The 119,922-nt window shown below is 37.2% G+C and overlaps 3 protein-coding genes across 8 annotated transcripts; 2 read left to right on the top strand and 1 right to left on the bottom strand.

The window, feature by feature from the left end:
• Nucleotides 1-6,109: 6,109 nt before the first annotated feature.
• LOC112823647 (small ribosomal subunit protein uS14-like) lies at nucleotides 6,110-6,387 on the bottom strand. Its single transcript, XM_073892732.1, has one exon. The coding sequence runs from the start codon at nucleotides 6,382-6,384 to the stop codon at nucleotides 6,178-6,180; it is 207 nt and encodes a 68-aa protein (XP_073748833.1). The 5' UTR covers nucleotides 6,385-6,387; the 3' UTR covers nucleotides 6,110-6,177.
• A 3,279-nt stretch (nucleotides 6,388-9,666) lies between these two features.
• RAD54B (RAD54 homolog B) lies at nucleotides 9,667-90,811 on the top strand. Of its 6 annotated transcripts, none has more exons than XM_025870843.2 (16): nucleotides 9,759-9,789; nucleotides 10,093-10,239; nucleotides 10,561-10,711; nucleotides 19,052-19,220; nucleotides 55,345-55,542; nucleotides 57,279-57,560; nucleotides 60,688-60,850; nucleotides 66,324-66,549; nucleotides 66,812-67,019; nucleotides 69,490-69,629; nucleotides 71,827-72,117; nucleotides 77,331-77,506; nucleotides 84,291-84,381; nucleotides 85,895-85,961; nucleotides 86,156-86,356; nucleotides 90,497-90,811. In XM_025870843.2, exons 3-16 carry the CDS (start codon nucleotides 10,577-10,579, stop codon nucleotides 90,712-90,714), a joined length of 2,565 nt encoding a protein of 854 aa, XP_025726628.1. In that variant the 5' UTR covers nucleotides 9,759-9,789; nucleotides 10,093-10,239; nucleotides 10,561-10,576; the 3' UTR covers nucleotides 90,715-90,811. The 6 variants fall into 6 exon arrangements, with proteins under 6 accessions (XP_025726627.1, XP_025726626.1, XP_025726628.1 ...); XM_025870838.2 differs by having other exon boundaries at nucleotides 84,120-84,381; nucleotides 90,497-90,809; XM_025870840.2 differs by lacking the exon at nucleotides 9,759-9,789 and adding an exon at nucleotides 9,826-9,867 and having other exon boundaries at nucleotides 84,120-84,381; nucleotides 90,497-90,809.
• FSBP (fibrinogen silencer binding protein) lies at nucleotides 40,459-50,656 on the top strand. Its single transcript, XM_025870844.2, has 2 exons — nucleotides 40,459-40,892; nucleotides 44,672-50,656. Exons 1-2 carry the CDS (start codon nucleotides 40,519-40,521, stop codon nucleotides 45,195-45,197), a joined length of 900 nt encoding a protein of 299 aa, XP_025726629.1. The 5' UTR covers nucleotides 40,459-40,518; the 3' UTR covers nucleotides 45,198-50,656.
• Nucleotides 90,812-119,922: the final 29,111 nt, after the last annotated feature.

Here is a 119,922-nt window from a genome sequence, read left to right as displayed (position 1 = left end):
ATAGAAGTGGAAATCCAAAGGCTTAACATTCTGTTGCTGTCATTTCAGAAGTGAGCCAGAGAGATAACTCAGGGATGGTTGCTGTCATATATATTTAGATCTCTGTGGAAGACCACATACCTTCAAAAATATTAAAACATCAATTTTATATGTACTTTGGTGGAAGGGGTATATGTGTTATTTGCAAAACTATGTTGTTTTACATAAGACATTTCAGGAGAAGTTTTGAATGGTACTTAGAAATTAATGAAAATGGAGAATAACGTTGGGAGTAAAACATTCTATTTACTATATAATACAAGGAGTTATTGAGTTAATGAGTTAAATCATTGATAGAATGATTCGTATTTCTTTCATAAGAATAAGAGGGGCACCTGGGTGGCTCAGTTGGTTAAGCATCTGCCTTTGGCTCAGGTCACGATCCCAGAGCCCTGGGATTGATGCCTGCATCGGGCTTCCTGCTCAGCAGGGAGTCTGCTTCTCCCTCTCTCTCTGCCCCTCTGCCCTACCTGTGCTCTCTCTCTTTCAAATAAATAAATAGAAATCTGAAAAACGGGCACCTGGGTGGCTCAGTTGTTAAGCGTCTGCCTTCGGCTCAGGTCATGATCCCAGGGTCCTGGGATCGAGTCCTGCAACCAGCTCCCTGCTCCGCGGGAAGGCTTGCTTCTCCCTCTCCCATTCCCCCTGCTTGTGTTCCCTCTCTCGCTGTGTCTCTGTCAAATAAATAAATAAAATCTTAAAAAAAAAATGTGAAAAAAAGAAAACAGAAGGGCGCCTGGCTGGCTCAGTCAATAGAGCGTGTGGCTCTTAATCTCGGGTTTGTGCATTTGAGCCCCATGTTGGGTGTAGAGATTACTTTAAAGTATTTTTAAAAAGAAAAAAGAGGGCCCCTGGCTGGCTTAGAAGAGCATGTGATTCTTGATCTTGGGGTCATGGGTTCGGAGTGTAGTGATTACTAAAAAAAAAAAAAAATGCTCTGAAATATTGCTGTGCTTCTTAAAAACAGTATTTCTGATAGTAATCCATATGTGAAACAGTAGCAAGTTCCATTAGTTTAGTCTTTTTGCTTTGTATAAAAATATAAAAACGGGCAGATTGAGAATGTAGGAATGAGGGTATGTCTCCTGAGCATCTACTGTATTCCATACATCCTGGGGCAGCTTGGGGAATATAAGGATAAATAAGATCTATTTTCTGCCCTCCAGAGGATCACAATCTAATGGAAAAAACACTCATGTAAACAAAAATTTTTAAAGTTAATAGGTAAGTGTATAAACATGGAATAACTCAAAAGAGTTTTTCAATAATCCAATCAGTACATTTCAAACTGGAGTTTTAAAAGTATTTTTAAAATAGCTAAATAAAAGAAAGACTTGACATTAGAATTGTATGTTAGACCATAAATAACATCTTCTTTGGAATTGTTTTTGCATAAAGACTAGATAAGGTGAAAAAATTTGTGATTTTAATTTTAAATTCATAGGACAGATTAGGAATTAGCAAGATTTTATAAGGGTCCTGTAGACTCATAAGCTAGAGAAAAGAATGCAAACTCAACTCCTAGCAGTGGCCTGGAAAGTAACAGAAATGCGAGAACCAGCTGAAGAACAGACAGTGAAAACTGGAGAAGAGTTGTCAGTTGGCATTTTGGCCTCAGTACCAGGGAGGAAATTGGGAGAGTTGAAGCAGGTGGCCCTGGAGATTGCCTGCAGTGTTTAAGGAAACTAGGTCCAATGCTGATGCATCTTCTGACCTCTTTAAAAAAAAAGTTTTAAATTTTATCTTATAATTAAAAAATATTGTGGTCAAACAATTTACCATCTTAACTGGTTTTTAGTGTATAGTTCAGTAGTGTTAAGTATATTTATGTTGTTGTATAACCAATATCCTGGACTTTTGCAGGTTGCAAATCTGAAACTATATAACATTTAACAACTTCTCAGTCCACTCTTCCTCCAGCCCCTGGAAACCACTATTCTTTCTGTCTCTATGAATTTGACTAGATAATCATCTAAGTGGTATTTGTCTTTTGTCATTGGCTTATTTCACTTAATATAATAACCTCAAGTTTCATCCATCTTGTAGTATGCCAAAGTTTTCTTCTTTTTAGAGGCTGATGATACTCCATTGTATGTATATACCACATTTTTTTTGTTGTTATTATTCATTCCTCTATCAATAGATACTTGAGTTGCTTCCATTTTTTGGCTTATACATAATGCTGCTAAGAACATAGGTGTACAAATATTTGCTTAAGACTCTACTTTCAGTTCGTTTGGGTATATCCACAGAAGTAGGATTGCTAGATCATATAATTCCCTTTTAAATTTTCTTAGGAACTGCCATACTGTTCCATGGTGCCTGCACAATTTTCCATTTCTATCAACAAGGATTCCAATTTCTCCACATCCTCACCAACTCTTGTTATTTTCTATTTTTTACAGTAGCCATGCTAATGAATGTGCTTCTGATTCTTTTAAAGAGAAGCCAAAAATCTGGATTATTGTGTAAACAATTTTCAAATGTGGAAGTTAATAACATCTGAGCCAAACAAAATCCAAGTGCAGGGCAAAATATGGCCAGAGGGTTCTATCCTGAAGAGTTTGATACTCTATTTTAGAAATTGGAACTGGATTACTATAAAAACTTACTTTCATTTAAGATGATAAAATTTACCAAGTAAATCTGTGATAGGACATGATGCTAAATGCTAGAGTTCTTTGGCACCAAAAAGCCTGGATTTGAGAACCAGCTTTATCATTTATTAGCTGTGCAACTTCAATAAACTTTAACCTCTGGTCCTAAATCTATCTACCTTATCTACCTCACTAGGTTTTAAAGATTAAATAAAGTCTGTATTTGATTTTTTTTCTTTTTTGATGTGTAGAGCAATATTATTATTTTTAAATATTTTATTTATTTATTTGACAGTCAGCGAGAGAGGGAACACAAGCAGGGGGAGTGGGAGAGGGAGAAGCAGGCTTCTGCCGAGCAGGGAGCCCGATGTGGGGCTCGATCCCAGGACGCCAGGATCATGACCTGAGCCAAAGGCAGACGCCCAACGACTGAGCCACCCAGGCGTCCCTAGAGCAATATTATTTTATTTATTTATTTTTCTAAAGATTTTATTTATTTGAGAGAGAGAGAATGAGAGATAGAGAGCACAAGAGGGAAGAGGGTCAGAGGGAGAAGCAGACTCCCTGCTGAGCAGGGAGCCCGATGTGGGACTCGATCCCGGGACTCCAGGATCATGACCTGAGCTGAAGGCAATCGCTTAACCAACTGAGCCACCCAGGCGCCCAGAGCAATATTATTTTAAATGAGAACCTCTACTGCCTGCAAAAAAGTATACTAAATGTGACATACCTGTTATTTCTGAAGTCCCAGAAATTAGTGCCTGCTTGAGAAATAATGGGAAGTTATGGGAATGGAGTTATACCAATTTGTAGCTCTACTAAAGCATTTTGATGTGGATTTTAGGGAGATTTTTAGTTTGGGGACACTTTTATAATGGTCTTATAACATAGATTCTAAGTGAAGATAATCCAGTTTCTAATAATGCCTGGGATACTTAGGGGCATGTGGTAAAAATTTTTAAATATAAGGAAGTGGTAGATGATATGAATATGCAGGAAATGGAGTAATCTGGCCAGTGTAGGATGCAGGGATGGGGAGTGAAGGAAGAGGAGGGACGGTGTACTTGGAGATCAAAAGTTGCATGCTCGCTCGACTGAGCCAGCCAGATTCCCCTTTTTATTTTTTTAATTATTTTTTTCAAGTTAATGAACCTTAAATGATTTGAGTTGAAAACTGTATGTCATTTCCAAATGAAGATCTCTTTGCTAAGAGACGCTTTGGGAATGTTTTGTTAAAGCTCTGAACTAAAGCAGGCCTAATGGAAACCCCTTAAGTCTTAAGCTGCTTTAAGTTATCTACTCTAGGAGTGATGCTTTTCAATGTTCTGGGAACCCTGGAACAATACAATTGCTACTTATTCTGACTAAACATTTCACCTGACTCTGCTAGAACAACTTAGGGTCCTCTGAAGTCAGTTTCCTTTAAATAAGGAATCAGGAAAAGTTCATCTGTAAGCCAAAGTCATGTAGAACAAATACGAACCAAAACTACTCCATAAGCATGTGGAACTTTAAAAAGTTGTTCAATAACTTTATCTCCAAAACTAATTTCGATGAAAAGGCAGAAAAATCAGAAATTATAAAAGCTAGGCACTAATACTGGCTTTCCCATTCATTTTTTTTTCCTGTTTTTACTTTTATTTGCATTTACTTTATGCAGAATTTTCTCTTGGGCCCTAAGTTTTTGTTTCAGTTTCTTTTGGGATGTCTTTTTCTTTTGTGCAACCTTCTCTTCTGGTTTAGGAACAATCTGCTCTTTTTCAGTAAGGATCATTTCAATGTGGCAGGGAGAGCTCATGTATGGGTTAATCTGACCATAAGCCCTGTAAATTCTGTGCCACATCTTGGGGGCTTTGTTCACCTGGATGTGCTCAGTGACTGGAGAATCTACATCTAAACCCTTAAGTTCAGCTTTACTCTGCATTTTTAACCATCCACAGTAAAAATTCAGCACTGTTTTTAGGTCACTGATCCTGGGTCCAGCCCCACTGTTTGGCCTGGGCACACTTACCAACTCCACCTATTACAGCGACAGAAATGGCACACATTGCTTCTTCAGAGTGAATCTTTCAGATTACTCTGATGACTTTTTGGATATGCAAATCCTTGATCGCCTGGTCCGTTTCACATGTGTTCTTAAAGTGAACACGAAGATTTGAACCAAGAGGTTTGCATGATTTTGTAGGGTTTTCTGGGTCACGTGAATAGCGAACCATTTTCAGAGATCACTTCAGGCCACTTAGGGGAAGAACCTGCCTTTCCCATTTATTAACTTGTGCTATGTGATACAAACAAATTAAATCATTGGTGGGCCTCTGTTCTCTCATCTATTCTGAAATACAGAAGTCAGAATGTGTGTGATGAGGAGAGTATGAGTCAGAAGAGAAATGTTATTACAGATATTTATTGTAGAGTTAAAGTAAAAAGTAGCAGTCCAGAATTGATGAAGTGTAGTGGCTACACAAATGAAATAAAGACAAATGAAATAAAACTAAAAAAAGGGTTATCAGGGCACCTGGGTGGCTCAGTTGGTTGAGTGACTGCCTTCGGCTTGGGTCATGATCCTGGAGTCCCAGGATCGAGTCCTGCATCAGGCTCCCTGCTCAGCGGGGAGTCTGCTTCTCCCTCTGACCCAACGTGCGCGCGCTCTCTCTCTCTCTCATTCTCTCTCTCTCTCAAATAAAAATAAAATCTTTGGGGTGCCTGGGTGGCTCAGTTGGTTAAGTGACTGCCTTCGGCTCAGGTCATGATCCTGGAGTCCCGGAATCGAGTCCCACATCGGGCTCCCTGCTGAGGAGGGCGTCTGCTTCTCCCTCTGACCCTCCCCCCTCTCATGCTCTCTCTCTCTCTTTCTTTCTCTCTCTCAAATAAATAAATAAAATTTAAAAAATAAAATTTAAAAATAAATAAATAAAATCTTAAAAAAAAAAGGGTAATCACACTAAAAAGAGGTTTCCAAATTCTCTTTCTCCTCTTCACTCTTCTCCAGGAGAAATGTTCAGCTCTTATGTTGGTGTTGACTAATCAATTAACCAATACTACCAAAAACCAATAATGTTAATTCAAAATTTATTCAAAATTAAGAGTTACAGAAGCTTAAGACAATTTTTTATTGAAGCATAATTAACATACAGTGTTATATTAGTTTCAGGGTACAATATAATGATTCAACATTCTATACATTACTCAGTGTTCAAGAGTTACAGAAGCTTTTACCTCTGATAGGTCTAATGTTAACTAAACCTGGGGACTCAGTATAATGTCCTTACAAAAAGTATTTAGTGGTGATAACATTTTAGTACTTAATGATTAAAGAAGGGAAAGAAATGAACTAAAATTGATCAAAATATTTGTTTCCAAAGATATCTGTATCCTGGATGAAGATTTTTTTTTTTAACTACACTCTCTTGTCTTCATTCAGTGTGTAATTTTAATTGGAGTATTTTTTATTTTATGTACAATGAGTTGACATTAAAGTAGGTATCCTGGTTATGTGCAGTTAACGTAGGTTATCTTGGATGACCAATTCAAGGAAGTTCACTTAATCCAACTCAATGAAGCCTATATCCTTCGCGTACTGACGGAAACACTGGCGGCACATATTGAGGCCGTCTTTCCGGATCAGACCGTGCCGGTTTGAGCAGACGCGGCAAGAACGAGAACCCTGGCCAAATTTCCTCGGATGGCTCCAGTACAGCTGCTGGTGACCCATCTTGCTCTCTCGGATGCAATCGAGGCAAAAGGCCATTCAGTGTATAATTTTAAATAGCATTTCTACATATTGATTCCTCTAAATTTCCAACTCAGAGCTGTCCTCTGACACCCAGATTTGCATCTTTCTTTTTTAAAGATTTTATTTATTTATTTGACAAAGAGACCCAAGCAAGAGAGGGAACACAAGCAGGGGGAGTGGGAGAGGGAGAAGCAGGCCCCCCACTGAGTAGGGAGCCTTATGCGGGGCTAGATCCCAGGACCCTGGGATCATGACCTGAGCTGAAGGCAGATGCTTAATGACTGAGCCACCCAGGCACCTCCAGATTTGCATCTTGACATCTCTACCAGATGTCTAGTAATCACCTCAAGTTTAACATGCTCAAACTGAGCTGTTGATATACCCTCCTCCACCACAGTCATTACTCCTTTGTTATCCTCTTTTTAAAATTTTCAGTAAACAGCAACTCCATGCTTCCAATTTCTCAGACCAAAAAGCCTTAGAGTCATTCTTCCCTACTGTGTTTCTTTCATGCTCTACTTCTGATCTGACTTCTATCATCAAAACATATCTAGACTCTAACTGTTCCACCTCTGATGCCGAGCCACCGTTGTCTCTTGTCTGAATTATGATAATAGCTTCCTAACTCAGCTCAAAACTCTTCAGTGGCCTCAGAATAAAAACTGGAGTTCTTACAATCACGCACAGGTTTTTCACCCCTCCTTGTTATTTCTTTGACTTCATCTACTACTCTCTGAGCTCACTTTGCTTCAGCTACCGCCTTCTGACTGTTCCTACTGGCCCTCGGTGCTTTATTGCTTCAGGACCTTTGTTCAAAGATGCCTTCCCTGGCTACTCTATATAGAATTTCAGTATTTCCATCTCTGCTTTACTTTTCTTCTTACCACTTTTCATTATCTAACAACTATATAGTTTACTCATTTATCTTCTTTATCATTGGATGCAAGTGATAGACTTTGTGATTGAAATGCAGAAAATCACAAATCATTTATGTAATAAGATATGTTAGTATTGGGAAATAGTTGTATTCTTTCTAAAATGACAGAAAACTTTCTAGCCTTTATTTCCTAGCCCATCTTTATCTAGTATCATAAAATAAGTGAAGTAAAATGAGTATTTCATGATGATAATTTTTGTTAGAAAGAATAAAAAGTGAGATTGATTTCTCCTCCCATAAATAATTCCTGTAAAATATAAATAAACCTTTTGAAATTTACTGTTTCAAAGAAAAGTATTTTATTTGCTGTGTTCTAAATAGGACTATACTTCTTTTGGATTATACTCATCAGTTATAATTTTGCTGTTTGTCCTTATCTTTTTTTTAAAGATTTTATTTATTTATTTGACAGAGAGAGAGCACAAGCAGGGGGAGCAGCAGAGGGAGAGGGAGAAGCAGGCTCCCCATGGAGCAGGGAGCCTGATGCAGGGCTCCATCTGAGAACCCTTGGATCATGACTTGAGCCAAACGCAGACGCTTAACTGACTGAGCCACCCAGGCACCCCTGTCCTTATCTTTATTGTAGAAAATTAATCCTAATGTTTGCTATTATACAACTCATAACATCTTTATTTAAAACACTAATTTTGCTAAAATAAAGACCAAAAATTTGTAACAATTTAGTATATAAAAAATGATACAGGGGCACTTGGCTGGCTCAGTTGGTAGAGCATGTGATTCTTGATCTCAGAGTCTGAGTTAAAGCCCCACATTGGCTATAGTGTTTACTTAAAAATAAAATTAAAAAAAATGATACCCAGTCTACCACAGTTTGGAAAAATTTAATATTCCCTAATTCTTCACATATATTTTAGAGTAAATGGCTTTTTTTTTTTTTTGAGAGGATGTAAGTGAGGAGGGGCAGAGGGAGAAGGAGAGAGTCTTAAACAGGCTCCATTATGAGCCTCCATTGTGTGGTTTGATCTCATGACCCTGAGATCATGACCTGAGCCAAAATCATTAGTGGGATGCTTAACCGATTGAACCCCCCAGGTGCCCCTAGAATTAATGGCTTTTGAAAATCAGGCTAAATTATGAAAATTATTCTATTCACACATTTTTTTTTTTTCAAGTGGGTTCCACACCCAACATGCCCAAGGTGGGGCTTGTACTCATGACCCTGAGATCAAGACCTGAGCTGAGATCAAGAGTCCAATGCTCATGGACTGAATAACCCGGGTGTCCCTATTCATGCATTTCTAAGTGTTTTGTTTAAACTGGAATATTTTTATAGGTAATACAGGCAGTGACCTGGTTTGGAGATACTTTTTTAAAATATAGATTTTATTTACTTGAGAGAGAGAGAGTGAACATGAGTGGGGGGGGAAGGGGCAGAGGGACAGGGAGAGGAAGAAGGAGATTCCCCACTGAGCAGGAAGCCCATAGAGGGCTGGATGCCAGGTCTCTGAGATCATGACCTTAGCTGAAACCAAAAGTCAAAGAGGCTTAAGCAACTGAGTCACCCAGGTGCCCCTCGAGATAATTTTACATTAAAAAGCCAATGACCTATATATTTCTCTGCCTTGTCACTATATTAAAAGGTGTCAGACCACTTCTAAAACGTTAGTTTACCTATTTGAGCCAAGTACTTTATTTATTTATTTATTTTTAAAGTGTGTCAGGTACTTTAAAGGCCTATATTATTTTAACAACGTTGCTAAAGTCACTTCATTCCTAAAATGCTGCATAATTTAACAGCTTTATGGTAAAGTATATTTGCATACTATTTTTCCAAGCACATACTATATGAATACCATCTAACTGCCTAAACACATCCATGCAGATGTTCTTTAAGAAGTATGAGTGGTCTGTTCTAAAATGAGGTCTGTATCGGCACCTACAGCATGTGACAGTAGGCAATCAACCAATCAATAAAAAACAAATATTTTTCCGAGTAAATATTTTTTATTTATTTTTATTTTTTTTATTTTTTAAAGATTTTATTTATTTATTTGACAGAGAGAGACACAGTGAGAGAAGGAACACAAGCAGGGAGAGTGGGGGAGGGGGAAGCAGGCTTCCCGCCGAGCAAGGAGCCCGATGTGGGGCTCGATCCCAGGACTCTGGGATTATGACCTGAGCCGAAGGCAGACGCTTAACGACTGAGTCACCCAGGCGCCCCCATTCCAAGTAAATATTTTTTTAATTGAACCATAAATCTGAAACTACAAATGCTTGAAGGGAAACGCAAAGAGACATGCGCAGTTAAGTTCATCCAATCAGAGTCGGGCTGAAGGAGGTGCAGCCGCAGAAAGGTAGTGCGCACGCGCGGCTAGCTTGTCCGCTATAGGCTGCGCGGAGGCGGGAGCATTAAATCTCCGTTGAGGAGGTCTCCGTCTACCCGAGTTCTTCTTCGGATGACGCGCGACTTCTCTCGGAACTTTGCGGGTAAGTTCTTGGAGGGGAAGTCTTGTGAGGCTGAGGTAGCCTGTGGGCTCGTGCGGGACAAAGTGGGGAGAAGCGCCGAAGCCGGCCTCCGGAGGGAGGAGGGAAGGAAGGAGGTGGAGCAGGGAAGGAAGGCGGTGGAGCGGCCGGGGGAGGGTCGGGGGAGGGGTACCTGAAGTGTGAGGACGGCCTCGCTGTTGGCCACGGGGTAGGCTGGTGCGGAGGCTGGCGGTAGCGGTGCGTTTGTGGTGGGAAGGTCCTAGGGAGAGGCGACGGTGGGCAGTGGTCTCTCAGCGGTCCGCCGGCTTAACTTATGCGGTGCTTGGGTTTGTTACCACCAGGACTAATCTACGTTATGCTGCACGGTATTAGCCGGTTAATTAATAGACGATGTCTGTGGACACTTTTAGCGGGGCCACAAAGTCAAAGGAGTGACTTAAGTCACGAAGTGTAACTGCTCCTTATGGTAGTTGGAAGCCGAAAACCAGGTCTGTTGCTGTTCTTGGCTGTTCTTGCTCCTAGAGGTTTAATGATTGCACCCTTCAAAGACTACTTTTCATTATCTAATCTATAGTATTATCAAAATCCATATACTCAAGTTTACACCATTCAATTTAGTCTTAGATTCTTTTCAGTAACCCTTTGTGATGAAAACAAAATCTCACTAGCTGTGAAACTTGTTTTCCAACGTTTTTTACAGGTTTATTCTGTTACATTTGTAAAGATATGGTTATAGTGATGAGCTGTTTTAATGTTTGGAGTTAATTCTATCAGATTCATGGATGATTTCTGTTTTGGGTATTTTTTAGGTCAGCATTGCTGAATATGAGACGATCTGCAGCACCAAGTCAGTTGCAGGGGAATCCCTTCAAAAAACTAAAATTTATACCACCAGGGAGAAGTAATCCAAGTCCAAATGAAGAGAATACAAAGATGAGTCCAGATGTAAAATTATTTGAGGTAAAAAAAAAAAAAAACATAATATGGAGAAGCATGCTTTTTTTTTTTTTTAAACATGTCATTTAAGAAGTTAACACTTACTGCTTGAAGGAATTTTTAGTATCTAAGTCTTCCAAAAACTTGAGAGTAATGATTACATAAAAAAATAATTTTTTTTTAAAGGAATGACTTGCAATTGGCTCTATAGGATAAACTTCTGTTAACAGTAAAAAATACCGGGCGCCTGGGTGGCTCAGTTGGTTAAGCGGCTGCCTTCGGCTCAGGTCATGATCCTGGAGTCCCAGGATGGAGTCCCGCATCCAGCTCCCTGCTCAGCAGGGAGTCTACTTCTCCCTCTGACCCTCCTCACTCTCATGTGCTCTCTCTCTCTCTTTCTCTCTCTCAAATAAATAAATAAAATTAAAAAAAAAAAAAACCTGGTAAAAAATACCTCTGTGAGGGAGAGGGTGGATATTCTTGTAAAAATAAATTATTCTTTTTTTTTTAAATAAATTATTCTAATCTGTATTCTTTTTAAAGTTACCACATAAGTGAAAACTTAGATAAGGGGCACCTGGCTTCCTCAGTTGGAAGAGCATGCGACTCTTGATCTGGGGTTACGAGTTCAAGCCCCACCTTGGGTGTAGAGATTACTTAAAAAGAATCTTGTGGATGGAACTAGAGGGTATAATGGTAAGCAAAATAAGTCAGCTAGAGAAAGACAAAATATCATGATTTCACTCACATGGGGAATTTAAGAAACAAAATAGATGAACATAGGGGAAGGGAAGGAAAAATAAAAACAGAGAGGGAGGCAAACCATAAGAGACTCTTAACTATAGGGAACAAACTGAGGGTTGCTGGAGGGGAGATGGGTGGAGGGTTGGGGTAACTGGGTGATGGGCATTAAGGAGGGTACTTGATGTAATGAGCACTGGGTGTTATATGCATCTGATGAATCACTAAATTCTACCCTTGAAAGTAATAATACAGGGGCACCTGGGCGCTCAGTCATCAAGGGTCTGCCTTCGGCTCAGGTCATGATCCCAGGATCGAGCCCTGCATCAGGCTCTCTGCTCGGCGGAGAGCCTGCTTCTCCCTCTCCCATTACTTTAAGTAATCTCTACACCCAATGTGGGGCTCGAACTCACAACCCCAAGATCAAGAGTCGCATGATCCACTGACTGAGCCAGCCAGGTTGCCCCCGTTTCCTTACATTTTTATCTGTAAAAAATAAATGCTTAAAGCAGTACCTCACTCCTATTTTTTTTTTTTTTTAAGTGAACTGTCCAATGTGAGGCTTGAATTCATGAACTCTGGAGTTGAAGAATTGCATGCTCTACCAACTGAGCTAGCCAGGTGCCCCTAAAGCAGTCTTGATTTTTTACTACTAAGAGAAAGGATTGTTTTTGGTCTTATGTCTAAGACCAAAGGTCTTATTTATATAGATAGTATATAAAGGTGTATAAAATGGGCAATCCACATTTACATTTACGCGGGAAATGTGGATTTCTGATCCATTCATGGTATGGGGATTAAAGTCTGCAAATTCTTTTTCCTTTTCCTTTTTGATTGTTGTAGTTGACATACAATGTTATATTAATTTCTGGTGTACAACACAGTGATCTGACAATTACATACCGTATGTCATGCTTATGATATTAAGTGTAGTCACCATCTGTCACCAGATTTTTTTCCTTTTTTATTGTGGTAAAATATATATAACATAAAATTTGCTATTTTACCATTTTTAAGTTTGCAAAATAAGTGACTTTAATTATACTTACACTGTTGTGCAACGATCACCACTGTTTTCAGTTGGAAACTTTCATTACCCCAAACTCTATAACCACCATTAAGCAGTAATTCCCTAGTCCCTCCTTCACCCACTCCCTTGTAACTACTACTGTACTTTCTGTCTTCATAAATTTGACTTCTAGTTACCTTGTATAAGTGGAATCAGACAATATTTGCCCTTTTGTTTCTGGCTTATTTCACTTAGCATAATATTTTCAAGGGTCATGTGTGTTGTAGCATGTGTCAGAACTTAATGACTTTGTATGGTTGAATAACATTCATTTGTATGTATACACAGTTTGTTTATCCATTCACTTTTTTGATGGATACTTGGGTTGTTTTCACTTTTTGGCTGTTGTGAATAATGCTACCCTGAACATAGGCATGCAAGTTTCTATTTGAGTCCCTGTGTTCATTTTTCTAGGACTGGAATTGCCGGGTCATATGGTAATTTATGTTTAACTTCTTGAAGAACTACCAAAATGTTTTCGACAACTGCTGCTGCACTGTTTTACATTCCCACTGTTTTACATTCCCTCCCAGTGTGTGAGGGTTCCAGTTTTTCCACGTCCTCAGCAACACTTGTTATTTTCTATTTTGTTTTGTTTTGATTGTAGATATCCTAGTAGGTGTGATTGGTTTTTCATTGTGGTTTTGATTTGCATTTCTCTTATGAATAGTGATGCTGAGCATCCTTTCATGTGATTATTGGCTCTTTGTGTATCTTCTTTGGAGAAATATCCAAGTTCTTTGCCTGGTTTTTAATGGATTGTTTTATTTATTTATTAAAAGATTTTATTTATTTATTTGACAGGGACAGACAGCTAGAGAGGGAACACAAGCAGGGGGAGTGATGCGGGGCTCGATCCCAGGACCCTGGGATCAGGACCTGAGCCGAAGGCAGACTCATAATGACTGAGCCACCCAGGTGCCCCTTATTTTTTTTTAAAGATTTTATTTATTTATTTGTCAGAGAGAGAGTGTGCATGCACACAAGCCCGGGGAGCTGCAGGCAGAGGGAGAAGCAGGCTCCCTGCTGAGCAGATAGCTTGATGCGGGGCTCGATCCCAGGACCCTAGGATCATGACCTGAGCCGAAGGCAGGTACTTTACTGACTGAACCACCCTGGCGTCCCAAGGTTTCTTTTTTTAAAAGCAGCTTTAATTAGATACAAATCACATACCATACAAATCATATATTATATTCACAGTTTTGCAATGATCACCAAGATCCATTTTAGAACATTTTCATCACTCCAGAAAGAAACTTCATATATATTAACCAGTTGTTCTCCATTTTTCTCCAAATCTCTCAGCGCTTTGCAACCACTAATGTTTTTTTCTGTCTGTGTAGATTTGCCTATTAGGGACATTTCATATAAATAGAATCATACATTCATCATACTTGTAGCTTTTTGTGACTGGCTTTTTCCAGTTAGCATAATGTATTCAAGGCTCACCCATGTATCAATAATTTATTTCTTTTTATTGCCAAATTTATTAGTTTTCTATTGCTGCTATAACAAGTTACCACAAGTTTAGTGGCTTAAAAGAACACAAATCTATTATACTTCTGTAGGTCAGAAGTCCAAAACAGGTTTCACTGGGCTAAGATCAAGGTGTTGCCATAGAAAACCTGAGAGACTCCATGAAAAATTGCAAGAACTGATACATGAATTCAACAAAGTTGCAGAATATAAAATCAGTGTACAGAAATCTGTTGCATTTCTATACACCAATAATGAAGTAGCAGAAAGAGAAATCAAGGAATCGATCCCATTTACAGTTGCACCAAAAACCATAAGATACCTAGGAATAAACCTGATCGAAGAGGTAAAAGATCTCTGAAAACTATAGCACACTTTTGAAAGAAATTGAAGACACAAAGAAATGGAAAAATATTCCATACTTATGGATTGGAGGAACAAATATTGTTAAAATGTCTATTCTACCTATACATTCAGTGCAATTCCTATCAAAATAGCACCATCATTTTTCACAGAGTTAGAACAAACAGTTCTAAAATTTGTATGGACCTAGAAAAGACCCTGAATAGCCAAAGTAACGTTGAAAAAGAAAACCAGAGTTGGTAAGCATCACAATTCTGGACCTCAAACTGTATTACAAAGCTGTAATCATCAAGACAGTATGGTACTGGCACAAAAACAGACTCAAATCAGTGGAACAGAATAGAGAACCCAGAAATGGACCCACAACTCTATGGTCAACTAATCTTCCACAAAGCAGGAAAGAATATCCATTGGAAAAAAGACGCTTTCACAAATGGTATTGGGAAAACTGGACCACTTTCTTACATCATATACAAAAATAAATTCAAGATGGATTAAAGACCTAAATGTGAGACAGGAATTCATCAAAATCCTAGAGAAGAACATGGGCAGCAACCTTTGACTTTTGCCGTAGCAACTTCTTACTAGACACATGCCCAGAAGCAAGGGAAATAAAAGCAAAAATGAACATTGGGACTTTGTGAAGATGAAAAGCTTCTGCACAGCAAAGGAAACAAACTAAAAGGCAGCCTATGGAATGGGAGAAGATATTTGCAAAAGGTGTTGGCAGGGCTGCATTTATTTCTGGAGGTTTTAGGGGAGAATCTGTTTCCTTTTCCTTTTCTAGGTTCGATAGGCCACCTGCATTTTTTTTGCCCTTCTTTGATTTTCAAAGCCAGCAATGACAGTTTCAGTTGCCATGTTACTATGTTTCTGGTTCTCTCAAACTGGGAATGATTTGATTAGATTGGGTTGACCTGGGTAAGCCAGGACAATCTCTCCATTTCAGGAGAGATTACTTTAAGCACATCTTAATCACATCTACAAAATTCTTTTGCCTTGTAACATATTCACAGATTCTGGGGATTAGTATAGACATCTTTGGGAAGCATTATTCTGCCTACCCTACTGTATAATATATTAATATACCACATTTTATTAATCCATCAGTTGACAGGCATTTGGATTATTTCCACTTTTCAAATTATGAGTTATTAATAATGCTTGTGAACATTTGTGTGCAAGTTTTTGTGTAGACATGTGTTTTCATTTTTCTTAGGTACATTCCTAGGTATGGAATTGCTGGATCATATGATAACTCTGTGTTTAACCTTTCATTAATGAACTGCCAGACTCTTCCAAGGTGGCTGCAGTATTTTTGTTCCCACCATCAATGTGTGAGGGTTTCAATTTCTCCACATCCTTGTCAACATTTATTATTATATTTTTGATTGTAGCCATACTAGTGGTTGAAGTAGTATCTCATTTGTGGTTTTGATTTGTATGTCACTGGTGGCTAATATTCTTAAGCATCTTTACATGTGCTTATTGGCCATTTGTGTATCTTCTTTGGACTATTCAGATCATTTGACCTTTATGTGTGTTTTTTAAAAGATTTTGTTTATTTTAGAGAGGGGGAAGGGGCAGAGGGAGAGAGAGAGAGACTTTCCAGCAGACTCCATGCTGAGCACAGAGTCCAACATGGGGCTCGATCCCAGGACCCTGAGATCATGACCTGAGCTGAAATCAAGAGTTGGATGTTTAACTGACTGAGCCACCCAGGTGCCCCCAGATCCTTTGACCTTTGTAAAATTGTATTATTTGATTTTTGTTATAGAGTTGTAAGAGGTTTTTTTTTTTAAGATTTTTTTTTAAATTTAATTTTAATTTAATTTAATTTTAATTTTTTATTAATCCCTACACCTAACATGGGGCTTGAATTCACAATCCTGAGATCATGAGTCCCATACTCCCTTACCTGAACCAACCAGGCACCCCAAGAGTGTCATTTAAAAAAATATATTCTAGATACACGTCCCTTATCAGATATATTATTTGCAAATATTTTCTCCCATTCTGTTGGTTATTCACTTTCTTGGTAGTATCATTTGCAGCACAGAAGTTTTAAATTTGATTAAATCCGATTTATCTAATTTTTTTGGTGTTGGTACTTATGATTTTGGTATTATATCTAAGAAGGTCATGAAGAGTTACTCCTGTATTTTATTTTATTAATTAATTTGTTTTTTAGAGAGGGAGGGGTGAAGGGCAGAGAGAATCTTTAAGCAGACTCCACTCCCAGACATGGAACTTGATCTCATGACCCTGAGATCATGACCTGAGCTGAAACCAAGAGTCGGATGCTTAACCAACTGAGTCACCCAAGCACCACTGTATTTTATTTTTTAAAAAAACGAATTTGTTTTGTGGGGTGCCTGGATGGCTCAGTCAGTAGAGCATGTGATCTCTCTTTTTTTTTTTTTAAAGATTTTATTTATTTATTTGAGAGAGAGAATGAGATAGAGAGAGAGCATGAAAGGGGGGAGGGTGCGAGGGAGAAGCAGACTCACTGCTGAGCAGGGAGCCCGATGCGGGACTCAATCCCAGGACTCCAGGATCATGACCTGAGCCGAAGGCAGTCGCTTAACCGACTGAGCCACCCAGGCGCCCAGTTAATTAATTTTTTAAAAGTAGGCTCTACACCCAGTGTGGAGCCCAATATGGAGCTTGAACTCATGAACATGAGATCAAAACCTGAGCTGAGATCAAGAATCGGGTGCTTAACTGAGTCACCCAGGTGCCCCCAAGGTATTTGAATAGACTCAAGAGGCAGGGAAAGGCAGAGGGAGAGAGAAAGGGAGAAGCAGATTCTCCGCTGAGGAAGGAGCCCAATGCAGGGCTTGATTCTAGACCCCTGGGATCATGACCTGTCCTGAAGGCAGTCATTTAACTGACTGAGCTACCCTGGTGCCCCTATTTTTAACTTTTTGAGGAACCTGCTTACTGTTTTCAAGTGGCTGCACCAGTTTGCATTCCCACCAATAATGCAAGAGGGTTCCTTTTTCTCCACATCCTCGCCAACATCTGTTGTTTCTTATGTTGTTGATTCTGGCCATTCTGACAGGTGTGAGGTGATAGCTCATTGTAATTTTAATTTGCATTTCCCTGATGGTGAGTGATTATGAGCATCTTTTTCATGTGTCTGTTGGCCATCTGGACGTCTTCCTTGGAGAAATGTCTGTTACATGCCTTTTGCCCATTTTTGGGGGGGTATTGTATAAGTTTTTTAACATATTTTGGATACTAACCCTTTATTGGATATGTCATTTGCAAATATCTTCTCCCATTCTGTAGGTTGCCTTTTAGTTTTGTTGTGTGTTTCCTTTGCTGTGGAGAAGCTTTTTTTTTTTTGATTTAGTCCCAATTTATTTTTGCTTCTGTTTCCCTTGCCTCCCGGGACCTATCTAGAAAAAAGTTCCTATGACCGATGTCAGAGAAATTACTGCTTGTGCTATCTTCTAGGATTTTCATGGTTTCAGGTTTCACATTTAGGTCTTTAATCCATTTCTGGAGGGGGAGTGCTAGAGGGAGGGAGAGAGAATCTTAAGCAGGCTCTATGCCCAGTGTGGAGCCCAATGGGGGGCTCAGTCTTACAACCCTGAGATTATGACCTAAGCTGAAATCAGGAGTCAGACACTTAACTGACTGAGCCAGCAGGCATCCTTCCATTTTGAATTTATTTTTGTGTATGGTGTAAGAAAGTGGCCCAGTTTCATTCTTCTGCATGTTGCTGTCTAGTTTTCCCAATACCATTTGTTGAAGAGACTGTCTTTTTCCCATTGGAAAATCCTTCCTGCTTTGTTGAAGATTAATTGACCATAGAGTTATGGGTTTATGTCTGGATTTTCTATTCTGTTCCATTGATCTGTGTGTCTGTTTTTGTGCCAGTACTGTACTGTTTTGATCACTACAACCTTGTAATATAACCTGAAGTCTGGAATTGTGATGCCAGCTTTGCTTTTCTTTTTTTCAAGATTGCTTTGGCTACTTGGGATCTTCTGTAGTTCCATACAAATCTTAGTGTCATTCTAGTTCTGTGAAAAATGCTGTCAATATTTTGATAGGGATTGTATTAAATGTGTAGATTGCTTTGAGTAGTAGACATTTTAACAATATTTGTTCTTCCAATCCATGAGCATGGGATGTCTTTCCATTTCTTTGTGTTGTCTTCAGTTTCTTTCATCACTGTTTCATAGTTCTCAGAGTACAGGTCTTTCACCTCTTTGGTTAGATTTATTCCTAGGAATCTCATTATTTTTGGTGCAATATACTCATTGTTTTGATGCCAATCCCAGAAATATCTTTTCATTTGTAAACAGTTTAATATTTGTCTCTGTAAACAATGCAGTGACAGTACCACTATCCCACATAAAAAATGGAGAATATTTAAGTATTGATTTTAATATTGAGAAACTTGACAAAAAAGAGCAATTGATTCTGAGAATGGCATGTTATGACATGTTTAAAAACTCTTCTGATATGTTGTTTAACATACACTATAATTATTGGCATAATTTTTACTCTGTTGTGTCTTTCAGCTTTTATAACAATTAAAACTAGTTTAATAGTAAAAATTGGATTTTAAATTTATTTTAAAATATCTATTCCCTATTAAGATATAGAGAAACTGGTAGTTTATATTTTAAATTAGGAATCTGTTATGTAAAAATATGGGAGATTAATTTCTGCATAAAATAAATATTTCCTTCTTTTAGGTTGTTGCAAGTAAGAACACCTTCCTCCAGTTACAAAATAATCCCAGAATATGCAGTTCAAATCTGCCTACTGAGGGAAGTGCTAGAGAAATTAATCATGGGCATAATTACAGTGGAAAACACTGTCCTGAAGCATCTGTAATGGCAACGTTAGATCCACCTCATACAGGTAAGACTGCTTTTTATTGATTAGGTTTACACTTCACCAGTTGTAGTATAGTATTATTTAAATTGACTATTTCAAGAATGAATGTTATATTTGAAAAGTGTTGTAATACCCCTAGACTGTTGGCAATTCAGATTTTTTTGGTCATAATTTCTTTAGTGATTGGATTAATAGCCACGTAATTCAAATCTTGTACTTTATAGTAGGTATCTAAGACTGTTCATTGTGAACTTGTTGGTCAAGTATGGTCTGTTCCTCAAGTACCAAAACAAATTCTGTTTAAAGATTTGATTAAAAAAATTATAAAAACCATGTTGGGGCACCTTGCTGGCTCGGTTAGTAGACCATATGACTCTTAATCTCAGGGTCATGAGTTCAGGCCCTACATTGGTCATGGAGCCTATTTAAAAAAAATAAAAAATAAAAACCATGTTAACAGTACTAAGTTGGAGAGGTGAAGTTGAAATGAGTAAAATTGTTAATAATAGTTCATGGAGTAGCTGCAGATCAGTTAGATTTGTATTATGAAGGTACATAATTGAAGGAGAACCAAGGATTTAACAGATGCTCCCTTCTTGCATTGTTGAATTGAGTTAAAATAATGATTGTTTCTTTATCTGTCAGAGATTACTATTTAGAAGTAATTAAAACAATAAATAGGGTTATTTATTTGGCCTTCTGAAAGACAACATAAGACTACATTTTTCCAAATGACATTCATTTTTTGGTTGAATAAACAGATTCAGGGAGAGATTTCCATCAACTGTTCTAAACAAGAGTGATTGTTATCCTTAAGATACCTGTGCAAATCAGTGAGATTCCTTCAGCACTTAACCTTTTGAAGGAAGTTGAGGTTTGTGAGGACTAGTAAGTTTTACCTATGAATGGGTTCATTTCTTGTTGGGGGAGAAAGGAATTCTGTATTTTCCCAACTGACTAGGATTCATAGTTTCATTTATGTGTTCCTTACAATTTTTCAAAAGCTGTGACTGGTGTCAAGACAAAATTGAGAAGCACTTTTGGAGCTGGTTGTAGGGATCTGAGATCCCTAAAGACAGCTCTGGGTATGGCAGTTTAGCTGCTGCGCTGTCTCATTGATTTGCTCTCTCATTTCTTTTCTCCTTGTCTCCCTTCCTCTTATTTTTCTTCCATCTTTGTTAAGTGAATATCCTGTTTTCCCAGGTTTTTTTCCCTACTGCCAAGCCTGTGGCAGATAATGATCCATCTATGCCTCTTTTTCTATTATGGTAGCTAATCTCTTCACTAGAGAATGATATTTAGACTATAATACATTCCGTGTTACTGATTTGCTGCTTTATTTTTGTTTTACCATAGTTTCTCACTCTTGAACCTGCTAAATATGAGAAGGGAGTTAAGAGTTAAGATAAATTGAAGAGGGAGTTAATTTACTCAACTCTTAATCCCTTAATCCCTTCTCTGATTTAGTACATTTACTGGACTGGGGAACCTTTGCCAACCTCCTGACACCCTCCTGCCTCTCATTCAGAGAGAGGTTAATTGGGGAAAAGAACATTGTGAGAAACATCTTGCTTTCTGTGGTGGATTACTGGAGAGGGATGTTTTATGTAGAAAAGTATGGAGATGAGAGATCCATGTAGTATAATTCACCTTTTCACATTTTTTTTTTCTCACCTTTTCATATCTTTTTAATCCTAGATCGAATCCACCTTGAAGTGGGATGGAAGCCTGTTTGTCCCAGTTAAAATATGTCCTCATTTTCCCCCATCATCTCTTTTTTTTTTAAGATTTTATTCATTCATTTGAGACACAGAAATAGAGAGCATGAGCACGGGGAGAGGCAGAGGGAGAGGAAGAGGGAGAAGCAGGCTCCCCGCTGAGCCAGGAGCCTGATATGGGGCTCGATCCCAGGACCCTGGGATCATGACCTGAGCCGAAGGCAGACGCTTAACCATCTGAACCACCCAGGCGCCCCTCCCCCATCATCTTTTTTATTTTTTATTTTTTTTTATGGAAGACTTTTTTATTGTTATGTTAATCACCATATATTACATCATTAGTTTTTGGACCATCATCTTTTTTATTTTTGAAAAATTTCCTACATGTAGAGAAGTTGAAAGAATAATTATCATCCTAAATACTACAGTTGTTAACATTTTGTCTCCCCCCCATATGTCCAGTTTTTTTCTGGATCATTTGAAAATAAGTTGCAGATGTTATGCTATATCATCCCTAAATACTTCAGCATTTATTTCTTAAAATTTCTTAATAATATGTAGTATTTAATATCTGCTTCATCAGTAATATAATTTTTGCATAAACTGGTTTAAGTTTGGTTTCTTTCTCAACTGAAAGTGCCCTAGTGAGTATATTTTCACTCCACTGAACTTAACTGGGTGCTTCAGGTCTCTTTATAACCCTGTACCTTTGCAGATAATAGTCCTTGTGTGAGAATGAAAGTGTAGGTCTGATGTAGAGAACAAAGGCAGAAGAAAAAAAAAATTAAACTTCCTTAGACAGTTTAATAGCCCATTGACAAGTATTTGGGACTGGCAGAGTGACCTTCCTCAAGGAACTCAACTGCCTCAATGTTAATATTTGCTAAGGGCAAAAGGCAACCTTAGCTTGACATTAGCCCGACCTCCAGGATCCTGTAAGTCTTTAACATATAAAAATCCCTTTGGAAACTTCCTTTCTTAACCCCCCTCCCCCGAGATATATATCAGTTATATAAGATATATAACAATCATCCTCCAGGCATAGGGCCCACCGATATACATCTGAAGGGTCTCCTGACTAAGGTTTTACTAGACAGCAGTAAATGACTTCCTAACAATAGCTAGCCCTTCAAGGTTCTGGAAAGCTTGCTTCCAAATTCTTTAGAGATTACACTATCCCTAAACTCCTCCCAACTTGAAAGTATATAATCAGCCTTTCCTCACAACCCCCTTGGAGCTCCTTCTGCCCACGGGTCCTGTCCCTGGACTCTAATAAAACCACCTTTTTGCACCAAACACATCTCAAGAATTTTTCTTGACTGTTTGCTCCCAGATCTCAACATTTCACATCAGATTTACCGCTAATGACTTCATCCATGGCTCAGGGTATATACCTTTTTTGGAGGTTGTGCTATAAGGGCCCTCTTCTGTCTTTTAAAAAAAAATTTTTTTTTGGGGGGGGGGCTTGTCTACAGCCTCTACTCTTTGCCTTGGCTTGAGAAAATTAAAGGGGAAATATAATAGGTTGAATTTTAAGTTCAAACCTCTGGTACCTGTGAATGCGGCCTTATTTGGAAATAGGATCTTTGCAGTTGTAATCAACTTAAGATAAGGTCATACTGTGTTAGGGTGGGTCCTAAGTCTAATGGTTGGTGTCCTTATGAGGAGAAAAGGCCACATAATGATGGAGGCAGAGACTGGAGAATACAGCTGCAAGCCCAGGGGCACCAAGGATTGTTGGCAACTACCAGAAGCTAGAAAGAGGCAAGGAAGAATTCTCCCCTGGAATTCAGAGAGAGAAAGGCTTTGCTGACACCTTGATTTTGAACTTCTGGCCTCCAGATTTTGAGAGAATAAATTCTGTTGTTTTAAGCCATCTAGTTTTGGGTACTTTGTTATGGCAGTCCCCAGAAATAATACAGGAAGCCCTAGACCTCCTAATATTCAAAACAATACTTTCTTTAGAAACAGAAAGAAATTGTTTCATTCTTTCTGATTCCTTCTCATTCTCTTTCAAACTGTTCAACCACACTGTTCTTGTTTTATATTTTATTTATTTACCTGACTAAAGTGTGAATACAAAGGCAGGAACTTTTGTTAAAAGTTTTAAATCAAATAGTATGAATTCAAAAACATTTTACGATTGAATGAAAGGATCTTGGAAAATTTATGGGTAAGTCCCTTGGGTAAGTCCTTTGGCTCTGAAATGCTTCAGAGAAGTCAAGTAGTCAAGAAGAGGCTACTGGAATATTATAGTTTTCAGGGTTTGGTAATATTTGAGAGAACAGTTTAAAAAAATGGAACAAAAGTCATATTGTAATAGATAGCTAGTGAGGGGAAGCAGGCAAATGGAGTCACTGAATATCAGTAAATGAAGTATGTAAAAATAAATTTGGTTGTGAAGGGAAGGAATAGGGGCCAGAGAGGTTTTTTTTGTTGTTGTTTTTTAAGATTTTATTTTTTTAAGTAATCTCTGCACCCAACATGGGGCTTGAATCCACAACCCTGAGATCAAGAGTTGCACGCTGTACTGACTGAGCCAGCCAGGCGCCCTATTATTGTTTTTTTAAAAGTAGTAAGGAATGAGATTGTGAAGAGGGGAAGATTAAGGATATAAAAAGGGAGTGATAAAATCTCTCTCCTGTGTGGATATTAGATAAGTGTTTTTAGTTGGGTCTAAAGTCCTTGGAAATGGTTAGGTGTCTTCTCAGGGGTTTATAAATTCTTGGAGAAGCTTAGAATTTTGTGTTTTCTTTTAGCTGATATGAATAAATGCATATAAGCATATGCTCGATCTTTTGCATGGCCACCTTATAATTATTTTAAGTTTTCATGTCTTCAAATGAGAACAGAGGTGAACAGGATGTGTTAGTGGTATACTCCTATCAATGTAGGTTTTACATATTAACTTAAGATGGTCAAACAGTTGGCACGCCTGTCAGTTAAGCTGGGGCTCAGTTGGTTAAATTTGGGTCATGATCCCAGGGTCCTGGGATTGAGCCCCACGTCGAGCTCTCTGCTTAGTGGGGAGTCTGCTTCTCCCTCTCCTCCCTGCTCATGCTCTTTCTCGTTACCTCTATCTCAAATAAATTAAAAAAAAAAAATCTTAAAAAAAAGAAGATGGCCAAACAATTGATCCATTGTATGTCCTCTTGAAGAAAAAGCTTGTTGAAAGAAACCTGCGTGGGAGCCTGGGTGGCTCAGTCGTTAAGGGTCTGCCTTTGCCTCAGGTCATGATCCCAGGGTCCTGGATTCGAGGCCCGCATCGGGTTCCTCCTGCTCAGCAGGAAGCTTGCTTCTTCCACTCCCACTCCCACTCCCCCTGGTTTTGTTCCCTCTCTCACTGTGTCTTTGTCAAATAAATAAACAAAATCTTTAAAAAAAAAAAAAGCTGCGCCAAATCGGTGGCTAATTTCAGAAAGACATCACTATCATATTAAATTTATGTGATTTTGAATTTTATTGGTTTCATTTATATTTAGTTTATAAATGTTTATTTTTTTTATTGTGATAAAATATGAATAACAAAATTCACAACTTTATTTTAAAGTGTACAGTTCAGTGGCATTTAGCATATTTACAATGTTGTGCAATAGTCATCACTATCTAATTCCAGCTTCATCATGCTAAAAGGAAACCCTGGACCAATTAAGCACTCAGCCCTCTATTCCTCACTTGCTACAAGTCCCTGGCAACTACCAGTCTGCTTTCTGTCTCTATGGATTTGCCTGTTTTGGATATTTCGTATGAATAGAATTATAATATGTAGTCCCTATGACTTAAAAAAAAAATAATGCATCACATGGTTTTTAGAGGGCATGAAGAATACAGTAAAAAGGCTCCCTTCCCTGATCCCTAGCCATCTAGTTCTCTTCTTCAGAGGCAAACAGTTAATCAATTTGGGGGTATCTTTTTTGAGATGTTCTATACATTTGGAAATATATTTGTGTATATATATTCTCCCCATACAAATGATTGTTTACTAGCTACACTGTTCTATACATTGCATTTTTTTTAATTTTAATTTTTTAAAAGATTTTATTTGTCAGAGAGAGAGAGGGAGAGAGAGCACACAAGCAGGGGGAGCGGCAGGCAGAGGGGGAAGCAGGCTCCCCTGAGTCCCGATATGGGACTCTATCCCAAGACTCCAGGATCATGACCTGAGCCGAAGGCAGATACTTAACCGACTGAGCCACCCAGGCGCCCCTATACATTGCATTTTTTACTGTAACAGTATATCTTAAAAATCTTTTTGTCAGTACATTTAGAACTACCTTATGCTTTCTTTTTTTAAAGATTTGTTTATTTTAGAGAGAGAGCACGTGTGCACTAGTGGGGTGGGAGGGGGCAGAGGGAAGAGTATCCTCAAGCAGACCCCCTGGTGAGTGCAGAGCCAGACATGGGGCTCCATCCCAGAACCCTGAGATCATGACCTGAGCTGAAATCAGGAGTCTGCCACTCAATTGACTGAGCCACTCAGGTGCCCCAAAGAACTACCTTATGGTTTTTAAAAACTAATATTTCATCATTATGGATATGCCAAATATACTTAACTAGTGCTTTATTAAAGGATATTTATGTTATTTGGGATCTTTTGTTGTTACAAGCAAAGCTACAATTAATGTCTATATATTATATACATATGTGAGAATATATCCATAGGATAAATACCTTGAAGTAGGGTACTGTTTTCAAGGTATGTGCATTTATCATTGTGATGGTTAATGATGAATTGCCCTCTGCAGAGGTTAGAAGTTTATCCATCCACCAGCAATGTATGAGCAATGTGTGTATTATTTATTTTGATGCTGAATCTATATATGAGTATAAACTTACACTTTTTGGTATTTGATAATCTGTAATTGTCAAAAAATGTTACTTTGTTGTGCCTTTTAAAAAAAGAATTATTTATTTATTTTAGTGTGCGCATGTATGAGCAGGGGGAGGGGCAGTGGAAGAGGGAGACAGAATCTCAGGCAGACTCCCGCTGAGCTTGGGTCTCAATGTCACAACCCTGAGATCATGACCTGAGCCAAAACCAAGAGTTGGACGCTTAACCAGCTGAACCTGTTGTGCCTTTTAAGTTAAACTTTTTAATGTTATATTTTGAGAATGTTTCAAACAGAAAAATTGAAGAATAATACAAAGAACTTCCACAAATTTTACTGCATTCATGTGTAATTTTTCTGAACCAATTGAGAATAAGCTGCTGACGTGATGGCTCATCATTCTATAAATTCTTCAGTCTGTATTTCCTAAAACAAGGGCAGGCTTCTATATAATAAAGTAAAACAGTGCAACCATCAGAATCAGGAAGTTAACTTTGATACAGTACTACCCTCTGACCCACAGATCATATTCAACTTTCTCCTCTTGTCCCAGTGATATCCTTCATATCAAAAATGAATTTAAAAAATGAATAAGTAAACATTTTTTCTTGCTAGTTAAGGCTTATGTGTTGTATTTAGTTGTCATGTCCTTTTAGTCTCTCTTAATCTGGAACAATTTTTTATTTTTATTTATTTACTTTTTAAGATTTTATTTATTCATTTGACAGAGAGCACAAGCAAGGGAGCGGCAGGCAGAGGGAGAAGGAGAAGCAGGCTCCCCGCTGAGCAGGGAGCCCGACAAGGGGCTCCATCCCAGGACCCTGGGATCATGACCTGAGCTAAAGACAGACGCTTAACTGACTGAGCCACCCAGCACCCCTGGAACAATTTCTTAGTCTTTGCTTCTCTGTTGTGCAGAATTTTAATGTACAGGCCAATTATTTATTTATTTATTTATTTATTTGAGAGACAGGGCAAGAAGAGAGAGCACATGAGCAGGAGGAAGGGGCAGAGGAAGAGGGAGAAGCAGACTCCCTGCTGAGCAGCTGAGCAGGGAGCCCCACTCAGGGCTTGATACCAGGACCCCTGGATCATGTCCTGAGCCAAAGGCAGACTCTAAACCGACTGAGCCACCCAGGTGCCCCTTGGCCAATCATTTATAGAATATTTCGCAGTCTGGGTTTGTGTGATGTTTCCTTATGAATAGATTCAGGTATACATTTTTGGCAGGAATATCACAAAAATAATTCTTGGTGTAACATTAGGGGGCATATGATGTCAATTTATTCCATTGGTGATATTAATTTTGATTTTTTTTAAAAGATTTTATTTATTTGACAGAGAGAGACAACAGCAAGAGAGGGAACGCAAGCAGGGGGAGTGAGAGAGGGAGAAGCAGGCTTTTCGTGGAGCAGGGAGCTCGATGCGGGGCTCGATCCCAGGACCCTGGGATCATGACCTGAGCTGAAGGCAGACGCTTAACGACTGAGCCACCCACGTGCCCCTTAAGTTTGATTATTTAAATAAATAAGTATCTGCCAAGTTTCTTCGGTATAAAGATATTTTTGCCTTTGTACTTAATAAGTATCTGTGGGGAGATCCTTTGAAACTATGTTAATATTTTGTATTTAATCAAATGCTCACTTAGTAGTTTTAGCTTTCATTGATTCTTGCTTAAATCATGATTGTTGAGATTTTCTAATTCCATCTGTATTTTTTAGTTGGCATTCTGCTGTAAGCAAGAGCTTTTCCTTCTCCCCGTTTATTCATTATTTTTTGCTGATTCGTCTTGAAGCACATTTGAAACTACTAGGTATTATCCAGGACCATCTGTAGGAGATTGAGTTACCAAAATCTCTCCTGAGTATCAAGCATTGCCTACTCTTTTGTAAGACAGGGCATGCATGGGAAAAGGCAACAATCAAATATACATATTGAGAAGTGGTTCTTAATATGGATTCTAGAGGGTGTGTGTGTGTGTGTCTGTCTATCTGTAGAGGAAGGTGTTTTGTAATGCCAAAAATTAAATCTCCGTATTACATGCTCCTTGATATCTGATAAAATCAGGAGGGTCTTGAATGGCCTAAATACAAGTTCTCTTCCCTACTCTGTTCCTGAGGATAAGATTCCCTAGCTAAACAACCCTCCCTTATTATTAAATAGATCAGGTGCAGTTTCTGCTTATCTGTGAAAAACAGCTTTCATTTCCCTGCCAGCTACAGCTTATTTAAACAAGCCAGTCACATCCTCTTCTAGGAGCTGGGGGAAACCTCACCCTCTTGGTACTGCAAAGCCTGCTTCCCACAGCCCCTAGCGGTTCACTGTGTTCTGTAGGGCAATCCCTCTGTGGCCCTGCATGAGTGTGGCAGTCTTCCTCCCCAACGCTGTGAGTATATGTGATTTAAACCTGTCCAGTATCAGGTGTTGTGTATTTGGCCATCCTCTTAACTCTAGAACAGGAATCTTTTTCTCACCAACTAGGTTAATAGGGAGGCAGTTAAAACAGAGGGAGACATGTGCATTTTTCTAAGGAGCTTTACTGAGTTTCTCAAATAGTCTAATAACTCTTGCTGTCCTTCCTCCCAAGACTATAAACTATTGGTGTATAAACTTTGTGGGATGTATTTTTTTTTTTAAGATTTTATTTATTTGCGAGAGAGAGAATGAGAGAGAGCATGAGAGGGAGGAGGGTCAGAGGGAGAAGCAGACTCCCCGCCGAGCAGGAAGCCCGATGTAGAACTCGATCCCGGGACTCCAGGATCATGACCTGAGCCGAAGGCAGTTGCTTAACCAACTGAGCCACACAGGCGCCCTGTGGGATGTATTTACTAAGGTCTTTTGGAAAGTTTCTTCATTGCCTAGCATATTAAGCATGTTAAATTTGGTCTAAACGTCCTCCGTTACTTGAATTGGGTGTAAAATAGGAGTATTCCTGTTTGAGCAGAGCTTTAATCTGGGAATCTGCTTTATGCTTTTGGGAGGGCTGATGTAGAATAATTGAAATAATAATAATGTTCAGCTTCTACTTTTGGGGGAACGGATTGTGTTCATACTTGCCTCTTCTTTGAATCCTAATTTAAAAACAAAATATGGGGTGCCTGGGTGACTCAGTTGGTTAAGCATTGAACTTACAACCCTGAAACAAGAGTTGTATGCTCTACCTACTGAGCCATCCAGGTGCCCCTTGTTCAAAATATTTTTACCCCAAGAACAAGACTTGGCCAAACAGGGAGCTATTCTATGAAGATGTATGTAAATCTAGATTGTATAGAGTAGGTCTGACATTAATGTAGCATGGTTGTAGTAAATTTTATAATTTGACTCTGTGAGATAATATAAAATACATTTATTGGTCTCTGACCCCGGTTCCTGACATAGAGCTCCTACAACCCTTCTAATTTCCTCAGTGATAACAGTACTTGGAGAATTTTTTTGTTCTAGTATTTGGTCTTTGACCCTGGTTCTTGACATAAGGTTCCTACTAAATCCTTTGGAATTTCCTGGGCTATAGTAGTTTCTTTTATTCTAATGAGGTGATTCTTTTTTTTTTTTTAAAGATTTCATTTATTTATTTGAGAGAGAGAATGAGATAGAGAGAGCATGAGAGGGGGGAGGGTCCGAGGGAGAAGCAGACTCACTGCTGAGCAGGGAGCCCGATGTGGGACTGGAGCCCGATGTGGGACTCGATCCCGGGACTCCAGGATCATGACCTGAGCTGAAGGCAGTCGCTTAACCAACTGAGCCACCCAGGCGCCCCCTAATGAGGTGATTCTTGGTGGGCTCTTGGATGGGGGCTGTTTGCCAGGAAGACCAAATCATGATTACAGGCTTGCAATTTTCAGCCTCACTCCCATCCTTCAGAAAGGGGAGGAAGGTTGGGAATAGAGTTAAATGATAGATCATGGCTGACATGAGGAAGGCTCTTTAAATAGCATGAGTTTGGAGAGCTTCTGGGTTGGTGAACATGTGGAGATGCTGGGAGACTGGCTACCTGGAGAGGGCATGGAAGCTATGTGCCCCTTCCCATGTACCTGCTCTATATATCTCTTCCATTTGGATATTCATCTGTATCATTTGTCATATGCTTTTATAAGCTGGTAAATAGTAAACTGTTGTCCTGAATTCTGTGAGCAGCTCTAGCAAATTACTTGAATTCCTGGGGTTGTGGGAACCTCAGATTTATAGCCTCTTGGTCAGAAGCCCAGGTAACAACTTGCAATTGGCGTCTGAAGGGAAGGGCCCCATCTTATGGGACTGAGCCCTTAACCTATGGGATCTGATGCTATCTCCAGGTAGATCGTGTTAGAATTGAGTTATATTTTAGGATAGGTGTGGGAAAACCTCCCCACATCTTATGTCAGAAGTATTGTGAGTATGGTGGTTGTGTGAGAGAAAGGATTAATACAAGAGGAGGACTGAGGTTTTTTTTTTTTTTTTTTACTCAGACTCCTTCAGTTCTGTAAGGATTACTAAGATTCCTGAAATCTAGTTTTTGATTGTCTCAAGTGCTTGATATCACAGAATGTCATCGCCAAAGCACAGCAATGAAGTATGAGATACAAATGCTACAGTAGAATGACTCTTAAGGTTTGGATTCACTCTAGTTTTTAACTCTGTTTTATGTGGCAAATTTTTTTGTTTCATCTTCCTCACATGTTGCATTGTGAAATATTAAACATAATCTTAGGTGCCTCCTCAGATTCTCTTGATCCCCCTGCCTTGTAGACTGCTCTGTTCTCTCTCTGTAGGCTGATCTGTTGCTTAACCAGAGCAGCAGGGCCTTATTCCTTGGTGGCTACCATCCAGTCAGGCTGATGAGGCATACTCTGGGAGGGTCTGTTCTTCCTGCAATTTACAGTCTTGGATGAAACACCATATCACAGGACTTAGGGGTAGCACCCTGCATATTTGTGGAGGCTGGGTGACACAGTCTGGAAGTGCAGTGAAGTTTATTGTTAGTGGGATGAACATTGACTAGTGGGAAATAGGAGACAGGAGAGAATCTTCCAGATCTATTCCTCTTTTTCCCCTGTAGACTACACAGAGGTTTTTTTTTGTTTTGTTTTGTTTTGTTTTTATAGACTATTAGGCGATTATCCAAGGAGAGTACCAAGTAGATGCATTTGCCAGGTGACCTCCTGTATCTTTTCATAGCTTGTTGTAAAGTGGTAGCCAGCACTTTGCTTTACATAGTTCCTTACCTCAGTTTCCCTTTTTTAAAAACCCCTGATGCCCTGTGTAAGCAACTCCCAAATAAAGCCACCAGCATTCTAATCATTGTTTCAAGTTCTGTTTGCCAGAGAATTTGGGCTAAGGCAGATTAAGAAGGAATAAATTCTTACCTTTTTTTTGGACTGTCCTAAGATCTAGAAATAATTTCAGTAGTCACAGTGCTCTTTTTGCCTGAAAAAAATTCATGGAAAAAATCACCCCTACTCCACAGTTATTTCTTTTTTTTTTTTTTTAAGATTTTATTTATTTAATTGACAGAGAGAGAGAGAGACAGAGATAGAGGGAACACAAGCAGGGGGAGTGGGAGAGGGAGAAGCAGGCTTCCCGCCGAGCAGGGAGCCCAATGTGGGGCTCGATCCCAGGACCCTGGGATCATGACCTGAGCCGAAGGCAGTCGCTTAACCAACTGAGCCACCCAGGCGCCCCTCCACAGTTATTTCTTACTATTAAATTTAGTAGATGTAATTATCTAAATTCTGTTTTAGAAATTTATACTTCCTACATTTTTAATGGCTAAAGAGTTAAAATATATTAACTACTATTTTTATTTTTAAGGATAATTTTGGACATTTAATAATTTTTAAACATGAAGAAAAGTTGAAAGATCACCCAGATTCTACAATGAGAATTTTACTGTATTTGCTTTATTATATATCCACTATTCATGTATCAGTTTATCTAACTTCTTTTAAAATTAATTAATTATTGGGGCGCCTGGGTGGCTCAGTTGGTTAAGTGACTGCCTTCGGCTCAGGTCATGATCCTGGAGTCCCGGGATGAAGTCCCACATTGGGCTCCCTGCTGAGCAGGGAGTCTGCTTCTCCCTCTGACCCTCTTCTGTTTCGTGCTCTCTATCTCTCATTCTCTCTCTCTCAAATAAATAAATAAAATCTTAAAAAAAATAAAATTAATTAATTATTATTATTATTTTTTAGTAGGCTCTGTGACCAACGTGGGGCTTGATCTCTCAACCCCTAGATCAAGAGTCACATGATCTACTGACTGAGCCAGCCAGGCGCCCCAGTCTATCTTACTGTTCAAAAATGAAATAAAGAAATGTTTATTATTGGAGTAGTGTAGTTGACATACAATGTTAAGTTTCAGGTGTACAGCATAGTTATTTGACAGTTTATACATTACTCAGTGTTCACCATGATAAAATGTAGTCACCATCTGTCACCGTACAGCATTATTACAATATTATTGACTATATTTGCAATGCTGTACTTTTTATCTCCGTGACTTATTTGTTTTATAACTTGAAGTTTGTACCTCTTCATCCCCTTCATCTGTTTTGCCCATTCCCCTACTCCCCTCCCCTTGGGCAACCACCAGTTCTCTGTATTTCTGTATTTGTGAGTCTGTTTCTGTTTTCTTGATTTTTAGATTCCACATGAGTGAAATCATATGGTATTTGTCTTTCTCTGACATATTTCACTTAAGATAATACCCTTTGTGTCCATTTATGTTGTTGCAAATGACAAGATCTTGTTCTTTTTCATGGGTGGGTGATAGTCTATTGTGTGTGTGTGTATGTGTGTGTACACACATCTTTATCCATTTGTCTATTGATGGACACTTAGGTTGCTTCCATATCCTGGCTATTGTAAATAATGCTGCAATAAACATAGGGTTGCATATATCTTTTTGAATTAGTGTTTTTGTTTTCTTTGGGTAAATTTCTTAGGGAATTACTGTATCATATGGTATTTCTATTTTTAATTTTTTGAGGAACCTCTATACTGTTTTCCACAGTGGTTGTACCAATTTATCATTCCCACCAACAGTGCATGAGGGTTTTTTCCTCTACATCCTTGCCAACACTTGTTATTTCTTGTCTTTCTGATACCAGCCATTCTGACTGCTGTGAGATGGTACCTCATTATGGTTTTGATTTGCATCTCCCTGATGATTAGGGATGTTGAACATCTTTTCATGTGTCTGTTGGCCATCTATATGTCTACTTTGGAGAAATGATTTTTAAATTGGATTATTTGTTGGGGTGCTTGGATGGCTCAGTCGTTAAGTGTCTGCCTTCAGCTCAGGTCATGATCCCAGGGTCCTGGGATCGAGCCCCGCATCGGGCTCCCAGCTTGGCGGGAAGCCTGCTTCTCCCTCTCCCACTCCCCTTGCTTGTGTTCCCTCTCTCGCTGTGTCTCTCTCTGTCAAATAAATAAAATCTTTAAAAAAAATAAATTGGATTATTTGGTTTTTTTTGGTGTTATCTAAGTTCTTTTATATATTTTAGATATTAACCCCTTATCAGATGTATGATTTGGAAATATCTACTCCCATTCAGTAGGTTGCCTTTTTGTTTTGTTCTGTGCTGAGGATTCTTTGCAATTTTCACTAGTATGCTTTGGAGATTTTTGTTTTAATTTTAGAATTTGTAGATGTACCTCATTCTTTTAATTGCTGCAGACTATACAGTGGTATGAATATATCATAGTTTATTTAGGATTTTTGTTAAAAACAATCTTGCAGTGTGTATCATTGTACATGTGGTCTTATGAACACAGGCAAATATTTGTCAGATCATAAGTGTTTGCATTACATTTTAATATGGTCTGCCAAATTGCCTTCCAAAAATCATTACTGTATGAGGGAATTTATTTCCCCACCTTCTTTACCACATGCTATTAAACCTTTTTAACTTTTTCTTAAGCTTTTTAAACTCTTGCCATTTGAATCAGTAAAAACTACTGTGATCTTTTCATTTCTATCTCCCTAATTACTTGTGAGGTTGAGCTCTTTATATTATTGGATGTACTTTTATTCTTTAAATTTTTTTTTAAAGATTTTATTTATTTGACAGAGAGAGACACAGCGAGAGAGGGAACACAAGTGGGGGAGAGGAAGAAGCAGGCTTCCCGCTGAGCAGGGAGCCCCCTGATGCGAGGCTCTATCCCAGGACCCTGGGCTCATGACCTGAGCCAAAGGCAGACAGCGGTTAATGACTGAGCCACCCAGGCGTCCCTTTAAATTTTGTTTTGTATTCTACATCCATTATTCTATAGCATTGTTTTTCTTAGTTTGTAAGAATTATTTACAATTTGATTTTGGTTATGTAAGTAATCCATGAGTATGTTTTTAAGCCTTTTATAATAATACAGTTAAATTAATAGTTTTTTACTGTTCTTTTCCAAGTCAATCTCCTTCCAGTACTAGTTACTGTCAGTAATTTGGTGCATATCCTTCTAGACCACTGTTGTCCAAAAGAAGTATAAATCATGTATGTAGATTGTAAAAGTTTCTAGTAGCCACATTAAGAAAAAGTAAAAAGAAGGAGATGGAATTAATTTTTGTAAATGCATTTTATTTAACTCAATATGTATATCATTTCAACGTGTAATTAATATAAAAGTTATTATTTGTACTAAGTATTAGAAAGCTGGTGTGTATTTTACATTTACATCTCAGTTTGAATGTTGAATTTTCTGTGAATTCCTGACCAGTATTTAGATTTGATAATACAATTGAAAAAATAGATTTGTATACCCAAGTTCTTCGTTTTTTTTTTTAAAGATTTTATTTTATTTGAGAGAGAGAGAATGAGAGAGAGAGAGCATGAGAGAGGGAGAAGCAGACTCCCTGCTGAGCAGGAAGTCCAACGCAGGACTCGATCTTGGGACTCCAGGATCATGACCTGAGCTGAAGGCAGTCACTTAACCAACTGAGCCACCCAGGTGCCCCTGTATACCCAAGTCCTAAACGTAGCTCAAAGTTATTCATTATCTGGAGTTTTAAAAATTTTGTTTATATTCATATCTTCATCTACAAAACTAGTTCATCTGTTTTAGAACAATCAGTTTGACTTGGAAGCAAACCATATGTGTTTCAAAAGTATGTCTATCCAAGTTAAGTAAATGTACTATGTCAAATCTGTATTATTAACATTGAAGTCAAATGATCATTGTATAAATTAAAAAGCAGCTCTAAATTTATGAATATCAACAAAGTATTTTTCAAAATTTTCTTGTAGCTTTTGCATGCAATTTGAATATCACTCTTAATTACAATTAAAATTTTTTATTGATTCAAGTTAGAAAATGTATACGGTCACTTACTGATTTGCGTTGTGAAAATTTTCACTTTAAATGTATATTCTCTTATCTATCTAATCAGGTTACAAATATACTTTTCTTTTCCTCAAAGCTTCAAATTTAGCTCATTCATATGACAGTGTGATATTGATTAGAAAATGTAAATTATATTACCATTTTTTTGTCTTTGATTATTGAATGTTTGGCAAGCATTCCTTTCTTTCAAAAAAATATTGGAGTTAACAGTACAGTAATTCTTTATAAAACTTTCCATGACTTAACTAGTGAGCGCTGGTGAAAAACAAAAAACACATCATTAAATGAATTGTGTTCTATTTCTTTCTTTTTTTTAAAAGATTTTATTTATTTACTTGACAGAGAGAGAGCGAGAGCAGGAGCACAAGTAGGGGGAGTGGGAGAGGGAGAAGCTGGCTTCCCACTGAGCAGGGAGCCCGATGTGGGGCTCAATCCCAGGACCCATTCGACATGAGCCGAAGGCAGATGCTTACTGACTGAGCCACCCAGGCGCCCCTGTGTTCTATTTCTTACCAGTTCAGTAAACTGGCAGTGATCATAGCATTTGCATACATATTCCAAATGGCTTTGACAATGATATTCAAGATAGCTTTCATAGAGTCTACTTCCAAAAGTTGAGTAAAATATTTTCATAATGTATGTGGAACAAAGTATTAAGTGAAACATTAGTTTCTTTCTTTCTTTCTTTCTTTTTTTTAGATTTTATTTATTTATTAGAGATAGCGAGAGAGAGCATGAGTGGGGAGGAGAGGGAGAAGCAGGCTCCCTGCCAAGCCGGGAGCCCGACGTGGGGCTCGATACCAGGACCCCAGGATCATGACCTAAGCCAAAGGCGGACGCTTAACTGACTGAGCCACCTAGGTGCCCCTCGTTTCTTTAAAACAAAAACAAAAACAAAAAACTAAATTGCATAAATCCACATTTTAATTAATTAATTAATTAATTATTTTAAAAAGTACTGGGTGTGGAGCCCAGCATGGGGCTTGAATGTACTCATGACCCTGAGATCAGGACCTCAGCTGAGATCAAGGTCATTCGTTTAACCAGCTGAACTACCCAGGCACCCCTATTTATTTTTTAAACTAAACGTACCCAACTTGTGGCTCGAGCTTGCAACCCCAAGATCAAGAGTCGCATGTTCTATTGACTGAGCCAGGCAGACGCCCCAAAATACTCGTTTTTTGTTTTAAAATTTCAATAAATCAGACTTTTTAACCTAATTATATTCTGCTGTAGAATTTTTTTTTCTGTGTCTCACTAAAATTTTTCAACAGACGTAGAAGGTAACAAAAAATATCTGTGCCATGAATATTTGGCCATGAATTGATAGCATTTCTTTGTAAATTTGGAAATCCTTTGAAATAAAATGTGACCCAAATATTCATGGGGAAGTTTATCTCTTATATTGTACAACTCATTTGCATCTGAAGAAAAGTACTTGTATTTTAAAAAATATTGAATCATTGAATCAGTTGATGTTTGGTGTGTTATGTCATATTCTATAGGCAGTTATTATTTGCTTAATTGTAAATTCAATAAAATTTAAAATTTAGCTCCTCAGTTCCATTAACCACACATAAAATGCTCAATAGCCATACATGGCTCATGGATTCTGCTAAAGAACAAAATTTGGCCAAGTAAGTTTGAAGATCTAATTGGTTTAATTTTTTTTTTAAGATTTTATTTATTTGTGAGAGAGAGAATGAGAGACAGAGAGCATGAGAGGGAGGAGGGTCAGAGGGAGAAGCAGACTCCCTACTGAGCAGGGAGCCCGATGTGGGATTTGATTCCAGGACTCCAGGATCATGACCTCAGCCGAAGGCAGTTGCTTAACTAACTGAGCCACCCAGGCACCCTAATTGGTTTTATTAAAGAATTCATGGATTGGGCACCACCTCTTGTAGCAAGTTGAGAGAGGCACTCCCAAGCCTTGTATAAAATGGAAGGTTTTTATAGGAGGGTGGGGCAAGAAAGTTATTAGCAAAAGATAAGGATTGACAAGGCTGTTTTCTAGTTCTAGGGGACCGGGTCTTATGCAGAGTACCTCATATTTCTTTTGGGAGAGAGGACCCGGGAGAGAGAGGATCCAGATGACAGACTCCCTGGCGCTGGTGGAAAGAAAAATTTCCTGACTGACCAGTTAAGGCCACATTTCTGGGGGAGGTTGAAACTGCAATTAGTTTGGGTATTAAGCCCCAGTTTGGGAACTTGGTCTAAGTGACGCTGTTTAGGGCCTGTTGTTTTCTTTTCTTAACACTACTGTATTAGGATAATGGAGTTCTAGATGTTTTGGTAGTGCATTTTCTTTGTTTTTTTTTTTTTAAGATTTTATTTATTTGACAGAGAGAGACACAGCAAGAGAGGGAACACAAGCAGAGGGGTTGGGAGAGGGAGAACAGGCTTCCCGCGGAGCAGGGAGCCTGATATGGGGCTCTGTACCAGGACCCTGGGATCATGATCTGAGCTGAAGGCAGATGCTTAACGACTGAGCCACCCAGGTGCCCCTTGGTAGTGCATTTTCATACATATGTATGTACCTACCTACATTTTGTATCTATGTATATTTTTTCTGTACCTACAGAAATATTTAGCTTTGGGTGTTTCTGGTAAACATAATGGAATTATATTTGTATGTATTTTTCTTTTACTTGCTTATTTCATCTGCCATATGTTTTGGAGCTTGTTCTGTCAATACATAGAAATCTACCTCTATTATTTTAGTGCTGCCTAGAGTAGACCCATAGTATGGGCATATTCTAGTGATTTTTATTGTCCCCACCTGATGTGCTCTTAGATTGCTTTCAATACTATGCAACTTCATAGAATGTTTTATTCTTCCTTTTTTAAAAAATATTTTTTTAAATTTAGATTCTGAGAAGTAAAATTACTGCAGTTTTAGAAGGTTTTACACATAAAATATTAATACTCTCAGACTGCAAACCAAAATGCCGTTTTACACTCCCAAAGAGAACTCTTTGCCCTGCACCTTCATCCACTTGACATTTTCAGTCTTTAAGAATTTTGCCAATCTTTGTGGATGAAAATCATTTTTAGTATACACTTTTTGATAATTAGTGAGATTTAATGGTTTTTCATATTTTTTATTAGTAGTTCATTTTTTAAAAAGATTTTATTTGTTTGACAGAGAGAGAGATAGCGAGAGCAGGAACACAAGCAGGGGGAGTGGGAGAGGGAGAAGCAGGCTTCCCGCGGAGCATTGAGCCCGATGCAGGGCTTGATCCCAGGACTCTGGGATCATGACCTGAGCCGAAGGCAGACGCTTAATGCCTGAGCCACCCAGGTGCCCCTAGTATTTCATTTTTAATACAATACTAGTTATTTATTCCAAAAATAACAAAGTATTGTCTAAGACGGTATAATACCTTTGTTCTTGCTTTCCTTTGAGTAACTTTGGTCAGGTTGTTGGGGTGGGTCAGTTTTCAGTTTGTATCTCCATCATTTGCATTTTTATTTTCTGCAATTTACTGAGCAATAAAACTGCTTAAAGACTATGTTAGGGAGGAAGAAATATCCTTGCCCTTCAAGGTATTTTTAGCTGGACTAAGAATTAAATTGACATGGGACAGATTAACAGGAGAAAATCAAATTTAGTTTTGTACATATGGGAAATCCACACAGACATGAGATTCTAAAGACAGGGAACTTGAGGCTTATATGACATCCTGAGCTAAGGAGGGGGTTTAGGGGTATTGGGATACAAAGGGGAGGAAGACCTTTAGCAGGAAGGTGAGGGTATATGTACAGAAAACAAAGATTGCCCTGTTACAGAGATACAGTAGATATGTTTCTTAAGGAGCAATCGCTATTAGTAGTTTTTTTCCTGCTACAGGCTCCTTTCCAATGTAAAATTTAGGCAGTTGAGAGCGGAGGTTAAGAGCGAATTTTCCTGAATCTGCTGGATTTTGATTGCTTTGAACTCAAAGTAATCTTCGTGCCAAAGTGGCCCATTTTTGTGGTGGCCTGCCCTACACTTGTATATGAGAAGAAAATAGGCTTTTTTTTTTACCTTGTTTATGTTACATTGTTACATACACTTATGCATACATTTATTATGTTTTCAGACAGGGATGAGAAAATACATTCTAAGTTTGCAAACTGGTGGCCTTGCAAATGGCTAGACTAGCTGTTAAGTTTTGTTAAGAAACAAAATTCATCTGAGTAAATTGTGATCTTATTGGCTTTATTCAGTGATTTAGGAATTGGGCAGCATCCCATTTAACAGGTAGAAAGGAGCTCTAAGGAGCTATACAAAATGAATGACTTTCATAGACAGAAGTGAGTGAGAACAAGGAAATTATCCTGGCAAAAAGTGGATTGGTTGTGTTCACTTTCCTTTAGGAGATGGAAGGAGTCTTTTGGGCAGATTACCTCACTCGTGCTGATCACATAGTTCTTGATTGACTGGCTTAAGATTCCATTTTTGGGAGAACCAAAACTATAATTCTCAGGTGACGTGGGGCTTAGCATAAGTGACTCCATTTTGAGTCTTGTGTCTCGTTTTTAAATAGTCCAAATTGTATGAATATAGCAAAATAAAAATCCTACAATTTAATAAAAGCAAATGCCATTTTGTTGTGTGCAGTCTTAAGCCATGATTATTCTGTTCTCACTGTGAATGGTGTTTTTTACACATGATAAAGCAGGCTAGCATATTCACATACATTATAGCTAGAATAATCGCTTCCTTTAAAAACATAATTTTTATCTGATTTTCGGAACAAAAAGTTTTGCCTAAGTAACTGAAAAAAATGTGGCTACTGTAGACTGTAAAATGAAGGAGAAGCTTAGCTTTACTGTGAAGTCTGAGTCTGGGTGGGTGTAACCTAACTAGCTAGAGGATATGCAGTTGCTGATTGACAGCAGGACCAGCATTATGCAGATTTGGTAAGGGAGAACAGCAGCTCAGAAAACAGTGATTAGGGGCTCTGTTAGGAATCGTTACATTCATCACTCATATCTTTAGTTTTTCATTTTCCTGTCTACTGGATTTGTAAACAAATAGTACAAAACAGTTCCTCTTTTGTTGTTATTAAAGTGATACTGCAATGCAGTTTCAGTCTATCAGCTAGGCATACATGTGTGGAAATTCGATGTTCTCACTAAATTAGCGAATTTTTAGCTGTGTTCCATGTTTATCTCTAGACCTTTGTGTATTAAAGCCTATCTCGAGCTGTTCTCTTTATACACAAGTGTGTTTTGCTTGTGCCTTCCTGTCTTCTTCAGTGAGAAGCTTTATGTAGGTCAGGCTTGGCTTAAGCAGATTTCCTGAACCTGCGTCAGCTTAAGCTGGAGGAATTTTAATAAACCCTCCCCTGTAGGCGTGGGCCTAAATGAGGCTAGCCTAGTTAAGCCTGATCTTTTTCTGTTTGTGAAAAGAGCTGAGCAGAGCTGAAGGCTGCTGCATGGTGGTTTCAGAAACTGCCTACTTAATTTGAAAAGAACAATGGTAGGAAAGGCTAGATCTTCCAATTTTACCTTATCTGAAAAGCTTGATTTGCTAAAGCTTGTGAAGCCATATGTTAAAATTCTCGAAGAACACACTAATAAACATTCAGTAATAGTGGAAAAGAATAGATGTTGGGATATCATAGCAGTAAACTATAATGCAATTGGAGTAGATCGCCCTCCTCGAACAGCCCAGGGCCTACGCACCCTTTACAAAAGGCTCAAAGAATATGCCAAACAGGAGCTATTGCAGCAAAAAGAGACCCAATCAGATTTTAAAGGCAATATTTCTGAGCCAACCAAGAAAGTTATGGAGATGATTCCCCAGATTTCCAGTTTTTGCCTGGTAAGAGACAGGAACCACATACAAAGGTAAGCTTTATTTTATTTTCTTGTGGAAAATTATGGCGCCTCCTATCTATTGGGCTCTGGCTTAGTTGTGATAGAGATATGCATAGTAAGCATCCCCACTACGGGAGCAATGAATAGTGTCTTTGTTTTGCTTTCTTAAAAAAGAAATGTGAAGCTATAAGGAATTTTTTTGCTGCATTTGATTTAAGCCACTTTTTATTGTCTTCCCTTCCCCCTTCCCTCTCTCTGTAGTTTTTAAAAGTAAAGGTTAGGGAGGAATAAATGGGATGAAATTTGTAACATAATCTCATAATAAACTTTTTAAGCTTTAAATTTAAATTGCTAATTAGCTTCTGAGAGATATCTTTTTCTTATTTCATTTAAGATTATATTTCATTGGAATTTTCAATTTTATGTAAAGTTAGCAGTTTCAGGAGAAATGGAACCCTTGTTTTTTAATGAATTGTTACTGTCTACACTTTAGTGAATATTAATTGAGCTAAAAACCTAAAATAAATAATTTAGTAAATTTATTAATGGCATGATTGTATATATTAAGACAGTTTAAATTATTTTCTAACATATTCAAAATAAAAAAGATAAATACAAGGAAAGGAATTTAATTCCTAATTAGGGATTCAGATTACTTAATAAAATGTTTTTTTTTTTATTCATTAATGGTCTAGTTTCACTTTGATCTTGAGTCAAAGAGGAAAGGGGTAAGCACTCCCATACTATTTTGCAAAGATATGAAACTATGACTTTTAATATATGAATAAGCAGCTAAGTTCTTATAGGGATAGAAAGTTATTTTGGTTAAATTTATGCTCTACATAGCTACTTGCATGGGAATCTTCAAAACTTCTAATTCAAATTTTAACCCCTGGCAAAAGATAAAAATGGCAGCTGCATTCTTTTTCTGAACCATTTAGGGTTATTTAAACAAGTTGTAAACTTGTTAGTTGAGGAACATTTCAAACAAAGATTTACAATGCTTTCTTCTTGGTGGAAAAGTTATTATATAAGAAAATTATTGATCACCTATGAAGTCCTTTTGAAGTTAGAGAAATGGGTGAAAAACTTATTATAAGCCAAACTTACTTATTTTTATAATTTACTAGGGCAATTTTTTTGAGACCAGCTTCTTACCATATACTATTTACTTCTAGTAGATAACATAGTAAAAAAAAATCACCAGTGGGAATCTGGAACTTGGATGCAGTGTATTAATTCATTAGTGCTTAAAATGTTCTCTGTGATGAGAAATGATTAATCTTAATTTGCTGGGTATCCAAAGAACTCCACAGTAGGACTTTTATAGAGTACTACTCGTTAAATATTTGTCCCCCCAAACCATAGAGAAAACTGGTTTTTGCATTACAGGTATAAAACTACCTTTTGGGTATTAAGTCTAGGTTTTTATAATTTGAAGACTATACATAGAACCTGTAGTTTTAATGAGTTGTATATTTTAAAAATACAGTGAGTATAGTAGAAGAAATAATACACAAGTATCTATTTACATTTTGACTGTAACCATATTCACAATCAGTCTTTTGGGATAACAACATTGCTCTGATAAAATGAGTTATTTAATTTATATATTACAAAACCTACTGTTTAAGCAAGAACAGCTTTTCCTACTTTAAAGGGAAGAATGTTAGAAATAAGCCATTTAAGTGCTTATTTGTGTTAGTGTCCACATTGCCATTTTCTCTGTATTAGCATTTTCATTTATTTACATATTTAATGTGCTTATTACTTACTTGAGTGACATCATCTTGAATCTTAATTCTCAGAAGTTTATAATCTATAATCTTAATTATGCTATATAAATATGCCTGTTAATCTCACTAAACTCCATTTTTACTAAGTAAAATATTACTGCTTATATTTAATCTATTTAAAGATATATACCTATTTTGTAAGGCTACCTCTATAGCGTATTGATATATTTCTTCATTTTTACCTCTCTCTAGTATGAGATTATATTTTGTTTTTGCAGTCTATTTGATCTTCAAAATTCATAAATTTTAGAAGTCCTTCCATTTATCCTTTTTTCTGACCTTCTCTAAAACATTCTTTTTTTTTTTTTTACTTTGTTATGCCTACTTGTAATGTTTCAACAAAAATGGAATGGGATATTTCAGATAAAAGGCATTTTAAAATTTACATGAGAGTATAATGTCTATGTCTAATAGTGAGTCTTATACTCCATTATACATACTAATTTGGATAGTAATTATGTGGATTTTTAAAACTTTCATTTTCATTTGTAGTTTTAACCTTTTTCCTTTCTAGGAAAACATCTAGGGATGTTAATAAAGGGAAGCCTTACTACTTTGAATTACATTGATATTGTATCGATATTGTTTTGTTTTTCTTTTGAAAAGCATAAGATAACAAAAAGAATGAAAATTAAGGAATTTATGTAATCTACAAATAGATTTTTCATAACATACTATATCTTATTATCTTATTTGTATCTCTTAAATATCTGATATTTCTGGCAATTTAATGCCAATAGTAAGTGATATACGGGGAGCTTTAATTTTTTTCCTTATGTTCTGCTTGAACTTGTTCCAGCATTTTAATCATCTGTGTAGGATGAATGTATTTTTAACTGTGTTACTTATTTATCATTTGTAAAATATTCTTTAATGTTAAGTATAGCATTTTTTCATTACTGTTTCAATAATCTCTTTCCCCTCTATAACTTATTTTTAAGTTAGGCAGAAGCATAAATTTTAAAAAACCCTCAAGAAATGAGATTATATATTCTTAATTAGTAGCTTCATGTTATTCATAAAATTGGTTTTTTAAAAAAGTAGAATTTTAAGATACATTGTGTTTATGTCATAACCAATAATGTTATGTCAAAGTTTAAATTATGCTGAAACTAGTTTTCTCTCATAGAAGTGCATATTTTATGGAAATTACATGTAAATTTAACAGACTTTCAATATACAGTATATAAACCAGTTAAAAATACTTCATTAAAAAAAACATTTTTTCAGTCATTCAACATGGGATGAGCACCTACTAGGTTCCAAGTACAGTATTATGCTAGGTGCTGGGGATACAATGGTGGATTTGAGCCCTTTCCCTGTGAACTTTACCTGATTGATGGTTGAAAGACTAAAAGGGTTATGGAATCAAGTAATTTAGGATAGGTAAAGGATAAACACCATGGTATCTGAAATTGTATTGTTAGGATAATACCCTGATTATTGGGCATACCCAAAGCCATACAAAAACTTGGACTTTTCTTTTTCTTTTCTTGGACAGATGTAGAAATCAATACCTCCCATAGATAACTTTCCACTATCCTAGGAGTCATGGACCTTGGTGATTTTTAGATTTTTAATCAGTCCAGGAGAGCAGAAGCAGGGGATTTAGGGCTAAGGTGTGGGGATAGCAAGGCCCAAGTACAGTAAATGGCCCTCTATACCATTTAAGAACGTTAGATTTGTAGGAACATGTGCTGTCTCTTTGAAAGCAAACAAAGGCTTTTCTTTTTATTTACCTCATTGGCCTTGGGTAATATTTGTAATTTTTTGTCCTTTTAAGAACTCAATTTTAAAGTTAAGAATGTGTGAGAGCTATATGTATATATTTTTGAAATTTTAAATGTAGTCACTTTAATTGGTTATTCCAAGGATTAATTTTTTTTGTTTCACAATTTTCTTTGTAGCTCTAAAGCCTGACACTTTGATGTATACTAAATATGAAATTATGCTATAAATATACTCTTGTCTTCATTTGATTTACATTTTATAATGCTTTTTTGTGTGCTGTAGTGCAAACTTGGATGAGGAAGCACAGGCTGGTACGAGTTCACTACAGGTAATGTTGGATCACCATCCAGTTGCTATTACAGTAGAGGTGAAGCAAGAAGAAGACATAAAGCCCCCTCCTCCACTGGTTTTAAATTCTCAACAGAGTGATATTTTAGAACAAAGAGAAGACCATGAATTAGTACATGTTATGGAAAGATCTTTGTCGCCGTCACTTTCCTCTGTTGATATGAGAATGACATCGTCTCCATCTTCTATCCCAAGGAGAGATGATTTTTTTCGGCATGAGCATGGAGAACACTTTAGGTCACAATTAGGGTATGATCCTCAGATTCTGCAAATGTTGAAAGAGGAGCATCAGATAATTTTAGAAAATCAAAAAAATTTTGGATTGTATGTTCAGGAGAAGAGGGATGGATTGAAAAGAAGGCAGCAGCTAGAGGAAGAGCTGCTAAGAGCAAAAATTGAAGTGGAGAAACTGAAAGCAGTTCGCTTACGGCATGATCTGCCTGAATATAATAGTCTCTAATTTTTTTTTTCAGTCTTGCAATTTGATAATTTTAATTTTGGCCAAATTACTTTCATTTGAGAATATCCTGAAAGAGAATACGTACTCTTAAAAGTGTTGTTCATCTCAATTGTGCAAAAACCTTTTTTGACATGATTTTCTAGTTATTTAATTTTCTTTTGAGATATATTAAAACTTATTGATTGGTTGGCATGGTTATATATTTTGTCTTCAATTTTTTTCTAAGAGGTTTAGTTGTTGGCCTTACAAAAGATTTCTTATTTTGATCATTAAATTAGAACATGCATAAATAGATATACAAACATATGTATTCTTTCAAAGTTGAGTCTTTGACATTTTAAATTAGAGCTTTGAAAGCTGTAGTTCAAGGTTTTTAAGTCAGTCTAATTTAGAAGCAATACTAGCCTGATTAACAGAAGCTTGCCTATATGACATTGATTATTATGCTCTCCTGTTTTTGAAGAAGTGATAGGATTTTAGAGATGGAAGATACTTAGAAATCACTTTTTTCCATCTCTTTAATTTAGAGGTAATGAAACTGAGGTCCAGGGAGAACTTAGTGACTTGATGTAACAAAGCTGTTTATGGCAGAGCAAGGACCAGCACTCAGTTTTTGTTTCTTTGTAGTTTTCCCCCCTGCTATTCCATAGAAGTAAAAATCCACTAAAATGTCTTCCTTATGAAAAAATTATGGAAGTGTTTATTTCATTACAATTGCTTTTAAAGATTCATAGGTTGCAAAACCAGGGGACTTATATCAGTTACCCCCAAACTTCTTCCCTTTTTTGTCCAGCAAAATAAGATGTTCTTTTGGAACAGTTAATATATTTTGGCTATAAGATTTAATGTCTTCATTCATTTTTAATGTCTTATTCTGAAAAAAGATTTAATTTACAGTAAAAATCACAGTAAAGTTTTAAATGAACAAAATTCTACATAGAAATAGCAAAAAATAGTTATGATTTATTCTATAATAGTTTTGTAAATACTGTTTTAGTATTTGCAGAAATAAAATCTCAATTCTTAAAGCACACATTAAATTTAAGTTAAATCTGGGGCGCCTGGGTGGCTCAGTCATTAAGCATCTGCCTTCGGCTCAGGTCATGATCCCAGGGTCCTGGGATCGAGCCCCACATCGGGCTCCCTGCTCTGCGGGAAGCCTGCTTCTCCCTCTGCCCACTCCCCCTGCTTGTGTTCCCTCTCTGGCTGTCTTTCTCTCTGTCAAATAAAAAAATCGTAAAAAAAAATTAAGTTAAATCTTTAATATATATATTCCATTTTTGCTATGCTTTGTTGAGGAAGGATTTTTAAGCCAAGCTTTAGAATGGAGTAAGTAGAATTTCAGAATTTTAGTATAGTGGAAAAGACTGTGTAGGTCAGAGTGAGCAACATGGAAGAAGGCATAGAGAATGGGAGTGAATGAGGGTGTACAAGCACAAATACAGGGGTAGGCCGGGTGATTTTAAGTGGGTGTAGAGAGGGCCAGTTAGGGCTTGGTTACCTGGACTAGGATTAAATGAGTAGCTACTATTTAGCTCCAGCAGAATTTTTACATGCCGGAATAAGCCAGAAGTCTTCATTTTTATGTGAAACTTTTCAGCTTAAAAATGTTTGCAAATAATTCAAAATGTTTTAAAAACACTACATCCATGTGAGTGGGCCTCATTCAGCCAGTGGGCTTCCAGTTTGTGGCCTTTGGAGTGGAGTAATGGTTTACCAAGAGTAGAGCTGAACAGTAACATCTGTATCACTTGAGAATTTGTGAAAAATGTAAATCCATTTGTTTTTAATCAGAAACTCTGGAGGTGTAGCCCAGCAATCTGTTCTAATAAACCCTCTAGAGATTCTGATGCAAGCTAATGTTCGAAAACCATTAGAACAGAGTATTTGGAATGTAGCTAGGTGCCTAAATCATACTAGAGTCCCAGAAAAAATGTGTTGAAAACAGAAATGGTTGAAGGTGAATTGAGGGATATCAGTTTGGAAGTTGATTGGTGCCACATTATGGATTACAGTGAATGCTGTTTTTAAATAATCACAGTTGAATGTACAATGGGAAGTCATTGAAGGCTTTTGATTAGAGGGATGTAAATTAAAGCTCTCAGTGTTATAATAGCATTTATGGGGTGGGCATTTAGTTAGAGGAAATTAAATCCAGAATTTAGGTTATGGCTATTGAAATAGAATAAAAATAAAATGGACTTTCCTGGTACTCTTTTAGCTTGTTGATTGATTAATTTCATTGGCATTTTATATTTGCTATTAGAGTTAAATATTTTATTATAAAAATGCCTTGAATATGTAATATAATGTCTCTCTTTGGTAGTTTTCATCTTTATGTTATGACTTTTCTTTGAGCCTAAACACTGGACTCAACAGATTAGAATCTTACAATTCTAATTTAATGTTTTTACAATATAACTCTAGTAATACATCTTTAAACTAGTCAGTTTTAACTTTATGGAATTAATGAAAGCAAATTACCATATGTAATGGAATTCATATTATAATCTCAGCATGCTGCTCCTCAGAATTGATGTGAATGTTCAATTTGAATGTTGACTTTGTGCACCTACATCAGTTTTCCAAGCTCTGTTCTGTGGAACATTAATTCCATGAGATGTTTCTAGGAGACTTCTATGTTCAAAGAAAGTGCAACACATATTTTTGTGTGTGTGGTTAGGTCCTAAAATCAGTGTGGAAGGTAAAAATGTACATACAAAATTGCCCTTGAAAGTTTTTTTCCTGTCCATAAAATAGAGTAAACATAGTAGTCTACCATCATATTTTCCTCCAGTATTGTTCAAGATTGTTGTTTCTTTGGCTGCGTCAGGTGACAGACTCCTTAGCATTTAGGGACTGAGTAGAATAAAAAATTTTATTTTTACATATGTTTAAATACCAGAATTGTACTCATTTCAGGGAGTTTACTGCTGCCATTTTTCTGAGTCAGTCTTGTTTAATTTTAATTTGCCAAAATTTAAATGCCATGATCTTTACCTATGAAATGCAATGCCAGAAAACGTAGGGAAGAGTGATTTTATTTTTAAAATGTAGACTTGATTCTGTAAAAGAATATTAAATTTGAAAAATAAGCTATTCAAAATATTATTTCATCTAGTATATTAGTAATTGGGTAGTGGATAGGTTATTTTTGCCACCTTCCTATCTTTTCTTATCTTTGTGATCTTAAATAACACATTGTTATTTTTACAACTTGATTTTCTTTTAAATTAGGTATAATTTACAATGGCATCCTGAAAAAGTTAATGAAGCTCTTTCATTTCTAAAAATGCCATTAGAGGGGCACCTGAGTGCCTCAATCGGTTAAGCGTCTGCTTTTGGCTCAGGTCATGATCCCTGGGTCCTGGGATCGAGTGCCACACTGGGGCTCCCTGCTCAGCGGGAGTCTGCTTCTCCCTCTCCCACTGCCTGCTTCTCTGCTTACTTATGCTCTCTCTCTGATAAATAAAATCTTTAAAAAAAATTTTTAAACATGCCATTAGATTTCTTAAAATATTCAAAATAAGTACTTTGTTTTTTTGTATGAGACATAAACTTGGTGTTATTTCATTTTGAAAGATTTCTATCCTATTGCATCTTATGTGAAAATGTTTAGACTATGAATTACTTTTCCATGTGCCTTCTTTTAGAGTAATGTCAAATTTTCAATAGACATGTTTAAATAATTTATAGTGTGATAAATTGTATTTAATATATACTGTAGATGATGGTGGTAAAATGCTTTGTTAATACGTATTCTTTTAAATACAGGGTGATATATTGTACTGCTATGTGTACTCTTTATGTGCCATAAGACAAAGAATTCAGTACCACTGAAGTAAAATTTTTTGATGAGGCACAATTGAAATAGATTTATTTAAATAATTGTGTTTATAGTAGATACTAAATGTACCATGTCTAAATATCATAATATATTTTTTCAAATGTTAAGATTCACAAATTCTTAAAATCAATTTAGTATTTGATGATGAATTTGATAGTAAATATTTAAAAATAATGAGATGAAATATGGTTGTAATACTTAAGAATTTGACCTACAACCTAATTAAATGTTAACAGTCATGCTAAATCTTTGCATGTGATTTTGAGAAATTGATTCAGTATATTTTTATATATCAAATTGATTAAAGCTAGTAGCTATAATTTGAATTTGTATTTTTTTTAGTTTTCAGTTGCTTTTTAAGTAGTGAAAAGCCAAATAAATAAGTAAAATAATATCACCCGTTAGCCCCCCCAATTTAAACTAAAATAGATAATATCATTAGACTATACTTTGTTAGTACATCTTTCATGTTTTAAAATTATGTGTAAATTTACCTTAAAAAGATTAAGAAACTCTTCACATAGAAAAAGTTAAAAACATTTTACAGTAAACTTTCATGTGCCTACCACCTAAATTCTGCAGTTATTGTTTTGCTATATTTGCTTTATCATGTATCCATCCATCCATCTATCCATCAATTCATTTTTAAAAATAAAATGGTTATTTAAAACAAGTTGGAGAATTATTTAGAATATTTTATGCCTAAACACTTCAGCATAAGTATTATCAACTGGAATTCAATATTTATGTGTGTGTGTGTGTGTGTGTGTGTGTGTGTGTTTTGGGTAAGATTTGAAAATGTGAAATGTACAAATCTTAAATAATGAGTTTTGACAGGTGACTCTACCTGTGTACCTTAAATCCCTATCAAGATTTAGAATGTTATTATTATCCCAGAAAGTTCTCTCCTGCCCCTTCCTGATCAATCCCTTGGCTCCTCAGACAACCATTGTTCTAATTTTTAAAAAGTCATAGATAAGTTTTGCTTGTTCTAGAGCTCTATATAATTGGAATCCTACAGTATATACCCTTTGTTTCTTTTACCTATCTTAATGTTTTTAATACCCATGTTTGTTCATCCTCTTATAGTAGTTCATTGCTTTCTGTTGTTGAGTGGTATTCCCTTGTATAAATATACCTCAGTCTATGTATCCCATTATTTTTTGACGGACTTGTGGGCTATTTCCAGATTATGGCTATTATGTATAAAGATTCTGAGTATTCTTGTATAAATTTGTTGTGGACATAATGCTGGATTAGGGAAGAGCTATATGTTTAAGTTTTTAAGAAACTGCCAGGCATTTCCCCAAAGTGATTGTACCATTTTACACTTTAACAGTGTATTTTTTTTTTAAATAAACCTGTGCATGCTCAACGATTGGAATGTCAGAATTGAAATTAATGAATAACTTTTCTGATTTTTAGATGAGTTTAAAATGCTGACCAGAAAATAAAAAAAAATAAAATGCTGAGCAGTTAGTTTTGAGATCTGGAAATATTGTAGTTTTACTGATTTTTTTTTTTTCTCTTTTAGCCTTTACTGCATATATGCTTTGACAAGAGGTACTGAGAAATGTGATGAAATGTATAGTCCCTGCCATGCTTATAAAGTATTCTGAAAATAATGCAAAGAAAGATCTTCTATGTTTATTTTATTCATAATGATACTTAGATGACATTAAATCTCTCTTATTAAGAAAGATATGGGGGCGCCTGGGTGGCTCAGTTGGTTAAGTGTCAGTCTTGGTTTCGGCTCAGGTCATGGTCTCAGGGTACTGAGATCGAGCCAGGTTAGGGTCTGTGCTCAGCGTGGAGTCTGCTCGAGATTCTCTCTCCTTCCTCTCCCCCTTTTCCTGCTCATGTGTGTGCATGCAAGCAGGTGCTCTCTCTCTATCTCAAATAAATAAAATCTTAAAAAAAAAAGATAAAACTATGGATGATTACTGGTTCAGAGGAATTTGTATATTAATGGTTGTAAATTTTTTAGTGTAATAAAAACTATGTTTCAAACCTTAAATTTACATTGTATTTATATGTTAATGTATATTAAAAAATCTGGTAGGCTTTAGTAATTTTAAAATATAATTTGGGAGAGTATTTACAGTCTTTGTTGAATTTGATTAGATGAGCTATTTTAAATTTCATTTGTTCTTTTGAAAACAATGTATTTAGAATTTTTGAAAGAAAAAGTATTAAAGACTTGGCTATGTGGGATGTATAATTAAGCCATCCAACTGTAGACTAACTATGCTTAGGAATCATTAAGATGATCGTATCCACTATCAATATTAAAATGGCATCATCTCCCCCTTCCTCTTTTATCAAAGCATGATTTTGAACATTCTTACTTGTGAGTCTTGCTTATGGGCATTCAAATCTCTTGTTTATACAGACTATTTTTTTGGTATTGATTTGTGAAGTACCTTACAGGGTCAAGGGGAAATAGAACCATTTAGAAATAAAAATTATAGTTGGAGTGGAATTGTTGTTAGGGGTTGTTAGTCTAGAATGTAGCAAATGAGTCAAAATTTTATATGTTACAGGTAGTCTAGATATAGGAGGGTTTTGCTCCTTATATGTTTAATTTCCAGTATCTTTATTCTACTCTTTGGAATTTTCTCTTTTTTTTAAAGATTTTATTTATTTATTTAAGAGAGAGAGAGAAACAGCATGACAAGGGAGAGGGTCAGAGGGAGAAGCAGGCTTCCCGATGAGCAGGGAGCCCGATGCGGGACTTGATCCCAGGACTCTGGGATCGTGACCTGAGCTGAAGGCAGTCGCTTAACCAACTGAGCCACCCACGTGCCCCTGGAATTTTCTCTTCACTGCCTTAATGGCTTACATTTAAAATGGGACTAAATGGGAAAGGAACCAAGACAAGATGATGATGATGATGATGATGATGATGGTAGTTAACATTTAGGGAGTATTTATTACATGTCAAGTACTGTTCTAAGGGTTTTACAAATAATAGCTAATCTAATGCCCACAACAAATCTGTGAGGTGGGTATTAGTATTACATTCATTTACAGATTCATAAACTGGCATAGAGTGGTAAGTAACTTATCCAGGGTCACTTAGCTTGTAAGTGGGAAAACTCAAGATTCAAACCCAGGTGGATTAGTTCATGCTCTTCTCCTCCTCCTACTGTTCTACAGAAGAAAGGTTATATCTGAGAATCTATGGTATTTCTTTTTTTTTTATGTTATGTTAATCACTGTACATTACATCATTAGTTTTGATGTAGTGTTCCATGATTCATTGTTTGTGTATAACACCCAGTGCTCCATGCAGAACGTGCTCTCTTTAATACCCTTCACCAGGCTAACCCATCTATGGTATTTCAAAGTTAATTATAAGTAATTTCTGCATTCTCAGTTTATTGTCTTCTGTTTATTTTTTCTTGGCACGAGGAGGGTCCTGGACATAACAAGTCAACTCTTTAGTCTTTGGGAATGTAACAGGGTATTTGACTGGATGTTTTTCCAGCTGTTTTGATGAAGACATACTTTTTACCCTTGTTTTACAGCAATCTTGAGCAATCACATTTTCTTCTTGGATAATGTAATAAAAGATAGGAACAAATTTTAAAGAGCAAAATGGTATTATCATTCAATGCACATTGACTACTATTGGTAGAAATAATGCAAAGACAAAACTAAAGTTGGCTAAAATTGCACACCACAAAATTTTTTAGAGTTCAAAAACTGATTGAGCATCCCTTCTTTTTGTTAATCCTAAAAACCTTCAAAACTATCTGGGAAACTCAAGGTTGGTAAAGCAAAAATAATTAACAAATGATAACTACCAATTACCTGAAAACTGATAAATTTTCTTGACTAGAAACTGATGGAGTAATACAATTTTGTTAATATTTAGGTATTCAAAATTTGACTTAGCAAAACTGCATTTGGTAGAAATTATGGTTTTAAAAACTCATGTTGGCAAAAGCTATAATAAGTAAAATATTCATAAAAAAGTGAAGAATCAAATCTTTGTTGAAAAGTTTACATGGAAAATAATCCTGAAGGTAACAGTTCATAAAAATGAAAGTAAAAATGGGCAATGATGGAGATGAGTTCAAAGTTAATTTCTAAAGCTACTTTCTCATGAAAATTAATTTTAAGATAATTCTGTTTTAGTATTTTTGTAAGCATAAAGTCAGATGTACTTTGAATCAAAATGGCAGTTTTGAAAAGTACCTATTGCAAAAACTAATGATGTAATATATGGTGATTAACATAACAATTAAAAAAAATTAAAAAAAAAAAAGAAAAGTACCTATTGTTCTGGGCATCTGGTGATGAACAGAATCAAAACACCTTCCTCTCAGGACTAGTTTAGTGGGGAAGGCTGACGTTAAATCATTTGTCACATAATTAATTACTGAGATAATGCTGAAATAATAAGGCAAGATCTAGCTTGGCAGTAAGGGAAATTTAAACTGTATGGCAGGGGGGCGCCTGGGTTGCTCAGTCGGTTAAGCGGCTGCCTTCAGCTCAGGTCATGATCCCAGGGTCCTGGGATCGAGCCCCGCATCGGGCTCTCTGTTCAGCGGGGAGCCTGCTTCTCCCTCTCCCTCTGCCTGCTGCTTCCCCTGCCTCACTTTCTGTCAAATAAATAAAATCTTAAAAAAAAAAAAAAAACTATGGCAGGGTGAATAGAAGTTAATTTAGAATAGCATGTTAGAGGAAGAGGTAGAAAGCCCTTTGGCTAGACGTAGTATGTTTTCTTAAAGACCATTAAGACTAATGGATTTTAAGAAGGATACATAATCAGATTTACATTTAAAAATAGATACATATAGTAAATATGGAAAATGGGTTTAGGGAGTAGAGGTGGCAAAAGAAGATCTCAGTAGGCCTTGGGAAGATCCTGTAGTAGTACGGTAGTTCAGATCAGAGATGGTGATTTGAAGAGGGGAGGGTATGGAGAAGGCAAACAGTACAGAGCTTTGAGAGCCATATGGGGGCTAGAATCCCCTGGATCTGTGGTTGATTGGCTGTGGAACTGAGAGTAAAGGATGTCAAGGATGATTTCCAATTTTTTTGGCTTGAATGAGGGTGGTGGTACTCTTACTGAGAAATGAGAAAACTGAAGAAGGAGCAATTTTTGGAGAGAAGACAAGTGAGCATGGTGAATAGAGATGTTTATGAAACATTCATGTAAACTGGTCTGAGGGGCAATTATGTACCGATACACAGATTTAGAGTCATGATCTGGGCTAGAGAAAAAAAATACAGGTTTATGCAGGGGTGGTATTAAATCCATGGGAGTGGATGAACTAATTTAAGGAGAAGGGCACAGTGAGAAGGTCTAGAATTCAGGTCTGATGAGATGGCAGAGATGTTTAAGAAGAAGCAACCAAAGAAGTAAAAGGAAAAATTGAAATGTATTAGGAAAGTTGTAAAAAAAGCGTTCAATATTTCAAGGTGTAAGTGGTCAACATTGTACAATGCTTTTGAGAACTCTGATCAAGACAAAAAATACCATATGGATTTACTGACAAGGAGCTCCTTAATGGCCTTTAACGAGGGAAGTTTTGGGGGAGGACTGGACTGGGAGCCAGATTGGAGTACAGATCTTCTTTGTCTTGTGGGGTTATGTCCCAATAAACCCATCATAAGCTGAAAATATTGTAGATCAAAAATGCATTTATACACCTAGCCTACCGAACATTATAGCTTAGCTCAGCCAAACTTCAACATGCTCAGAACATTTACATTAGCCTACAATTGGGCAAAATCATTTGATACAAACCCTATTTTGTAATTAAGTATTGACTATCTTGTGTAATTTATTGAATAGTGAGAGTGAAAAACGATGGTTCTGAGTGTCTTGGTTGTTTACCCTCATGGTTTCATGGCAGACAGGGAGCTGTGACTTGCTGCTGCTGCCCAGCTTCACAAGAGAGGACTGGGCCACATATCACCAGCCCCAGGAAAAGACCAAAATTCAAAATTTGAAGTAGATATTTTTTTGATGGATGTTGAAAATTTACCTTTAGTTCCTAGAGTTTTAAAATGTTTGCAGTAATTACATTATTCTACTTAAACTGAGTTTATATAACTTTGAGATAATAAGGAATTTATATTCATTGCTCTCATGGTCATCCTAGACCTGACATTTGAATTTCTTAATTTATAAAATACTAACTGGGGTATGATCAAATATTCTTTCATAATTCTTGGTACCATCTAATTTTCTTATGCTTTTATTTTTGTTCAAATGACCTTACTAAAAGTTGACTCTCTCTAATAATGTGATTTTTATTTTATTTATTTATTTTTTAATTCTAGTTCACTCAGCCCCTAAAGAAATAACAGTGCCTAAGGGACAAGAAGAGGAAGAACCTGATAGCCAAGTTAAATATTTCAGTGTTGTTTGGTGTAAGGCTTCAAAGAAAAAACACAAAAAGTGGGAAGGTGATGCTGTTCTCATTGTAAAGGGAAAGTCACTTATATTAAAGGATTTGGAAGGCAAAGACATTGGAAGAGGTATTGTGATATTACCTGATGTTTATGATTTGGCCTAAAATTAGTATATATCTGAGGTTACATAATTTAAATGATTGGATTTTATAAAGGGTTAGATTAAGATGCTCTTTGACTTGCATGTCTAAATTATCTCATAATAGTCTAATAACAGTCTTATGAATACTAGCTCAGTGAAGCAAATCCCATCCCATGGATTCATTTTCTCTAAAATGAAATAGTTATATACAGTTATTTTGGTATTTTTCTGAGATTAAGCAGTTTGTCTTAGTGTACTCCCCCCCGCCCAGTCCAATGCTAAATGATTAGAGTTAGAAAGATGTTGATTTCAGGAGTGGAATATTATCTAATTTCAATGATACCCAATAAAATTTTGAAAAAAAAAAACATGGCTAAGTATGATCTAGATTAATACATCTAAACTGGAGGTCATCGTTAATTCTATTATAAAATGTTGCCAGGATGATTTGTACTAATACAAGTTAGCTCACAAATTCAGAATGCTTAACACCAACCATGTTTTTTGACATTGTCTCTTACTGTTCATTTTGAATATGGCCCGTTACTATAAAATCCGTTCTTTTTTTTTTTTTTCTAAGATTTTATTTATTTGACAGACACAGCGAGAGAGGGAACACAAGCAGGGGGAGTGGGAGAGGGAGAAGCAGGCTTCCCGCTGAGCAGGGAGCCCAATGCAGGGCTTGATCCCAGGACCCCAGGATCATGACCTGAGCCGAAGTCAGATGCTTACCGACTGAGCCACCCAGGCACCCCTATAAAATCCGTTCTATATGTTCATTCATTCATTTCATAATATCATACTTTATCATATGTAACTGTTAAGTGCCAAGCACTATGCTAGTAGTAAACATTCAAAAATGGATATAATTTCTAGTTTAATGGGGATAGGGCAATGTAATTAATAATTAGGAGGCAGTAAGATAATTGTTTCATTGAGAATTTGTACTCCCTGCAGTGGGAGATAGAAGGACCATTTAGGTCTGCCTAGGAGGCTGGGGAAAGCTTCATAGGAGTTAATTGTTTAACGTAGTATTTGAAGGATAAATAGTTTTATAGGGTATGAGAAAGGGGCATACATAAGAGGGAATAGTATATACAAAGGCACAAAAGGAGAGAAAACTACTGGTTCAGCATTTCAGGAATGTAGTATGTGAAGGTCAGTGACAAGAGTAAGAGTTGAGGCTGAACTGAATTATCTGCAACAATTTTTTTATTATAAAAACATTGAGGGGTGCCTAGGTGGCTCAGTCGGTTAAGTCTCTGACCCTTAGTTTTGGCTCACGTCATGATCTCAGGGTTGTGGGACTGAGTGCCACATTGGGCTCCTTGCTGGGCAAGCCTGCTTAAGATTCTCTCTCTCTCTCTTTCTCCCTCTCCTCCCCATCTCTCTCTCAAAAAAAAAAAAAAAAGTCGCATGCTCTACCTACTGAGCCAGCCAGCACCCCTAGCTATATTTTCAATAATTAAAAAAGGCCTTGCTTTCTCTAGAGTTTGGCTAATTTTTATAGCTTTATTATTTATTCCTTCTGATTTTTTAGGTTTTTTTTTTAGACAAAATGATAAATTATGTTTTCATTCTGGTTAATGGGTTATACAAGGCTATTTGCATTCAAAGCACAGTTTTCATTCTGTACAGTTACGGGAAGGTGACTATGGTATCACTGATTAAGTCATCTTATCAGTAAATTAAATTCACATTCTCCCTTCTCAATTTAAAGGCATTGCATATAAATTCAAAGAGCTTGAAAATCTTGAAGAGGGCCACAGAGTGATGATTGGTGGAAAAGAAGTAGAAGTCATGGGTATAATCTCTCCAGATGATTTCAACAGTGGCAGATGTTTTCAGCTTGGAGGAGGAAGCCCTGCTATCTCAAGTTCTTCTGAAGCTGCCAAGAAGTGTTTCTCTAACCCCTTCAAAAGTGTTTGTAAACCAAGTTCAAAGGAAAATAGACCAAATGGTTTCCAAGATTGTAAACCACGTCATGACCCACATGTACCAAGTAAGTTGTAAAAAATAATTTGAATATTCTGTTTTTACTGTCAAAAGATATCTGGCATGTGAATTTAAAGTTTAAGCTTTGTTTAAAGTTTTCAGATGAAAGTATATATTATTCGGGTATACAACTGAAATAAGGAATAATGTTGAAGTTGTATAATATAGTTTGGGAATTGTTTTATAGATAAATGTATAATTGTAAGAATATAGTAATGAAAATGTCATATTTTGTGTTGAAGGAAAAATACACAGATTGGAGATGTATACACACACATTCACATATACATACATAATGCTTTTGAGTAATATCTGACATCTTCAGCAAAAAGAAATATTAGTCAATTCATGAGTCAGGATTGTGCTTATACTTCTCTTTTGACGACTGTATGTCTTGATCGCATACATTAGTGTATTAAAATGTTGAATGGTGGGATATCAGGTAAAGAGTTTAAATTTTACTCATGAGAATTCAATTTAATGAATTTTCACATTTATGAATCTAATTTAAAAACCATATTAAAAAATAAACCCTTGCCTGTTTTTTTTGTTTGTTTGTTTTTGTTTGGTTGTTTTGATTGTTTATGCAAGCAGGGATTTCTTCGGTGCCTTTTTTTGCATTGGGCCCAGCGGTAAACTGTTATCAAAGATCTTCTCTTTTGGTGAGGAGGCAGACAAGTAAATTGAATTATAGGGCAGTGGATGTCAAAGTTGGGGTATAGAGTAGGCTGCTTTCATATTAGTAGTAAAATAAAAAGTACATAAAGCAACATAATTATTTTTTGCAAGTATTATGGAAATAGGATTTTTGAAATAAAGGGGCCTTTGAGATCATTTAGTTCAGTGTCTTCGCATTTGAAGAAAACTGAGGCCAGAAAGATGAACTGAAATTGCTGAAATTAAAATAATTATTGACAAATTTGGGATAAAAACCCCAAATTAAAATTCCTAGCTCTACTGGGTGTTATACACAACTAATGAATCATTGAACACTACATTAAAAACTAAGGATGTTGGCTAACTGAACATAATAAAAAAAAAATTCCTATCTCTATGTGAGCTTATCTGAGACTTAATTGAAAGAGAGTGGAAGCTTTTGCTTCTGCTTTTTTATTTTTTATCCAAATATTTTATCTGTCCTGCCATCTCTTTTAACAGGCTTCCTTCTCCTTTATTCTTCTTTCTCTTTGGCTTCCTATTACATAATAGAGGGATATGGGGAACCAAAAGAATAATGTGCTTATCCAAAGATCTGAGTTAGAGTCCCGATTTTGCCACTGAACTAACTGGTTCTTTGACATCTTGGGGTAGTCACTTACCTCACTCATGGCTTTGTCTCCTCAAGTCTAAAAGGTGGGTTCTAATCACTGCCAAAAAGACATAGAGTGCTGCAAATGCTGTGTATAATACTTGTTGACTGAATGAAAATTTTATCGTGATTGTATATATATGTGTACATGTATGTATGCATATAACATAAGAACCCTTTGTGTAAGTGGTAAATAGTTGATGATACTCATTTATTTATCTTGCCAAGGGTAGAATTAGGGTGTAGACTTAAAATGAAAACATGAAAGATTTTATAAGCACTAAGTGATGTGCTTCATTATTGTGAAGATAGGCATTTTAAAATTTGAACTGGTTTCCCATTATTATTACTATTTTTTAAAAGATTTTATTTATTTGACAGCGAGAGAGAGAGACACAGCGAGAGAGGGAACACAGGCAGGGGGAGTGGCAGAGGGGGAAGCAGGCTTCCCGCTGCGCAGGGAGCTCGATGCGGGGCTCGATCCCAGGACCCTGGGACCATGACCTGAGCGGAAGGCAGATGCTTAACGACTGAGCCACCCAGGCGCCCCCTGGTGTTCAATTATCGATTGGTGGTTTAAGTTTTATCTTTCTTGAAGATGGATGCTTTGTTCTTGAGTAGTGAATTCTCCTCACCTCTGTCTTCTCTTTTTTCCCCTTTGTGCTTTTCAAAAGAGAAAAAAAAATGGGGCCATTTCTTGGTTAGGAAAACACAAGGAATATACTCTTGCTTTGCTACTGGAATATAGAGGCTGGGGGCTGAATTTTCCATTTTCACTCCCTAATCCTCTTCCTGCCAGGAACTGACCTAAAAGATGGGAGTTCCTTTTAGTTGATCAGAAACCTAGGAAGATCCATAGAAAACTTTCCTCTGGGTGACTGCTAATGGTAAACATGACCAAACTGTCATTCCTGTGACTGTGTATTTCTGCATTGGTGGATATTAATTTAATCTCCTGGAACCTGTTTTCTTTATCTTCTCTTCTCACTTCTGTCCTTCTCTTTTTCCTTTTTGTTTTATTTTAAAAATCTACTTCATTTTTTAACCATTATATAGATGTATAAGTATAGCCCCCAAATAATTTTGATGAGTTTATTATCTGACTTTAGATTTATTAATTGAGAACTGCTTTCCAGTTATATTTGATTTTGTATTTTTTGGTGATATTTTAATCTTTTAAATTGTATTGTATATTTCTGCAGAATTACATTATTATTCTATGGTTACCTTTTTTTTGCTGCTTTGCAGAGATTTCATCAATTTGACATTCATGAACATAATAACTAACTTTAAATAAATAATGATGGTGAAGTCAATGGAAAACTTGTCATCCTTTCTCAATCTTCTGATTAATAGAAGTAGTAGTCATTGTGTGTATAGAAGTGAAGATAATGGGAGCCTTTATGTTAAATTTAGGGTGCCTTTCCAAAATAAGAAGCTGTGAGCATTAGCAAGTGCAACTTGGAAAAATTCCAACCTGTACTTTCAGTTGGAGATAGTTCTCTTTGCTCTGAATACTGAATTATTAAATGTTGTGGCTTACTGAATTCTTTACTAAACAATAGTGAATTTCATTGGCTTTGAAATACTTTGGGGCAAATGAAGTTTGGAAAAAGCTCTTTGAAATCTCACAGTAGTAAGGCATGAGATTATTTTTTAATTTTCTGTTCTGGCTTAGTATTAGTTTTACTAAACATCAACTTTTTTTTTGCCACAAATGATGGCAGATAGTTATAGGCTATGAGTAATTAAAGCAAGATAATGTAGTTGCTGACAAAGTGAAATTGCAATACATTAATAGTTAAACGTCCATCTTTTTCTTAAGATTCTCTTGTAATGTCACGACCTGACAGTAATCAGCAGTGGATGTTCAGTAAGAACCGCTTTCCTGTTGTGGATGTGGTGATAGATCCTCATCTTGTGTATCATCTCCGACCACATCAGAAAGAAGGAATTGTATTCCTTTATGAATGTGTAATGGGAATGAGGTAGGAAAATAAACAATTTGTTTAGTCTAATCTGACTGTTTTGTTTTGTTTTTAAAGATTTTATTGTTTTTTTAAGTAATCTGTACATCCATCATGGAGCTTGAACTCAACCCTGAGATCAAGAGTTGCATGCTCTACTGACTGAGCCAGCCGGGTGTCCTTAGTCTAATCTGAGTTTTGATTTAACCTGTAATGGTTTTCTAGAAAAAGCCTGATACGATGAATCTCAGTACTTCATGAATGATACTTAATGTGTGCATTTATTCTAAAAGTGATTTTTGAGGATGCCATGTGCCAGACATCCTGCTAGGAGCTGGGCGTATAGGAGTCAGGACCATGGTCCCTACCCTTAAGCATTTTTTATTTAAGATTTTATTTATTTATTTGAGAGAGAGAGAGAAAATGAGAGATAGAGAGCACGAGAGGGAAGAGGGTCAGAGGGAGAAGCAGACTCCCCGCTAAGCAGGGAAGCCCGATGTGGGACTCGATCCCGGGACTCCAGGATCATGACCTGAGCTGAAGGCAGTCGCTTAACCAACTGAGCCACCCAGGCACATTTTTTAAAGTATTTGAGGAAATAGGGACATATAGTCAACCTTAATGTGGTACAATAAGAGCTTACTATTATGAGAAAGGGTTATGGGGGCAAAATGGAAGTAGCCTTTAATTCTGCTTATGGAAAAAAACGTTTTCTTCTTATCTTACCTCTACTTAAAAAAAAAAAGTCTCCCCCACTCCTGTTTTTTTATTTATTTTTTTTCAGATTTTATTTATTTGACAGAGAGAGAGAGAGAGAGAGCGCGCGCGCGCGCGTGCGTGCGCACACAAGCAGGAGGAGAAGCAGGCTTGGGGAGGCTCAATCCCAGGACCCTGGGATCATGACCTGAGCCAAAGGCAGACGCTTAAATGACTGAGCCCCCCAGGCACCCCTCCCCCACTCCCTTTTAAGTAGAGTTTTCTGATAAAGAATTGTAGTATCCGCTCTTGAAGATACTTTAGAGGATACACACAGACACACAAAAGCCAGACAAAGGAAGTAAAAAAGAATCAAAGGAACCTGCTAACATCTTGTTATATTTCCTTCTAGTTCTTTTTGTTTTGTTTTGTTTTTAATGCATAGGCCCTTGATTTTTAAATTGATCATTTAATAGGAAGTTGAGAATGTAAATTCCCCCAAACTCTGAGAACCCTTTGAATGATGACAGGTTAAGGGATTACTACATCCCAGAAACTTTCCAGACTAATGTTCTTTCTCAAAATATGATCTTCTTGGGGCGCCTGGGTGGCTCAGTGTTTAGGCATCTGCCTTCAGCTCAGGTCATGATCCCAGGGTCCTGGGATCGAGCCCTACATTGGGCTCCCTGCGCAGCGGGAAGCCTGCTTCTTCCTCTCCCACTCCCCCTGCTTGTGTTCCCTCTCTCGCTGTGTCTCTCTCTGTCAAATAAATAAATAAAATCTTTTTAAAAAAATATGCTCTTCTTTTTGGAGCTCTTGTCTCATTTGGCGGGGAAAGCATCTTTACTTTCTTTCACTTTTCAATGTAATCAAACCTGAACTTTTGAACTCCTAAATATTCTTTGATTCTAGATCTTTTCTGGCACCCCACTGCAGCAGTGCTGGTACCTGATGTCATACAATTATATTTTGTCTGGATTTTTGCAGCAGCACCTAGCTTGTGTATCTGCTTCTGATCTTCCTCAAATTCATTCTGCTTATTGCCACCAGCTTGATTTTTCTGAAAAACAGTTCTGAACATGGCATTTCCTTGCTTAAAATGTTTCAGACTCTCAGAACTTAGAGCAGTGTTTCCTGATCTGTAATATGCACTCCACTGGTGTTATGTGGGATCATTTTAGGTGGACATGGACAAGCCTTGTTTTTTATTTTATTTTGCTTTATTTAAAAAATTTTAAGGATTTTATTTTTAAGCAATTTCTCTTTTAAAAAAGATTTATTTATTATTTTAGAGAGAGAGAGCACAAGTGTGTGGGGGGGGAGGGCCAGAGAGAGAGTTCTCCGCTGATCATGGAGCCCAACGTGGGGCTCCATCTCATGACCCTGAGATCATGACCTGACCCGAAACCAAGAGTTGGATGCTTAACCTGACTGAACCACCCAGGTACCTCTAAGTAATCTCTATACCTAATGTGGGACTTGAACTCACAACCCTGAGATCAAGAGTTGCACACTCCACTGACTGAACCAGTCAGGAGCCCCACACCTTGTTTTTAAATTCCAATAGTAGCATATTTAGTTAGTGAATTGTTGGAAAAAAGTAGCATATTAAGTTTTTGGTCTCATGGATAAATTATGCTTGAATTTTCAAATAAATATAAGTAAAAAAGGGAGCCAACTTAAAAATAAACATAATATAACACATATGGTATCACATATAGCAAAATCGTGATGGCAGTCATGAAGGACTGATGTTTGGGAGACACCTGCAAGATACAGTCTGAACTTTCAAGGATGAAGTATGCCATCTTTAGTCTCTCCCTATCTTGCCAGGTTCATAGCTTTTGCGTTTCTTTGCTTGGAATTCAGTTCAAGTTCCAACTATGTTGAACTCCTTGATTCATGTAATGAATTCCTGTTCACCTTTGAAAAGGGCCATCTTTTCAATGAAGCCTTCCTGCTTCCTTCCTTCCACTGTGGAAGGATGGATCACTTTTCTCTCTGCCACTCACTATATCTCAGTTGACATTTGGTCTTGCATTGTCAAGTTGTTGGTCTAAAATGATAATAGTGGGGGTGCCTGACTGGCTGGCTTAGTTGGTAGAGCATGCATCTCTTGATCTCATGGTTGTGAGTTTGAGCCCTGTGTTGGGTGTAGAGATTACTTAAAAAAAAAAAAACAAACTTTTTTTTTTTTTTAAGATTTTATTTATTTATTTGACAGAGAGAGACATAGTGAGAGAGGGAACACAAGCAGGGGGAGTGGGAGAGGGAGAAGCAGCCTTCCTGCCGAGCAAGGAGCCTTATGTGGGGCTCTATCCCAGGACCCTGGGATCATGACCCGAGCCAAAGGCAGACGCTTAATGACTGAGCCACCCAGGTGCCCATAAAGTCTTTTAAAAAAATGATAATAGAGGCATCTGGATGGTTCAGTCGGTTAAGCATCTGCCTTTGGCTCGGGTCATGATCCCAGAGTCCTGGGATCGAGCCCCGTGTCAGGCTCCTGCCGCTCCCCCTGCTTGTGCTCTCTCTCTCACTGACAAATAAATAATAAAATCTTTAAAAAATTGATAATAATGGCTGTAATTCATGTTTGTGATTTTTTTTCTGTACTTTTTTCTTATTTTTATTTTTTAAAAATTTTTATTGTTATGTTAATCACCATACATTACATCATTAGTTTTTGATGTAGTGTTCCATGATTCATTGTTTGTGCATAACACCCAGTGCTCCATGCAGAACGTGCCCTCTTTAATACCCGTCACCAGGCTAACCCATCCTCCCACCCGCCTCCCCTCTATTTTTTCTGTACTTTGAAATGGAAAACATATAATTGATTTTTGGTTATTATTTTTACTAATAAGAAAATTAAACTGTAATAAAACTGTACTTATTTTTTTTAATTTAAATTCCGGTTAACATACAGTGTAATATTAAGTTTCAGGTGTACAGTTGAGTCATTCAACCCTTCTATACAACACCCGGTGCTCATCATAAATGCCCTCCTCTGGTGCCTGGGTGGCTCAGATGGTTAAGCATCTGCCTTCAGCTCAGGTCATGATCCCAGGGTCCTGGGATTGAGCCCCACATCAGGTTCCCTGCTCCACGGGAAGCTTGCTTCTCCCTCTCCCACTCCCCCTGCTTGTGTTCCTTCTGTCACTGTCTCTCTCTCTGTCAATAAATAAATAAAATCTTTAAAAAAAATAAAATCTTTAAAAAAAAAGGTCTTTATTGCCCTCCTCAATACCTATCACCTATTTAACCCATCACCCCACCCACCTCCCCTCTGGTAACCATCCATTTCTTTGCTGTAGTAAAGAGTCTGTTTCTTAGTTTGCCTTTCTCTTTTTTTCCCCTATGCTTGTTTGTTTTGTTTCTTAAATTCCACATATGAGTGAAATCAACATAACTCATCATTAGGGAAATACAAATCAAAACTATAATGAGATATCCACCTCACACCTGTCAGCATGGCTAAAATCAGTAATGCAAGAAACAACAGATGTTGGCGAGGATATGGAGAAATAGGAACCCTCTTACACTGTTGGTGGGAATGCAAACTGGTGCAGCCACTCTGGGAAACAGTATGGAGGTTCCTCAAAAAGTTAAAAATAGAACTACCTTATGATGCAGCAAATATTTGCCCAAAGAAGACAAAAATACTCATTCAAAGGCATACCTGCACCCCAATGTTTATGGCAGCATTATCTACAATAGCCAAATTATGGAAACAGCCCAAGTGTCCATCGACTGATGAATGGATAAAGAAGATGTATATATACACAATGGAATACATTACTCAGCCATAAAAAAGAATGAAATCTTGCCATTTGCTATGACACGGATGGAACTAGAGTATTATGCTAAGTGAAGTAAGTCAGAGAAAGAACACTGTACTTACTTTTGGTACTATCCTTAATTCCTTTGGACTTTGTAACTTTTTAAAAGATATATAAATAGGGGTGCCTGGGTGGCTCAGTTGGTAAAGCATCTGCCTTCAGCTCAGGTCATCGTCCCGGGGTCCTGGGATCGAGCCCTGCATTGGGTTCCCTGCTCAGTGGGGAGTCCACGTCTCCCTCTCTTTCTCAAATAAATAAATAAAATCTTTAAAATATATATATATATAAACATATATATATCGAAGAGCTTTAATAGCTACAAAGTGATGTAAACATGCCCCTTATTAATAATATTCTTTATAATATTTAATTTTAAATTGCATTAAGTGAGTAGGATAAGACTATTACCAAGTTACATATATTAGATCAATATTTAGTTTTTTTTTTTTTTTTACAGTGCAGAGAGCACGATGATTGAGGACTTCATTTACTGCCAGAGAATCATAAATATAGCTCAACAGATCTTTCTGGTTAAGATTGCAGTGTAGTTTAAACTGTTTAGATGTGATATGCTGAACCTGATAAAAATTGCTCAACTGTTAGTGATGAGAAGCACAGTTATAGTTAAATTATTCAAATGTAGATATAAAATTGGGATACATTTCTAGTCTCTAAATATATACATACGATAGTAACATGATTTAGATTTAACTGTCGAATTTCAGATTTGTTTTAGTAATTTAGTTGACAGTAAATATATAATGAATATAATTATCAAAGATTCAAAAGAGAGATTATTGTAAATGAGCTGCATGAAAATCTAGATATAGGGTTTGGGGGGGTAGAGTTTGTCCTAATTACAAAATACCAGCTTTTGGTTCTTGACTAATAAATGACGGTATTAGGGGCATAAAATATTTTCCTATTGTGACTAAAAGAAATATAATTATTTCTAACAGAGTGAATGGAAGATGTGGAGCTATTCTTGCTGATGAAATGGGTTTAGGGAAAACGCTGCAATGTATTTCACTCATCTGGACTCTACAGTGTCAGGGACCCTATGGTGGCAAGCCAGTAATAAAGAAGACGCTTATTGTCACACCTGGAAGCTTGGTGAATAATTGGAAGAAGGAATTTCAAAAATGGCTAGGAAGTGAAAGAATCAAGATATTTCCTGTTGATCAGGTAGGAGACTTATAACAGTTCATCTTTGGTCATTTTCTAAATCTCTTTGCTTTTCAAATCAACACTGCAGTTTTCACTGTTTGTAGGGTAGTTTTTCAAGTGCATATAACTCTCCAACTTCCTTGCATAAAAATAGCATCTTGGCTTACAATTTGGCTTTTAGTTAACATTCTAATTAATGTCTGTCAAGAATATGCTGCTTGAATTTGATTTTATAGTTTTAGTCCATGATTTGTTAGATACTATCTTTTTTTTTTTTTAGGACCATAAAGTAGAAGAATTCACCAAATCTCCATTTTATTCTGTTCTTATCATCAGTTATGAAATGTTACTTCGTTCTTTGGATCAAATTAAGAATGTAAAATTTGATCTTCTAATCTGTGATGAGGGGCATCGTTTGAAGAACAGTGCCATTAAGACAACTACAGCCCTAATTAGCCTCTCTTGTGAGAAAAGAGTAATTCTAACTGGTCAGTATTTACTTTGGGGATGATATGATAGAATTTTTGCCTACTTACCATACAAGATTTGTAATATGCTTGGCATCCAAAGAATTGGTGGTGCTGGATGGAATGCATACTAAAAAAACCTATGGTAATTGAGTTTTGGTAGGATTCTGAATTTTCAAATCCCTATGTAATTTTCTGCAACTTAGATTTTGAAGTATTTGAAAAATAAATACAGTGGTATCATGGTAAAGAATCTAGGAGATGGGTGTGGACTGCCTCTGCTTGGTTCCTTAGGGTGATATGTATAGCTTTGGGCAAGTTATTTAACTTCTCTTTGCCTCAGTTTCCTTATCTATGAAATAAGGATTATAATACCATCTACTTCATAGAGTTATTGTGAAGGTCAAAGGAGTTAATTCACATAAAGTTTTTGGAAGACTACCTGACACATGGTAAATGCTTAATATAAGTATTCCTTTTTTTTTTTTTTTAAAGATTTTATTTATTCATTTGACAGAGAGAGACACATTGAGAGAGGGAACACAAGCAGGGGACGTGAGAGAGGGAGAAGCTTCCCGCGGAGCAGGGAGCCCAATGCTGGGCTCCATCCCAGGACCCTGGGATTGTGACCTGAGCCGAAGGCAGACGCTTAACGACTGAGCGACCCAGGCACTCATATCCCTTGTTTTTATATGTATATGCTGAATGCACATAATTTATTGCTGGCTGAACTTGCTGGCCCAGACTGGAAAGGTGGGATGGCCTATATGTAAATACAAGAATCTTTTTCTACTCGCTTCTTTTTAGCCTAGACTAGAATCAGGCCTGAGTAGCTCAATGTAGCTTTCCTCCCACAACTCACTTTGGTCTTGTGTGGCCCTTCCAATTTCTGGAGAATTATCGTTGTTTGAATGAGAGCTTCCACTCTCCCCTGTAACTTGGTCAATGGTTGACTCATATAGAGGTAAGTGGAAAATGCCAGAGCCCTTGCCTTAGGGTAATTTCAGTACCAACTTTATGGTACAATTTATGTTCTGAGCCTTGCTATAATTTATCTCAGGCTCAAGGAGGCCATCCTTGCTTAGTTTCTTCCCCTGCTATTCTCTGATTCCATTATTCTCTTTCTCCTGAGAGCTTTCCCTCCATAAATGTTGTATAGCCAAATCCCTGTCTTAGGCTCTGCTCCTGGAGAACCCAGTCTAAGACACAAATCCTTCCCTGCATCTATTATTGGCAAATGGGATCGGACTATCATGAGTGGCTTGGATTAGTTAGCTGGGGTTGGGTAAATGTCTGGAAGCCAGCCATAAGGATCCTTATACCTTTGTTTCCCCTTTCTTTCTTGCCCTTTTCATTCTGCGTATCTTTATTAGTCATCGTCAGGGAAATTCATTTAAAGGCTTATTAACAAAATACATACCAACATAAATATATTTTCTCTAATTCTTTCTACTATTGGTCCAAAAATTTAGAACTGACTAGATGTGTTAAAAAAATTAATAAGCATTGGTCCAGGAGTTGACCCATTTAATTTTGTGGGAAGCAATCATTAAATTCCCTGGCATTGTAAAATTTATGTTGTCTATGTTAATGAGAAAGTGCATTTTTATTTACCTCTTATATATAGCTCTTATATTATCTCTTCTTTATATTTTTGGACAACTTTTTCTATTCTGTTATTTGAATGTCATCTGAAAGTATACTGTTGGACTGTGCTGATTTACATGTTCTTTTGATATAATCATTGAAACATGCTAATGTTTCTTTGAAAATTAGTTAGCAAAAGTTATTGAGTATGTAATATATGCAATGGTATGGTATATTAATCCATTTGTGTCAACCTTTAGGATTAGTGAAGATCTCAGTCTGATCTGAAAACTTTGAAAGGTAATAGGTGCCATTCACTGAGTGTTTACTAAATGTTAGGCACTGTGCTATAGTGTGCATACAGAGTCTCTGCTTTTCACTGTAATACCACTGGGAAACTGTTATCTTCCCACTTTTATAAGTGAAAAAATTCTGAATTTAACTTAAAGAGCTTAAGAAACTTGTCCAGAATCACAGTTATAATAATATTAAGAATCACTAACAGTTATGGAACATTTATTGTGCTTTAGGCACTGTTCTTATATATGGATTAACCAATTTGATCCTCAAACTCTAGGAGCTGCATTTTATAGAAATCAACTGAGGTATGTAATGTAACTTGCTCAGGGTCACTCAGAGTAAATGATACAGGTGGAATTTGATCCCAGGCTAGTCAGACTCCAGAGCCTGTATGCAGCCACTATGCTGAATTTAGTACACAGTTAAAACCAGAGTTAAAAATTTATTTGATTCTTAATATTTTTTGTTCAGCTGGGTTTGGCTGCTCTTTCTCAGTTCTAAAGCCTTTATTTTAGTTTCTTAGGGAAGAGAGTACAATGTTCTGCAAACCCCTGTGACTGTAAAACACAAACTTGACCTTTTTATCACTTTTTTCTTTGTTTAGGTACTCCAGTTCAGAATGATCTTCAAGAATTTTTTGCATTAATTGATTTTGTAAATCCAGGAATATTAGGCTCTTTGTCATCTTACAGAAAAATATATGAAGAACCCATCATTATATCAAGACAGCCTTCTGCTTCTGAGGTATAATTTACTTGTATAAAAGTTAAAAAAAGCAGTATGCCCAGGAAAGTCATCCATAACTTGGGCATTATTTAATTCAGGAAAAATTAAATTAGTGAATTCTTTATTTTCCCACAATCCTTCAACTCTTCCTGCATTCTTTATTTTAGAAATATCACATTAAAAAAATCATAAGTAGGTACTTCACAAAGAATTATAAATGACAGTAAACATAAAAATATTCATTTTACTGGTATTGAAAAAAGTAAACCAAAATAACCATAAAATAACTTTTATACTCTTCTATTGGTGTTTTAGTTGGCTCAATATACATAGGAATAGCAAGTATAGATGAGAGTACTGTCCTCTACTGGTTGGAATGTAAGTTGGTACAACTGGAGACTAGTTGGGCAGCATGTATCAAAAGCCTTAAAATTGTATATATTTTGTGGTGTGGCAATACCACTTTTAGGAATTTATTATAGAGAAATAATCATAGATGTGCTTAAAGATTTAGCTGTAAGGATAGAAAAGTATAAGGAAACATTGGAAACAGACATTTCTAAAGATAGGAAAATGGTTAAAGCAGAGTCTGCATGTTGTATACACAATGTATTTCATGGAATCTAAAATAATATCAATTATATGCATCACTATTTTATGAACCACTAAGGAAAATGTGCTATCAATTATAAGAAGGCATTGCTTATAAAAAACAATCTATATCAGAGAAGTTAAAGTATAAAAAAAGTCTCAGAATTAATAAAATGATAGCAAATATTTATTGAGCATTTCCCATGAACCAGGAACTATACAAAATAATTACATGAATATATTTAATAGCATGGAAAATATCCATCATACATTATTTAAAAGTAAAATCACATTCATTTATTTACCTAACACATATATATGTTAAACACCTGTAGTGTGCCAAATTCAGAGTGTTAGATCTTAGGGAATACAGTGAAGAGCCAAACTGACAGGTGCCTTGTTCCCATGAAGCTTCAACTGTAGAGGTCTGTTTTTGTTACAAACAGGAAAATAAAAATAAAAATAAAATGTCAAATACATTTACAGATTGACATAAAGAAAAAAGACTTGGAAGATAGATATAAAGTCATGATAGCAGTGGTTTTTTCTGGTTGATTAAAGTAGGTTTTAATTTTCTTAATTTTAAATAACTATTTTCTTGCTTTTCCTCAATGAACCTATTTGTTTTCAATGAACCTATGTTTTTGTAATAAAAGTTGAAAATAGTTTTAAAATAGGGGAATTTTTTATGATTTTAATTTTTTTAAATTTTTATTTATTTTTCCAGTATTTATTTTTATTTATTTTTAATTTTTTTAATTTAAATTCAATTAATTAACATATAATGTATCATTAGTTTCAGAGGTAGAGTTTAGTGATTCATCAGTCTTCAACTCTTCCTGCATTCTTTATTTTAGGAAATATCACATTAAAAAAATCATAAGTAGGTACTTCACTAGGTACTTCACAAAGAATTAAATTTAAATTTTTATTTATGCTACTCATTACATCATGTGGGAATTTTTTATGATTTATATAGAAATGAATATATACATATGGGATTTTATTTTAATCTTCACTGTGAAGTTATGTATACTCAAAAGAGAATTTAAACATATATTTCACTCATATGGTATTCTGATTTAAGGTATTGTGGTAAAAATTTAGAAACAAACCAAAGGAAACAGACAAATTGGAAACTAGCATTTCTAATGAACAATGTGTAATGATTTTGAAAGAATTAGCTGTGCCTTGTGTCAGTAATTTCTTGTGGGTTTAATTTTAGGATCAATAACTTGTCAAAATATTTGCTTCCAAGAATTTGCTGAATTAGTTCTTTGTTGATGATTTTAAGACTTATGTACCATGATAGTCTTCACATAAAAGCTTACTTTTAGAATAATTTAGTTTGTAGATTGTTGATTTCTGATGGCTCTCAATGTGCCAGTAGCCAAACAAGGATTAGGAGACTGGTTCATTTAATTAAATGATTATGCTGAAACTTTAAAGAGATGGTGGTTGGTTTTTCTATCCCAAACTCATACTGCATTTATTCTGTAAAAAAAAAAAAAATCTGAAGGGACATAATTAGTAAATGGTTTATTATTATAAGATGTTTAATATTCCTTTTTAGTTACAAGTATTCTTTGTTTATAACACCTTTAAGTTTGCGATTTTTCCATAGGAAGAAAAGGAGTTAGGAGAGAAAAGAGCAGCTGAACTTACTTGCCTCACTGGACTCTTTATCCTTAGAAGAACCCAAGAAGTCATAAATAAATATCTTCCACCTAAAATAGAGAATGTAGTCTTTTGCCGACCAGGACCGCTACAGGTTGAGCTTTATCGAAAGCTGTTGAATTCTCAGGCTGTCAGGTTCTGCCTTCAAGGGTTGTTGGGAAGTAGTCCTCATCTAATATGTATAGGAGCTCTGAAAAAACTGTGCAACCACCCCTGCCTGTTGTTCAACTCTATAAAGGTAAGTAGTATGTGAGACTGTGTCAAGGATATGAGCTAAGGGTTCTGTGTCATGTGAATCTAAGAGGACAGATTGGGCCAATCCCAGGAGTTGCATTTGTGGGTTTTCCAAAAGCTTTATGGCCTCTCCGATATATTTCATCTGTACAACTTATCCAGTCTTCCCTTTGTTGAGAGACTGTCCATATTCATACTAAAGTAGGGGTGAAATGGATGTGAGGCACTGCCTTCTAGAATTTGCCCCATGCCCTTTGGTATCTCGTCTAATACTTTTTATTTTTAAGATTTTATTTATTTATTTGACAGTGAGAGAGAGACAGCGAGTGAGGGAACACAAGCAGGGGGAGTGGGAGAGAGAGAAGCAGGCTTCCTGCTGAGCAAGGAGCCCGATGCGGGGCTCGATCCCAGGACCCTGGGATCATGACCTGAGCCGAAGGCAGACTTTTAACGACTGAGCCACCCAGGTGCCCCTCTCGTCTAATACTTTGCTGTGTTTTCTCTCCCTATTTTATATAGCCAGTCAGTTTTGTTTGGTGCAGACAAATATAAAATTTATCATTGAAAATTTAATTTTTCCCATTATAAAAGTAATACATGATACATTCAATTCGTATGAAATTTATAAAATTCAGAAAATCAGAAGAAAATAAAAGTCATCTGCTGGTTAGAATATAAATTGGTACAACTGAAAGAAGGTTTGCAATTATATCAAAGCCTTAAAATTTTATGTCTTATGGCCTGGCAACACTTTAAGAATTTATTAGAAAGAAATAAAGCTCTCTAGCCAGAAAAAAACCCCATATTTTGGTATTAATAATCTTAGCCAATACTTAATAAGGACTTATGTACCAAACACTAAAGGCTTTTCTAGTATTGTTTATTCTTTATAAAACTCTATGGAATAAGTATTGTTTTTACTATCCCCACTTTTTGTTGAGGGAACAGGGGCTCAAAGATATGCATATATAATCTTGGTCTAGAGAAACTTAATTTTATTTATTTATTTATTTATTTTATTATTATTATTATTTTTTAAAAGATTTTATTTATTTGAGAGAGAGAGAGCACACATGAGAGGGGGTAGGGTCAGAGGGAGAAGCAGACTCCCTGCTGAGCAGGGAGTCCGATGTGGGACTCGATCCTGGGACTCCAGGATCATGACCGGAGCCAAAGGCAGTCGCTTAACCAACTGAGCCACCCAGGCGCCCCGAGAAACTTAATTTTAATAATGCTGTGCTTACTATTTTAAAGATTTATTTATTTATTTGACACAGAGAGAAAGAGAGAGAGATTGACAGAGCAAGCACAAGCAGGGGGGAATGGCAGGCAGGGGAGAAGCAGGCTCCCCGCTGAGCAAGGAGCCCATTGTGGGGCTCGATCCCAGGACCCTGGGATCATGACCTGAGCCAAAGGCAGCCGCTTAACCGACTGAGCTACCCCGGGTGCCCCTATGCTTACTATTTTAAAATCTACTTTTTTCACTAAATAAATCATGAACGTTTTCTCAAATTAGGTATCTTCTCCAAGTGTGATTTTTAATGGTTGTATAGTTGAACGAACCATTTGGATAGTTAACAGACATAAGGCAGTTTGGAGTTCAGTGAGAGTTTTCTGTTTTGGAGTTAGAACTGGGTATTAGTCCCCATTCTACTATTTACCAGTTCTTTAACGACAAATTTAATCATGGTCAAGTTACATCTGTGAGCCTTTAGTTTTCTTATTTCTAAAGCAGAGACAATAATAACTTCCGGATGTTATTGTGGCAACTTGATGAAATGGTATGGAAAGAACCTAGCAGAATGCCTGGCCATAGAAGTTACACAGTAACTCTTAATACTCTCTTATCCCCAGCGCATGCTTAACATTTTATTAAATAAACAACTTTTATTCTTTTATTTTTTCTTTAAAAAGTAAAAGCATAATTTGCAAACAAAATGAAAGAAAACCTGTGGGTGCTGCATTATGCTTGAGGTCAATAGTTATATACTTAAAAATGGAGTGTTCTACCAGAATTCTACCATATCCTAAATGAGTTATATTTACATAGTTTATCATAGGAGAAGTCTGTAACTTTTAAGTAGGTAGGATGATAATTTATTAATCACCTTTTTAAGAAGCAGATTTTATATACAGTGATAAAAATTAAACCCTTTGGGCATGATGCCCAGCAAAAATAGAAGCCCCAATTCTTCCTTAAAAGGCAGTCCAGAATGCACCAGTTAACCAGTAATAGGCATAGGATACTACAAGCTTCAAAGAGGGTACATAATTTACAATCTGAGACTTGTTTGGTAAAGCCTTTCCTCTAACACCATAGCAAATGAAGATCGCTAGAAAATGCCTGAAACGAGCATTCCACGTGTATAAAGCATTAAGTTTAAGCCGTGTTTTTGTAAATATATTCCTGTTGAAACTAGTTTTTTTCCCCCAAGTTCAGTCAGGGTGATGGGTTTCTTTTCAGGAAATGTGAGTGTAATATAACCAAAAAAAGGATTAATTGATAATGAAAGCATTTTGACTACAGAGAGTCAGAAGAATGAGTGCCGTGACTAGCTGATCTGAGAGGGCTAACTGGTAAATCCCTGTGATGGAGGTGATACATCAGACTGTCCTAGCATAAAGATATTATCTATTAGTTGATTCTTTTTTTTTTTTTTTAAGATTTTATATATTTGACAGAGAGAGACACAACGAGAGAGGGAACACAAGCAGGGGGAGTGGGAGAGGGAGAAGCAGGCCTCCCGCCGAGCAGGGAGCCTGATGTGGGGCTCGATCCCAGGACCCTGGGACCATGACCTGAGCTGAAGGCAGATGCTTAACGACTGAGCCACCCAGGTGCCCCTATTAGTTGATTCTTAATTAGGGGTCTTATGCATTATACTCTGGAAAGGTTTTAAAACTACATTTGTCCTTGGGGCGCCTGGGTGGCTCAGTTGTTGAGCGTCTGCCTTCGGCTCAGGTCGTGATCCGGGGGTCCTGGGATCGAGCCTAGCATTGGGCTCTGCTTGGCGGGAGGCCTGCTTCTCCCTTTCCCACTCCCCCTGCTTGTGTTCCCTCTCTTGCTGTGTCTGTCTCTGTCAAATAAATAAGTAAAATCTTTAAAAAACAAACAAAAAAACTACATTTGTCCAGGCCTCAACCCATATGGACTGATTGAGAACCTGAGAGTAGGGGCGCCTGGGTGGCTCAGATGGTTAAGCGACTGCCTTCGGCTCAGGTCATGATCCTGGAGTCCCGGGATCGAGTCCCGCATCGGGCTCCCTGCTCAGCAGGGAGTCTGCTTCTCCCTCTGACCCTCTTCCCTCTCGTGCTCTCTATCTCTCATTCTCTCTCTCTCAAATAAATAAATAAAATCTTAAAAAAAAAAAAAGAAAGAGAGTAGGACCCAAGTATGAGGATTTGGAAAAAGTGATTCCCCAGGGAATTCTGGTTACGTGTTCCTGGCTAAAAACTTAGGCCATAAAATCACCATCTCCCTTGTATTTTGATTTAATATTCGTAAGACAACTTTCTGGTAATGATTTGGCTTGCCTTTTGGTTTCATATGACAGAATGCATAGACCAATTGGTTTAAATAGGTGGGTCTCCTTTGAGAATAAATTTATATTCTGACTTAGTCTCTTAATTTGATACTTAGTATGGCTCATTTGTCTAGAGCTTAACCATATTCAGTTTCTGAACATGAAAATTTGTGGACTAGATCCTGGGTCTGTCTGTGGTCCTTTGGTGACCTCTCCAAGGTGTTGGCATTTTAGCAGACCTAATCTGAAGCAGCCAGCATCCATCTCTTTCCCCTTGTATATCCCAGTAATATTAATATCTTAGGGTTCCAGGTATTTTTAATCAAGTGACTTTACCCAACTATTGCTGTATTTTAGGAATAAGCCAAATTAAAATTAGTACTTTGTGCCCAGCATCTTACACTTCAAGGGTCACTGCCCTTAAGGTGTTCCTGGAATTATTTTTTTTAAAAGATTGATTGATTTATTTGAAAGAGAGAAAGAGCCTGTGTGTGAGCAGGGCTGGGGGGGTTGGTAAAGGGAGAGAGATAATCCAAGAAGATTCCCTGCTGAATGTGGAGCCTGAGGTGGGGCTTGATCCCAGGACTCTGAGATCAGGACCTGAGCCAAAATCAAGAGTCCGATGCTTAACCGACTGAGCCACCCAGGCACCCCTGTTCCTGGAATTATTAAAGAGGGAATATAACACACATGAAAACATAGGGAAGTATAATAAAGTATATAGTTAACTTCTCAAATAAGGTCAAAACTGAAATGTACTTTGTACCCATAAAGTTTAAGAGTCAGTGTCTGCCACCTCCCCCCAAAAAGGGTTTATAAATAATCAGGTAGAATTTGTATTGGGTCCTTAAGTATTTATAGGATTGAGATAATTGGATAGGAAAATGAGGAAGCTTTCCAGGCAGGTGGAGTAGGTTGAACAAAGTTTCAGGAACAGTGATCAATCCAGTAAATGTGGAAGAGAGGGAGGAGACCAGCCAGTCTCAGAAGTTTAATCTAAAAAGTGATGTAGTTATTAATAAGTGTATTTCTGGTTAAGTATTCACATGTCAGCTAGGCACTTTTGGAGGAGAAACTTCAGAGGTGCTGATAATCACTTTGGAATAAAATTATTCTAAAAAACTGTTGGTAATATAAACAAAAATAGTATAAGAATGTATTTCTCTGTTAACTTAGGCAGAATTGTTCCTAAGGCAGAAGAAATTGTTAAGATTGAGTAAACTCTTAGGCTTGATTCTGAGTATGACTTAGGAGGTGCTATGAGAAGCCCACAAATCAGGAAAGAAAAGTAATAGAGGGAAGGAGAAAAGAGAGAAAAAGAGGCCTTACAGATGAGAAATCTCAGGTTTTGGAGAGAACAAATGTTGTATCACTATTTGCACCCTAGTTTCCTCTTATTTCTCTGCTATCCCCCTTCCTCTTCCCAAGGAACACATGGGCAGCAGTGCTGCCCTTGCAGGGTGAAGATTGCCTGCACTAGGGTACAGCAGAACTGCTCTGTAATTAACTCAGTAGGATGCACGTGACCTTTTTCAAAAATGACCAAATCAGTAACTTATAAAGATTTACATAATAGCTTGGTCTTCTTTTCAGGTAGCTATTAATCTTCACTCCCCCTGCCCATAATTTTAGCATTTTCCCCCCTCCTAATTAACAGACACGAACCAGTGTTAACAATCATCCTTTTGAATAGGAAAAAGAATACAGCTCAACTTGGGATGGAAATGAAGAAAGGAGTCTATATGAAGGTTTGGTAGATGTGTTCCCTGCTGATTACAACCCTCTCATGTTTACTGAGGAAGAGTCTGGAAAACTACAGGTGCTGTTGAAGCTCTTAGCAGTTATTCATGAACTTCGTCCTACTGAAAAGTAAGAAGTCAATTTAATAAAATTGCTTGTCAGTGCTCATGGAATTTTGGCTTAGACTATGGCCTTCCTTCCTCTCTTCCCTCCTTCTTTGGGGTCATGATCTTTATTTAAGAAAAACTAAATCTAAAGTAAATACATAATATTCACAAAACTCCAGAGATATCTTTTGATATTTAACACCTAATTTGTTCCTTAATCTCTTTCAGAATCCTCTTTTTTTTTTTCCAGTCCCTCAAATGTTGACCCTTCTTTAGGGTTCTCTGTAGCCTTCTTGCTCCAAACACCCTTCCTTGGTTACCTTTACTCCTCATCATTTCAACTCTCACACATACAGTATTGATTCCAAGTCTGTATCTCTGGTCCAACCCTGCCTTCGCATTCCCACGTCCTCATTTCTTACTGTTTATTGGACATCTAAATCTCTCTTGATGTCATGTCAGACTTTAAGCTGCAGATATCCTTAACAACTTCATTTGCCATTGCAAACCTGACCCTTTTTCATCATTCCTCGTCTTGATAAATGGCAGCAAATCCAAGCAAAAATCTAGTTATACTAGACTCACTTTTCTCCTTCACTTACCCAACATTGTCAGTCACTAAATTCTATTGATAGTTATTTCTTAATCTTGAAATCCACCTCCTTTCTGGTACCAAGGCTTTTGTTTTGACTCTTGTAATTAATGATTCGGGTTATGATGGTCTCTTATAAACTACTTCCCTCTTATTTTCAACCTTATTACATATCAACATTGCCCTAAATTTCTAAAATACAAATGTGAACATACCACTCTCCTTAAAAATCCTTCAAAGACTCCTAATCGTCTTCCAGGAATTTCTAAAATCTTTAGCACATTTGGCAAGACTTTTCACGATCTGGCTAATGCCTCATTTTCTGGGCTCATCTCCCACCACTCCTTCACACTTACCATGTGGTCCAGTCATACCAAACTACCTGCAGGACCGTCGCTCACTTTGCTTCTCACTGTTTGCTTTTACATGTTGCAGGTGCCTATGCCTCCACGACCTTCACTTCTCATTCATCTGGCCAGCTTTTTCTGTTCATTAAGACAGCCCAGATGCTTTCTTCTTTTGGAAGACCCTGGCCTCAGATTGAGTTAGATGCCCCTTTTTGTACCCCCTTTGTATCCTGTAACTGGCTCTCATGGAGCTCTTCTCACATCATATTATGGTCATTAGTTCTCTTATATATCCATGCTTATAGTACAGGAACTGTATCTTAATTATCTCTGTATCAAACGGTGTTTGTGAATTAAGGCAAAAATACATAGAAAAGATTGCAAAATAGTAATTACATTTAATTGTCAAGGGATCTTGCATAACCTCTTTGGAGCATTTATAATATCATTTGACTTGTGCACATTTTTAGGATTATTTTTCATAACAATGAAGGAATTAAAATAAGGAAACTTTCTATGAAGTGTTTAATACAGTTTGATTAAAATGTTTTATTAGATAATATTTCATATGTGTAATATGTATATGCAGATTGTGGGGGCGCCTGGGTGGCTCAGTTGATTAAGTGGCAGGCTCTTGATTTCGGCTTGGGTCATGACTTCAGGGTCCTCTTCTCTGAGGAGAAGGGGATAGGTGATGGTTATTGGACAAGGAATAATGAGTGAACAGTTTTAGAGGAAATGAGGAAAGATATAAACATGTGTGAAAATTTATCCTTGAAATGCTGTAGGGAAAGGTTTCCCTCTTGTGGTGGGGAGAAAGGAATGATGAGGAAAAGCATAATTTAGAGTTGGGATAGGGTCATTTTGACTTCTTGTGGGTCCCTAGGAAAACCGTATCCTGCCTTGTTCCGTGAGAGAAGCAGCGGCACTTCCGTCAGTGCCATAGGATGGGTGTTTGTTCTGTTGCTTTACATTATTTGAAGAGATCTACACCCCTTCCTCCCCAACACCCTTTTTACAATTGTAAAATGCACACAACATAAATTTACCATCTTAACTATTTCTAAGCCTATTGTTCAGTAGTGGTATGTTCATTCACATTGTTGTGCATCCAATCTCCAGAACTCTTTTCATCTTGCAAAACAAACTGTACCCAGTATATAACAACCCCCCATTCCTGCCTCCCCCTCAGCTCCTGACAACCACCCTTCTACTTTCTGTCTCTGTGAATTTGACTGTTCCAGGTACCTCATAAAAGTGGAATCATACAGTATATTGTCTTTTTGTGACTGGCTTATTTCACTTAGCTTAATGTCCTCAAGCTTCATCCATGTTGCAGCATGTATCAGAATTTCTTTCCTTTTTAAGGCTGAATAATTTTCCATTGTATATCTTTTCCACATTTTATTTATCCATTCATCTGTTGATGGGCACTTGGGTTGCTTCCACCTTTTGGCTATTGTGAATAATGCTGCTATGAACATGGGTGTACAAATATCTCTTCAAGACCCTGCTTTCAGGGGCTCATGGGTGGCTCAGTTGGTTAAGCATCCGACTCTTGATCTCAGCTCAGGTCTTGATCTCAGGGTCATGAGTTCGAGCCCTGCGCTGGGCTCCATACTGGGTGTAGAGCCTACTTAAAAAAAAAAAAAAGACCCTGCTTTCAGTTCTTTTGGATATATACCCAGAAGTGGAATGGTTGGCTTATTTGGCAATTCTTTGTAAAATTTCTTGAGGAACCACCATACTGCTTTTCATAGCAGCCACACCATTTTACATTCCCATCAACGGTGCACAAGGTTTCTAATTTCTCCACATTCTCACCAACATTATCATGTTCCTAATGGTTGTGAGATGGTATCTTATTATGGTTTAAATTTTCATTTTCCTGATGATGAGTGATGTTGGTCATCTTTTCATCTACTTGCTGGCCATTTGTATATTTTCACTGGAGAAATGTTTATTCAAGTCCTTTGCCATTTTCTAATTGGGCTACTTTTTAGGTGTTGAGTTGTGGCCCTTTTTTCGTATGGCCAATTGGGTGTAGAGGCCAGGCTTTCCAGGGCTGGGTTGCCTATGCACAAGCATTCTAAGCCTTTAAAGATATGTAGCTAAAAGTGACAGTGTTTGGTTTCAGGGATAGTATTAAGCCTTTACTGTAATTGCTGTGTTACCATTAACTTGCACCAGACAGTTAAGTCTTCAGGAAGAACTTTTCTAGCACATACAGTGTTTTTGTGCAGGTTAAGATGTCTTAGAACTAGGTGGAGGCATATCTGAGAATTCTTGACTTGTCTACCAGGTTACCCTTTTATGGAATTTTTAAAAAGGAAACTTCAAATTTGAAACCATTTATTTTCCCTTCTGGTTGTTGCATTCATGCACTAGGCTTCATGGCTTGGCAAACCAGAATTTATGCTGCATTCCAGCCCCCATGCATCACTTGGATGGAAACTCGTGCTGGGTGCACCTTGCACTCTACCTGACTGCCTTGACTACAGATTTCAGTTGCTTTAGGGGAGAGTCGAATGAACATAAAAATAATAGCCTTATTTCAAAGTGGTATGTACTTATGTGGGGGGGGGGGTGCTCTAGACCTCTAAAAGAGAATTGTCTGAGATTCCTAGTGAAGATGTATCAGAAAAACTGTGTTTAGATAGTGTTATTTATCCCTATTGTTGCCAGGTGAACTGGGGAGACCTCCAGGCCCTGAGACCTCCATCTTGCCCACCCTGGGACTGGAGGCTCTCTCAGTCTTGTCATAAGAAAAGAATTCAAGGACAGACTAGACACAGTGGTTGAACAGTGCAAGTGAAGAGTTTTTTAAAGTGAGAGTCCACTCTGGAGTTGTGAAAGTGGGAGAGCTCAAGGGAGAAGTTTGGATTTCTACCTTTTATTGACAGTTGTTATCTGAGAGGTGGAACATTTATCATTTGGAGAGGGGATTTCTTTGGATATTGTGTTTTGTACTTTTTCTCCCTTACCTGGTCAGGGTCTTGGACCTTTTTGTCTTGGGCCTGTCTAATTTGATCTGGCTTCTTGTGGCTTTTTTTGTGGAATGCTTCCAGGTTACTGGCTTTCCTGGTAACAGGTCTTGATGGATCCCCCCACCCCACCCCTTTGCTGGCCTCCAGGCATCCTGTTAAAGCCTAACTAACTGCCTTCTGTAACAGTAATAGAAGAGAAAGGGAAGGAAAAATGATTGAAATAATGGTATAGGAGTTGTGGTAGATTGCAAAAATGGTCTAAGTTCTTTTCCTCCATGTATCCATGTTCCTTTGCTAGATAATTTTGAGTGATTTCCCGCTGTGACTCTGAGCTCAGCCATATGACTTGCATTGGACCATGCAGTGTTGGCAAATGTAGCACAAAAAGGAACTTGCAAAGTTCCTTTGTACATTGGGGCTTGTCCTCCCTTGGTTTCCTGGAACCTTTCAGTCACCATGTGAATAAGCCTTGGCTAGCCTGATGAGAAGGTCAGCCAGTCGCCAGTTGACCAGGCAGCTCACTGCAGATACCTGAGTCAGCCTAGCCACAACTAGCAGAGGAACCTTCTAGCTGAGCCCAGCCTAAATTGCCAACCTACTGTTATTATTTATTTTTTTAAAGTAGGCTCCTTGCTCATTGTGGAGCCCAATGTGAGACTTGAACTCGTGACCCTGAGATCAAGACCTGAACTGAGATCAGGAGTTGGATGCTCAACTGACTGAGCCTCCCAGGCACCCACGCCAACCTACTGTTAAAAAACAAAATTCAAACAAGTAAGTTTGAAGATCTAATTGGCTTTATTCATGAATCAGGCAGCATCCCATCTAGAAAGAAAGTAGAGGAGAGTTCTGCTGAGCTTAATTAGCAGAAAGTTTTTAAAGGCGTGATGGGGGGGGAATGTGCCTTAATATGGATCATTTTTCATTTATTGAGCTGGGAACTTTAGTAGGTCCTTTCAGTCTGACGACTTCATGTCTGGGAAATATTCTCTCTTTCTCTCAAAATAATTTCTTTTGTTTTCTTTGGAATTTTTATCAGTCAGATATTGAACCTCATTGACTGATTCTCTAATTCTTTTATCTTTTCTCTCCTAATGGTCATCACTTTTTTTTTTAAAGATTTTATTTATTTATTTGAGAGAGAGAGGGAGAGCACGAGCAGAAGGGGAGGGAGAAGCAGACTCCCTGCTGAGCAGGGAGTCCAGCCGGGTGCTCAGTCTCAGGACCCTGAGATCATGACCTGAGCCAAAGACAGACATGTAATTGACTGAGCCAACCATGTGCCCCATCACTTTTTCTTTTCTTCATCTATTTCCTGGTATACTCTCTTGTTATTATGTTCCAGCTCTCCTGTTAAATTTTTATTTTTTGGGGGGGGGTGCCTGGGTGGCTCACTCATTAAGCATCTGCCTTCAGCTTTGGTTGTGATCCCAGGGTCCTGGGACTGAGCCCCGCATCAGGCTCCCTGCTCCGCGGGAAGCCTACTTCTCCCTCTCCCACTCCCCCTGCTTGTGTTCCCTCTCTCGCTGTGTCTCTCTCTGTCAAATAAACAAATAAAATCTTAATTTTTTTTTATTTTGGTTGTCATTTAAAATTTCTGAGATATTTTCTTATTCTTGATTGTTCTTTTTTATTGCCTCCTCTTCTTGTGAATGCCATTTCTTACTTGAGGATATTAATTATTTTCTTAAAGTTGTTTCCTCTTTCCTCCATTGCTCTGCTTTATACAGGTTTCTTCTTTTTTGTTTATTTGTTTTGGTTTCTATTTTTCATCTTGGAGGCTCCCCTCAAACAGGTGGTGGTCCTTGGTGTCCATTCATATTTAAGAGTGATGCAGTAAAACATTAATTGAACACTCCGTGTATCAGGGCAGGTCTAGTTGACTGGTGGCCCTCAGTGGGTAATTAGGCAGGGAGCTGGCTGGACCTTTTCTCTGGGGTCATTTAAATCATCCCAGAGATGAATCTTCCAATACTATGTTTTTGGGGTTGGGATGTGAGAGGGATGGCAGGCTATGGGTGTTTTCGGAGTTTGTAGTAAAAGGGAACTGGGCTCTTACCATCCAGTATGTGGATGTTCATTTTGATCTGTTACTATATCCTTGCCTTCTAGAGTCCCCTGGTCTCAGTTTTCTTTGGTTTACTTTCTCCAGATTATAAACACCCTAGTTGAGAAAGAACAGTCAGCTGGTTACATGGGAGTAGAGTATGGGTTCTGTTTATCAGTGCTCTTATAATAGGGGCAGCCTAAACTCCTTCCTTCTGATGTGTCTTATGATTCTCTGACGTGAATAAACTTGTACTTGTTTTTTTATTAGAGTCTTCCTCTTTGGGCCCTTGGGTTTTACATTTTCTATACTCCCTAAGCAGGTCACCATTCCATTACTCTCTGTTTTCACATATAATTATCTCTTTGTTTTATCAAAGGCAGAGTTATGTCTCTTTCTCAGTTCTGCTGTTTTTAGGGTGGTTTCAGAGAGGTGAAGAAAGCAGAAAGGTCCTTATTCCTTCCACTGTCTTAAAGCTGGAAATCTCTTAGATGGTGATTTAAAAATTGAATTTGAAGGAGAACCTGTGTTAATTGTACAAGGTCACCACTGCATGTTCTATAAACATCACTGATAGTATCACTGTAGTATTTTCTTTCAGTTAAAGAAATCTAATATTGCTTTAAAATTGTATATAAAGACTCTTTCTTTTTGATTGCCAGGGTGGTGTTAGTATCCAACTACACACAAACCTTGAATATTCTACAAGAAGTATGCAAGCGTCATGGATATACTTATACAAGACTTGATGGACAAACACCGATCTCTCAAAGACAGCAAATTGTTGATTGCTTCAATAGTAAATACTCTTCTGATTTTATTTTTTTGTTAAGTTCAAAAGCTGGTGGTGTGGGACTTAACCTTATTGGAGGATCTCACTTAATTCTCTATGACATTGATTGGAATCCAGCCACTGATATCCAGGTATGACTATTTATACATTAAATAAACAGTATAGAATGCACACTGGGGATCCTATGCCTGCTGGGGGTATGAGGATGAAGTGATGTCTAATAACTGCTGCATAGTAAGGCCTTACTTTCTTTTATGCACTCTGCTAAGTGCTTTACATCTATTTAATCTTTACCAGAGTCCTAAAAGTGTGGATCTTATTAGCCCTATTTTACAGATGAGGAGATGGAAGCTTGTTGTGGGCCACATAGTTTTATAAGAGGCAGAGCCAGGATTTAGACCCAAACCTGTGTATCTCTAGTGTGTACTTTACTGCACAGTTGGGCCTTTGGGATGCTCATGACTACCAGGGAAAGACAATAAAGTGTTGGAGATGCTATTATCAGTGTTTATGCAGGGTATAGTAAAGATGTTAAGTTAGCTGATGTAGGAAAATATTTCAGAAACAGCTTTTGGTTTTCTTCAGAATACAGTCCATCATCGTCATGTACTTTCAGATTTCTACCTACAGATTTGCTCCTCATTTGGTGTCTCTGTTGGGGGACCAGAAGACAACCCTCAGGTTCAGTGATTACTAGAAAGACTCACAGGACTAAGAAAAACAGCTATCCTCATAGTTATGGTTTATTGCAGTGAAAGGATACTGACTAAAATCACTAAAGGTAAAAGGCACATGGAGAGTTCAGGAGAGACAAGGCACAAGCTTCCAGTTGCCCTCATCCACTGAAGTTGTACGGACAATACTTAATTCTGCCAGCATTGATGAGTGACAACACCTATTGAAGTATTACCATCCAGAGAAGTTCGCCCAAGTCTTGGTGTCCGGAGATTTTGTTGGAGGTCAGAGTCCAGTGTGACTGACCTAAGTTGCTCAGTCTCCAACCCCTCCACAGGTCAAACTGTCCCAAGCCCCCCACCTCAATCACATTGTTAGCAAAAACTATCTTCTGTGGTCCAAGGCCTCAGGTAAACTAAGATGCTGTTATCAGGCAGAATATTACAGGGGCTTAGAGTTTATCTCCCAGGAGCTGGTTGAAAGTAAGACTTTTCATTAGAATGTGTGGGGTTTGAACACCAGCTCTCTACACTATCACTGATTAAATTGTGAAACCACAGGAATTTACCTATAGCTTGAACTGATTAGGTATCCTAAGGATTCCTTAGGATTAAGTCATCAGCTCCTTGGCCTGGGAGGAAACCCTCCATGCCCACGCTATGCTTGGTTCTTTGCATTCTTGCTGTCCAAACTTGCTGTCCTATTCTTTGCTGCAGATAGACCCTCTCACTGTCGTGTGACACCCCTGTAACTATTTTACAGTATGACAGTGAGTGTTCATCCATCCCTTTCTTTATCCCAGGAAAAAAATAGGAGGTGGGGAATGCTTGGGTATGCCTGGGCTTTGTTTTCTGAAGCTATAAGTAAAATCTGGAATTCCTGATCTTAAGCACATTAATGCATATTGCTTATGTGGACAGGGTTATTGGTTCCTACTGTATTCTCTGAATTCTCATTTATTTCCTATAGGCAATGTCTAGAGTATGGAGAGATGGTCAGAAACATCCTGTACATATTTACAGGCTCCTAACCACAGGTAATAATAACCCTTCAGTGTGAAAAAAAATTTAGTCTCTGTGAATAATCAAAAAAAATTTTTTTGCTTAATCTGTGCTTTGATATCAGGAGTATTGTTATTTTGTTAACTAGTATGCTAATAAACATGTTTTACCCTAAAAAAATAACAGACTTGAAGATCTGAAGGAAATGGAGTCAATGTTTTCTCTTTAGGTACAATAGAAGAAAAGATTTATCAAAGACAGATCAGTAAGCAAGATCTTTCTGAGGCAGTCGTAGACCTAACCAAGACATCTGAACATATCCAGTTCTCAGTAGAGGAGCTAAAAAATTTGTTCACGTTACATGAAAGTTCACATTGTGTTACTCATGACCTGCTTGACTGTGAATGTACGAGAGACAAAGATGGTACAGGTTAGTTGAATTATAATTGTTATGATGGTAAAGTTAATTTGTTTCTCTTTAGCGATTGGAAACATTTAAATAAAGAGTAACTACAAATTTACCATTTGCATTTGTTCATTTTTTTTCCTCAGGTCATAGGGCACCTGCCAGGTGGGTATTTGAGAAAATATTAAGTAGAACCTTATTAGTTCTCTCAATTTAGCTTCTTCTGAATTAGTTGTGAACAATTTTACTTGTTTAGGAAAATCTTTCAATAGGGGGCGCCTGGGTGGCTCAGTCATTAAGTGTCTGCCTTCGGCTCAGGTCATGATCCTAGGATCCTGGGATTGAGCCCCACATTGGGCTTCCTGCTCAGCGGGAAGCCTGCTTCTCCCTCCCCCGCCCCCCCACTTGTGTTACCTCTCTCGCTGTTGTCTCTTTCTGTCAAATAAATAAATAAAATCTTAAAAAAAAAATCTTTCAAAACCTGGTATATTGACTTTGGAATTACAAAATTGTTTTTAATCTTTATTTCTATTTCACTTGACAGAATAATCCTACTGTGTGTTTTTTCTGTGTAGAACTCATCCATAATGGGATCATCTTTTCTGAGGCAGTTAGCATGGAACTTCTCAGTACTTGACAAACTCCTGGTGTCAAGTGAGGCTGAGAACATCAACCCTCCAGAGTGGATAATGTTGAGATAGGAACTGGATCAGGAGGAGGATTTGAGCAAGTAGGGACCAGTAGTTGGAAGTCACTTGGTAAATTGCGTTGAAAAGGTTTAAGAAGGGGGTGCCTGGGTGACTCAGTGGGTTAAGCATCTACCTTCAGCTCAGGTCATGGTTCCAGGGTTCTGGGATTGAGCTCTGTGTCAGGCTTCCTGCTCAGCAAGGGGTCTGCTTCTTCCTCTCTGCTCATGCGCTCTCTCTCTGTCTCTCTCAGATAAATAAATAAAATCTTAAAAGGTTTAAGAAGGTAGACTGGACAAGACTGATGTGGAAGAATTTATATTTTATATAAGTCAACATTTGATTCTCATATGCTTTTTCTATTTTAATAATTATTGCTCTTATTTTCTTTTCACTTTTCCTTGTATTTACTCTAAAGTACTTTTTCTTATTTTTCAACTTGAATGCTTAGCTTGGTGATTTTCAGTCTTCTTTTCTACAGTGGGTATTTAAGGCTGTACATTTTCCTCTAAGTTGAATCTCATAACTTTGATATGCAGTTCTAAATGTTTTGTATTTTCCATTATGATTTCTTCTTTGACTCATGCATTACTTAAAAGTATGTTTTAAATGTATTTTAGTTTTTGTTATTGTGTTCTAGCTACTTCAGAGTAGTCAGAAATATGGTAACTATAGAGACATGGTATGTGGTCACTTGTAAATGTTTTTTTTTTTTTAAGATTTTATTTATTTTAGAGAGAGAGAGCGAGTGCAGGGGCGAGAAAGGGCAGGGGGACAGGGAGAGATTCTCAAGGAGACTCCATGCTGAGTGAGGAGCCCTCTCACGACTGTGAGATCATGACCTAAGCTGAAATCAAGAGTCAAATGTTTAACTGACTGAGCCACCTAGGCACCCCATAAGTGTTTCTGTTGTGCATGAAAACCATGTGTATTCTCTCAATTACTTAAGGTTATGCCATATTAGTCAAATTTTCTGATACCAAATCATTTTTTTCTTATTTTATAAATTTTTAAAAAGATTTTATTTATTTATTTGCAAGAAAGAAAGAGAGAGCAGGAACACAAGCAGAGGGAGTGGGAGAGGGAGAAATAGGAGAAGTAGGCCTTCCACTGAGCAGGGAGCCCGATGCGGGGCACCATCCCAGGACCCTGGGATCGTGACCTGAGCCGAAGGCAGACGCTTAGCGACTGAGCCACTCTGGCGCCCCTCTTATTTTATAAATTTAAAAATTTACTATTTTAACTTATAAATTGCTAATATATTTATGTGGTTCAACTATTCATAAAATGTATATGGTAAAAACCCTTCTTTAACCCTTTATGTTAAAATCTTAAAATATGACAGTGGATTTATCAAAGTTTCTTGTTAATCTCTAAATATTTGCTCTGTATATTTTGTATTTTCTTTGTGAATTTTTTTTATTATGGTTTATTTTATTAATAGGTAGTTATTTCTTTATCCTTAATACCTTTTGCTTTCATTTATCTTAACTTTATATATTATACTGGCTTTCTTTATGGTATTTGTCTGGTGTATCTTTTCCCCTTCTTTTGCCTTAAGTATGTCTGTGTCCTTATGTTTTAGTTATTTCTCTTGTTAATAGCATAAAGATGGGCTTTCTTTTTTCCAGTCTTATGTTTTAACCAGAGCATTTATTCTGTTTACATTTATTGTAATTAATGACATACTTTGATTCACTTCTGTCTCTTCATGTTTTTTTCCAACAAAGGCCTACTAGTCATTCACTCTCAATCTTTGATTTTTCAAAGTGTATTTGCTTTTTCTCTCTCTCAAATGCTGGCTTTGCTAGGCGTACAATTCTAGTCAATAGGGTATTTTTTGTTTTGTCAGTACTTTGAAGGTATTATCCTACTATCTTCTAGATTCTTAAAGTAATATCATCTCTTAAGATCAATGATTTTGCACATTGACATGATTTAGATATTAAGGAAAGACAGTTTTTTTAAGTGTGATAAAATTTAAAAAGAAGTCTATCTTATAGAAATGCAAAGTGAAATATGTACAGTTGATATATACTGCATATTTATTTCATAATAGTATGGAAGTAGAGAAAGCAGAGTCTAAATAAAACAAAATTGGCTATTAGTTGATAGTTCCTGAAGGTGGGGTATATAATAACCTGTAGGTTCTTCATTTCTATCTTGTTAACTTTTATATATTTGAAATTTCCCATAAGTAAAATGTTCCAAAAAACCCTTTCAAGAGCTTCCATTGCTCTTAAGGATAGAGACTAAAATCTTTAAAGTGGTTAGTTAAGGTAGGGTTAAGTGCTGTAACAGGAAACTCAAAAAGCACAGTGGCCTACCACAGTAGAAGTATATTTCTCATGTAGTAGGGCACATAACAGTCATATAGTGCACAGCCTTCTCTAAAGTGATTTGGTCATCCAGAGTTCTTCCACTTTGGGTTCTACCATCCCCTCAGGCCTTAGAGTTCCCTGCTGGGATCCCTGCATCTCCCAGCCAGCAGGTGAGAGAAGAGAAAAGGTAGAAAACCATGTGGTGTGGGAGATTTTTCTAGGCCAGACCCAGAAGTGACACAGAGCTTGTCTATCCACATTCCATAGACCAGACTCAGTGGTTGCATCTAACTGTAAGGGAGGCTGGGAAATGTGGTTAAGTGCCCTGGAGGAAAGAGATAGGGATTTAGTGAATAACTGCTAGCCTCTGCCATTCATGATTTGCTCACGGTGTTTTGCATTAGCCAGCCTTTGAATGCACACTTCAGCCTGCATTACTGAATTTCATCTTTGCTCTCTAAGCTCTAGTTGCGTTGGGCTCCTGTCAGTTGCTTGACCGTACCAGAGTCCCTTCACTTTCATAGCCTTTGTAGGCCCTTCTCTTGAAATGCTTTACCTCCTTTCCCCAGCTGGTTCTTGCCTTCTCATCCTTCAGATCTTAATAAAACAAGTCAGCTTTTCTTGTTATATGTGCTGAGTTCCGTGTATCTTAATTCTGTGCCCTTACCAGTATTTGTAATACAACTCATAGTCCCTTGTCTTCAATTTTGAAATCTAGAAAGATTGAAAGACCAAAAGTTGTTTTTTTCTTCATAAATTTGCAACAGATTTATTTGGTGACAAAAACCTTACCTAAATCGATGTGAATTTATCGGTATTCATGAAAAAAAACCCATTTCATGACTATTCATATGATTTGCTGCAGAATATTAATAAGTTTGATTATGGAGTGCTGTCCCAGATTGTTCCAATTATATTCTGAATTGGGGAACATATCCATCCCAAAAGGTTTTAGATAAGGGATTGTGGACCCATAATATATCTGTGTGGATGATTATTTGTTTAATGTATCTCTCACTAGACCACAAGTTCCTTGAAGTCAGAGACCAAAATGTAATAAATTATATAAACTCATTATGTGATAAAATAAAAAAAGTATTGTTTATAGTAAGGTATTGATTGGCCTAAGGATTTTCTCATTGTTTTACTTCTTACAGGTGGTTCACTGGAAAAATTCCCTAACTCTAGAAATTGTCAGCTTGGTCCACATCACCAGAAGTCTAACTCTCTGAAACCTCTCTCCATGTCACAGCTGAAGCAATGGAAACATTTTTCTGGAGATCATTTAAATCTTACAGATCCTTTTCTTGAAAGAATCAGAGAAAATGTCTCATTCTTTTTTCAGAATATAACCAATCAAAGTACCGCTATATAAGGAAAGATTACTTCATGACATTCCCTTGCCCCCCTTTAAAAAAGTTAACATAGTAATTAAATGTAATTTTTGAAAATTAATAGAATTATTTAAATTGTTTTGTTGCAAAATGTATCATAGTTTTGATACAGTCAAAACTTGAGTTGTTTCATTTTTTGTATGTGTTCTTCAATGTTGAAACATTAAAGACGTAATTCTATCATCATATAATTATTTATTAGTATTCCATAATTAATGCACTTTTATTAAATACCCATTAAGGAATTTTCATAAGGAATATAAAAAGGTAAAATATCTAGTCCCTGTCTTTGGGAAATCTAATCTACGTAGGAATATTAGACCTAGATGTGTGAGATCAGTTTCAACTAGAGCGCAAGGGAGAAAGGGAATCAGACTGGGACTGCAGAGGCTGAAGATGCTGAGTGTAATAGTTGCTGCAGGGCAGTATAAGAGAATGATCAGCAGATTGGGGCAGGAGAGGAAGGACAATGGGACATGGGACACTTCAGAACACCAGTTTGTAATCTGGGACCTCAGACTCATGGGGACTGACAAGGAGTCTATAAATCTACGTCCACCAGACATTGTTTGCACTCTGAATAAGGAAAGTTTTGGCTACCATCATGTCAAGGGTTGTCTGTAATAATTTCTGACATGAAAAGAAAGTTTTAATGTACAAAGTAAGCTTTAGAAAGCTGAAGCCTACAAAGAGAAAGAAGTTACTCAGTCTCCAGTTGGGACTTCTATAATCAGCTTCTGCTTCCATTTGGGACAATTTCTTTTAGACTGAGTATTATCTTGAGGTCTTGAATAAAGACTCAATTATATATCAAAACATCTGAGCTCTTCAGATTTCTAGTGCCATACATGGGCAGTTATACATCTAGGACTCATGAACACACAGTCTGGGACCAAATTTGTCAGTGAGGAAGTACTCAGCTAATAATAAGCAAAAATGGTGTTTCTTGGCCCTATGCATAGGCCTCATCTATGAGGCTTTACATATAAAACTTGTTTCAGTATCTGGTATTATTCTCAGGTGTGAAATCCTTAAAAAAATACAATAATAGGGACTAGTAACTTTATTGTTTATCTAAAATTGTAGAGGATGCTAGAGCGTGCTGTCTGGATTTCCAAATTATTCATTTCCCTGGCTATCTGCCACCACTCCTAGCCAAATCCCTACCTAAGTATGGCCCTGAGCTGAAAAGAGCTGCCTCACCCAAGGTTCGCTCCCTCCCCGGAGTAGCTGAATCCAGTGCTTTGTTGATGCAGGATGGAAAGGCCCAGCTCCAGGGCTCTTCAACTGAGACCTTTGCTGCAGCTTTATTTGGGGGGCAGCTGTTCTCTCTGTTCAGTCGTGCTTCCCTCATTCTCTCAAAGATGTTGTTCCAAATAGCACTTCCCAACAAATTCCCTGCAAGAAGGTTTGCTTCTGAGTATTTTACAGGGAAGCTGACCTAAGATTGTATCCCTGGAGTATCACTGAAGAAAAGCATTTTAATAATAATAGTTGGTGGCGTTCAATTGTAAATACTTGCGGGCTGAATAATCATTTAATTGGATGAGCTGATAATATGAAAGTTTAAAAAATAGTGTAAGTTGGGGTGCCTGGGTGGCTCAGTCATTAAGCGTGTGCCTTCGGCTCAAGTCATGATCCCAGGGTCCCGGGATCGAGCCCTGTGTCTGCTCCCTGCTTGGCAGGAAGCCTGCTTCTCCCTCTCCCACTCCCCCTGCTTGTGTTCCCTCTCTCACTGTGTCTCTCTGTCAAATAAATAAATAAAATCTTAAAAAAAAATAGTATAAGTTTTGCTTTATGCCACATTTAAAAAATAAGACATGGCGGAAAGAATTACCACTTGTACATTCACAGTGTTGTGCAATCATCACTACTATCCATTTCCAGAAGAGAGTTCTCTTCTTGATGTCTTCCTTTCCTTCTTCTCAGTCATTGTCAACCCAAAGCTATTGACCCCCCTCCCCCAGCACTCAAGGCCTCTGTCCCAGTGACTTCCAAATTGATAAATGCAGTGAACTCTTCAGTCTGTATCTCGGCTTTTTTTCACATTAGATACTGGGTGAACACTTCCTTATTGAAACTCTTGCCTTCTTTAATTTTGATTAAATGGATTATATTCATTTGTCATTCCACAAATATTTATTGAGTAGCTATCACATCTAGGACATTGTCCTACGGGTTGTGCATACAGCAATGAATAAAACAGGCAGTCTCTGCCCGGGCGCTTTCATCCTAGCACACAGAGAGCAATACACATGTAATACAGCACATGATGAGAAGTGCTGTGAAGAAAAGTAAGTAGAATAAGGGAGAGATATTAAACGAAGTGGGTCTGTGGATTGCTATTTATATGGGGTCGATTTATGCAGAGACCTGAAAAAAGTGAGGGGTTGAGAACCGTGACATTCTCTTGGAAAAATGTTCCAGACAGAAGGAACCTCAGGGGCATAGACCTTGAGATAGATGAAGGAGTGTTGTGACATGTTTGAGAAGCAGCCAGAGGCTGTTGTGGAGAAGAGTAGTAAGAAATGAGATCAAAGAGGTGATGGTGGTGGGGCAATTCAGATGTTAGAGGGCACTGAAAATGGACTTGAGAGCTCTAGCTTTGACTCTGAGGGAGATGGAAAACCACTGGGATTTAAGCTGATGAAAGACATGATCTGAATTGCTGTGATGAAACAAAATGGTAGAACATGGAGTGGGAGCAAGGATATGAGTTATGAGATTATTGCAATAATCTTGTTAAGAGACAGATGGTGATTTAGACCTGGTGGCAGCAGTGAAGGTGTGAAGGAATGGTTGGGTTCTTGCTATTTTTGAATGCAGAGCCAACAAGATTTCTGAATGGATTGAATCCAAGGTATAAGAAAAAGAAATCAAGAATGACTCCCAATATTTTTGGCCTGAGCCAAAGGAGGGATGGTATTGCCAATTACTGAGATGGGAAGATTAAGAGATTTATAGGGGAAGATCTGAAGTTCCCTTTTGATTATGTCACATTTGATAGGCCAGGGGAGATGCCAAATAAGCAGTTTCATAGATGAATTGGGTTCAGAAGCATTGGTCAAAGCTAATGATAAATTTGGAATTTTTGTCAGTATATAGATGGTATTTAACAAAGTCATGAGACTGGATGATATTACTTAGGTAGTAAGTGTAGATAGAAAAGAGATAAAGCAACTAAATACTGTAAGGATAAATATAATGATGGCTAGCATTTATTACGTGCTTATTGCTGTGTTCTAAATGCGAAGAGCTTTGCGTGCATTAGCAACCTATGAGACAGGGTTAGTGTTATCTTAGATGAGCTGAGTTTTCTCATCTGTTCAATGGTATGTCCAAGGGTAGTTGTTTAGACCTAAGTGAAATACTGTATGGTTAGAGAGGTAGAGAAATATTACTTGACTGCTTATGTCAGAATTCCTCTTAGTCTTTTTTTGGAAAGACACCTTCTTAAAACTTATTAAAAAAGAGAGTGAGCCTTGGGAATTGGTTGCTATCAAAGTGTAATGAGGGAGAAAAATGTGGAATTTTAAAGGCAATCTGAGGAAGGGTGACGAGAAAGAAAATAAGAATACAGAGGGAAGCTGGGACTGGGTTAGATAAGAAAAGCTCCCAGGGACAGAACTGGAGGATATTTGAATAACAATTGTTTTCCGTGTAGTTGTTTGCTACAGAGTGCTGGAAGCAGCCCTCCCTTCATCTCTTTCCCACCATGTAATCTTGCTGAAATGGGAGGAGGCAGAGTTTTGTGAGTGAATCCTTGTGACTAGGGACAAAGGCAGCAAGTGTGACATGGGAGCCCAGACCCTGAGAAGCACGGATGGTGGTAAGCCCTTGGGAATTGAGGAGGGCTTTGGACTTTGACGGGCCAGAGTTTGTGGGGGGTTCCAACTTACTTAATTTAGATGGTAAGGGGCACCCAGTTAACATCTGGGTTTCATATATAAAGTACCTTTTCTGTGGCAGATGCTTAATTTATAAGAATTTCCTTCTTTTCCTCTTCTCTGTGCTCCCTGCCCATAGCTCTGTGATAGAGCACTTAACATAGGGTCTGTTAATTATTTACCTGGCTCCTCCTTCCACTAGGCTGAATTCTTTGGGATTTATTTTACTCATCCTAGGATCACATTACCTTGTATGGTCTCTGGCACAAAACAGCTACTTTTTTTTTTTTTTTTTTTTAGGGAGGATTTAGAAGTGATTTATTATGTGATAAAAACTCAAGGATGTAATCTCTCTGGGCTACCTGTATTTTCAATTTGCATATTCAAACTCAAATTGATTTACAAATAAAAGCAATATAAACTTAAAGCCCTGCTATTTATTTATAAAAGGAACACTTACCTCCCTTATCCCTGACTTTACTAATTTTTTGAACTGTCATAAAATTACTGTTTTGTGTATTTTTTTTTTTACAAAACAGCTACTTTTATTTTTATTATTATTTTTAAGATTTTATTTATTTATTTGAGAGAGAACACAAGCAAGGGGAGGGACTGAGGGAGAGAGAGAAGCAGATTCCCCACTGAGCAGGGAGCCTGATGCAGGACTTGATCCCAGGATGCTTAACAGACTGAGCCACCCAGACGCCCCTAAAACAGCTACTTTTAAATAGAATGAATGAATGAGATATTTTACTTCTTTTTCTTCCTTAACTGCCATGATCAGGTTCCTTGCTCTTAGATCTCAGTTTCAAGGTATTTATTAAGCTGAGCATGGAGCCATGCTGGATCCTGATGAAAGCAGAGCCAGCAGTTCTTCTTGCCTTCTGGCAGCAATAGACTTCTGTTTTTGCTTCCATGATTTTTTTTTTTTTTTTTTTGCTTCCATGATTTCTAACCGCTGCATGAGCTGACAAAAGCTCTCTGTGCGATGGGTATGGTTTGAGTCATATTTAAGTCATTTCTAATTACACAGGCACACCTTTGACACATCTTCATGTGAAAATGTTCTTGCTTTAAATGACAATATGAATACATTTTAATCACACTCTCATTAGGATCAAATCACCGCCGATGAATTAAAATGCAAACAGCTCCGCATCAGCAGAATTCAACTTCCCAACAGCCTGTTTGTCCATTTAACAGGATGTGTGATAATAGAGCAAGTCAAAAAACCCTGCCGTGGTTCTCTGAATGGGGCAGTCCTGGGTACATCACATTGCCTGGGCAATTAATATTGTAATATATTGGCAAGATTGAAATTCTGTGACTTGTAGAAAATATTATGTATAATCAGCAGATGGCACTGTTTCTCTGAGTTGGTCCCAAATTAAGATACTGTGTCCTAGAGGGGTTTGTAGACATGGCTACTCTTGTTGTTGAAGGACTCAACAAAGGGATATTATTTTCTTTTTACCTTGTACGATACAGGTTTTTTTGGTTTAGACTAGTTTCCTGTGGCATTCTTCTATAGCTGGCCTGTTGCTTCAAGCCATTACAAACTTCCATCCCTGAGATCCTTTGTTGTCTACAAAATCAATACCAATTCAGAATATAGCTTTCATGGTTAAAAAAGAAAAAACTGTGAAAGAAGAATCCTTACTGACATAGAATGGTTCATTGGAGTTTGTTACACTTACTTGAAAACCTGAAGTGTTAGGTGTAATTTAATCTTTATAACAAATTTTTTTTAGATTACTAAAAAAACCTGTAAATCCCTTTTTGAGTACAAAGCAATGAAAATCCAACAAAGACAAAAACAAACAATTCTTTTATTTATTTATTTATTTTTTTGGAGAAAATGTCAGCAAAATACCGAAGACATTTTCTGAGTAGTTTTCTTTTAAGATTTTATTTATTTTATTTATTTATTTATTTATTTATTTGAGAGAGGGGGAGAGAGAGAGTGGGGAGAGGAGCAGAGGGAGAGGGATGAGCCAGCTCCGCACTGAGCACAGAGCCTGATGCAGGGCTCTATTCCCTGACCCTGAGATCATAACCTGAGCCAAAATCAAGAGTCAGATACTTAATCAAGTGAGCCACCCAGGCACCTCCTGAGTAGTTTTAAATATGTAAAATGTTACAAGTAGGGACATAGCAGGGGGTGGTAGTAGAAGCCCTTTTCAGCATGTTATCCCTCATGTTTGTTATCTTCATTTTTATCTGGTTAGAAATATTTGGTACATATTGGTGTTTATACTGCCTCAGAACAATAGAAATGATATAATTGTTTCAGTTGATTTGACTGTGCCACCCATTCTGCTTAGATTAACAACCAAATTTCTTTATAAAGATTTTATTTATTTGTCAGAGAGACAGAGAGAGAGAGCACGAGCAGGGGAAGCTGCAGCAGAGGGAGAAGCAGGCTCCTTGCTGAGCAAGGAGCCTACTCGATCCCAGGACTCTGGGATCGTGACCTGAGCCGAAGGCAGACGTTTAACCGACTGAACTACACAGGCGCCCCGTCAATCAAATTTGTAAGACGTAAAAGGCTGCATCCATTTTTAGGTTTATTTCTCTTTGGGAAACCATACAGCACAGGTACCAAGAAAGCATGTATTGGAAGAGCAGAGCAGAAACTTCATGACTTAGGCAACGCTTCCAAATGTCACTGTGCCCCTGGGATACCTGTGGTCTTGTGAGACAGGAACCAAGGGGGTGTGGGCAACCTCAGTTACTGGGAGCCATCAGCTTTGGGGTCCTTCAGTCTTTATACCTTGCTAAGGTTGGGAAATAAAGAGTAGATATGGAGGCCAAAATATCCCTTTCACTGTTGATGATAATTGATGGACTGGCTTGAGGTCTGTTACCCAAGTGGGCTTAATACTGAGAGCTCTGTCTAGCCCATGAGGAAATGCTTTCCCTGGATAAGTTTTATGATGTGGAGGCACAGAACAGAGCTTGTGCTTTCTATAAGCAGGCTTAAAGCTCCTTCCGAGAAGGAAGAAGGTGAAGGTATTTCCCTTTTTGTTTGCATTTCTTTTATTGAAGCAAAATTCACATAACATTTCCTATTAAAACATAATTTATTGAGGTGAAACTCACATAACATAAAATTAATCACTTTAAAATGAACAGTTCGGTGACATTTAGTATATTGACAGTGTTGCTTGCCACCAGCACTATCTTATTCCAGAACATTTACTGTGCCAGGGACTTTTCTAAGTGCTTCACAAATATTAACTCATTTAATATATTTATGCTTACTAATAAGGATGCATTATATGAGTACATGAATACAAATCTTAGTGTATGACTATAGATCAAGATTTGTAAGATTGTTCCCCCCCTAATTAATCTACTTTCTGTTCACCTTTAATTACTTCAGTCTTTCATTTGGACTTATCTGTCCAGAGTGTCCTTTTTTTTGGCTGTTCCTCCCTCTGTCCCTGCACTCCTAGACTCTCCGTTGCCATTCTGTGGTTGTGATTGTCAGAGAGTCCAAAATAGCAGGGGCTGAAATGAGGTATAGCTTGTTTGCTTGCTTTCTGATTGATTGATTGATTGATTGATCGATCGAGCCCAAGCCAGGGGGAGGGGCAGAAGTAGAGGGAGAGAGAGAATCTCAAGCAGACTCTGCTAAGAGCATGGAGCCCAGTGTGGGGCACGATCTCAACAACCCTGAGATCATGACCCGAGCCGAAACAAGAAGTCTGACACATGACGCTTAACTGACTGAGCCACCCAAGTGCCCTGGCATAGCTTTATTTCTTAAGTAAAAGTCTGGGTTGGCAGTCCAAGCTGGTGTGGTAACTGTAGTCGTCAGCAACGTAAACTCCCAGCTTTTTTGCTGCTCCTCTGCTCTTACTGTGCAGCTTCCATCTTGCCGTCCAGACTGGCTCTAGCAATCCTCTCTGCATTTCAGCAGACAAGAAGGAGATAGGCAAGCCTTTGCTTAAGGGCCTGTCCTTAACTGCACACCCACTTTCACTTCTGTCCCATTGGCTAGAACTAGTCACGTGCCAAGGTGGAGTTATTCCTGACAAATGTACCAATCAGATAAGTCACTCCTTCTCCCAAGGGCTCTGGTGAGTGAAGGGGCAAGGGGAGGCTGTGGGATACATTAATAGGGCTCTCTTCACTGGAATGATGGGGAAGAAGCACAGCCCCTTAATCATGGGCAGTCTGCACAATCTTAATGAACATCAACAGATGTAGAGACATTCAGTAAGTAACTGGGGAGGATGGGAAATGGGGTATCCAATAAAGTGTGGAAAAGTAGCTTATAAGAGGACTTTGTAAAAAAATCTTGATGTACGTATAAGCTAAGATTTTTTTTTTTTTTTAGGCATTGTTGAATTTATTTTCAAGTTTTGGACAGAGTGTGATTATTTATATGATTGCTATTTAATCTGTCATAACGAGAGCAGCAGTAATACTAATAGCCTGTGGCTTGTACCAGCACTTGGAAATGTTAACACAGTAACGACTGTTTTCCACTGTTAGCAATAACCATCACAATAGGGTGTCACATTAACCTTTATCTTCTGGATCCTGTTCATATTTTAAAATTCAATCACTGCCCAAGCAGACATTGCTAGCTTTATTATATGCTAGCTTTATTATATGAAACCAGTTGCTTTCATCTTTCTCCCTTTATTCATTCAGATCCTCTACCATAGGGGGAAACCATTAAGTAGAAGCTTCGTGTTTTCTTCATAAAGCCTCATTAAACATGGTCAGGAGGGAGATGTATCCACCCTTTCCTCCTGGATTGACTTTGGAAATCAGTCTCTAATTCAGGCGCTAGCAAGAAAGGTAGCGCTAAGGCTGCTGTGGGTGCCATGTTTTTCTTTCTTCCTGACCTTTATGCTCTCTTCTACTCAGAGTTAGGTTAAGACAGCTCACAGGGACACCAGGGTCCATAGGCTGTGAGAAGGGGCCTGGGGCTCTGGCATTTCAGCTAGACTAAGGAATTTTGCTCATCCCGCAGAGCAGCCCCTATTGTGCTCCCTGTCATAGTTGATGAGAAGTCCATGGAAATGAGATTAGGGAATGAAGGAGAATGGGCAAGTCTAAGAAAGCAAGAAGGAGGTGGTGTGTGAAGCATGTCTGATGCCAAAGCTCCTGTTCAGATTCCAGTTTACAGGCTAATTTATAAGCGCAGTCTCTGGGCCTCTCTGAACCTTTGACTTAATCCTGTGGTCGTAGGTGGTGTCTGTGGAAGTCCCTGTGACAATACCCAGGGTGATGGAGACATGGGGAGTTAATACTGGAGCATCCATTTTTAATCATTATCACCAAAGGAAAAAAAAATTATACCTTTTCTCTCTAAACCTTATCATTCTTCTCTGAAAATAGAAGTCAAAGTCCTAACAGTGGTCTATAGTCCGACATACTCTGGCCCCATTACCTTTAGGACCTCATCTCTCACTCACCAACTACACTTCCTTCCCACCAACCCCCTTGCTGTTCCTTGAATGCTAAGCATGCTTCTGTCCTGGTGCCCTGGGGTCTGGCCTATAGATTTTCAGCAACTGGTTGGGAGCTTGAAGGAAGGAGTGGCCAATGGTAACTAACATTTTCTATGGAAACAAGGGGACATGTGGGACAGGAAAAAGCCATTTGATGAGTTCTAAGACTTTCTGTAGTGAAGGTGCTGGAAAAATGGCTTTTGTGGTCATTTACTCAGATTGCCATTGTTACTGGAGATAAAATTCATAGGTGTGGTTATACTCTTAAAAGGTAATTAAGAAAGTGCTGTATGATTGAGGGTTGACCAGATGCCAAAGAGCATTGATGTTCATCTGTTCCCATACTCTAGGACCTACTATTAACTGTGGAGAACGAGAACCTTAAAAAAACATACTGAGCAACCAAGAAGGCTCTGTTGCCTGTGTGCTGAGACGCATTGAGGTCAATAGCCAGAGTTTTCTACCACTTGCTAAGGATGCATGACCCTTTATAAAACTCTCTAGTCTAATGAACTTAGTTTGAGAAGCAAACCCTGTTAATTCGCTCCCTATTCCTTGAACTCACTCACCTCCATATTTAGTTTCCATGCAGTAAGCTAATCTCCAAAGTGTGGAAAATCCTTTGGAGATCTGCAGTTAGAAAGTATTTGCAGGGGCACCTGGGTGGCTCATTTGGTTAAGCGTCGACTCTTGATTTCAAGATCATGATCTCATGGGTTGTGAGATGGGAGTCCTGCGTTGGGCTCTGTGCTCAGCAGGGAGTCTGCTTGATCGTCCCTCTTTCCTTCTTCCTCTGCCCCTCCCCCACTTGCTCACTAACTCTCTCTCTCTCAAGTAAGTAAAATCTTAAAAAAAAGAACGTATTTGCAGATATAGGAATAACTTAACATTTGATGAGACAACGAATCCAGAATGTTACTCTTCAAATAGGGAGAAATAATGAGAATCTAATTATAGGAAAACGTTTTAAAGATACCTACATGAGACTTATCATTGAGGCACAAACCCTCCACTGGTTCTCTCCGTAGCAGAGTAAACCTTCTTTGGCATTTCTGGCCTTCCCCAGCTCCTGAATTCACAAATCTTTAGCAGCAAGGCTTGATGAGAATTCATATTGTCCTGCCTTGTGCTGCACAGAAGCTCCTCAGCGAGACATCCAAGGAATTGGTTCCAATCAGTGTTAAGCAAGGAGACTCAATGGCTTTGGTTACTGTCTTGGCCTAGACTAGACACCATTTCCAGTAATTGCATTGGGGAACAACCCTCATGGTTACACTCCACCGTAGATATATTTAATAGTGTCATCTGAGAGAAACAAATAGTGGACAGCTGCTTTTTTTTCTCTGAAGCTCCACAAAGGAAGGAAATTTCAGAGCTTAGAGAGAAATCACGTGTAATTGCTTCTTATGAGAACTATTACCATGGAAACACCACTTCTGTCATCCATCGGGAAGAAAGCTGTTGTCAGGTGTTAGGGGGACATCCAGTGAACCTAGCGCCTAGTATAATTCTGGGCTTATGAAGGATTTCACTTTTTAAAAATGATGCTTGCAGTACATTTGTGCCTATCCCAAGGGGATTAGAACCTTAATATTAAGTCAGTATTATTGTAGTGTACTGTCAGAGCTCTGGCTTGGGAATCAGCAATCTAGAGATTCTAGTCAGATGTTCCCTATTGATTTGGCTTCTGGTGGTATGGACGTCACTTAATTTTTGCACTCTCTCATAATAATAATAACAAATCATTTATTGATTGCTTACTATGGCCAGAAATTTTGCTAAATGCTCTATATACATTATTTATTCCTCTTGACAATCCTAAGATGAATATATATTATCCCCATTTTATGGGGGGGGACATAGTCCTACAAAAGTTAAATACTTCCCAAGAGCACGGTGCTGGTTAGTGGTAGAAGCTGGATCTCATCCCGGGTCAGTGTGGCCTTAGAACTCACTTGTATGTGCCAGCCTTCAACTTGTAAGCTAAATGAAAATCTAAGGAATATCTTGTAGTAATCAGTGTGATGGACTGTGGGCCTCTACCTTTCATGCCAGGATCACTTATTCTCAGATTAAGATACATTTACCAGAAAAATGATCTCAAAAAGCGAGAATTATGTAGAAAAATACAGGTAGGAATTGAAGACAAGGAAAAAGATTAGGGCTATTTCTAAAGAAAAAAAGGCTATGTATCATAGATTTTTAAAAAGTATTGTTACTGAGGATATCCATGACGAGATTTGTTATTTTATCTAATTATTTGTCCTTCTTAAAGCATTTGGTGGTCAAGAAATATCTATAGATGAGTTGAGAATGAAACAAAGGGGAAAATATCATTCTGTGAGCATGACCTGCTGGTGGCAGCAACAGATCACAGCAATTGTCCCTTACTGCGTTCGGAATTCCAGGCACGTCTTTAGAGCGCAGAGCTTCCTGTTTTTTGTAAGATTTCAAATCACAGGCTGCTGTTATGATAGCTATAAAAATTGGCAAATCATTCTAGCTATCAATATGACTGACAGGATTATTTTCCAGAACATTTTGTATTACCAGAGTTTTACATTCATTTCCCCCCCCATGGGTTAGAAGGGGGCGGGCAGAAGAGGTAAGAAGGGGTGGTATTCAATTATTAATTAAATGAGAAATGAGGAAGCCTTTTAAAAACTGATGGAATAGACCATTGAAATCAGTAACACCACCTTAGTTATTAACTTACGATTTTGTTGTAAGATGAAGATAGGTTTCATAAACTGACTTTCGCACAGGATGAAAGCCTTGTTGTTTTGTTGAGAGTGTGTTGAGAGACCTCCAAGAATGATTTTTCAGTTTTCCTCCATAAACATTATTTAGGAATTCTTCAACTTTCAGATGGCTTTGAAAACATGGAAACATTAATGTTTGTTCCATAAGTACTAGAAGATAAATGAATGTTTTGGTTTTTCTATTGATGCCTGAAGAAGTGCTCACAAAGAGAAATGGAAAAATTTGAAGTTTCTAAGCCTTAATGAAGGCCAGCCTCAGGTCAGGGCAGGAGCTGTCTCCCTTCAATATCCTCAGATGCCCAGGTGTAGAAGGTTCACATGATCAGATGGTGAAGCTTTGACCTGGGTGTTGCTTCCTCTCTGAGTGACTTTGTCCTGTAAACTTACCTATCTCAGAGCCTGGTTTCTGATTCTAGTGCTGCTGAGGAAGAAGTCCTAGAAGAGCCACCTTTTTATTAGTACTGAGTCAGTAGACCACATCTAGGCTCCTTTGATGGGAGAAACACACACTGAGGCTTAGAGGATGTGAGTACCTTGTAGGCAAAAAGGATCTGCATGAATTGGATCTGGAATGAGCCATTTGACAGGAAAAATGTGATCGACCTGGCATTTCATGTTGAGCCTTCAATCATTCCAATACCCTGAGATGTTTATGGCACCAGGCAAGTGCTCAACATGTGTGAATGAAGTGAAGAAATGAATGAATAAGGCAAATAATATAATACAAGAGAACTCCTTTCATTTCTTCAGCAAGGTGCTCTATGTCTTATTTCATTCATTTATTCATTCATTTTCCATACAGTGTTTGAAAACTTATGATAGTCTAGGTTTTTTGGTTGAACACCTAGATTCAGAGATGCTTATTTTTATTTCTGTAGGTTCTGCCATATGTAATTTTGGTGTGAGGAATGAGTGTGGAATCTAAGTTTTAGCAAATAGTTGGCCAGTTGTGACAACACTTAAATAATCCATTCTTTCTCCATTGATTTGCTATGTCACCCATATCCTGTAGGTTTATTTCTGGACTTCTTATATTTTCTTTTTAATTACTATGTATTTACAAAGTTTATTGGTATTTAGAAGATCAAATTTCCCTATAGTACTCTTCTTTCTCAATATTTCATTGATTATTCTATATCAATTATTTTTTTTGGATGAGCTAAAATTATTTTGCCGATTGATTTTGGGGAAAAATGATATCCTTACAGTATTACAGTTCAGGAATATGGGCTGTCTCTCTAGATATTCATGTCTTCTTTTTTGTTCCTAGGAAGTGTGTTGTTTTCTTTATGTGGAAGAAAACTCTGAACATGTTGGCTCCCTTAGCAGTTCATATCTCTCCTCAGTCCTCACTCCTTAGAGAGGCCTTCCTAACCTTGCTATTTAAGTAGCATGTCCCCCTCCCTCCCCATACCTCTTTATTTTTCTTTGTTTTTCTTGATAGCACTTACTGTCTGACATAAATATTTGTTTTACATTGTATAGGATCTTTCTCCCCTGGTAGAATGTAAGCTTTGTGTGGGAGGAGACTGGATGTCCTATTCACTGTTGTATCTTCAGCTCCCAACACTGCCTGACATATTCTAGTGTGAATGTTTGTTGGCTGAATTGTATCCACCACCCATCCCTTTCCAATTTTAGCATTTTGCCATATTTGTTACAGATTTGTTTTTAAAGAAATAAAACAACATAGATAGAATTGAAGGCTGCTTTGTATTTATCCCCAATCCTATTCTTCCTCTTCTCTCTTTGAGTCAAAATTCAAAGTTTTTTTTTTAAATAAATGTTCATGTGCTTTTGCTTCATATTTATGTAATATTGACACTATATAGAAATGTTTGCTCTTGCTTTATTATTTTCTATTGAAGTATAGTTGACACACTAATGTAGTTACACTAACTATGGTTACATTAGTTTCAGGTGTGTTTGCTCTTGTTTTTTAATTTCATGGAGAATGTGTATGTAAGAATATCAGTAAATATATATATGTGTGTGACTATGTCTGCATATATATGCTTACAAATTGTCTTTTTTCACTCAGCATTAGGTTCTAGGGATTTACCCAGGCTGATATATGTATCTCTAGTTCTTTCATATTAATATTGGGTTCATAAAACACAATTTGTTTATCTGTTCTCCTATTGGCGAACTTTTAGGTTGTTGCCAATTCTTCTGCAATTACATACATTGCTGCACTGAAAATACTAGTATATGTTGGAAGTGGATTGGCTGTGTATCTTTATCTTATTAGGTGTTGCCAAATTGCTCTGTGGAGTAGGTGTACCCCATCAAGGTCTGAGAACTTTTCTTGTTCCACATCCTTGCCAACACTTAGTGCTGAGAGACTATCTTCGTCTGTTCAGGCTGTCATAGCAAGGTACCATAGATTGGATGGCTCCTAAACAACAAATTTATTTCTCACTGTTCTGGAGGCTGGAAGTTTGAGATCAGGGTGCAGCATGGTCAGTTTCTGTTGAATGTCCTCTTTGGGGTTGTGGACTACTGACTTCTCATTGTATCCTCACAGGGTGGAGAGCAGAAAACTTTCTGGGGTCTCTTTGATAAGGGCACTAATCCCATTTACGAGGGCTCCACCCTCATGATCTAATCACCTCTCAAAGGCTCCACCTCCTAACATGGGGGTTAGGATTTCAACATATGAATTTTGGGGGTATGAACATTCAGTTAATAGCATAGACTTTGAAGTTTCCAGTGTAATGGGTTTTAACTGAAATCTTTATTTTTGAATTTTCCTGATTACCAATCAGGATAGGTATATTTTCTTTTTCTTTTTTTTTTAATTAACATATAATGTATTATTTGTTTCAGGGATATAAGTCTGTGATTCATCAGTCTTACACAATTCACAGCACTCACCATAGCACATATCCTCCCCATTGTCCATCACCCAGCCACCCCATCCCTCCCACCCACCTCCACTCCAGCAACCCTCAGTTTGTTTCCTGAGATTAAGAGTCTCTTATGGTTTGTCTCCCTCTCTGGTTTCATCTTATTTCATTTTTCCCTCCCTTCTCCTATGATCCTGTCTTGTTTCTCAAATTCCTCATATCAGTGAGATCATATGATTATTTTCTTTCTCTGATTGATTTATTTCGCTTAGCATAATACCCTCTTGTTCCATCCAGTCGTTGCAAATGGCAAGATTTTGTGTGGTGTTTTTTTTTTTTTGATGGCTGTATAATATTCCAGTGTGTGTGTGTGTGTGTGTGTGTGTGTGTGTGTGTGTGTGTGTATATCACATCTTCTTTATCCATTCATCTGTTGATGGACATCTTGGCTTTTTCCATAGTTTGGCTACTGTGGACATTGCTGCTATAAACACTGGGGTGCACGTGCCCCTTCAGGTCACTACATTGGTATCTTTGGGGTAAATACCCAGTAATGGAATTGCTGGGTCATAGGGTAGCTCAATTTTCAACTTTTTGAGGAACCTCCATACTGTTTTCCAGAGTGGCTGCACCAGCTTGCATTCCCACCAACAGTGTAGGCAGGATAGGTATATTTTCTTGTGTTAAGTAGGATGTTTGGATTTCCTCTTCTGTAAATTGCCTGTTCAGTCATGTTGTCCATTTCCTTGTTTTTTTTTCTGTTACTGATAGATAAGACTTTAAATATTTACTGATTTATTATTGATTAATATTGATTTAATTGTTTTAATAAATAATATTAATTATTTTAATTAACAATTAAATTTAATTTTTATTGATACTGATTTAATTAATATTTATTTAATAATATTTAATATTTTAGATGGTTAGTAATCCTTTGTCAGCTGTATGAGTTACAAATGTATCTTCTTCCAGCAATTTGTATTTCTTTACATATAGAATTCTTAAATTTTAATGTAGCCAAATGTGTATTTTCTTTTTGAGTATGTGATTTTTTTTTGTTTGCTTATTTGCTCATTTATTGAAGAAATTCTTTCTTGCCCCAAAGTCATAAAGAGGTTTTACAATTTCTTCTAAAAGTTTTAAGTTTTATGTTTCACTACTTAAGTCTTTAATTCATCTGGAATTTATTTTTGCAAGTGATGTGAATGGGAATCCATATGTATTTTTTCTGCTTGCATAATTAATTGTCCCAATAATTATGAACAAATTCATCCCTTCCAACTGGAATGTAATACCACACACAGTTCAAGTTTCCACAGTTGCATGCATAAGTTCTGCATTTTGTATTCTTTTATATTAGTTTGTTAGCCTAACCCTGAAGAAATATCACATTCTCTTAATTAGTGTAAGTTTGTAAAAAGTCTTGACATAGGAAGGGAAAACCTCACCCGTTAGGCTTAAAATTTGTACTGACTTGTTCTTGATATTTTGCTCTTTTCCATGAATTTTAGTTTCAGCTTGTAAAGCTTTATAGAGATATTGACATTGTTCTTTGGTCACTCATTCTCTCTTTAGTCCATTTTAATAGTGATACCACTGTATTAAGAAAAATTTGAGGGCGCCTGGGTGGCTCAGTTGGTTAAGCGACTGCCTTCGGCTCGGGTCATGATCCTGGAGTCCCGGGATCGAGTCCCGCATCGGGCTCCCTGCTCAGCGGGGAGTCTGCTTCTCCCTCTGACCCTCCCCCCTCTCATGCTCTCTCTCTCATCTCATTCTCTCTCTCAAATAAATAAATAAAATCTTTAAAAAAAAAAAAAGAAAAATTTGAAAAGAATATTTTATCACCCCAGAAAACCACTATATGGTTGTATATTTTCTTGGATTCTGTTTTCTATACTAAATCTTAATTTTTTAATAATAAGTCTGGTTATCTCTTCTTGGCTGAGACAGTTTCTTCTCCCTGCTCCTTCTTTCTGCTTCAGTCAGTCTTTGAACATCTTCTTTCTGCTTCAATCTTTGAACATCTTCTAACAGCTCAGCTCCACCATGTTATAAATTATAATCCAAGTTTACAGCTATTTAAATACAGATTTTCTAAAAATAGCTCACATTGATCTTCATCTCCAGATCTTAGTAGTTGAAACCATGTTGTGATGTTTTATTCTTTTGAGTTGACATATGACGTAATCTTTCCACCTAGTGTTTTCTAGCCTAAGTCTCAAATCTTGAGTGAAACAATGTCAGTGGTTCTGAGATACCTAACATCTAGGATGAACGTTTACTCATTTCCTCTGGGCAGGAAGGTAAGTTTTTCCATACCCTAAGATGCTGTAATTCTGTTGTCTCGTTGACTGTTAGTAATCCCGCTAGCTGGACACACCATAAAATGCCAGAGAAAAGCTTAAAACTTCTACTTTGCTTAAAGTGCTGATGGGGTCATTTTGTGTTCTAGGAGTTTCTGTACAGGTCAGTGTCAGTATCTTCTCCCTCCCGTGAATAAAAAAATGCAATTTTAATTGATGTTTAGAGTGTACTTTATAATGTGGATAAAATCCATGGAAACCTGGAAACAAACAAGTTCTGACAAGATGTTTCTAGAAAAATACCAAATTCAAATTTGGGGGGTGGTGGTTCTCTGCTGGAGATGAGCTCTTCTGCTGGGACTCAGCTTCACTTGTTTCTACTGGGAACTCTCAGTGCTCTGATAATCAGATTGGCTCAGCTGCGTTCCCTCTCAGAGAGGATTTTGGTGTCTCCCTTGGAATGAATTCCACTGGAGCCAGAACAGCATCCAATTTTCTCCTTCTTGTAGCATTGCCACATTGTGTTCCTTCACCACTGATTGAGGTTGGAAATTTTAGAGTTCTGTGCCATCAACCCCATTTTGAGAAGCACTGCCATGCCCTGTGGCCATGAGCAAAAATCTTGGTCAACAGAGACTTTTTATTTGGGTTCCAAGCTCACAGAGCTGGTGAATGATTCCTGTGTAAAGACCTTTGATGGTACTAGGACTGGAGAGACCTCTCCCATGAATACAAAGAATGGGATTTAAATGTAATACTATTTCTAGTATTCAGCATCTGTGTATACAATTTTTTCTTTATAAAATTGTGAAATACTTTAAAACATACAAAAAAGTATATAATACAACATTGTAATAACTACGTCTGTACATCTCATACAACTTTACACAGACATAACATCTTGCTGTGTTTGTTTAAATCTCTTTTCATTAAGAAATAAAACCGAACAAATATGGTAAACCCTCTTCTGACCTCATTCCTCTTCCCAGAAAGAATTAATATCCTGAATTTGGTGCTGACCATCCCCATACATATTTTTGTATTTTGACCATACATGTATTTGTCCATGAAGTTTTTATAGTGTTGTTTTATAATAAAACTTTATATAACTTTATATCAACCTAATCTTTCTACTCTACATATTAAAAAAAAAGTTATACATGCTGACACAAGTAGCACTGGTTTTTCATTTTAATTGCTGAGTAGTATTCAATTGTGTGAATATACCGCAATTCATTATTTCTCCTACTGATGAACATTTAGGTTTCCAATTTTTTTTTCTTGCTATTATAAGCAATGCTCCCAAGTTTATTTTTGTCCATGTCTCCTTGTACACATTAACAAGACTTTCTCTCAAAGTGGAATCACTCAGCCATAAGATATGTCCATTTTTATGGTTAAATGACTCTCCAGAGAGGTTTTTGTCAATCTATATGGGAGTGAAATTGTTCTTATTGTTATTTAATTTTGTATTCCTTTAACTACAAGTGGAACTGAGTGTGTTATATTTTTATTGACTGTTCAGACTTTTTCCTCAGAGAATTATCCACTTTAAACTTCAAATCCACTTAAATTTTAAACTTAAAATTGGATTGGACTTTCTCCTTTAAAAATTTTTTTGGTCTGAATTCTTTACTTATTCTGAATACTAATCTTTTGTAATAGCAAATATCTTCTTTCATGTGACTTGTATTTTCACTTTGTTACTAGTATCTTTTGATGTACAGAGGTTTTTATTTATTTTTATTTTTTATTTATTTATTTATTTTTTATATATATTTGTTAAAGATTTTATTTATTCATTTGCGAGAGAGACAGAGAGAGCACAAACAGGGGGAGAGGCAGAGGGAGAGGGAGAAGCAGACTCCCCGCCGAGCAGGGAGCCCAATGCGGGACTCAATCCCAGGACCCTGGGATCATGACCCAAGCCGAAGGCAGACGCTTAACCGTCTGAGCCACCCAGGTGCCCCACAAAGGTTTTTAAATTTAGACTTCCCTTATGGTTTTACTTCTTGTATTTTGGTTAAAAAATTATTTCCTACCCTAAAGTCATAAATACATTTTTCTATATGTTAGTGTTTTCCTTTTTACTTTTAAGGATTTAATCTACCTGAAATTTATTTTCATACATGTTGTTTCATTGGGATCTGATTTTTCCTTTTTCCTTTATGGATCACCATTTATTCCAGCACCATTTATTGACTAGTTGATTCTCTTCCCATGATTTTTTAGTGTTATCTTTGACAAATATAAAATTTTTATATTTATGTTTCTGTTCCTAGGCTCTCTGTTACCTCTCATTTATATATTTGGCTATCCCTGTTCCAGTCCCATGCTGTTATTAGTCACTATAGCTTAATGTCCAAATGTGTTCTTCAAAATGTATTGGCTATTTTTTGGCTTTTTGCATTTACATATAAATTTGAGAATTAGATTGTGAAGTTGCAACAAAGAACATTTTGGTATTTTGCCTTTGCACCAACTTCTCAGGATTCATTTTGGGAGACTTGCTGTCTTGGTGATATTGGGGCTCCCCATCTATAAACATCACATACTTCTCCATTTATTTACTCCTTCAATAATGCTTTGTGACTTTTCTTCCGTAAAAATATTGTACATAAATTATAGATTTAGCCCTTGGCACCAGGTAGTATTTATTGTTTGTGAAAGACATGATGTTAGAAATTACTGTTTGCAAAAGAAATAAAAGGCATCTGAATCGGCAAAGAAGAAGTTAAGCTCTCACTCTTTGCAGACGATATGCTACTTTATGTGGAAAACCCAAAAGACTCCACCCCAAAACTGCTAGAACTCATACAGAAATTCAGTAAAGTGGCAGGATATAAAATCAATGCACAGAAATCAGTGGCATTCCTATACACCAACAACAAGACAGAAGAGAGAGGAATTAAGGAGTCGATCCCATTTACAACTGCACCCAAAACCATAAGATACCTAGGAATAAATCTAACCAAAGAGGCAAAGAATCTGTACTCAGAAAACTATAAAATACTCATGAAAGAAATTGAGGAAGACACAAAGAAATGGAAAAATGTTCCATGCTCATGGATCAGAAGAACAAATATTGTGAAGATGTCAATGCTACCTAGAGCAATCTACACATTTAATGCAATCCCTATCAAAATACCATCAACTTTTTTCAAAGAAATGGAACAAATAATCTTAAAATTTGTATGGAACCAGAAAAGACCCCGAATAGCCAGAGGAATGTTGAAAAAGAAAAGCAAAGCTGGTGGCATCATAATTCCGGACTTCAAGCTCTGTTACAAAGCTCTAATCATCAAGACAGTATGGTACTGGCACAAAAACAGACACATAGATCAATGAAACAGAATAGAGCGCCCAGAAATGGACCCTCAACTCTGTGGTCAACTAATCTTCGACAAAGCAGGAAAGAATGTCCAATGGAAAAAAGACAGTCTCTTCAACAAATGGTGTTGGGAAAATTGGACAACCACATGCAGAAGAATGAAACTGGACCATTTCCTTATACCACACACAAAAATAGACGCAAAATGGATGAAAGACCTAAATGTGAGACAGGAGTCCATTAAAATCCTAGAGGAGAACGCAGGCAGCAACCTCTTCGACCTCAGCCGCAGCAACTTCTTCCTAGAAACATCTCCAAAATCAAGGGAAGCAAGGGCAAAAATGAACTATTGGGACTTCATCAAGATAAAAACCTTTTGCACAGCAAAGGAAACAGTCAACAAAACCAAAAGACAACTGACAGAAAGGGAGAAGATATTTGCAAATGACATATTGGATAAAGGGCTAGTATCCAAAATCTATCAAGAACTTATCAAACTCAACACCCAAAGAACAAATAATCCAGTCAAGAAATGGGCAGAAGACATGAACAGACATTTTTCCAGAGAAGACATCCAAATGGCCAACAGACACATGAAAAAGTGCTCAACATCGCTCTGCATCAGGGAAATCCAAATCAAAACCTCAGTGAGATACCAGCTCACACCAGTCAGAATGCTAAAATTAACAAGGGAGGAAACGACGGATGTTGGCGAGGATGCAGAGAAAGGGGAACCCTCCTACACTGTTGGTGGGAATGCAAGCTGGTGCAACTACTCTGGAAAACAGTATGGAGGTTCCTCAAAAAGTTGAAAATTGAGCTACCCTATGACCCAGCAATTGCACTACTGGGTATTTACCCCAAAGATACAAATGTAGTGATCCGAAGGGGGACGTGCAGCCCAATGTTTATAGCAGCAATGTCCACAATAGCCAAACTATGGAAAGAGCCAAGATGTCCATCAACAGATGAATGGATAAAGAAGAAGTGGTATATATATACAATGGAATTTTATGCAGCCATCAAAAACCCTGAAATCTTGCCATTTGCAACAGCGTGGATGGAACTAGAGGGTGTTATGCTAAGCGAAATAAGTCAATCAGAGAAAGACATGTATCATATGATCTCACTGATATGAGGAATTCTTAATCTCAGGAAACAAACTGAGGGTTGCTGGAGTGGTGGGGGGTGGGAAGGATGTGGTGGCTGGGTGATAGACATTGGGGAGGGTATGTGCTATGGTGAGCACTGTGAATTGTGTAAGACTGATGATGAATCACAGACTGTACCTCTGAAGCAAATAATACATTATATGTTAAAAAAAAAAAAGATAGTAGGAAGGGAAAAATGAAGGGGGGGAAATCGGAGGGGGAGATGAACCATGAGAGACTATGGACTCTGAGGAACAGACTGAGGGTTCTAGAGGGGAGGGGTATGGAGGGATGGGTTAGCCTGGTGATAGGTATTAAGGAGGGCACGTATTGAATGGAGCACTGGGTGTTGTACGCAGACAATGAATCATGCAACACTACATCAAAAACTAATGATGTAATGTATGGATGATTAACATAACATAATACAATTTAAAAAAAAAGAAATTACTGTTTGCTACTTGTTTTTTTACTGTTGCATAGAAAAGTAGTTGATCGGTGCCTATTGATCTTGTATCCCAATAACTTGTTGAATTCTAATAGTGTATAATTCTCTGGGGTTATCTGTGTTGTTATATCCATGAGTAATGACAGTTTTGTTATTCTTTTGTAAATCTTATATCATTTTTTTCTTGTTTTCACTGTTAGCAGGGTCTTCCAGTACAGTGTTGGATAGAATCAGTGATAGTGGGCATCCTTTACTTTTTCTACTTTAAAGAGAATGGATCTAATATTTATCATTGAATAAGATATTTGCTGTAGGTATTTGGTTGATTCCCATTCTCAGATTAAGGACATTCTTTTCTATTCTTATTAATACGATTAAAAAATGATGAATGTATTTTCAGTTGTAGCAAATGCATTTTCTGCAACTATTGAGAGAATCGTGTAACTTTCTTTGCTTTGTTAATGAGGTAAATTACATTAATAAATTTTCTAATATTATACCATGTTTGTATCTCTAGAATAAACCCAGTTTAGTCAAGAGGAATTTTTTATATATTCAGATTTTAAAGATTTTGTTTTTTATTTATTTGGGGGGTGAAGGGCAGAGGGAGAGGGAAAGAATCTCAAGTGGACTCTGCTGAGCATGGAGCCCCACACAGGGCTTGATCTTACCACCCTGAGATCATAACCTGAGCCAAAACCAAGAGTGGATGCTTAATCGACAGAGCCAACTAGGCGCTCCTGTACATATTCAGATTTTAAGAAACATTTTTTTAAATTTAAATTCAGTTAGCCAGCATATAGTACTACATTAGTTTTTGATGTAGTGTTCAACGATTCATTAGTTGTGTATAACAGTCAGTGCCCTCCTTAATGCCCATCCCCCCACCTCCCTCCCTTTCCACAACACTCAGTTTGTAAGAGACATTTTTTTTAAGACTTTTGTATTTATATTCATAAATGAGATTAGTCTATAATTTTCCTTTGGTTTTGGTATAATGGTTATATTAGCTTCATTAAATGAACTGTAGAATTTGTCTTACTTTCATATGCTCTGGAACATAAGATTGAGATTGCCTTCTTTGAGTATTTCCTAGAATTTGCCTGTGAAACTCAGGTTTGGTGTTTCTGGCACGTGTGTGTGCATGTGTGTGTTTAAGAGGGGTAGATTTTTTAAAACATTGAAACACTTTCTTTAAAGGTTATTGGTTTATTTAGGTTTAGAAAATTTCTCCTTCAGTCAGTTTTGGTAAGTAATATTTTTCTACAATTTATTTTCAAATATATATCATTTTCAAATAATTGGCAAGAAGTTATATGTTTCTTTTTTTTAAGAAGTTATATATTTCGGGGCACCTGGGTGGCTCAGTCGTTGAGCGTCTGCCTTCGGCTCAGATCATGATCCCAGTGTCCTGGGATCGAGTCCCACATCGGATTCCCTGCTCCGCGGGAGGCCTGCTTCTTCCTCTCCCACTCCCCCTGCTTGTGTTCCCTCTCTTGCTGTGTTTCTCTCTGTTAAATAAATGAATAAAATCTTTAAAAAAAAAAAGAAGTTATATATTTCTTATGCTTTTTAATATCTACTTCCTCTGTAGTTGTATCCCCTTTTTTATTCCTAGTATGTTTGCTTTTTTTTCCTAATAAATCTTGCCACTGTCTATTTTTTTTTAAAGATTTATTTCTTTTAGAGACAGAGAGCATGTAAGCAGGGGGAGGGGGAGAGGGATAAGGAAAGAGAGAATCCTCAAGTGGACTCCCCACTGAGCATGGAGCCTGAAGTGAGGGAGTCTCATGACTCTGAGATCATGACCTGAGCCGAAACCAAGAGTTGGATGTCCAACTGACTGAGCCACCCAGGCGCCCCTTTTCTATTTTATTAGTCTTAAAAAAAAACAAAAAGAACTCAACATTTGGTTTTGTTGGTTATGCTATTAACTTCTTGTTTTCTGATTCATGAATTTCTGTTCTTATTTTACTTCTTATTCTTTATGTTTCTTTGGGCTTGGTCTGTTCTTTTTCTAACCGTTTAAGTTGAATACTTTGTCCATTCATTTTCAGTATTTCTTGTTTTTTAAGGCAAACGTTTATAGGGCTTCCCAATGGAAGAAATGACCCCAAATACCAGGCTCGCCTTCTGGAGTTCCTTTTTCCGGTCTTGGCTGTGTCAGTCTTCATGGCCTCCTTACTATCTCCAAACCATTCAAGTAGACTGACTTTGTTGAGGTAATATTGTTGAAGTCGTTGTTGTAAATACTGCTGAGGTAATTACTGAGGTATAATCCATATACAGTAAACTGCATATATGTAAAATGTACAGTTTGATATATGTATATAACCTTGAAACCATTACCAAAATCAAAATAATAAACATATTTATCACGCCCAAAGGTTTCCTTGTGTCCCTTATTAATCCCTCCTTCCGTACCCTCTGCCTCATCCCAGCTCCCATCTTCAGACAACCACTGATCTACCTTCTGTCACTGTAAACTAGTTTGCATTTTTAAGAACTTTATATAAATGAAAGCATGGACATATTTACTTTTTTTTCCTGGATTCTTTCACTCAGCATAATTATCTTAAGATTTGTCTGTGTTGTTACATCTATCAATAGTTCACTTTTTAAAACTGAGCACTACTCCATAATACACACACACACATACACACAACCACAGTTTGTTTATCCATTCCCCTATTGATGGGCGTTGGATTATTTCCAGTTTCGGGCTCTTACAAATAAAACTGCTATGAATATTTACGTAAAAGTCTTTTGTGTAGACATATACTTTTATTTCTCTAGGGCAAATATTTAGGCATGGAATAGTTGGGTCCTGTGGTAGGGGGGTGTTTAAAATTATTTTGCCTTGTTGTTCTCAGCAGTGTAGTCAGTTGTATTACTTAAGTTATTATTATAAGAAGTAGAAGTTCTGTATATTTTTTTCTTGTATGTTTGTGGTTTCTCTTTTGTTTTCTTTTTCTTTCTTTTTTTTTTTTTCTATTTAAGTTTCTGATTCCACTGGCATTTCTTTTGGTACAAGGAGTGAGGTATCTAACTTACTTTTCTCTAGATGGTTGGTCAGTTGTCCCAATACCATTAATCCCATACGTTTGGCAGTAATGTAAATAAATTGATACTGAAAATGTACTTTTAAAACTCATTAGAATACTGGAAGAAGATTTGGAAATCTTGTTAACCAAAATAACCAGAAACAGAGGTTTGTGGGATGTTTGGAAAGGCAACAAGGAAGTGAACCATTCCCAAATGAAACATTAATTATGGTTATTTTGAGGATATTTTTTGCCATACTTAATAGAAGAACAGAAAACAAAAGACATCTTAACCTCAAATATTTATCTCAGACAATAACTTTATGTAGTCTGTACTTTTTCCTCAATAACAATTATGAAATTTAAGAAAACAAAGTTGTTATTTTGAATTTTAATCATGTTAGATGTGAAATGGGGATTAAAAAATGAAATAGTCTTTCAAGTAGATCAGTGTGAAAATGTATAAAACACAGACTTGCTGCAATTCTCTTATATGATTCATAGTTTAGAAACAAACATTTCTCTCTTTTTTGATTTCCTGATATTTTCCGAAGTTAAAATAAATCATCCATGAAGTGGCAAAATTTGCATTTCTTCACTGGAAAAAGGAGCTGCTACTGTTAGTTCTTTTAGATTTTATTCCCAGTATATGTGGTGTGAATTTTTTGATTACCATATTAAGATAGTTCTTGAATATTGTTATTTTCTATTGCAACCTTATTATAATTACTATAGAGGAGATATAACTCTTGCTCAAGAACCGTGGATTGTACCTGGGATTTACATATTTAACATTTTCATAAGAAAATGAACCTAATATAATGCATGATTTGTGCAAAATATAAATTTGCTTTTAAGAAGATTACATGAACTCGTTTCAAATATTGTAAACTCCGTTATAAATTTTTTTCTGTATGACTTTAAGCTTTGAGCTATCTTAATCCAAAAATATTTTAATTTCTTCATTCAGCTAGCATTTGTTTACTCATTTATTCAATAGATGTTCATTGATGCTATAAATGAGGCCTAGGCACTGTTGTAGATATTGAGGATACAATGTGGAACAAATATAGACAAGGTCTCTCATCTTATGGGCTGTATGTTCTAGTGGGATAAGCAGACAATAAACACACAAATACACAAGTAAGATAATTGCAGGTAATAATAGATACTGTGAAGAAAATTAATTGTGTAAGATGAGGAAGAATGACTGAGATGGGCAGCATACGAGAGCATGGCTCCCTAATACATACTGAGGATCAATGCCAGGCCCTTTGGACTACATGAATCCAAAATGGTGCCTAAGATGGGCTTTGGAGAAGGGCAGATCTAGGATTTAATCCATGAGTTAATGTTGCTTCAGCCTCAGAGCCCCTCCCGTGCATAGCCCCTGTGAGTGAAGGGAGTTGCAGAGTGTTCTAGATGGTGAGGGAAAGCCAGTAGCAACCAGGATGCATTTTCTATGTAAGCTTTCCAGGGGAATTGTCTAAATCTATCTCAGAAGAAAGGGACTTGCATATCTTAAGAGTCAAGTAATCAGTGGTGGTTTCTATTTTATTTGGAATATTCACTTTCATACCTACTTTTGTATTTGTACATTTGAATTCTATTTCTTTGAGACCCTCCCTAATCCATCTTGGTAAGCTTTAAGCCTTGCAAAACTTGGGTTTGTTTCTATCTTGGCCATTGTCAATCCGTATGACTCTGGGTAGGCTATTGAAATTCATTGTGCTTCAGTTGCCTAGTTTATAAAATGGAAATCATCAGGTTGTGTGAGGATTAAATGAAATTAAATAATATTTTAAATGTTATGTACAACATCTGGCGCATAGTAAGTGGTTATTAAGCTATTAAGTTATAACAATAAGCTATTATTGTTATAAATTATAATTATAAACCCTCAAAGGATTTATAATTTTGGTGGAGAAACAAAATCAGCAGACATAGGTCCGTAGGACACTTGTATACAGAACAGTATAGAGGTTGAATATGTGGGCTCTAAAGTCAAGTAAACCTATTTAAATCCTAGTTCTGTGACTTATTTGCTGTGTGACCTTAAGCCAGTCACTTAAATTCTCTGAACCTCAAGTTCCTCATTGGTAAAATGGGCATAATATTGGTGCATGAAAAATCTTTAATAACATTAAGGTATTTAAATTAGAGAAATTCTCTCACATAAGCAAGAGACCTTCATGAGAATGTCTATTGCTTCTCTGCAGTGGAGAAAAATTGGAAATAACACAATTTTTAAAACAAGTTGTATTACTCATACAATGGAATATACAGGAATTAAAATGAATGAACTAGATTTATGGTTTTAATAATAATAAACCTAAAAGCATAGTATTGACTAAGAAAAAAATTATACCATGTTATGTACACTGATGACACTCATGTTAAATTAAAAATCTCACATAAAATATTACCATATATTGTTTAAGAATATATATGTTTTGATTATCTATTGCTTCATAACAGACCACCCTAAAACTTATGGCTTAAATCAAGAAAAAGTATTTTTGGCCTAAAATTCTGCAATCTGGGTTCAACTCAGCTGGGCATTTCTGCTGGTTTTACTAGTCACTTAGTGGCTGGCAGTCATCTAGAGCTGGGGTCAGTGGCACTTGGGACAGCTGGATTTTTCTCTTTCTCCATATAGTTTTGGGACTTCTCATTCCCGTGTAGCCTTTACATGTGGACTCTATGTATGGTCTCTTACATATACTGTGTTTCTTACATGGCAGGTCAGGGTTTCCAGAGTGCAAAAGTAGAAGCAGACAAGAATTCTTAAAGCTTAGGCATGGGACTGGCCCAGTGTCCATCCCATCACTCACAGACCCGCTCAGGCTCTAGGGAGGGTGTCTACTGAATGATGTGAATTCTAGGAGGTGTGGCTCATTGGAGGCAGCTAATGTAGCAGAGCACCACAGTGTGTGTGTGTGTGTGTGTGTGTGTGTGTGTGTGTGTAATGAACATAACGTAGTCAGGATACACGCAAATTTATAATATTAGTTGCCAATGGTCTGGAAGGGAGAGTAATGGGACTGGGGAAAAAAAGAATTTCCAGTACCCCATAACATTGTATTTCTCTAAAATTCAGTCTGAAATAAACATGACAGGTATTATAACATTACCCTTCATACTTTTTTTTAAAACTAAAAAGTTCAATAAACTGTGGTTATTATTAATTTTTAGGGAGGTTTAGTGAATTCTGTAAATTGCAGGATAAAAAATCAATGTACAGAAATCTGTTGCATTTCTATACACCAATAACGAAGCAGCAGAAAGAGAAATTAAGAAAACAGTCCCATTTACAATTGCACCCAAAATAATAAGATGCCTAGGAATAAATCTAACCAAAGGGGTGAAAGACCTATACTCTGAAAATTATAAAACACTAATGAAAGAAATTGAAGACAACACAAAGAAATGGAAAGACATTCCATGCTCATGGGTTGGAAGAACAAATACAGTTAAAATGTCTATATTACCCAAGGCAAATCTACACATTTAGTGCAATCCCTATCAAAATACTGAAAGCATTTTTCACAGAACTAGAACAAACAATCCTAAAATTTGTATGGAACCACAAAAGATCCTAAATAGCCAAAGCAATCTTGAAAAAGCAAAGCAAAGCTGGAGGCATCACAATTCCAGACTTCAAGTTTTATTACAAAGCTGCAATAATCAAAACAGTATGGTATTGGCACAAAAATAGGCATGTAGATCAATGCAATGGAATAAAAAATCCAGAAATAAACCCACAACTATATGGTCAGTTAATCTTTGACAAAGCAGGAAGGAATATCCAATGGGAAAAACACAGTCTCTTCAACAGTTGGTATTGGGAAAACTGGATAGCAACATGCCGAAGAATGAAACTGGACCATTTTCTTACAACAAACACAAAAATAAATTCAAAATGGATTAAAGACCTAAA

The sequence above is a fragment of the Callorhinus ursinus genome, unplaced genomic scaffold (genome assembly GCF_003265705.2).
Source record: "Callorhinus ursinus isolate GAN/ISIS: 27379988/994484 unplaced genomic scaffold, GSC_fseal_2.0 scaffold5, whole genome shotgun sequence".
Classification (NCBI taxonomy): domain Eukaryota; kingdom Metazoa; phylum Chordata; class Mammalia; order Carnivora; family Otariidae; genus Callorhinus; species Callorhinus ursinus.
This window is presented reverse-complemented; position numbering and strand designations above follow the sequence as displayed.

What these genes read in the sequence shown, in the direction of transcription:
- LOC112823647 (XM_073892732.1), bottom strand. Translation starts at nt 6,384, where the DNA reads ATGGCCTTTTGCCTCGATTGCATCCGAGAGAGCAAGATGGGTCACCAG.
- RAD54B (XM_025870842.2), top strand. Translation starts at nt 10,577, where the DNA reads ATGAGACGATCTGCAGCACCAAGTCAGTTGCAGGGGAATCCCTTCAAA. An exon ending in GTTAGATCCACCTCATACAG is followed by an intron (nt 19,221 to 55,344) that starts GTAAGACTGCTT and finishes TTTTAATTCTAG; the next exon opens with TTCACTCAGCCCCTAAAGAA. An exon ending in GAACTTCGTCCTACTGAAAA is followed by an intron (nt 77,507 to 84,119) that starts GTAAGAAGTCAA and finishes TTTGATTGCCAG; the next exon opens with GGTGGTGTTAGTATCCAACT.
- FSBP (XM_025870844.2), top strand. Translation starts at nt 40,519, where the DNA reads ATGGTAGGAAAGGCTAGATCTTCCAATTTTACCTTATCTGAAAAGCTT. An exon ending in GACAGGAACCACATACAAAG is followed by an intron (nt 40,893 to 44,671) that starts GTAAGCTTTATT and finishes TGTGTGCTGTAG; the next exon opens with TGCAAACTTGGATGAGGAAG.